The 144,179-nt window shown below is 39.5% G+C and overlaps 3 protein-coding genes and 2 pseudogenes across 3 annotated transcripts; 3 read left to right on the forward strand and 2 right to left on the reverse strand.

The window, feature by feature from the left end:
* The first annotated feature begins 20,630 nt into the window (after nucleotides 1-20,630).
* Nucleotides 20,631-22,162, forward strand: LOC143889192 (uncharacterized). The gene is made up of 3 exons (XM_077393387.1): nucleotides 20,631-20,975; nucleotides 21,096-21,796; nucleotides 22,072-22,162. Exons 1-3 carry the CDS (start codon nucleotides 20,631-20,633, stop codon nucleotides 22,160-22,162), a joined length of 1,137 nt encoding a protein of 378 aa, XP_077249502.1.
* A 7,104-nt stretch (nucleotides 22,163-29,266) lies between these two features.
* On the reverse strand, nucleotides 29,267-47,881 carry LOC143889205 (uncharacterized). The gene is made up of 6 exons (XM_077393391.1): nucleotides 46,635-47,881; nucleotides 46,142-46,493; nucleotides 45,178-46,036; nucleotides 44,900-45,072; nucleotides 44,483-44,803; nucleotides 29,267-29,440 (listed from the first exon to the last, which is right to left on the reverse strand). The coding sequence occupies exons 1-6, from the start codon at nucleotides 47,879-47,881 to the stop codon at nucleotides 29,267-29,269; spliced, it is 3,126 nt and encodes a 1,041-aa protein (XP_077249506.1).
* Nucleotides 47,882-84,453: 36,572 nt separating this feature from the next.
* Nucleotides 84,454-88,446, forward strand: LOC143889215 (UDP-glycosyltransferase 74E1 pseudogene; annotated as a pseudogene).
* Nucleotides 88,447-98,733: 10,287 nt separating this feature from the next.
* Nucleotides 98,734-101,901, reverse strand: LOC143889235 (mogroside I-E synthase pseudogene; annotated as a pseudogene).
* A 15,758-nt stretch (nucleotides 101,902-117,659) lies between these two features.
* On the forward strand, nucleotides 117,660-118,700 carry LOC143889247 (uncharacterized). Its single transcript, XM_077393423.1, has 2 exons — nucleotides 117,660-118,033; nucleotides 118,283-118,700. Exons 1-2 carry the CDS (start codon nucleotides 117,660-117,662, stop codon nucleotides 118,698-118,700), a joined length of 792 nt encoding a protein of 263 aa, XP_077249538.1.
* Nucleotides 118,701-144,179: the final 25,479 nt, after the last annotated feature.

Below are 144,179 nucleotides of genomic sequence, written 5' to 3' on the forward strand. Positions count from 1 at the left end.
GTCGAAATAGTTCGAGTCCTCTCCGACGAGCTAGATGCTGAACTAGTAGAGGACCCGGACTCCCCCGAATCAGACCTAGAATCGGACACGAGACTTGAGGCACTACCGGACATAAAGAACGTGGAAAGAAACGAATAAAAGATGCGCTCAAGAAGATTACCGTCCGAACAGAGAGCTCCTAATCGGCGGACGGTCACAACCGCGAGCTACCCGAGCCGAACAGGCAGAGCAAAAAGCAGAAAGGCGAGAGTAAAAGAAAGGCGAGAGTAAACAGTTAAAAATGAGAAATGAAGGGTGAAAACCCCTTCTTATAGCCTCTAGGTTTGAGGCGGTTCGGATTCGTGAACCAGATAATGCCACGTGTCTTTCATTAATGAAGGACACACACTTCGAGGCAAGGGAGTGAGTAAATACGCGCGTATCTCCAAGGAGCTAAGGGACATCCATAAGGTGCTCGTGTACGGGATAACTTTTAAAAAGATTGTGCCCGTCAAGAAAATCTGCCTGGCCCAAGCCGGACAGAATATGGCTGTAGACACCCTCATTTTGCTACACTTTAACCAACAATAACCTAATATATTGATCTGTGGAATTTCATTGGTAAAATATGCATCCTCAAATTTTCTGAAAACCAAAATAATAAAGAGATGTACCTGGTGAGATGATTAGATCCGAAAAATTGAAAAAATACCCTGATTGGTGAATTTAGTGTGTTAAATCCATTTGAGAACCCATCTATCATGGATTTATATGTTTTAGGTCATTAATATCTTGATCTGACTTTACAGATCATCAATCGGGACAAAATAAGCTAGGGTCACTTGACAGCCCGGGCCCTGATTCCATTCCGAGACCCGATTTCCGTAAATCTTCAGATCGAGGGCAGACCTTGACCTGGGTGTATTTCTTTACCAAGGATTTGTGATCATTTAGTCAAAATAATATCAATCAAGGTTAATCTCAAATCCGGATTAAACATTGGGTTACTTAACTAAGCAAAAAACTAGTGAAAAGTCACGAATCAAGGCGAGTTAAGCGAGATCCGTCGAAATCATCCCATTAAATCATTGATAACAGAACTTGTTTATGTTTCAATCATTGTCAATATCATGGTTTAATAGTTTTAACCGTTGGTCCAAAGTTGATCGAATCAGTTGTTTCTTCGGACCACCGATTTGCTCGATCTTTGGAAAAACAATCTACCGACAGAGATCGGAGGCTCGCGTTGGTCAAAAATTCTGAAAATAGTATTTCTATGGCAATATTGGGCTCAAATGAAAGAGGAAAAATCAACGATTCCAACGGCGAAAGAATTATCGAAATCGGACTTCAAAATCTCCTGAAAACTGCATTTTTCGATTTTCACATTCAAAATATTTGGAAAATCTTTGACAAAGATTCTAGGAGATTTGGTGGCATCATCTCGTCCATTCTTTTGATCCCCTAAGGATTGCAATTGATCTCAACCACCCAATCTTATTCCATATCTTTGCAAAGATTTTAGGATATTTGGAGACCCGATCTCGCCCGTTCTTTCGATCACATGGAGATTGCAGTTAATCGCAACCATCCAAATTGTTGCCATTATCTACAAAGGCAACCAAATTGGACATTTCCCTTGCCTTGAAATTTGCTTTCAAATCTACAAAGATTCCAAGGATAAGTGGCATCATCTTGGACCTTGAATTGTTCCTAAATCTTTAGTGCTTGATCCTGGCCGCATAAGTGACTGCCATTTTGAACATGGTCATGGCTAAAATGGAAGATGCCAAAGAAGAGGGAGAATATTCTAGAAAAATTTGATCTTGGTAATTCATTCCCCTTCCTTTTTCCATCACTCAATCTCCACCCTACACCTCTAGAACCTAAAGATGGCAACTCAGCTCCTCCCTCACCTAAAGACCCATGCTCTCTTCTCCTCTAGACAATTCAATACTCCAAGAGAGCCGACGAAGAACTCTCTTAGCCACTCTTCCCTCCAAAAATTCGTCCAAACCCCCTCACTCCCTCATTTCTTCTCATTCGCCCTCTTTGGTCGTGGAATCACTAAGGAATCAGTTCGAAGTATCTTCAAGGAATCATCTAAAAATCAAGGATCGACATCAAACGGCAAAAGAGGTAGGCCTTTTATTTTTCAATTAAAAATTCATGGCATATAAGGCTAGTATTCATGCATATCTCTCTTAGTTCATGTCTCTCTCCATCCCTCTTCTGTCTATTTTTTTTTTATCAAATACCCCAACCCACACCGTATGCCGCACCCCCAAAGCCACACCCTAAGACTGCACCCCTAGGCTGCACCCCTAACCCTCACACGTAATCTGCACCCCAACTCGAGTTAAACCCGAGCCAAATCCAATCCAAAACCTCTTAGGGTCCCGTCCCCATTCGACTATGCTTTAGGGTCCCACATCCAACCAAACAGCCCTCCTCCGCTTAGATTAAATCCCAACCCAACCAGCTACTCGACTCAACCCAAGGCCCAGCCACATCTCAACAGGCCACACATCCTATACTATGCCCATCCACTCCATGTTATTTGAACCCATCTTACCTCAATTGAGTCAACCGACTACACACCCAACAATACCCCTTCCCTCGTCTCATTAGCCTATTAGCTTCTTCTATCATAACCACATAGCCTTTGTCCCAATATCTCTCATGCCCATTCGGATATTCAAATGTTACTCTACCCCGTTAAAATCCAAGAGACCTCATCTCATACGGAACATAACTATTTCTACAAAAACCCATGCGGGTACATGAACCCCAATCCAACCTACCTAGCCCAAGTCCCGCCCAACCCAAGTCAGCCCTACTTAGCTCTAGTCAGACCCACTCGGTCCAACCTCAACTCAACCCGGTCCGGCCCGGACCTGACCCCATGCAACCCGTTTCAACTTGAATTGCGTTAACCCAAACCGGTCCAAATCGAACCTAACCCGAGTTAACCTAACCGGATCGAACCTAACCCAACCCGAGGCAACCCGGACCTGCCCGGTCCAACCCAACTTGAACCCAACCCGACGCAACCCAGAGACAACCCAACCCAGTTCAATCAGATTCAGCCCGAACTCGGACCCGAACCAGGACCATATCCCGAATCCCCATACATCCCATCCCATTTATCACACCCATTCCTAACAGGCCATCATCTACTCTACTATCATCCATGCCTATAAGCACCATATCCAACCGCAGACATCCCCATGATCATATCTCCTACCACTCAGCCACATCGCCCATCCCTTCAATTAATTGTACTCGGCAGTTCGTTCCCATGACCATATACCCATACCAATTCACCACCATGACCATGTACCTTTACCCATTAGATCCCATATCCCATCAGACTTTTCATCATACCCATACGCTATTCCCTATGGCCATCAGATTAAAACATCACTCCTCATAGCCATGAGGTCATGCCATCTCTCAAGCCACAATTCTGTAATAGCCCATCCCCCATCGAAACACTTGGTACCATTTCAACGAGTCTCTTTAGCAGGCTCACCCCATCTCCGTAAATACACCCCATATTCACCCCACTCAATCAAACCCAACTTGAGTCATTCGCCCAAACCCCTAACCAGTTGCATCCCTATGTCGAAATCCGTTTGGCCGAATCTCGCAAGTCCACCTCTTTCAAATTCCCAAAATGATGTCCTTGTGACTCAATCCATGCTTCTAATCCAAGTCTTCAATTCCCAATTCCAGCTTCTAAAGCCAATACAAATCCCAATTCCAATTCTTAATTTCAACCACCCCATGGAACTACGTGTGGTTTGATCCCCATCACGGGGTACGTAGGCAACTTGGCACTCCCAAGTTCAGTCGCACCTTTCTCCATCCTTCTCGTTCCCTTACATCCTTCTTCATCCCTTCCATTCCCCTATTCACCCTTTCCTTTTCCTTAAATCATTTTTGCATGTTAGATGTTTTCTTTTACTTAGTTGCATGTTTAGATCTCTTTAATTGTTCTTATCGTAAGCTTAGAATCACATGCTAGTTGTTTTGCTTTTTAGTGTGCTAGTTGCTTTCTTTGCATGATTAGTTGTGTTTGTTAAATTTGGAACTCAAAAGAATTCAAAAATCTTAAAGAATCTAAGAACTCATAATCATCTAAGATGAAAAATTCCAATCTCCAAAACATAAAGTTCTAGGCTCTAAACATAGAGATCACACTCTAGGTTTTCAAAATAGAATTCTTAGAATCCAAAGTTCACAAATATACTAAAAATGTAACTTAGGTCCATTGCATTAAATCTAGGTTCATATAGCATAGGTCACTCCATCTCAAATCAATCAATCTAATTCAACTCAAACCGAATCGCAGTAATCTCATGAAATGTCAAAAACACTCACATAGGCACATAGGCACATAGGCATGTAGTTGCATGTAGGATGCACTCCTGGCCTGCATCAGTCTAAACTGTGAACGGCCCAATCATTAGTAATGTTTAGATTTCTAAAATAAAACTCGCATTCACCCCCTTAGTTAAACCTGAATAATTAAAGCTTTTAAAAAGTTAGGCAAGGTCGGTGCTGTACACTTCGTGCGGTACACCTTCCGACTTCGTAATCAGGTAACTTACCCAGAATTCAAAACGTAGACCAAATTAACAGAGTTAATCATGGGTCCTAGATCCCTAATCTAGGTGGCGACTCTGGTCAGTTGCTTCTTTCGTGAAGTTAAGACTTTTATCCTAAATTTGTGAAAAAAGCAATCATATTCAAATCCAATGGACAAAGGCGCTATCATCATCATCGTAAAACACACCCTCGTGGGACCACCCCCCCCTCGGGACGGGATCCACAATGGCGCATTCGCTACACGACAAAAATCTGCCCGGCCCAAGCCGGACAGAATATGGCGCATTCTCTACGCGACAAAAATCTGCCCGGCCCAAGCCGGGCAGAATATGGCGCATTCGCTAAACGACAAAAATCTGCCCGACCCAAGCCGGACAGAATATGGCGCATTCGCTACGCGACAAAAATCTGCCCGGCCCAAGTCGGACAGAATATGGCGCATTCGCTACGCGACAAAAATCTGCCCGGCCTAAGTCGGACAGAATATGGCGCATTCGCTACGCGACAAAAATCTGCCCGGCCCAAGCCGGACAGAACTTAGCCGGACAAACGGTTTTGCCGAACAGATTTTCCGGACAGACGGCTTCGCCGGACAGATTTCCTAGGCCGGACAGATTTCCCAGGCCGGACAGACGGCATACCCGGACAGATTTTCCAAGCCGGATAGACGGCTTCGCCGGACAGATTTCCTAGGCCGGACAGACGGCTTCGCCGGACAGATTTTCCGGACCGGACAGATGGCTTAGCCGGACAGACTTTCCGGACGGAATTCCCAGGCCGGACAGACGGCATACCCGGACAGATTTTCCGGACAGATTTCCTAGGCCGGACAGATGGCTTCGCCGGACAGATTTCCCAGGCCGGACAGATGGCTTAGCCGGACGGACTTTCCATCAAGCCATCCCAAACACCGGCTCATTCTACCATTTAAGAATACAACTCCTCACACTTCCCCAAATCACTACAATGACTTGGAGAACTGGGGGGCAACTGATGGGGTACAAAAAACAGCAACTAATGAGCTGTCGACACGTGGCCCCGGAAGGGCCCACCACAAGCCCAAACTGCTGCGCAGGGGTAATCTGGTAATTGCCTAAATAGTGGGTGAACCTAAACCCACAGAGGGTCCGACACCTGTCCTGGGGTAGGTAATCCAACCACCCCAGGTCCCCTTCTATAAAATGCCTTTCAAGGCTCAGATCAAAGGGTAATAACTTCTCAACTAACACTCTTAAAAACTCGCTCTGCACTCCTGCTCGTACTGACTTGAGTGTCGAAGGGCCTATCCGGAGTAACGACTCCAGGTTGGTCTTCTGACCTCGTTTGCTCTTGTGCAGGGCTCAGCTTCTTCACTTTGGCTCCTCGGGTCCTCCAGCTCAGCTCTGACGTCACTGCCGTATCTGTTACCGATTTTAGGCCTAACACCGAGTACCATGTAATTTGGGTTGTACTCTATTCAATTTGAATAGAGATACAAGACTCCTATAAAATTCTCAGCATAAACTGCCTTCAGAAGAGGAGCTACGAAATGCCTCACATATTCCTCTCTTCTGAACGCAGTTTTACAAACCACTACAGGGCAAAATTCTCTTTTCTATATAAAAGATTGTATAGCATCAGTGTATCCACGATATTGAATTGGCAAGAAACAGCTAAGAAATGCCAACCAGTCTCTCAGATCTAAGCACAAAAGCATTATATCCACCAATACAAATTGGAATATACAGATTTCCAGGATCTCTGAAAGTTAGGTGTCAAATTGTCGAGAGAAGTTATTTGAGAACAGCTTCTTTGATCCAGATTGTATTATCTTCCAGTGTGGCTCAGATCATGAATGCTACCAATGATCAAATGAAATTTAACAATTCTTATAGGAACCAAAAATTGTTGGACTGGGTCCCTCCCATTTAGGGGTGCCGACCACTTGAGTGGCATTGTGTGTGTGTGTGTGTGTGTGTGTGTGTGTGTGTGTAATAAATGGGATAGTTTGAATATGAATGTGTGGATGTGTATGTGGTCTTAGTTGGTGTGTAGCATTAACTATTTTGTTGAAAAAATGGGATGGACAGTGCATGGTCTTTAAGTTCGGCGCCGAAAATACGGCGCTTGCATGCTCGAGAGAGTTTTGCGCATCTATAAATTGGAGTCTCCTGATCGGAGAAAAACATAACAACCGTATAGAGTGAAATGTGGAGAAAATCACACAGAAAAACACAGCTAACAGTGAGCTGTATAACCCGGCGAAATCTAAGAGAAAATATTGAGAGCCAATTTGTGAGGGGAGTGTTAGCCACTCATAACCATAAATTGAAGGCACACAAATATATACAACAACCGTATAGAGTAAAGTGTGGAGAAAATCACACAGAAAAACGCAACTAACAGAGAGCTGTATAACCCGCTGAAATCCGAGAGAAACTATTGAGAGCCAATTTGTGAGGGGAGTGTTAGTCACACATAACTATAAATTGAAGGCACAATATTTATGTGCACTCAGTGAGAGATCCACCCTATGGGTGATATTGTAACCCATTATTTATTATAGAGGAAGCTTTCAAGGAGACTACGGTCCCGTGGTCTTTCCCTTCACCCCGGAGAGTCTTCCACGTAAAAATTCTAATGTCATTTGCCAATTCATTTTTGTTTCTAAATTTTTATCCCATTTAATTTCACAGCTTCGATTCGGGAAAAAATATTTGGGTATGAAATTCCACAATATCATATTTTTCCCAACAAAGTGGTATCAGAGCCAAGTTGCCCTAGTTTATTTTCTATGCAGAATTAAATGGAGGAGAGCTCAGGCAATATGATTAAATTGACTATATTTAGTTATGCGATTTGGGGGCCAAAGATGGAGGATCTATTGTGCATCAAAGATCTGTGGAAGCCCATTATAATGCTAGTAAAAAAATCGACAACTTCGACAGATGGCGAATCTGACGGCAAAACGACAATGCCGACAGACGGCAAACCGGAAGTGTGCCACTCAGATCCAACAGTGGAGATTGGACAGTGCTCAACCGGAAGTGTGCCACTCAGATCCAACAGTGCATCGACAAAAGCATTTTTCAAAATTATGCCAATACGCACTGTGCTTATGTTCTTTGGCAAAAATTGGAGAAAATATATGCGAGGACAACCGCTTAGAATAAAGCAAATCTGATGCGTAGACTTGTAAATTTTAAATACAAGGACAGGAGTAACGCCTCGAAATACATAAGCGAGTTCAAAGGTATGGTGAATCAACTCAATTCTCTGAAGATGACAGTAGAAGATGAGTTGCATGCGTTGCTTTTATTAAGCTTCTTGCCTAAAACCTATGACACACTAGTTGTGTCGGTCAGCAACTCAGCTTCTGATGGAAAGCTTACTATGGAGATGGTAAAAGATAGAATGCAAAATGAAGAATCCCAATGAAAAGATTAGGGATGTAATCCCGAGTCAGAGGTACTTGTCACTGATAGACAAGAAAAGTGAAACCGGCGCGGGAGGAGCAAAAGTCAAAATCCCTACTGCCAAAACCAGCAAAGAGGACGATCAAAGTCCAATTTTAGATGAGACAAAAAGTGCCACCACTGTGGCAATCCGGAACACTTCATCAAAAAATGCAGAAAGCTAAAGGCGGAGTAATCCAAAAATAATGAAGAATATAATAGAACAAATGACATCGCAACAGCACGCATGGAGTTATGATTGTTTGAGATGATGATTGTGCCAATCTCGCATGTTAGATTCCACTTGGGTAGTTGACACAGGTTCTTCCTTCTACGTCACTGCATGGAAGGATTTTTCCCATCCTATACAAGCGGCGACTTCGGCATTGTAAGAATGGGAAATGAAGGTAAATCCAAAATTGTTGGCATCGGCAATATTTATTTGGAAACTAAAATTGGATGCAAGCTACTTTTGAAGGATGAGAGGCATGTTCCAGTCATCCGCCTCAATCTAATCTCTGCTGGAAAGCTCGAAAATGAAGGCTACAGTAATTACTTTGGTGACGGAAAATGGAAGCTCACCAAAGATAATATGGTGGTAGCCAAAGGGATAAAGAGTAACACTCTCTACATTATAGTAGCCAAGTTATGTGGAAGAGAAGTGAATGCAATGGCGAAAGATGTGCCGACCAAGCTATGGTATAAGCAGCTCGCCTACATGAGTGAGAAAGGGCTTAAGATTCTCGCTAGAAAAGAGCTCTTGTCGGGAATGAAAGGAACACCCTTGCATACTTGTGTTACTGCTTCATGGGAATACGACAAAGAGTTGCATTTCATATTTGCCCACCATCTACAAAGGCTAATCTTCTAGATCTGGTACATACTGATGTTTGCACTATGAAACGTAGAACACTCGGAGGCACTCACATCTGGTACATACTGATGTTTACACCATGGTATGCACAAGACCTGATATTGCTCATGCAGTTGGAGTTGTCAGTCGGTTCCTCTCAAATCCTGGTAAAGAACATTGGTCAGCAGTCAAATGAATACTCATGTATCTTAGAGGTACATCCAACATTGGTGATGGTAAACCTGTTTTAAAAAGTTTTACAGATGCAGACATGGTTAGTGATGTGGATACAATAAAGTCCACATCAGGATACCTATTCACCTTTGCAAGGGAAGCTATATCGTGGCATTCCCGATTACAAAAGTGTTGCTATAATGGAAGCATGTAAGGACATTCTGTGGAAAAAGAAATCCCTACAAGAATTGGGCTAGAAGTAAGAGAAGTATGTCCTATACTATGATAGTCAGAGCACAATCTATCTCAGTAAATATTCAAAATTCCACTCCAGATCCAAACACATCGATGTGAGGTATCACTGGATAAGTGATGTGTTGGAATAGAACCCATTACAGCATGAGAAAATCCACACTGATAATAATGGCTCCTACATGATGATAAAGACCCTACCAAGAGAAAAGCTGCAGGCTTGCAGAAAAGAAGCGGGTCTTGTGGCCTCCTCAAATAGGTCATGAGGGGAAGATTTGTTAGAGTGGGTCCCTCCCATTTAGACCACTGGTGTGGCAATGTGTGTGTATGTAATAAATGGGATAGTGTGAATATGACGGTGTGAATGTGTGTGTGGTCTTAGTTGGTGTGTAGCATTAACTATTTTGTTGAAAAAGTGGGATGGACGTTGCATGGTCTTTAAGTTTGGCGCCGACATTGTGGCGCTTGCATGCGTTAGAGAGTTTTGCGCATTTATAAATTGGAGTCTCTTGATCAGAGAAAAACACAACAACCGTATAGAGTAAAGTGTAGGGGAAAATCGCACAGAGAAAAACACAGCTAACAGAGAGCTGTGTAACTCAGAGAAATCTGAGAAAAAATATTGAGAGCCAATTTGTGAGGGAAGTGTTAGCCTCTCATAGCCATAATTGATGGCACAATATTTGTGCGCACTTAGTGAGAGATAGGCCCTACAGGTGACGTTGTAACCCATTATTTATTATGGTGGAAGTTTTCAAGTGGATTACGGTCCCGTGGTTTTTCCCTTCACGGCGGAGGGTTTTCCACATAAAAATTTCGAGTGTCATTTGCCAATTCATTTACTCTTTCAAATTTTTATCTCTTTAATTTCATAGCTTTGATTTAGGAGAAATTATTTGGGCCTGAAATTCCGCAATATAAATATTTTTCCCAACAAAAAGAGGAAGCATGCTCTGTTTATTAATCTGCTATAACGTAAGATAAAAAATGGAATGACAGAATCATGAATTACAACTACAATGATCTAAAGATTCCGTGATGATCAATTGGATGTTTACAAAGACAATAAACAAATAAAATGGTCTTTTAGTAGTTTATTCCATTTCATGATGACAGCGGGAGCTTAGCAAAGCCCTAAAATGCTTTAATTCCTTGTTTGGAACAAGGATTTTTAGATAATTCAAAGTGAGAAGGTGAAGTTACAATGGATTCCCACCTCAGCTATGCAAATGTCTGAATTTGAGTCTCCTTCTGAAGCTAGTTGTTGGAGCTCGCAAACGAAGCTTTTTCAGATCCAATCAGATTCTCTAATTTCAAAAAAAGTTACCCTAAGAATACACCTCCTAGTTATACTAATCCTATCTAAAGGACAAAAATACCCCTAGATAGAGTATTGCATACTCTAGCACATGCTTTATTACATAAGAGTGGTAAAAGAAATAGCTCTCCACCTATACTCAAAATTGCCTATACTCTTTGGCCGGGACTCACTCTATGTTACATCTTGTGGAGATCGAGGCTGAGAGGGATTTATCTACACATGTTCATCCTATATGCATACAAAATTTGAAATGATATATAAGGGGGTAAGGCTGAGGTCCTTCTGGCCGGGTGCATAGTTCGGTGTACACCGAGAGTTTCCTCCGATGTACTAAACTTTAACCGTTTTACACACGAAGTGTCCAGGAGCTGAGTGTACTACTGGTGCGGTGCTGGTGGCGGGCATGTATAGCCCAAAGCAACCCTCCCGCTGGTAGTACCCCGAATAGGTCATCTCATATCACATCCATAATCATCCACAACAGAAATGTAACCACAAAACAGATAATAATATGCATGGATGCAAGTGAGTGTGTGCCCTTGTTTTTTTACATGCCTATTTGGTGCCTCTGGATTTTTAACAATAAGGTTTCCATTTTTAGAATTTTCGCCCAAAATTTCTTCAAAATTAATAATAATGGCATTTTACAGAGTTAAGCAAAATTAAGAAGTCCCCAGCAGAGTCGCTAGCCTGTGGGACCATATCTTGAGGCGGACAGCGGGATGAGACCCTGCGGTCTCTCGATCTCCACATGAGTTGGAGAGCTCCGCAGTGGCTCTCTCGGATAGTGCCCTCAGAACATGAGTCATGGCATGCGATACCACTTGATTCAAAGTAAACTCAGAACCAAGTCATACCTAAATATAAAATTGTAATGACCCGGATTTCGGAATCCCGAAACACGGCCCGTTAACTAAAAGACATCAGTTTTTTTTTTCTTTTTTTAAAAGTAAAAACCAACATAAAAGTCATCTCAATCATTGAATAAAATAGTTTAAGAGTTACAGAACATGGAAGTAGAAATTTAAAACAATGAATAAAGGGAAACTAAACCAAAAATCACTAAGGCATCACTCCTTCGCTAGTTCCCATCCTCTTCGCGGTGCTCTTGAATGTAACAAGAATCCACATCTGAAATTTTTATTTTTGATGTGAGTTTCCACCACAGAAACCCTGTAGAGAAAAGAAAGTTTTATATCATCTAAAAACATGAAAGAAAAGTGATAATATATATAATCTAATCCATCTTCTTCATAAATATTAGTATTACTAATACTTATTGAAATTGAATTACACAACATCATTACTAACTTCTTATGGTGGATTTTCTTTTATGCAACATTACTAGTATCGTATAGTGCATCTTCTTTTCCAATTTCACTTTAAACTGTCATGATCCATGCGAGCAAGAAAACTTATTTTCTTTTTCGAGAGGTATGAATGCCAATACCCACTCCTCGCACTACCACGCCTAGGCTCATCAAGGTAACAGTACGAGGTCATATCATATCTTAATCACCATAACATACCCAATCCACCCGATTTACCAGTGTACGAAAGGGGCCTAGTCCAACCGATTTACCGGAAGCGACTTTCATTATAACATAACCCAGTCTGCCCGATTTACCTGTGTGCGAAAGGGGTGCCTAGTTCAACCGATTTACAGGAAGCGACTTAGCCGGACTCTGTGCAGGCCCTCATATCATTGGTTTAAGGGTGCCACCACCCGCCCTTTTTCATAGCTATACGGCATTCCATAGTTCTTTGCGATGCATATACCTAAAAAAAATTTCTTTCTTGTTTTGCAAAAATATGCAAATATTCCATATACATAAGATCTTGGTTTGCAAAATTATATGTGATGTTCTTAAAGGCCCATGATGCATAACCCTCCTTTTTGTGTAAATGTCTTATCATTCTTTTAATCATATATTTCTACATTAAGATAAAGGGATCAAAATAAAGTGTCTGTAACTTTCATGGACGGGTCCAATATGAACATAAAAGGGTCATCATCATAAAAACAAGAAGTGACCAATTATTTCTTTCATTATAATGAGAGAGCTGGTGTTTGCCCTATCATCTTTTGCTAACAACACTACACAATTGTTTAGTTCCATTTTTCATAGTTGCTTTGATACCCAAGATGCTATCAACCTTTAATCAGAAAATATATAATGGTACATTGAATCAGCTCATTCAATAATAATTATTTTGTTTTTGAAAATGCTACATGAGATCCCCAATTTTAGAATGACACTATTTTCTTTAAAACCTTAATAAATTAGGTTTAGCCTTCATGGTCATAAATTTTGAAATCATATTCATAGTCATCAAATCATAAACGTAGAACTGGTTACAACAAATTGACATATTTGCTCGTATAACAAATAAAACAAATAAAAGGCATTTTAAATCTAAAAGTATCTTAGGATCTAATTAACTTAAACTAATCTTGTATATTCAAACGATTATTAAATCTAATATTTACTTGCATTTAAAAGATGTAGAAAATAAATGCTTCAAGAAATTAAATGCTACAACACATAAATTTTCACCTACCTCTTTAAGCAAAATACCAAGTCCGGATTGTCGGAGCTCCAGCGGAAAACCTCCATTTTTCTCTCTTCCTCTCTCTCTCTCTCTCTCTCTCTCTGTATGTGGAATCATGGGGTTAAGAGGGAAAGTATTGAAACAGTAGAGAGAAGGAGAATATTGGGTGTTTACTTCATAGAGAACTGGTTTGGCTGGAGGGTTCCCACAAGGTAAACTTGAGAAGAGTTGGAGGTTTCCAAGTAGATAATTGATCAAGGAACGATTAATTAATTCTTTGGAATGGGAGGCTTGCACACAATAAGCGGAAATGATGGGTAACTACAGAACCAAAACTCAAGATCTCTGTGGCTTTTCCGGTTTCATAAGAATCACCTTCCACCAGATGTTTAACTCCGGACAATGACACTAGGTTGTTGCCTTGAGATTTGATTAAAAAAAGAAGAGAGGGATCAGATACTACTGTATATATCAGTTGATGTCCTTGCATGTGAATTTGCTTGGTGTAGAAGTGGCTGACTTCAAATTTGATCGTCAAAAGGAATGGTACTCTCACCTTCAGAAACCATAAAAAAAATACCATTTCCTTCCTTGGATGGCCTAGTATTTATCTTACAAAAAACGCTCTTTACAAATTGGGTTTGAAATTTAAAGAGTAGCCCTTGACGTTCTCTGCCTTTGAATTAGGAGTTAATATCACTCCTACTCATAAAATCTTATCCCTACCCATTCTATCCAATAAGCTTTCTATACAACCTAGAAAACCTTCTCCCACTGAGAAGATGACGATCTTAACGACTTGTAGATGGTTGCTTGAAGATAAGTCCAACAAAAGAATTGCTTTATATTTATAGTTACAACTTACAAGGTCTGTTAGTTTCACATCCATAAAGTACACAACAAATACACATGATAATAAAAGATAGAGATAGAATTTAGAAATTAAATTTTGTTGAGTGTGATTGTAACTATCCCCTAGAATTGAGACGCATGAGATAATGGAAATTCCAAAAATTGTCCTCTAAAAGCGTAATATTTCCACCCAACTAGATGGCCCTTTATTATTGTTTTCCTTACCAATCCACACAAGGCATCCATTGAAAACTTGTTTCCATATTGGAAACTTCCCCATGGGCAAGCCCAACCTATCAAATATACCCCTTAACTCTCTCCCTATATATTTTCCAATCACCAACCATCTACCTCCACGCCCAAGCCTAAAGCAAATACTTAAGATTTCTTTCTCCAATTTCTAAGCTAGAAATTGGCTAGAAATCCCCCTAAAAGTTAATCCTTCTAAACTCACATAGCCAATCAAAAGGAGGGACTAAAAACTATGGTAACTTGTTTTCAAAATCCCATCGGTCAAAATTCAAAGAATAATCTTAGAAACTTATCTCCTAGACAATCTATAACTCCTTAAATATCTCTAAATATTCTTCCACTATTCCTAGAATCTATCACAATCTCAACTTAACATAGAGCTTCCCAAAACTTCATCTCCTATTGGCCAAAATGATTAAGAGGAATAAATCTCTTATTAATTTGACCTCTTAATGAAACTTTAAAGTAATTAAAATTCTACCTTAACAACCTTTCAATAGAAAGTTGACCTACACCACCATCTAAACGAGACAATCTCTATTACCTCTCTTTAAATGAAAGAAAAACTCCCTATTTAATAGCCACCACTTGTACTCTAAATCCAAAGATTTATATAAAACATTTTAAGCTTTCTAAAAAGCCCCTAAAAAAAGTTTTCCTAAATAATTGCCCCATTTCTACCTACTTCGACTAAAAGCAAACTAAAATCTAATTAACTTCTAAATAAGCTCATTTCATTTATGGCTTAAGAATAAAACCAATTCATTCTTATTTATTGGAAATTAATCCGATTTAGAAATTAACTTGTTAAATCAAAACTTTCCAAAATGGGAATCCGATATTCCTTGACTTGCGGTTGAGATTGGTTTTAGATCAAAATAATTTGACGGCTATAGTGGCACCCACGATTGGAAATGATTTAACAGCTTCGATCGCCCCTTCCTAGTTACAACAAAGCATAAGCTTAGTTTGATAATGGCCCCCCCAACAAGCTCAAAAATTTTAAGCCTTAAGCCCAACTTTCGATAGTGAAACCCATTGTAAAAATAAACGTCTAGCTTGGGGCCGGGTATTACAAAAATCCCCACACAGATCCAAGGATCCGATGAGAGGTTGAAAAATAAGAGTCGCCATCCAGGATTAGGGCCTGGAACCCATAAAGTACTCTGTGCAATGGACAACCAGAAAAGGAAAGGGTCCGTGTCTGGTTACTAGTGGGGAAGGTGTTAGGCACCTCACTCGCCTGAGAAACTCGGTCTCTTATGCCAATTTTATTATTTTTGAAGAATTTTGGGCGAAAACATTTAATGGAAACCTACATCCCCGAGAAGAACGACCTATCTAAAGCATGCATGACCCTGGGATGGGCGATCACATCCACAAAAGAAAGTAAAAAACATCCATGACCTAAAGAGGGTTGATATCAGTATCACCTGACATTGGAATGAACACTAGAGTTTGTTGTCTCCCCTTCTCAAATATATATATAGGCCATGTACATACATAGTATGAATCCAATATCAGATGACCCTGATACCTGCCTCCACTAATCCTAACTCATCACATCTAGGAAAGCAGTAAACAATCATATGCATTCTACAGCTAAGCAGATAAGCATATAAAGAGATGATTAGCAGATAATCAAGAAATAAAATAAGCAGATAATCAAGATAAGATAAGCAGGTAAATGCTATAGCTAAGCATGTGAACAAGCAAGTAATCAAGACAATAAAGAAACATATAATGTTATGTCTAAGCATGTGATCAAAACAATAATGAACCAAACAATGCTATAGCTAAGCATGTGATCAAAGCAATAATGAAAACAAACAATGCTATAGCTAAGCATGTGATCAAAATAATCAAGCAATAACCAGTAGCAAGCTAAGGGATAATCAAGCTAGTATAAACTTGGGATCTAAGTATAGCTGTGTAAAATGGATCAATCACAAGTAAAAGAATCAAAGAATCGATAAAAAGAGTTCGCAGAAGAAAAGGGACTTATAGGCTCGAGAGGGTAATCGTCCTTACGTACAGCCTGTGTCCAATGAAATCAACTCTCAGAAGAGTGTCGACTTCATAGTGCTCTCGACAACAACCTTTTCTTCCTTGTTATTAGTTGAAAACTGTTTTTTTCTTAGGTTTTCGAAAACCGTCTTATTAGCTTTGCAAACAAGCATGAAAAGGTTTTTTGCTTGAATGGGTTTGAAAGATTTTTGCTTTAAAAGATTTGAAAAGTTTATCAAAAAGGTTTATTGAAAATGTTTGACTGGACTTGGGAGGACACAAGCTGCCTATGTACTCTGTGAAAAGGGATCAAGCCAACATAGTTCAGAAACCACTTTTCAAAATATGTTTTAGTGTTTTTAGGTATTTTTTGTCTTTGAGTTTTTTGTATTTTTAAGTGTTTTCACCCTTCAGCTAAAGGAAACCTATAAGACCACACTCTGTGATCCACAGCATGGCGGAGTATCAAGACTAAAGACAGAATCTCTAGAGCCTAAGGAGAATCCCTAACAAAGTGAACTAGAGTCCCAAGGTAAATGAAATGATCCCAAGAAGGTGTATCCTGCACTAGTTGGTAAAAGATGGGGAGACAACTAAGCTAAATGACAGACCCCTAAGCTAAAGGACTGACTCCTAGTCTAATGAACTGACTCCTAGACTAACAACTCTATAAAGGGGAGTACTAATGAGACAAATCATGTCTCTTAGAAGAAGAGGAGATAACCAAGGTGCTAATGAGACTCCGCAAGTCTCCTAAGGAAGGGCTCCAAGTAACCTTATCACTGCCCCTGCAATGATAAATAGGGATCACTAAAAAGACTAAGTTAGTCTTCTAATAAAGGTAGGAAGAAAGAGGGGATGCTATAGAGACTAAACAAGTCTCCTAGGAATGGGCTCCATTTGTCCATATCATTGCCCCTGCAATGATAAATAGGATAACTAAATGACTAAGTTAGTCTTTATCTAATCAGGGGGTCTTCTTTGTGTGAGACTAGAATAGTCTCCTAGGGGTGACTTGCTAATGAGACTAGAATAGTCTCCTAAGGGTGGGCTCCAGGTATCCCTCTCATAGCCTCTGAAGTATCAAAGTCAAAGCAATATTTCAGACAAAATAAGGTTTATAAATCAAGCTCTGTCGCTGCTATCTTCTCTAGATAAATAAGCAAAGAGGACCAAATGAAGATATGATTACAACATCCAAACAAACTCTTCTCCTAAAGAACAAGACCAGACCACATTCAAAATTTAAATGAAAGGTTTTCTTCATACATATTCAACTGGAAGAAATGAAGTTCTAGTAATCAAAATTCAGAATAAAAGTTCCCTAATACTGACAACAAAATATCTCAACTGTATGCAATCACATATCATTCTTAATGAAAGAACATCAATTGAATCATATACAGGATAAGAATATCTATTATAGCATTGACATTTGTACCCAACAATGATTAGTGACCAACTATCTTAAGCATTGATAATCGAGCACAATATAACAAGAAAGTAATCCAAAATTGATCACTGAATGAACCCCCCCCTCCCCCTTTAAAAAAAAAACTTTAGTAATGAATATTTTCATGATGCAAGTATAAGTATCAACATAAAAAAAACAACATCAGTCACTTACTTATCTTGTAATAAACATGATATTCCCAACAATAATCAAAAGTAACTTTTTTGAATAAGATTGTTTTCATGACTTTGTAAGATTTAATCCATTCTTTCACTGAGGGTAATAACTCAATAGTAGTATTCAAATGATGAAACATGCATTGGCATCTTCTGATCTTAAGAAAATGTGAATGGCACACTATTATCAGAATAAGATGAAACCTATCAATATCTTCTAACCCTATCTGTATAGTCAATCATGATTTATTCAGTCTATATATTCAGGCAAGAAAGAAAATATATTAATTAGACTCATTTAGGCTTTCTCTACATATATTTGCACTATACCCTTTCAAAGAAAATGAATGAAAGCCCCAGGGCCTATTTTCAATAAACTACTTATAACATCTCAAACCTATATAAGCCTAACTAATTCTAGATGTATATGAATAAACAACAATTCATATGCAATGAATAATGGTGTATAGTTCAATTATTCACGCAGTTGATTACTTGGAGTTACGAATAGAATTCAAAGGTGATATATCTCATGAAATATGATAGCTTCATAAATTATAAATGAAAGCACTCCATATGAGGAAAAAAAACTGACTCATGCACCAACTTTAGGACAATAATAATCAAGAGAGGTAGGCACGACTATAGATGCATTCTATTCCACCCTGATGTTTGTATTTGACTTATCAATCAAGGAGAATAAAAAAAATCATCTTTTTAAGCTCAGGTTGAAACTCTCTGATTCCAAAACAACATGTGATACTCTAAACAGTAGTAATGACATTGTGAATAATGAAGTGTCTTTACTCATGCCTAACCCCTCTTCAATCATAATATATGCAATACAGGAATAACCACTAGAATATGATCAAACAGAGGTCAGCTAATTGGATTCAAACACAATCTTCTGGACATTTTTTCCTTTTTATGCTTAAGAGCTAAACTCTTATCACTTTCTTTTAAACATATACTAAATCAAGAGTTTAGAACTAGTGAGAGGTAAAAAAACCTCGGAATCTATACATGCTATTATTAACACAACAATCTCCACAACATGATCAAATTCTCAACTAATCAGGGACATTGAGACACAAAAACTAAACACAATCTTTGGATTCAAGCTTTTTGACATGGAACCGAAATTATAACAAGATTAGAGTGCAAACTTAATAATGATCACATCAGTGGCTTAAGATGTAAACGAAGTCATGATCTGATTTCAACAATTTGCCTTACAACCATTCTAACCCAAAACAAAAGATGACTCCAAGATCAAAAATTAAATCCTGACAAGGAAAAGAATTCAGAAATAGCATTTTCTAATTATAAGTAATCCTAGTGTTCAATAATCAATATGCATATAACTTCAGTACAGCCTAACTAAACTTGATGAATTTGACTGGCCAACATTAAAGAACTCTAACAGCATGAACCATACCAGAGCAAATAAACTACACGACATTAGCAGGAACTGACATCCAAAAGTAATTAGAAAAGAAAAACAATTGATCCAAACCTTTTGACAAAAGAAATACACAATAACAGAGACAATTATACACAGTAACAGAAACAATTAAGCATTCAAAAGAGGAAAAAAAGAAGTAAAAATGAAGTTGCCTAAGAAGATGAATTGAGACCTCTAGTAAGCGAAAATAACCAGATCTACAATAATCTAATTTCTAAAACTGACTACACTTCAAAGATTTGACAGAGGAAGATTATTACTCTCATTCTCAACTAATCAAAATAAAATCAAAATCAAAATATATGCTAATCAAAGTCTCCCATCGTAATGAATACCTCATCTATTACAAGTAAAGAAAATCATACATTATCTTAGTAGTAGTTAATGAAACCACCTCCTGAGGAGCGTGAGGAATTGATCACGTTGAGTTTAAGGAGGTTTTTGCATGGTCTTATGATGACTTGCCAGGATGGAGTGAGGATATTGTACAACACAGATTACCTCTAATCCCTTCGCAAACTCAAGACAGAATGGGAATTGATAGTCAATGAGGAAGTAAAGAAACTTTTAGTAGTGAAATTCATCGAAGTAGTCGAATATCCCGAATCGCTTGTAAACATCGTACTGGTGCCTAAGAAGGACAGAAAGGTCAGGATGTGCGTAGATTTCAGAGATTTGAACAAGGCAAGTCCGAAAGATGACTTCCCTCTTCCGAACATCGATCTCCTGGTGGACAATACTGGTGGTCATGCTCTATTGTCCTTCATGGATGGGTTTTCAGGTTACAATCAGAGTAAGATGGCACCTAAAGATATGATGAAGACAAAATTTCTAACTCAATGGGGCACATATTGCTACAGAGTTATGTCGTTTGGCCTTAAGAATGCTGGTGCTACTTATCAAAGGGTTACGACAACTCTTCTTCACGAAATGATCCATAAAGAGGTCGAATTCTATGTAGATGATATGATTGTTAAAGGAAGGAATCGATCAGAGCACACAGTTGCTTTGAGAAAATTCTTCAAGCGAATCAGAAAGTACTAGCTCCGCCTGAATCCGAGTAAGTGTGTATTTGGAGTCACATCAGGAAAACTCCTTGGATTCATGGTTAGTGAAAGAGGAATCGAAGTAGATCCTCAAAAGATCAAAGCAATTCAAGAGATGGAGCCACCAAAAACAGAAAAACAAATTCGGGGTTTTCTTGGAAAAGTGCAGTATTTGAGGAGATTCATATCTCATTTGACAATGACATGTCAACCTATCTTTAAGCTTTTGAAGAAGAATTCCCCGAAAAAGTGGAATGGCGAATGTCAAGAGGCATTTGAGAAAGTTAAACAATGTTTATCCTTGCCTCCTGTCTTATTACCAGTTATTCCAGGTCAACCATTATTGTTGTACTTGTCCATCATAGACACAACAACGGGTTTTATGCTTGCTCAGCAGGATGCAGGATCTAAAAAGGAAAGGCTCATTTACTATATCAGTAAGAAGATGCTAGAATACGAGATGAAGTATACAATCTTGGAAAAGACATGTTTAGCATTAGTTTGGGCAACCCAGAGGCTTAGACATTATCTGCTATCAAATAAAGTACTTCTGCTTTCACGGATGGATCCGTTGAAGTACTTATTCAAGAAACTCGCTCTCACTTGAAGAACCGCAAGGTGGTTATGATTGTTATCAGAGTTTGACATCACTTATGTTACTCAGAAATCTATTAAAAGGCGAGTTATAGCTGAGCAGTTAGCTGATGCTCCTGTTGAGGAGAATGCTTTTCTAAAGGCCGAGTTTCCTGATGAGGAGATCATGGAGCTTGAGGATGAGACTCCAAGTACCAGATGGCTAATGTACTTTGATGGAGCTGTAAACAACCGAGGACAGGGAGTAGGGGCAGTGCTTGTATCACCAAAGAAAGAGTACATTCTTTTATCCATAAAGTTGCAGTTTGAATGCACAAATAACATGGCAGAGTATGAGGCATGCATTGTAGGACATGAGGCGGCTTTAGCTCTTCGAGTTCAAGATATAGATGTGTTTGGGGATTCAATCTTGATTATCTGCCAAATTAATGGGCGATGGAGAACAAGAGAGACGAGGTTGATCTCATATAACACATATTTAGAATCTCTGGTCAAGAAGTTCAGGAGTATCACTTTCACTCATCTGTCAATGACCAGGAATCATTTTGCTGATGCACTAGCTACTCTGGCATCAATGTTAGACATTTATGCAACGATGGAGGTCCAGCCACTAGCTGTCAGACTACAATCGGCTCCGACACATGTGAATGCCATGGAAATATCTGCTAGATGTCCGAATGGAAAGCCGTGGTACACGGACATCAGAAATCTCATTTCAGGCAAGGGATATCCTTCAGAATCTTCGAGCAAGGAGAGGAAAACCCTTCAAAGGTTAGCTGCCAACTTCATCATCTGTTGTGAAGAGTTGTACAGAAGGTCATTTGACGGGATACAACTTCTGTGTGTTGATGAGGATCAAGCTACAGAACTCATAAAGCAAACACATGAAGGTGTTTGTGGCCCTCACACGAATGGGAAAATATTAGCAAGAAAGATCCTTAGACTTGGTTTCTATTGGCCCACAATGGAAGCGGATTGCTTCTCATTCGTGAAGAAATGTCACAAGTGCTAAGTCTATGCTAATCTTATTCATGTGCTTCCGTCAGAGTTACATTCTTTGACCTCGCCATGGCCGTTCTTAGTATGGGGAATAGATATTATTGGAAGAATCTATCCAAGGTCCTCGAGCGGACATGAGTACATTTTAGTAGCTGTCGATTATTTCACGAAGTGGATTGAGGCCGTATCTTATGCTTCCATAACTTCGAATACAATTGCGAAGTTTATTCAAATAAATATTATCTGTAGATACGGAGTACCTCATGAGCTGATTTCTGATAATGGATATCATTTTAAGAAAGAGGTAGTACATCTGTGTGAAGAGTTCAAGTTAAAGCATCACAAGTCATCTCATTATAGACTTCAGACAAATGGACTTGTAGAGGCAGTGAATAAGAACATCAAGGTTATTATTAGCAAGATGACAGAGACTTATAAGGACTGGTCAAATAAACTCCCTTATGCCTTGTGGGCTTATAAGACGTCGATCAGATCCTTTAAAGGTGTGACTCCGTACTCTATGGTGAATGGAATGGAAGCAATCCTCCCTGTTGAGCTGAGAATCCCTTCGTTAAGAGTCATGATGGAAGTGAATCTGCCAGAGTTTGAGTGGGCCAAAGCCAGACATGATGAGTTGCAGATGATTGATGAAAATAGACCGAGAGCCTTGTATCATATCTAAGGGTATCAGAGAAGAATTGAAATGGCATTCAACAAGAAAGTCAAGGTTCGAGACCTGAAACCAGGAGATCTCGTCCTAAAATCTTATCGGGCACTGGTGTTCGATCCTGTAGACACCCCCATTTTGCTCCGCCCTAGTCAACAAAGAAGTTAGTGTTTCGCTATCCGTTCGTCAGTGTTTCCTATTTCTGTGTCCGCCTCTTATATCTTCTCAATCTTTTCAATCATTTCTGCCGTGTTTCGTATTTTTCCGCTAAATGTTGAGAAAGGTTATTCGCGAGAATCTGAGCAAAGGGGGAATCGGGACCCGTTTGGTGGACCCGCATTGAGCATTTGAATTAAATTTGGATCGAAAAAGTTGGCCCATATAAGAAATATCCAAGTTATCTGTGGGGTTTATCATGGATGTTAACAATCAAATTTTATAGGAACAAGTGTGCCCAACATGGAGTGGAGTTCACTAAGTTGAAGCAAGTGGACCCGCCTAAATTTTTGATGAATGGATCTCATGAAAAATTCGGCCAAGGAATAGGCCTGGCGTTTGGTTGAGGGATTTAAAATGGAGTAGCCCACTAAATATGTGTGGGGCCCACCCAAGGTAATTCAATCTTATTCTTCGGGGACCGTATTGAAATCTAACGGAAAAGATTTGTGTGGCACCCATTAACTAATATGGAGGCAATTTGAAGGATATGATCTATTTATATTGAAGCCCGTTAATTGGGCGGATTGGATCATCCAATGGTTGATTTGTGGGGTATGACCGTTCATGTTGTGACCCATCGGTTAGGTAGTTCGGATCATCCTATGGAGTGGGGCATATTGTTTTATGCAAGCACAAATTTTAATCACAATGGGGAGTTCGGTCATGTGTAGGGCCCACCTTTTGATGCATCATGTCCCACACATCAGAATTCATAGTAGGGCCCGCTGTACCCCAATCACATACATAATTTAGATGATCACAAGATTTGGTAATCCCACCACCCAATGAATAAAATCGGCAGTGTCTCCACATTCTAATTACCATTATAATATGGTAGCATTCTTTACTCTAAAGATTTAGGCAAATTATCGTTATTTTGGAAAAGAAACCTTTTTAAAGAGAGCGTGGTGTAGACTTATTCTCGAACATTTTGGAAACATCCTCTCCCTTTTAAGAAATAATATTCGAATATTCTCTTCATGGGTGATGGGTTTTAGCAAGATACTAAACGGAAAAAAAAAATTTGGAAGGGGAAGCTTTCTCAAATAAGAAGGAGAGGATCGGTCTTAAGAAGAGGAGGAAGAAAAAGAAAAAAAAGAGGAGAGGAGAACAACGATCTTGATCTCTGGAACTCTCTCCCGAGATTCCTCCCTCTGTTTTCACGATCCCTCCCACCCTCTGCATCTCCCTCAACCTCTCACCACCCTACATCTTCTCTCCAACAGCGAGAGCTCGGTGAAAAAGAAAAAACACAGAAAGCTCTGGTGGATTGGGCTGTAGGAAGAACGGCTCTCTCGTTGCTCTCTCTCGATCCCTCCTCTCACTCTGTTTTTCTCTCAATCCACCCCACTCTCATCTCTTATATTTGTTTGGTTAAAAAAAAAAAAACAAACAAAAAAGAAAAGCAACCAAAAAATAGAGTACCGTATTTACAGTTTCTCTACCCCTCTGTTTTCTGGCTCTCCCTCTCTATCTTTCGGTTTCTCTCTCACTCTCTCTCAATCTCATCCTCTCCTCCTCTCGTTCATACTCTCACCATATCTTTCACTTTTTATAAAAAAAAAAACGAAAAAACAGAGTGTGTCTTTCTCTGTTTTTTTCGTTTGGTTTTTTTTTTTTTTTCTCTCTCAATCTCTCTCTGTCTCCATCACTCTCTCTTGACCTCTCTCTCGGCTTCTCTCTCTCGGCTTCTCTCTCTCTCTCTCTCTCTCTCTCTCTCTCATTCTCTATCTCTCTCTCTCTCATTCTCTATCTCTCTCTTTCTCTCCACAGTGAGAAAAATAAAAGGAAAAAACAAAGGAAAAGAGAAGAAGGAAACGGAGCAGATCGAGCGGCGGTGCGATTTTTGAATTTTTGGGCTCTTGGATTGGGCGAGGATCTCGACTACAGGTAGGTACACGATTCTCAGATTTTTCCAAGATTGTTTGGTATTTTTTATGTATTTTGCATGATTTTTAAGCATTTAATTGAATTTAATTGAATATTATATGTCTGAGCTAAAAATCATGATCTGTATGAGTGTTTCAAATCCGTTTCGTCCCGAAATTTAATACAATGTTCTACTTAAATAGACTAAAATAACTATCGGATCGAATCGGACATTGAATCAAAGGGTTTTGAAAATTTGAGTGAAGAGTGGAATTTTATTTAAAATAATGGCTGAGAAATTACGAAATTCGAAAAAATAGCCATCTCAGGATGATCTATTTTTTGGAATTTTAAAATTTTCTTGTGTTCATCATATCAGAACAAGATTAAAGGACATTTTCCGGAGTCGTAATTTTCTCGAAAATCGTGTTTTAAAAATAGAAAACTCTTCAAAAATATCTTTTCGACGAAGAAAAATAAAATATATACTAAACAGATTCCATAAATAATAAAATTTCTTGGGAAAATAATATGATGCTGATACATTCTACCTTGAAATTTTGAGAATTTTTGGATTTTTTTTGGTATATTATTTTATGCTTTCTTTGAAAATTATCAGATTTTGTGAGAATTTTTTACGGACATCAGATCACAATTAAAATTCACAAAATTTTTACAGTAGTCTTATATTTCATATTTCTTGCTGTTGTAAAATTTGCAATTCATTTGGATCTTGTTTCCTAAGGGATGTAGTGTTAATTCATAATCTGGTCTGAAAATTGAAAAATCCAAAATTGATACTAAATAGTCTCTAAAATTCATTAAATTCTCACAGAATGCTATGTTTATTCATATCTTACTATTGTATGAATTTGCATGAATTTTGATTTCTATTTCTAGTAGTTTCTGTGTTATTTTTGCAATCTGGTCTTATTATTGTTAAATCAAAATTGAATATGAGCTTAATGTAAAAATCTGTAAAACTCTTCCAGTAAGCTACATTCTATCACATCTTATTGCTACAGAAATTTCAAATCATTTCGAATACGTTTGCAATAATTTCACTTGTAAAATCGCTCATATGGTTTAAAATTGATAAAATCCGTTGAAAAACTGAAATTAATTAAAAATCATCATAAAGCTTCTAAAGAACCTTAAAATTCTGTCACACGTTCACTCCTCAATCCATTGAAACAGAAATTTTAGGATCTTTAGATTTCCTTGGAAAAATGGCCAGTGCATCCATAATCGTATCCCTATTGCACTCGATCTTTGACAATTTGAATATTTAAGCTATAGCATGTTGTTGGCTCTGAGGTTACTATCCACGGAAATCCTGAGATATGCCAGGCAATAAGATGCTATAACCTAAGTATTAAATTGCACAAGGAAAGAGCGCACGATTCCCTTCCTTGGATGCTATTCGAGGCCAAAATTGGTGAACCCTAGAACCATTGGTAATCCTTAAATGTCCAGAAACCGAAAATCCTTGAAATCTGAAATTAACTAACTTCAAGAGCTTAAATCGATTTGTCTCGTGTCGTTCGGAACCATTAGATTATGGTTTCCGATATAAGAACCATTAGAGCCCAATTTAGGAACACTGATGTCCTGTCTTGTCCTAAGTTTTAGGGAGTCTTAGGTTTTAGGGAGTCCTAGAGTTAGGAGTCCAGCCTCATCACGTACGCTTACTATGGATAGCAACCGTACCCTAGGTCTAGTTACACTAGTCACCCAATCTTTCCCTAGGACAAGCCTAGTAAACTAGGATGTAGGCTAACCTGCATTAGTCTAAGGAACAACTTGAATTTAGATAAGAATCATATAGCATCTTAGATGAAATCCTAGGATAATAAAATCCTCAACTTGAATTAAATAACTCCTCTTAAAACTGTTGAAACAGTCAAATCAGTCTAGATCGGTGTCTTAGTTGAGTTAGGCATAAGTAGCTTAGCTTAGGTGCACCGAACTACGTCGACTCTGATCCCAGTGAGGCTTGGGTACGTAGGCAGTTTGGATGTCTGATGGCATACCAATCACGAGTCGGCTCCACAACAAATTGTGGGGTTTTGTATATTAATTTTCTTGTAAATTCTTAATTAAATCACTTAGGACTTTCCATGAAATTAGAATTTTAGGAGAACTTTCACTTAGACCGAATTTAAACAAATTAAAGGAATCAAGATACACATTTAGGATCTACATTGAAATTAGATCATAGGATGCATGTCACATAGTTCGCACACTAACAAAGAGTTGAATGAGCCATTTAAAATAAATTTAAAAGAGTTAACTTTTGGAATTGAAGACCGATTATCGGGCAGGAATAGTGCATGTGGTGGATAACTCCCCATACCTTCCATTCTTGTAACCAGGTAAAGAGTCTAGATTTCTGGTTAATTATGAGTCCTAGATCCCACATCTAGGTGGCGACTCTGTCACTCTCTTTTGTGTGGAATTCGGATTGCCTTAGTGATCCCAAGTTCACATAAAAGATGAATTAAAATCAATAATAAAAATGCACACGCCAATCGCGTGCTTACGAGAGACCAAGGGAGATCATGGCGGCTCGCGCCCCACCCTCTCGCGGGATCGGGTCCCACAGATCCCAGAGGAAAATTCAGGCCGAATTGGTCATGTCCATATATAGTTGATGAAGTCCTGCCTGAAAAACCCGTAAGACTCCTCGATGAAAATGGTGAAAAATTAAATGAACCTACAAACCAGGAGGCCGTTCTAGGTCGATCAGAACCTAAAAGCCAACAACCCAAATGTCAAAAACTGTTTGCAAATACTTTGGGCCTAAAAAATAAACTCTTTCTTTGTCACACACAAACTAGGGGCATCTTTTATGACTTTCGTCATAAAAGATAAGAGACTTGAACTACGTTCTGACTTGACCCCTTTCTACAGGGTACATCACATCCTTCGTAACCTTTCAAAAAGAAAAAGAGTGAAACAAAACAAAAACAAACTTTGAAATCCCAATGGGTGAACTAAGCGGACCTGATTTTCATTCTCTTTAGGGATACGTAGGCAGTCTGGAGGGCCATATTCGGTCAAATACATGAAAACTTACCAAAGTGTAACCTGTTTGAACCCAAGCCTACCTAAAAGTCCTTCTGGTGTATTTAGGCTCAGGTTTGTAGAGAAACAGAAAGAAAGAAAAAATGATAGAGTCTAAGACCTGCTAGACTGAAAATCTGAAAGGGCGGTCTAGGCAAAAGTTAGGGTCATTTACCCGCTAAGCTGAAAACCCGAAAGGGCGGCTTATGCAAAAATCAGGTTGCTGAGCCTGCTGGATGGAAAACCTGCAAGGGCAGGCAGTCCAGGCAACAAATAAGGCATGCGGTCCGCCGAATTGAAAACCTTAAAAGGTGATTTAGTCATGGCAGTGACTTTATAAGGGACAAAACTTCTGTAAGTCAACTGGAGTTTCATTTTTGCTGTGGCATTACTTCAATGTCTGAGTAAGTGCCAGCGAGGCTTCTTTAAAACTTCTCTAAGCTAAGGAGGCTGAGACTAAGCAATCTAAAGGAATAATAAGCATGACGAAAATCCTGAAAAGAGGAATGAAACACTTTTAAATACGGTTTTCAAAATATTCTAAGAGTGGTAGACTGTACCATTTTAAAACACTTATCAGGCTAAGAAGCAGATCAGTCTCTCTTAGATTTTAAGTCATGTGTCCATTGAAGTCTTCGTTTGTTGGTAGTCAAAGTCCTTTCTCTGTCAAGTCAAGGTCAAGTTCCAGAGTCCTGTGTGGTTAATATCCTTCCCTAGGCCGGGGTGATAAGGAAAAAATGGTGAAGTTCGATCTTCTCAAAGGTGATATAAAGCAGAACAAAGTTCAGAAGGCGGCAGGTTCTTAAACCCATCTGGCGAGCTCTTAAACTCATTTGAAATGGCAGTAACCATTTAGAAATGAAATTTTGCAATCTGATTCAGTCTATTGTACATGTGGAAAGCTTTGTGACCTCAGATATTCAAGAAATATAAACCTTTTTAATCATTTCCCTGTGTTTTGCTCTCTTATGAATTTGTCATGGAAGTAAAATCATACTAGGGGCATCTTTTATGACCTGAACAATCAGGTCATAAAAGATATCAAGCGAACAATGATAATTGAGATGGATATTCTCAACAAATGAAGATAAGAGGAGGTTGAACACATTCTTTGAATTCAACTTCTCAGTCAAATTCCATTGAGAATTTATCTCATTATCCCAGCGGAGTTTCTTTACTCACAAACAAAGTTTATAATCAAACCAAGCATTCAAACCCAACCAACCTGCCTCTGAGCAAAAACCGAATCCATCCTGAGAGTACCTGCCTCTGAGCAAAATCTAAATTCCCCCTGAGAGCATTCGCCCCGAGCGAAGAACCAAATTCTCCCTGAGAGTATCCGCCCCGAGCGAAGAACCAAATTCTCTCTGAGAGTGTCCGCCCCGAGCGCAGAACTAAATTCTCCCTGAGAGCATTCGCCCCTAGCGAAGAACCAAATTCTCCCTGAGAGCGTCTGCCCTGAGCGTAGAACTAAATTCTCCCTGAGAGCATCCTCCCTGAGCGAAGAACCAAATTCTCCCTGAGAGCATCCGCCCCGAGCGAAGAACTGAATTCTTCCTGAGAACATCCACCTCGAGCGAAGAACTGAATTCTCCCTGAGAGTATCCACCCCGAGCAAAGAACTGAATTCTCCCTGAGAGCATCCGCCCCTAGCGAAGAACCAAATTCTACATGAGAGCGCTTACCCCGACCAAACAACCAATCCCATTCCATTTCAGACCCCTGTGGTATCCTGTGGACCCCGATCCGAGAGAGAGGTGGGGGACGAGCCCCCAACGGCCTCTAGATCATCCACGTGTGAAGGAGAGCTCTACCAAGGAACTCTCGAAATGGATGCCACCCTCATAGCATAGCACGAGTGGCGATAAATGAGATACCTCTTGATCCAAGGATAAATCCTCAAACCAAGAGGTACCTAAAACAAACTCAGAGTCGCCATTCATGGATAAGTCATGGAACTCCAAAAATAAATAGGCTCTTTATACTATGGATAATAAAAAATATATATGGGCTCGTGCCTGATTATGAATGGAGAAGGTCCGAAGAGCACCCCCAATTCGTCCGAGTGCAAGCACTTGGTCTCTTATGCCATTTATTATTAATCTTGAAGAGTTTTGGGCGAAAATCATGTAAAAGAGGAACAAATATTCCCGAGTGGACGTCTAACTAATCATGCATGACCCGGGGATAAAATAATAAGCATGCACAAAATAAATGGAAGAAGTGTCGCCTAATCACAGCTAGGTTATGAGTGACATGCCTAACTGATGTCAAAGTTCTGGTGGGCAAACACATGCATGCTACAGCTAAAGGTATAAAGTCTGTACAGGAAGGTAAGAAAACACAACAAAACATACAATACAATAAGACAAAATCCCTAAACTCTAAACGTACTCCTCGACTCTTGGATGATCTGATGTTCATCCAAGCCGCCTACGTATCCTCGCCTCCACGAGAATCAGAGTCACGTAGTTCTTCGCACCGATTCTAAACTATGATGCTTAAGACATCTAGACCTCTATCCTAGACACGACCTAAAAGACCGGACTAGTTATTAAAGTTTCTTGTGCGATTATTTATATTCCAGTGGATTATGGATTTTAGGACATCATATATGCCCTAACTAAATGCAGGTTAGTCTTAAGCTAATGCAGGTGATTCCTACAACCTATGTGTAAATAAGCTGTGTGTCCTAAGAAAAATAATGTGATCACTAACGCATCCTAGACTTAGTCATTAGTCGGCGATGTAAATCGCCAACTGACCGGACGGAGACGTAACAAACTCCTAACTCTAACACAAACACAAACAAACGACACAACACACAAAGATAAACTCCTAATTCTAAAAACTCTCTATCTAGGACAAACTCCTAACTCTAGAGGAAGATCTTTTCGAAAACTAGGTTCTAAAGTTGTTTGAATGATTTTTGAAAGATTTACAACATCTATTTACAAAGTTTGGCTGGACTTGGGATAAAGATCTCAAGCTGTACTACGTACCTCGTGGAAGAGGATCAAGCCAACATAGTTCGGAATATATTCCGAGATAAAGATGCTAAACAAGTAAACAGATGCGATTCACAAACAAGTAACTAGCGTGCTCACAAACAGGTACACCAGCGTGGTCACAAACAAGTAAACTAGCATGATCACAAACAACTGAAATGCCAATCAGATAAAACATATCTAAAGGAGAGGACACCCCTAAAACAAATGAGACAAAGCATGTCTCCTATGAGGCTCCAAGTAACCTTATCATTGCTCTTGCAATGAGGGAAGGATTCTATCTAAAGATAAATGTTTAAAAAACTAGGAAAGTCTTCTAAATGAAATGGGGAAAAGGCTATATGGACTAAGCAAGTCCCCTAAATGATAGGCTTGGGATGACTCCTTCATTGCCCTCACAATGAATAGGAGGAACTACCATCTAAACTTATCTAAAAGACTACATAAGTCTCTATAAAGGGGAGGAGTTACAAAGAAGATCATTACCTAAACATGTAACACCCACAATATGTGTAAATTATATGAGGTGCATTTAATGTTCTACTCGAAAAATCAGTGAAGTAATTGCTATAACTGAAATAAAGAACTACAAGTATCCGCATGAACAACTAAGCAATATACCATCATCAGATTATGATAGGCACAGATCTATAGTCTTCTAATTATACTTTTGAAATCATCAAGTAAACAATGACTAAGACTGAGCACACCAATTTGTACTCCTACCACAGAATAATGAAAAGGTAGAATAAACTTATTTTTAATATTTCTATTATGATACTACAAATATGATATACACTCGCAACTCACGGATACTAATAAGGATAATCCATAAACTGCTTAGAGAAAAACTCAAAGGGGAAAATTTCAACTCAAAGTACAATAATTTTCCTACCTATTAATCTATAGTACATAACTGTTCGGTCATAAAACAGTTCTTCTGAAAGGATACAAACAATCTTTCATTGTATGAAGAAAATGAGACACTTAAAATGTAAGAATCATACAGGTTCTAAATAAAACCGAGTGAAAAACATAATAGTCACATGATGATCTTTCATAACTGTGGACCCCGATCCGAGGACGGTGCCGAAGGACGCGAGATCCCCACAGCAATCCTCAAAGATCTCCACAACGGAAGAGAGCTCTACCAAGGAACTCTCGAAACGGATGCCACCCTCACAGCATAGCATGAGTGGCGATACAAAAACGAATGAGATACATCCTGATCAGGAGCCAAGGCTCGAAACCGAGATGTACCTAAAATAACTCAGAGTCGCCATCCATGGACACGCCATGGAACCAAAACAAATGCTCTGTTTGCAATGGATAACCAGAGATACAGAAGGTCCGTGCCTGATGACGAATGGAGAAGGTCCGAAGAGCGCCCCCAATTCGCCCGAGTGCGAACACTTGGTCTCTTATGCCATTTATTATTAACCTCGAAGAGTTTTGGGCGAAAATCATATGAAATGGGAACACACCTCTCCGAGAAAACGTCTATCTAATCATGCATGTCTCGGAGATGAAAATAAGCACACACAAAAGAACCGAAATAAATGTCACCTAATGACAACTAGGTTATGAGTGACAGGCCTAACAGGTGTCTAAGTTCTGGTGGACGAACGCATGCATGCTACAGCTAAAGGTATAGGGTCTGCACAAGAAAATAAGAAAACACAACAAAATACACAATATAACAACACAATAAATCCTAAGACTCTAAATGATTAAGCCCGAGTCCTCGGATGGTCTGGTATTCATCCAAAGAAGCCTACGTATCCCCGCCTCCACGAGAATCAAGGCAACGTAGTTCTTCGCGTCTATTCTAAGCTAGGATGCCTTAGACACCTAGACCTCTATCTTAGACTCGATCTAAAAGACCGGACTAATTATTAAAGCTTCTTGAACGATTATTTAAATTCCAGTGAATTGTAGATTTTAGGACACCCTATATGCCCTAACTAAATGCAAGTTAGCCTTAAGCTAATGCAGGTGGTTCCTACAACCTACGTGTAACTAGGCTGTATGCCCTAAGGGAAACAATAGGATTGCTAACGTATCCAAGACCTAGTCATCAGTCGGCGATGTGAATCGCCAACTAACCGGACGGAGGCACTCCTAGCTAGGACAAACCCCTAACTCTAAAACAAACACAAACAAGCACACAACAAATCAAAGACGAACTCCTAACTCTAAAACTCTCTATCTAGGACAAACTCCTAACTCTAGAGGAAGATTTTTGTTAAAAACAAGGTTTTAAAGTTGAAGGGTTAAAGCATTTTTTATTTACAAAGTTTGGCTGGACTTGGGATGAAGATCCCAAGCTGCACTACGTACCTCGTGGAAGAGGATCAAGCCAACGTAGTTCGAAACGAACTCTCAAACTACGCTTCTAAAATAAACACTCAACACTTCAGATTTTTTAAGGTTTTCTTATATTTTCAAATGTTTTTGATATTTTTAAAGTTTTCAAATGTTTTTGAGTTTTAAATTTCTAATGTTTTTGGATTTTAAAGCTTTTCCAATGCTCTAAACCTTTAAATGTTTTCAATCTTAAAGGGGACACGCAAGTAATACCATAAACTAAGGCAAAGCCTTAAAGCAAAAAGGGGAAACCCCAAACAAGCAACAAAGGTCTCAAAGAGACGATCCACAACAAGAAACTGGCGTCTCAAAGAGACAAACCACAACAAGAAAGATAGTGCCCCAAGAACAGAGAAAACAATCTAAGATCCTAAGCAGGGAAGGCTCTTATATGACTGAGTTAGTCTCTAATGGAAAAACTCCTAACTAATAACACTAGGGAGGAAGTACAAATGAGTCAGAGACTCTAATAACACTACAAAGGATGAATGAGTCAAAGACTCTCTAATCAGGGCTGACTCCTATGCGAATGGACTATCGAATAAGGAGAAGCTCACAAGTAAAAAGGAATAAAAGACCCTGTGCATAGCTGGCAAAGGTGAAACACCCAGCCGGGCCGGACAGCTACCTAGCCCTCAGGGTGCAACAAATGTGCAACCCAATACCCGTAAGGGTAGGGGTATGCTGCCAAGCCGAGTAAGGTGTTCTCCCAAAACCAAACGACGCACAAAGAGGAGGTTTAGGAAGAGAAAGAGACCGGGCGGGTCTAAAAGGAATAAGAGACCTTGTGCATATTTGGCAAAGGTGAAACACCCAGCCGGGCCGGACAGCTACCTAGCCGAAGGGTGCAACAAATGTGCAACCCAATACCCATAAGGGTAGGGGTATGCTGCCAAGCCGAGTAGGGTGTTCTCCCAAAACCAAACGACACACAAAGAGGAGGTTAAGCAAGAGAATGAGACTGGACAAGTCTCCTATATACAAAAGAGGGGTATGCTACTCGGACTGAGCAAGTCCCCTAAGGATGGGCTTGGGCTAGCACCTTCATCGCCCTAACCGCTGTGGATTGGATACCTAGGTCTGATTCTCTTGATAGTATACGACATATATGAAGGAGATGACATTAGTAACTCTACAGGATGACCCAACCCTTTGTAAAACACCCAAAAACCTATTTAATTCATAAGGCGAGTAAAAAAAATGAGTGAATAGCAGGTAAAGGAGTTAGAATACGGATACATTGCTATCAATGCCAGGCTGAATTGAATAATAATAACTTTTTTCACGTTCAATCAATTACCTTCCCAATCACCATATAAGCACACACCTTAAAATACGACTAAACTGATAATAACATCCTTTATACTATATACAAGTACTCCCATGTTTCAGGGCCAGCACGGCTGCCAACAACATGATTTTATTTTTCCTAATGCAGGAACAAAGCCTTGTTAGAGTAATAAGCTATAATCGTATCTATTGCTTCTAAACAAGTAAGACTATGTGCCAATTCCAAGAATTTCGCAAGCCAAGTAACTGAAACCTATCCCAACATCAACTACTACATATTGTTCACCCAAAGAAATATATATAGCTCCTATCATTTACTGATATGAGAACCATAATAAACCAAATGAATACAGGTTTCATATACTTGGACAAAACTATGATTTAACAATAGAGTAACGGTTATAAAAATGACAGGCTGCTAGGGACACTTCTATGGCACAATAACTAAAGTAGGGCTACTATACAAATGGAAGGGCTGAAATTATCAAGAGAGCGAGGGTTGAACTATCAAATGAGGGCTGCTCTTATCAAGGGTGTGAGGGCTGTCAAAATCAATATGAATGGGCTGCCATTATCAAAGCGAGTGGGCTGCAATTATCAAAGGGGCTGCAAATATCAAGGTAGAAATGGCTGCCAATATTAAATGGGTGAGAGAGCTCTAAACAGAATCAAACACCAATATGCTCTTAATTTGAATTATAAGAAAACATAGCACACATATATACCTTTAGCTAAAAATTCAACAATCAATAGCTTGCGTGTATGTAACGGATGAACATTTCAAAATCTACAGAATCTACAGTGCACATGCAGACACTTTTAGATAAAACCTGGAGTAAATAACTCCAAAGCATAATTAAAAGCATGGAGCTGATTGATCCAACCTAATGATCAGCCCATAGAAGTAAGGCCAAGCGAAATAAAGACAAACCTAACCCATAGGTTCTGAAGCTACCCAATCAAAAGACAAATTGATTTCCAAATCAATGATTAGTCCTAGCTGACCTGTTGATAGAACATGAGGAATTAACTCAGGGCTCCTATGGACTGGTTAGGCACAAGACTGGATGAGCACTGGACTGGTTGGGCGCTGGACTGGTTAGGCACTGGTCTGGTTGGGGGCTTGACTGGTTAGGCACTGGTCTGGTTGTGGGCACTGGACTGGTTAGGGCACTGGGTAGGCATTTGTTAGGGCACTGGCTGGTTGGTGAGGGCTTACTATGGTGAGGGCTGCAATGAACATTTTTAAAAAATCCACAACTAGTGGGACTGCTATAAGCATCATCGAGTCTCAACAAAATAGAGGCTGCTATGGGCACTATCATGTTCAGGAACCTAAAAAAAAAAGAACATAACAGGCAAACTCAACTCATGTATCTATTTGGACATAATTAGATTCGGTTGATAAAATGATAGCAACACCACTTGGTCTTAACACTTCAACCCAGACATACTATTTTATAATATTCCAAAAAACTATCAAGCACAATTACTATTCAAAATAAAAAATTCTTGAAACTAACCATGCCTCTAACAAATATGGTGATTAAAGGGGTGCCAACAAGTTGAAAGCCATTACTCTATTTTTAATTTCATCTCCAGGCATTTCCATGGAAAATTCTGTTTTATGAGTGTATAGCAGAAACAAGGAAGAAGCCATCATGACATTAGATTGTTGTGAATCAACTCATGCTATCAATGATAGATGTAAACAAAAAAAATCACAAATCCCCAACCCTATGACCGTTTCCAAGTGACCCATTGAGCATAAAAATAAAAGAAAGTTACTACTGAAGCAGTTTGAAATGGAATCAAATCACATGCCTGTACACATGTCATGGGGTAAATAAACCAATTAATCTATACCCTTTGCCAGCACATACTATCTTCCAATCAGTTCGTAACAGGAACTGAGCTCAAGGTTTGATCCAAGACCAAATTGAAACCAAACCTCACAAACTAAACATTCTCCATTAGAACATCAGCAAGGAGTAATCACATGAAACACCGCAAAATTCAATATAATTCAAAAGGATCCTTACCTCTTCTCTTCAAGAAAATGGAGCTAGAATCTGCTTACAATCTCCAAAGATACCGATGTTTGCTTGAGATGGAGGATGTAGGTGACGATCAGAGATGAGACCAATAGATCAATCGTTGATCTCCTCTTTCCGAAGAACTTCAGAGAAATTCTAGATCTAAAAAATGGGAAATAGAGGTAGTGATTGATGGAGATGGATCCGGGTAATGGAAGAAGATGAAGATAACTTGCAAGGGTTTAAGAGGTAGAGATGAGAAGTGGCTCAGAGGAGATGATGGAGAGGTGACTACAAATTGAGGCTCGAATGATGGATGTAGTGGGGTTATCTAAGAAATGGGGTCGAAGGTGAAGAAAATGGGTTTAGGTGATGGGGTTTGATCGGTTTTAATGGGGTTACCAGATTCCGGTGGGTTATGGCCGGATTCCGGTGGTATGGATTTTAGTGGGTTGTGAAGAAGAAGAGGACGGTGGAAATGGGTTTCAGATGGAAATAGGTTTTGGATAAAACAGAGGATGGGTGTGAGATGGTGGTAGAAGTGTGAGATGGGTTTTAGAGGATTAGGGGTTCTGGAAAAATGAAGTGGGTTTAGAGGATAGGGAAGATGGAGGGTACAATGGTGGTGGTGGTCGGAGAAGGTGGTGGCTGAATCGAATGAGGTAGAAGGAGGTAAAGGTGGAGGGATTGGGTATGGTAGGAATGGGGTTTGGAGGGTGAGATTGGTAGTGGTGGTGGAGGCGATTGGGGAAGTGGCCGGATTTAATGGGGAAATGGGAATGGGGTGGTAGCAGAGGTCGGTAATGGAGGTTTTTCGTCGGGGTTCCGGCAAACCTACCGGAGAAAATGGATGGAGGTGGATGATGGTGGTGGCTTAGATGGTGGAGGTGGGTGGCTGAAGTGGTGGAGGCGGTTTTGGATATTAGGGATATGGGTGCGGAGGTGGTTGCCTCCTTCTCCTTCTTCTTCTTCCTCTCTCTCTCTCTTTTTCTCTCTGGTTTTTTTTCTCTCCCTCTGCTTCGAACTAAGAAAAAGAAAAATCCTCTTCTCAACCCTAATTCGTTAAGCCTATATAGGGTAATGATAAATTCGATCCCTTTTCCCCCGGGACAACCCCCGTCTATGCATATTTATGACTACCCTTTACTCAGCAGGGTGCCCAGGAAAGAAAAGGCCTAGAGAAAAAAATGATATATTCTACCCCTTCCTCTCCTTTGGACAGCCCCCATCAATGCATTTTGTACATCTCCTAACTTACAGGGGGGGGGCCCGGGCAATGGCGGAGGGGAAAATTTTTATGGAAAATATCTCCCTCCCCTTGATCCTAGCCCTTCAAATCAGCTTTTGTTTAAGGGCTGGGATCAAAGGAAGCCTAATCTACATAGGATTCCCCTCTGGCTAATCCTAGTCCTAAAGTTCTCACTAACCTAGCTTAGGCCTTAATGGTGACTTGGAGGGGAAGAAAAGCATCTTTGCAAATTACGAAATTGCCCTGCTTCAGGATAAAACACCCCCTAATTATGCTACACACTAATCCGCATACCCCTGCTTCTGCCTGGACAACCCCTTATAGAAAATTTGAACTGGTTTCCTAAATTCCTGCACACCCCCGCTCCTGGCTGAATCGCCACCCTTATTCCTACACTACACTACTCTACAAACATCGTCCGTTTGCTAGGCAAACCGCGACGGATTCGGACGAAAATTTACGGGGACCTAAATGAGACCTTAACCTATTCTAGGAACAAATTTGGGACATTAAAACACTAATTTAACAGGGTTTCTACCCTAACGACTCTGTTAGGGTTCGGTCAAAATGGGGTGTCTACAGATGCCCCTCTTTGGCAGAGCGTGTGTAACGCGCGAATGCCAAAGCTGAACAGACAACACATTTTGGCTGACCCGAAAGCAAAGCAAATTTTTGGGTTTTCGGGTTCTAAAGAAAGGTAAGACTACGAAAATAACACTACGAGACTCAAAGACTGCAAGCAAAAGGGAGATAACCTCTCACCGACCCTTAACTCGGCAATCACGATATCTCAATGAGATAGCCTCTCTCTGATACTCACGACTCAACTATCTAAATCAAAATGCAAAGACTCTATTAAAGCAGACACAAACACTCTTTTAAAACGAAGCTTTTAAGAAAACGAACCCAATGAACTTACCTCAAAGAAAGCGAACCATTATCGATGTAGACGTAAATCAATCCTTCAAAGAATATCAAACCAAATTACTCAAAGAGTATGTAATACTCATGGAGTCTCAAATCAAACACTCAGAGAGTCTGTAACACTCAGAGAGCTTCAAACACACACAGAAATATTTATACTCAAAGAGCCTCAATTACCCGAAGAGTCTGTAACACTCAAAGGGTCTCAACTACTCAAAGAGTCTCAAACACACAAAAAAAAAACATTTATACTCAAAGAGCCTCAACTACCCGAAGAGTCTGTAACACTCGAAGGGTCTCAACTACTCAAAGAGTCTCAAATCAACACAAAAGCATTTATACTCAAAGAGTCTCAACTACCCGAAGAGTCTGTAACACTCAAAGGGCCTCAACTACTCAAAGAGTCTCAAATCACAAAAGGAATTGCTAAATTATCTCGCAAGACCCCAGATTTACACGCCCGTGATGTAACACGGTTCCATATAAATCCAGGCTTGTATGCCCATCATGCAACATGGATCCATACAAACCTCCACGCAGATACGCTCGACCCCTAACCTGCTAGGCAGGGACACTCTGCGGACTCTTAAAGAGTCCCAGATGCCACGCTCAAAGAGTCACTCTTATTTTTATTTTTATTTTTAGAGATTGAAGCTTTACCAAAACAACACTAACCAAATACTCGACAGTAAGAATTAAACAAGTACGCTAATCACTCAAAAGGCTCTTTTTTTGCTGAGGATAAGATTTTTTTTTTTTATCTTTTATTTTTTTTGAAAATCTTATTCTAAAAGAAAACAACTCGACGGGAGGGCTTGAACGAAAAGAGCATGCTCAAACTTCTCTAGTCTCTATTTGAGGAGAATGCCCATTTCAAATATCAATGCATTTGACATATTTTATGATGTGAGTCATAAAAGATGCCCCTAGTATGATTACTTCCATAACAAAATTCATTTGGAGAGCAACACAAGAAAACAGGCCAAAGGCTTTCATTAATGTACACTTGGGGTTACAAACTTTTCTGATTAACACCTGGGCTTATAAAGCTCCTCAAAAGCACAAGAACATGGTTCTGCTCAAAATCTTGCTTCATTACTGCCATCTGCTAACGCTGGAACTGGGCTAAAAGCCTATCAACCTCTGAATTCTGCTCTACTATACACTTGCTCACAGGAGCCATAAATTCTCTGCTTCTCTGAGAGCTCTGCTTTCCCTCCTGTCTCTTTTTTTTTTTTGCCACCCCGGCTTGGGGAGGAATTTTAACTAAACAGGACTCCGAAGAATTGACCTCGACTCGACAAAGGAAAGACTTTGACGAACAACGAACGAGGACATTGACGGACACCTGACTCAAATACCCAAATACCAAGATAGACTGAAATCTGCTTCTTAGTCTGATAAGATTTTTTTTTTTTTTTTTTTTTAAATGGTAAAAGTCAACCACTCTTGGAATCTTTTGAATGCCGCGCTTAAAGGTGCTTCAACCCCCCTTTTGGTATTTTCGTCATGGCTATTGTCCCTTTAGATTGCTCGGTTTCAACCTCTCTAACTCAAAGAGTATCAGAAGAAGTCTTGATGGCGCTTACTTAGACTTTGAGAATGCCAAAGAAGCGAAAAGTTAAGCTGGCTTTTTAAAGCCCTGTCCTCTCTCCATGAAGTCACTGCCATGACCAAATCGCCTTTTCAGGTTTTCGATTCGGCGGACCGCACGCCTTAATTTTTGCCTGGACTGTCTGCCCTTGCAGATTTTCCATCCAGCAGGCTCAGCACCCTGATTTTTGCCTAAGCCGCCCTTTTGGGTTTTCAGCTTAGCGGGTGAATGACCCTAACTTTTGCCTAGACCGCCCTTGCGGGTTTTCAGTCTAGCGGGTCTAAGACTCCACCATTTTTTTTTCTTTCTGTTTCTCTAAAAACCTGGGCCTGAGTACACCAGAAGGACTTTCGGGTGGGCTTAGGCTCAAACCGGTTAGACTTTGGTATGTTTGCATGTATCTGGACCGAATCTGGATCCTCCAGACTGCCTACGTATCCCCAAAGAAATTGAGAATTAGGTCACGCGTAGTTCGGGTTTAAAATCTTTTATGACGAAAGTCATAAAAGATGCCCCTGGTTTAAGTTTAACAAAGAAATTTTGATTTTGCTTTCGGCTCACAGGTTCTTTTAGCGGAAAGGGGGTTCTTTTCTAGGCCCAAAGGGTTTGCAAATAGTTTAAAACATTTGGGTATTGGCTTGAAGCTCAAATCGTCCAAGGATGGCCTCCTGGTGTACTTAAGCATAATATTTTTTTAATTGATCCAGGTTTGTAGGCTCATTTAATTTTTCTCCATTTTCATTGAGGAGTCTTACGGCTTTTCCAGGCAGGACTTCATCAACAATGTAAGGACCAGACCAGTTCGGCCTGAACTTTCCTCTTGGGTCAAATACCGGTGCCCTGTAGGACTTCAATACAAGATCTCCAGGCTTCAAATGCCGGACACGAACCTTCTTATTGAAAGCTCTCTCAATCCGCCTCTGATATCCCTGGACATGATACAAGGCTCTCAGCCTCTTCTCATCTATCATCTGCAGCTCTTCATGCCTGGCCTTTGCCCATTCTGACTCTGGCAGGCTGGCCTCCATCATCACTCTCAAAGAGGGAATTCTTAACTCAACAGGGAGAACAACTTCCATTCCGTACACCAGAGAATACGGAGTTACACCTGTTGAAGACCTGATCGATGTCCTATACGCCCATAAGGCATGAGGGAGTTTGTTCGACCAGTCCTTATATGTCTCAGTCATCTTACTGATAATGACTTTGATGTTCTTATTTGCTGCTTCAACGGCTCCATTCGTCTGCGGCCTGTAAGGGGACGACTTGTGATGCCTTATCTTGAACTCTTCACACAGGTGTAACACCTCTTTCTTGAAATGTGATCCATTATCTGAAATCAACTCGTGAGGTACTCCGTATCTGCAAATTATATTGGTACGGATGAACTTCGCAACTGTGTTCGAAGTGATGGAAGCATAAGATGCAGCCTCTATCCACTTTGTGAAATAATCAATAGCCACCAGAATGTACTCATGTCCGCTCGAGGATCTCGGATAGATCTTCCCAATGATGTCTATTCCCCATACTGAAAACGGCCATGGCGAAGTCAGGGAGTGCAACTCTGAAGGAGGAACATGAATAAGATTCGCATAGACTTGACACTTATGGCATTTCTTTACAAATGCGAAGCAGTCTGCTTCCATCGTAGGCCAATAGAATCCAAGTCTAAGGATCTTTCTAGATAGCATCTTCCCGTTCATATGAGGTCCACAAACACCCTCATGAGTCTGCTCAATAAGCTCTGCAGCTTTATCTTCATCAACACAAAGGAGTTGTATGCCATCAAATGACCTTCTATACAGCTCTTCACCGCAAATGATGAAATTAGCAGCTAACTTCTGAAGAGTTTTCCTTTCTTTGCTTGAAGCTTCTGGAGGATGACCCTTGCCTGAAATGAGGTTTCTGATATCTGTGTACCAAGGTTTCCCATCTGGACATCTAGCTGAAATCTCTATAGCATTTACGTGCGCAGGAGCCCATTGCAGTCTGATGGCCAGCGGTTGAACTTCCATTGTAGCAGAGATATCTAACATCGAGGCCAAAGTAGCCAAAGCATCAGCAAAATGATTTCTGGTCCTTGACAAGTGAGTAAATGTGACGCTCTTGAATTTCTGGACTAGAGATTCCAAATACATATTATAAGGGATCAATCTATCTTCTCGAGTTTTCCATTGCCCATTAATCTGGTAAATGATCAGGATGGAATCCCCGAACACATCAATATCTTGAATCTGCAAAGCTAAAGCTGCTTCAAGTCCGGCAATACAGGCTTCATACTCTGCCATATTATTGGTGCACTCAAACTGCAACTTAATCGAGATAGGAATGTATTCTTTCTTCGGAGAGACCAAGACTGCACCCACTCCTTGACCACGGCTGTTTACGGCCCCATCAAAGTACATTAACCACTTGGTGCTGAGAACCTCTTCTTCTTCGATATCCATAATTTCTTCATCAGGGAATTCGGCTTTTAGAACAGTATTCTCCTCAACTGGAGCATCAGCCAATTGTTCAGCTATAACCCGCCCCTTAACTGATTTCTGAGTGACATAAGTGATGTCGAACTCAGACAACAACAATAACCACCTTGCAGTCCTTCCTGTAAGGGCAGGCTTCTCAAACAAGTACTTTAGAGGGTCCATTCGTGAAAGCAAAAGAACCTTGTTTGAAAGCAAATAATGTCTAAGCCTCTGGGTTGCCCAAACTAAAGCGAGACAAGTCTTCTCCAAAACAGTGTATTTTAATTCATACTCTAGCATCTTCTTGCTGATGTAGTAAATGGGCATTTCTTTCTTAGACTCAAAATCCTGCTGAGCAAGCATGCAACCCATCGCTGTATCTGTGATAGACAAGTATAACAACAACGGCTGACCTGGAATGACAGGTGATAGAACAGGAGGTAGAGATAAGCACCGCTTAACTTTTTCAAAGGCCTCCTGACATTCTTCATTCCATTTCTTCGAGGAATTCTTCTTCAGAAGCTTGAAGATGGGTTCACACGTCATCGTTAGATGTGCTATGAACCGTCTCAGATACTGAACTTTGCCAAGGAAACCTCTGATCTGCCTTTCTGTCTTCGGCGGTTGCATTTCTTGAATCGCCTTAATCTTTTGCGGGTCTACTTCGATCCCTCTTTCGCTAACCATAAACCCCAAGAGTTTTCCTGACGTAACGCCAAATACACATTTACTCGGGTTCAGACGGAGCTGATACTTCCTGATTCGCTCAAAGAACTTTCTCAGTGCAACAGTGTGCTCAGGCCGAGTCTTCCCCTTTACGATCATGTCATCAACGTAAACCTCAACCTCTTTGTGAATCATATCATGAAGAAGAGTTGTAGCGGCTCTCTGGTACGTAGCACCAGCATTTTTCAAACCGAACGGCATCACCCTGTAGCAATACGTACCCCACTGAGTAATGAATGCTGTCTTCAACATGTCTTCAGGTGCCATTTTAATCTGATTGTATCCTGAGAACCCATCCATAAAGGATAAAAGAGCATGCCCGGCAGTGTTATCTACCAGGAGATCAATGCTTGGAAGAGGAAAGTCATCTTTAGGACTTGCTTTGTTTAAATCTCTAAAATCAACACACATTCTGACTTTCCCGTCCTTTTTGGGCACCGGTACTATGTTCGCGAGCCATTCGGGATATTCCACCACCTGGATGAATTTTACTTCTAACAATTTCTTCACTTCTTCATAGACTTTCAACTCCCATTCTGTTTTGAGTTTTCGGAGTTTTTGCTTCTTTGGTTTAGCACCAAGGATTAAGGGTAATCTGTGCTGGACGATTTCCTCACTTAATCCTGGCATATCATCGTAAGACCAAGCAAAAACTTCTTTGAATTCTTTAAGCAGAGTGATCAATTCCTCGCGTTCTTCAGGAGATAAAGTTTTGCCAATCTTTATTTCCTGAATTGAGGTTTCATCACCAATGTTCACAGTTTCAATTTCCTCGTCAAGTGGTTTTGCTCGGCGACTCTCCTCCTGTTGGATCATATGTCTGATTTCAGGGGGAGTTTCGTCGGCATCCTCATCAGAGGGGGAGTCTTGATTGTTATTATTAAGATTATCAGATTTTAGAGCAGATTCAGTAGATGAAATAGAGACAGGAATGTACTCAAAAGAAGAATCCTTTATTTCATTGAAATTTGAATCGAATACATCAACAGATGAATTACCCTCATCGGGGTTTACAATGAACTTTGGACTCGTTTTTACAGACTCGATGGATATGTTGACACCTGCGTCAACTGACTCAGAACTATATGAGGAAACAGCATCAGCTGCTTTATTGGGGACAATCTTCAACTCAATGTTGCCAGAAGAAGAAAAGCCACCACTGACCTTGGGAGAATAGTCCTCTATGGTACCTGCATCAAAAGACTTGTTAGAAGAAATAGACTCTGAATCGAACTCGGAGATTGACACGTACTTACGGACGACTGACTCTTCTGAAGGGATTTGATTGTACTGGAAAATAACCTGGGGTAGGACTTGAGAAGTCCAGTTAGTCAGAGGTTCCTCAGCCGGGGTGATAAGACGAGTTGGGTCTAGTATCAGCGGGCTCCTGCCAATCACGGCCACAGTCTGTGACCCTTCCTGGAAAAGTGAATTCAGAAGGCTCGGCTCTATGTGCTCTGCCCAATCAGTCTCAGACTCTGCCTCTATAATCTGCATACCCACTGGCTCATCTTCTAGCTCAAGATCGAAGAAAATCTCAAACCCCGGAAGCATCTGCCCTGTGTTCTCATCTAACCAAAACTCAGCGAAGCCACAGAAAGGAAAGGTCGCGCCTTCTTTTCGGAATCGGCCATTCATTTTCAAATCAATAGGCGCCATTGGTAGTCCCAACCCACGGCGACGATTTTCTGCCCATTTCAGCATTAACTGCTTCATCTCTCTGATTTCTTTCTCTGTAGGCTTGTACCCCAGCCCGAACAAACCATTGAACGCTTTGAACACCGGAAAATCAGTCAAACCCTGATGGTACTTGCCTAATCCAGCGCCTGGGATATACCCTTGCCGGCGAATCATCCTGATGACATTTGAATTTGTGCTGGTCAGGAAACAAATTTCCTCATTCAAAGCCTCTTTGAAGGTGATCGTAGTCACCTCTAGTGAAAACCCTGTCAAACTGATATCTTCGGATCTTTCCTCAGTTAAGTCCGGAGTGATCTGCCCTATCTCAAGATCGGGATCCCCCTTTACCGTTATCACTCTGTTCCCGCGAATGAACTTCAGTTTTTGGTGGAGAGTAGACGGAACAACCCCGACCTTGTGCATCCACGGACGGCCAAGCAACAGTAAGAATGAAGCCTTAATATCTAAGACTTGAAATTCTACCTCAAAGGCCTCTCCGCCAATCTGTATCTCAGTGACCAAAGTCCCGATTACATCCCGGCGAGTGCCATCATATGCTAGAATACCCTGCTCGGATGGAATAAAATTCTCAGGACTGAATCCCAGGGTTGCTGCGGTGCTTAACGGGCAAACATTCAGCGCAGAGCCGTTGTCAACCAACACCTCTGGCACCTTTTTCTTGTTACAGGTGACTGTGATTTTAAGAGGCTTAGTATGGTCTCGGCCCTCAGGAGGTAAATCGTCATCAGCGAATGACAATGTTTTCGCTGCTCTGGCCATGGCTACGAGACTGACAAGCTCATCGGGCGAGGTATTAACAGAAACTTGCGCTGCATTAAGCTCTTGAAGGACTAGCTTTCTGTGCTTTGATGAGGCCATGAGTAAACCCCATACCGAGATATTAGCCTGAGTCTTCTTCAGCTGCTTTAACAAGCTCTCATCTTCTTCGTCTGCGCTCACTTTATTCTGCCTCTGATTTTCTGAGTTTCTTGCAACCTCTGCCGGATTTTCTACGCTCAACTGAGGAGGTTTGAATACACGCCCACCTCTGGTCATGTGACGCATCTCGTCACATTGATCCTCTAGTAACAGCAGTTCGTCTTCCTCCGTTCTGAAAACATAAGGGGCATTACTGACATCCTCTTCAAAGTCCTCCATCCTTAGAACATAGGTGGCTTCCTTCGTTTCTTCCAGACCAACATTCCGAAGCGCATACGACTGGGCTGAAGATGACTCAGCGAGCTCAGCGTCATTGAACGACAGCACATAAGGCTCTTTTCCTTTGAATTCCCCGAGCTCTTCATCGTCAAACCTCAAAACATATGTTTTGTCAGATGTAATAGCGCAAATGAGAGCAGAGGGATCAAGGATGGGCTCATCTACAAAGATAGCGTTTGCAGTGGGAGGAGCAACAGCTCGGTGGTTGGGGAGAGGGTTCTGAGTGATATTCGGCCTTTCAACTGCAAGCTCATCTTTATCGATCATGTTCTGAATCGCGTGCTTCAAGGCCAAACAGTTCTCAGTCATGTGCCCTGGGCCCCTGTGATATTCACAATATTGATCCCTTCTCCAGTTTACAGGCAGCGGGTTAGGTACAGGTTTGACATCTGGAAGTCTGATCTTCTTGTCTCTGATTAACTTCTTAAGTATCATGGGCAGTGGAAACGGTAATGGGTCAAACTGTCTGAACTGCCTCCTTATCGCCGGTCCGGCAACTTCCGTAACAGGCTTGGCCACTGGTCTGGTATAACTGACTGCTTGTACTTCCTTTGGTTGGATCATAGGCCTCTTCCCTTCTCGGACATCAGATAGCGTCTTGGCTCTGAGGCCCTTAGCAATAGCATCCTCGATCTGGGTGCCAGTCTTAATCAAGTGCTCGAAATTCTGAAAGTGCTGCGGTGCCATGAAGTGAAAGTACTGCGGAGACAAGCTCTTGAGGACCAACTTTATTTGGTCTTCCTCTGTCATTCTCTGGCCCAGTTGAGCAGACTTGCGCCTCCAGCGCCTGATGAATGATGTGAATGTCTCCTGAGGATTCTGCTTCAACAGTTTCAAGTCTCTTTTTGTAACCTCAATCCCTTCTTCCATAGAGAACTGTTCAACAAACCGGTTAGAGATTTCCTCCAATGTCCTAATCTCTTCGGGTTTCAACCTCAAAAACCATCTTTTGGCCACCCCTATAAGAGACATGGGAAACAAATGGGCCATCTGCTCTCGACTTAGACCATGCTGCTGGGAAAGAGTGATGAACCATCTGACGTGGTTTCTCGGACACCCAGTTCCATCATATTTGTCATAGTCTGGTGCCTTGAACTTAGGCGGGAATACGGCATTAGGGGACATCAGAAATTCAGAAATATCGAATCCCTTGGACGCTTGAACCTTCATGCTCTCAATGTCGCGAGCCATCTTCTCATACTTATCGAACAACTCATTTTCCTTGTTAACCGGAGGGACATAATATTCTCCAACATATTGCTCATCTTCTAGATCGATCTCTACGGGAGAGATGGCTGGTCTGGTGAGGTTAGGAGATATGGCTGGAGGAGGCTGAATGGCGGGATCTTTAGAAGTAGAGACCTTTTCAGTACCCTGGTTCTTTAGATGAGTCACCTCATCTTTCAACCCTGCTATATCTCGACACATATTTCTCAGCATTTCCTGTATAGTTATCATGGGGTCCACTGGATCATTAGCCATTTGGTTGACTTCAAAAGAACCTGACGACTCTGGTGAAGATGGTAAAGGTGCTGTTGGTGACACAGTGGGATCGAAGTGACGAACAAGTCTAGACACTGAGGTAGGTCTAGACCAGGTAGGTTTAGCTTGGGTGTCCTTTTTCGGAGCGATGGTTGCTATCTTTTAGAATCCTGATTGGAAGTTAACAAACTAGATTAAATGGTTGACAAATGAAATCAGGTAGCTTCCACAAGTAGAGAGAAAAGAAAAGAAACACATTTTGCATTGATTATATCAAGACAGGTTATAACGACAGCAAAATTGATGAATCTTTGAATCGCCAATTGTTTATAACATGTATTAAGTAAAACTCTTTCCTTCATATTTTCATCTATAATGAGACCAGGATTACAATATTTGACTCTGATTATATTCAAGTAAAACAGATAAAGACAATAAAGGAAATGATAATCTCATGCCGAAGATCCTCAGAGCTCTGCGATCCGAGCCCTTTTGCTTGCGGGCTTTTCCGGTAACTCTCCACGCCGGACTTTAGATGTTAAGGAAAACCTTCTTTCCACAACCTTATTCCTCCAAGCAGCTACAATGGACTGAATGAGATCAGGAGACAGTTTTTCACAAGAAGGAGGCGTTACAGCCCCGGGAAGACATGGATATCCCGTGATCTGATGAAGCAAACGGGTTGGTGCATAAAAGGTTGACTTTTCCAAACCCATAAGATACACAAATGGATGCGGGAGAGTGCTAGTGATAACGTGTAAGCATGAATGACTCACCCAGTGAAATTGATCCTTCTCCACGCTCTGCAACCAATAATGCCACTCATCAATGGATTGGGGTTTATTGGCCATTGGTTGCCACGAAAGGTGATCCTTGAGGGTGTACTGAAGGGAGCTCCGTGGCTGAAGGATGGTGAGTTTTTCACAAAGCCACAAATAAAGCAGCTTGACACACCCATGAAAATTATCCTTAACCTCTCGTTGAGCAATAAGGTCCAACCCAGAGAAGGTTTCCGCTAGAATGATTGGGACAGGATTCCTTCCTTCGCTAATTTGATCGGTTACACTCAGTAAGGTCACAGGAGCAATACTGGAGTCTTCACGGATAACGTGACGTGCAAGGACACCAAAGATTAAGGCATTGCGCCGGCAACTTTGAAAACGGGAGTCGACAGGGTCAACGTTTTTAGAAAAACGCTCAATGAGGTCATCGAATTGCACGTACGTGTCTTTGAAATAGGGCATAGCATCAACAGTCTTGTTCTCGAAAAGCTTACAGAAGAGGAAACGAGGAGACGCTACACTCGGAGGTTGGATCCAGAGTCCCTCAGGTGGGAGTTCTAATAGGGCGCACCAATCCTCGAATATAGGACAGATTTCAAAGGGACCAAATTGAAAAACATGAAGAATAGGATCCCAAAGTCTTGCAGCTGCTTGAAGAAATTGCCAATTCACACCGGAGGCGCTCAAATGATTAAACGTGCTGATGAACCTGTCGGCCATACTCCACTCTGCACGCTCCCGCGGGAGAGCTCTAATTGACTCAGCTATCCAAACCCTCATCACCTTGTTCGACATGATTCAACCTAATCACATATAGGATAAAATTAGAAGAGAGTAAAGATAACCTTGAATAACGAAATAATAGGGATAATTTTGATCAACCACATGGGAAGGATACGACTGGTGACACTGATTTTGTTCATCAATAATCATGGATGATCAATAGATCAGAAAGGTAGACCATGGCCACAAAATGACAGAAGTAGGTCATAGACTGGATCTCAAATCTGATGATGGATATTGACAACTGTATGATCAAGAGGATCAATAATGATAGATTATGGTCACAGAGACAGCGGACAAGCCATCAACCACATCTAAGACAGAGCATGCAAATAGCAAAACCTAACCCAATGAGTAATATCTACACATCTCATGGATCTATGGCATATCAAAAGAATGGGTACATAGTCGAAGGGCAACATACATATATGACATGGATCTGTGTACACAACATGATGAACTCATGATCAAAGGGCAATAAATAGACCATGGCCATGAGAGTGACGAGTATGGACCATTAATCAGGTGACTCTGAAAGACTGTATATATGATCGATTAGACCAGGAATCCCTCACTGGAAAAGAGGGTTCTAATCTAACCAACCGACAAAACTGAGTATGCACACGGGATTCGTACAATCTGAAGACAAAATGACAGATATAGCCCCAACAACCGTAAAAGAGATACTATCGACTGCATCGAAGGAATGCAAATAGGATGAATCAGACATGGAACACCTACTGCAAAAGGGGGCCTGATCTGAACGACCGACTTTGACAAATAGGGTATGTACAAGACGATGGCAAAACTGCACATCGACTGAGTGAGTAAGACGTACGATGGAATAATACAAGTGTACACTCAGAAGAAAGACCATAGCCTATGATCAGGATAAAGACCAGTGAAAATGATTAACCATTTTGAAGACTGGAGAATGAAACTATGTAGCTAATAGTTAGACCAGAAAATTCTATTGACAGACAGACCCTGGTCTAACAGGTTAGCACAAAGACCGATCAGGACAATAAGAAGGAATCAAGGACTGGACCATGGCCATGAAAGGTGGTGAACAGAACCGTCGGCTAGACCCAAAACTGAAAGAAGGAACAAACTGCACCTGATGATAATAGATCAGAAAAACTCACAAACATGGACCTAAGACCGGAATGACCATGCGATAAGAGATCACAGGGTAAATCATGATCTAGCTGACAACCGAGCAAGAGTAAGGGTCATCGATCAGGCCTGAAGGAATGCACGACCTCGATAGATACAGAAACCTAATCTAAGAGACAGGTCATAATCTAAGAATAGATATAATACATGCACGTACATATATACATACACCCTAACCAGGGGCACCAGCCCTAACCTGATCTAGCAAAGCCAAGAAAACCTTGACTCGAAAGTGTGTGAGTGTACTAGATAGCGCGGCGGGTAATCACGGTGTGACTTACCCTTCTACACTACAATGGGTAGGCTAACTTCTATCCTAGGCTCACATATGCTGGTCGCACATGTTCGTCCTATATGAGTACATATATATAGTGTCCTAGCAAGGGTTCCCTAATTTTGGTTCTAAAGGGAGCAGCTAATATATATATACATAATATAATGAAATAAAAGTAGGGCCCGGGCATTTCTGCTGGGTACTATGCTTATGACCATACCCTTGATGTATAATGCCAGCACACCCAGCATTATACAGAGTATGTTCACCGCTCATCGGCTGCTGTAGAACACCAGCACACCCAGTGTCTACGGCTGCAGCTCCGGCGCATAGCTTGGAAATAGATACAACGGTTCCCTCAAGGTCATAATTACCCGTCTGGTACGCGTCATATCTATTCCCTGAGGCCAATAATGAAAACAATGAAAGAAATAAAGAATATGCCAATGTATGATGTGCAGTGTGTGAATCCCTTGTTTTAATTACGCACCTATCTGGTGCCCCTGGATTCTAACGATAGAATTCCCATTTAAAATGATTTTAGCTCAAATTTCTCCAAAGTTAGTAAAAATGGCATTTTATAGAGTTAGGCAATATTTCAAGAAATCCCCAGCAGAGTCGCCAGCCTGTGGACCCCGATCCGAGGACGGTGCCGAAGGACGCGAGATCCCCACAGCAATCCTCAAAGATCTCCACAACGGAAGAGAGCTCTACCAAGGAACTCTCGAAACGGATGCCACCCTCACAGCATAGCATGAGTGGCGATACAAAAACGAATGAGATACATCCTGATCAGGAGCCAAGGCTCGAAACCGAGATGTACCTAAAATAACTCAGAGTCGCCATCCATGGACACGCCATGGAACCAAAACAAATGCTCTGTTTGCAATGGATAACCAGAGATACAGAAGGTCCGTGCCTGATGACGAATGGAGAAGGTCCGAAGAGCGCCCCCAATTCGCCCGAGTGCGAACACTTGGTCTCTTATGCCATTTATTATTAACCTCGAAGAGTTTTGGGCGAAAATCATATGAAATGGGAACACACCTCTCCGAGAAAACGTCTATCTAATCATGCATGTCTCGGAGATGAAAATAAGCACACACAAAAGAACCGAAATAAATGTCACCTAATGACAACTAGGTTATGAGTGACAGGCCTAACAGGTGTCTAAGTTCTGGTGGACGAACGCATGCATGCTACAGCTAAAGGTATAGGGTCTGCACAAGAAAATAAGAAAACACAACAAAATACACAATATAACAACACAATAAATCCTAAGACTCTAAATGATTAAGCCCGAGTCCTCGGATGGTCTGGTATTCATCCAAAGAAGCCTACGTATCCCCGCCTCCACGAGAATCAAGGCAACGTAGTTCTTCGCGTCTATTCTAAGCTAGGATGCCTTAGACACCTAGACCTCTATCTTAGACTCGATCTAAAAGACCGGACTAATTATTAAAGCTTCTTGAACGATTATTTAAATTCCAGTGAATTGTAGATTTTAGGACACCCTATATGCCCTAACTAAATGCAAGTTAGCCTTAAGCTAATGCAGGTGGTTCCTACAACCTACGTGTAACTAGGCTGTATGCCCTAAGGGAAACAATAGGATTGCTAACGTATCCAAGACCTAGTCATCAGTCGGCGATGTGAATCGCCAACTAACCGGACGGAGGCACTCCTAGCTAGGACAAACCCCTAACTCTAAAACAAACACAAACAAGCACACAACAAATCAAAGACGAACTCCTAACTCTAAAACTCTCTATCTAGGACAAACTCCTAACTCTAGAGGAAGATTTTTGTTAAAAACAAGGTTTTAAAGTTGAAGGGTTAAAGCATTTTTTATTTACAAAGTTTGGCTGGACTTGGGATGAAGATCCCAAGCTGCACTACGTACCTCGTGGAAGAGGATCAAGCCAACGTAGTTCGAAACGAACTCTCAAACTACGCTTCTAAAATAAACACTCAACACTTCAGATTTTTTAAGGTTTTCTTATATTTTCAAATGTTTTTGATATTTTTAAAGTTTTCAAATGTTTTTGAGTTTTAAATTTCTAATGTTTTTGGATTTTAAAGCTTTTCCAATGCTCTAAACCTTTAAATGTTTTCAATCTTAAAGGGGACACGCAAGTAATACCATAAACTAAGGCAAAGCCTTAAAGCAAAAAGGGGAAACCCCAAACAAGCAACAAAGGTCTCAAAGAGACGATCCACAACAAGAAACTGGCGTCTCAAAGAGACAAACCACAACAAGAAAGATAGTGCCCCAAGAACAGAGAAAACAATCTAAGATCCTAAGCAGGGAAGGCTCTTATATGACTGAGTTAGTCTCTAATGGAAAAACTCCTAACTAATAACACTAGGGAGGAAGTACAAATGAGTCAGAGACTCTAATAACACTACAAAGGATGAATGAGTCAAAGACTCTCTAATCAGGGCTGACTCCTATGCGAATGGACTATCGAATAAGGAGAAGCTCACAAGTAAAAAGGAATAAAAGACCCTGTGCATAGCTGGCAAAGGTGAAACACCCAGCCGGGCCGGACAGCTACCTAGCCCTCAGGGTGCAACAAATGTGCAACCCAATACCCGTAAGGGTAGGGGTATGCTGCCAAGCCGAGTAAGGTGTTCTCCCAAAACCAAACGACGCACAAAGAGGAGGTTTAGGAAGAGAAAGAGACCGGGCGGGTCTAAAAGGAATAAGAGACCTTGTGCATATTTGGCAAAGGTGAAACACCCAGCCGGGCCGGACAGCTACCTAGCCGAAGGGTGCAACAAATGTGCAACCCAATACCCATAAGGGTAGGGGTATGCTGCCAAGCCGAGTAGGGTGTTCTCCCAAAACCAAACGACACACAAAGAGGAGGTTAAGCAAGAGAATGAGACTGGACAAGTCTCCTATATACAAAAGAGGGGTATGCTACTCGGACTGAGCAAGTCCCCTAAGGATGGGCTTGGGCTAGCACCTTCATCGCCCTAACCGCTGTGGATTGGATACCTAGGTCTGATTCTCTTGATAGTATACGACATATATGAAGGAGATGACATTAGTAACTCTACAGGATGACCCAACCCTTTGTAAAACACCCAAAAACCTATTTAATTCATAAGGCGAGTAAAAAAAATGAGTGAATAGCAGGTAAAGGAGTTAGAATACGGATACATTGCTATCAATGCCAGGCTGAATTGAATAATAATAACTTTTTTCACGTTCAATCAATTACCTTCCCAATCACCATATAAGCACACACCTTAAAATACGACTAAACTGATAATAACATCCTTTATACTATATACAAGTACTCCCATGTTTCAGGGCCAGCACGGCTGCCAACAACATGATTTTATTTTTCCTAATGCAGGAACAAAGCCTTGTTAGAGTAATAAGCTATAATCGTATCTATTGCTTCTAAACAAGTAAGACTATGTGCCAATTCCAAGAATTTCGCAAGCCAAGTAACTGAAACCTATCCCAACATCAACTACTACATATTGTTCACCCAAAGAAATATATATAGCTCCTATCATTTACTGATATGAGAACCATAATAAACCAAATGAATACAGGTTTCATATACTTGGACAAAACTATGATTTAACAATAGAGTAACGGTTATAAAAATGACAGGCTGCTAGGGACACTTCTATGGCACAATAACTAAAGTAGGGCTACTATACAAATGGAAGGGCTGAAATTATCAAGAGAGCGAGGGTTGAACTATCAAATGAGGGCTGCTCTTATCAAGGGTGTGAGGGCTGTCAAAATCAATATGAATGGGCTGCCATTATCAAAGCGAGTGGGCTGCAATTATCAAAGGGGCTGCAAATATCAAGGTAGAAATGGCTGCCAATATTAAATGGGTGAGAGAGCTCTAAACAGAATCAAACACCAATATGCTCTTAATTTGAATTATAAGAAAACATAGCACACATATATACCTTTAGCTAAAAATTCAACAATCAATAGCTTGCGTGTATGTAACGGATGAACATTTCAAAATCTACAGAATCTACAGTGCACATGCAGACACTTTTAGATAAAACCTGGAGTAAATAACTCCAAAGCATAATTAAAAGCATGGAGCTGATTGATCCAACCTAATGATCAGCCCATAGAAGTAAGGCCAAGCGAAATAAAGACAAACCTAACCCATAGGTTCTGAAGCTACCCAATCAAAAGACAAATTGATTTCCAAATCAATGATTAGTCCTAGCTGACCTGTTGATAGAACATGAGGAATTAACTCAGGGCTCCTATGGACTGGTTAGGCACAAGACTGGATGAGCACTGGACTGGTTGGGCGCTGGACTGGTTAGGCACTGGTCTGGTTGGGGGCTTGACTGGTTAGGCACTGGTCTGGTTGTGGGCACTGGACTGGTTAGGGCACTGGGTAGGCATTTGTTAGGGCACTGGCTGGTTGGTGAGGGCTTACTATGGTGAGGGCTGCAATGAACATTTTTAAAAAATCCACAACTAGTGGGACTGCTATAAGCATCATCGAGTCTCAACAAAATAGAGGCTGCTATGGGCACTATCATGTTCAGGAACCTAAAAAAAAAAGAACATAACAGGCAAACTCAACTCATGTATCTATTTGGACATAATTAGATTCGGTTGATAAAATGATAGCAACACCACTTGGTCTTAACACTTCAACCCAGACATACTATTTTATAATATTCCAAAAAACTATCAAGCACAATTACTATTCAAAATAAAAAATTCTTGAAACTAACCATGCCTCTAACAAATATGGTGATTAAAGGGGTGCCAACAAGTTGAAAGCCATTACTCTATTTTTAATTTCATCTCCAGGCATTTCCATGGAAAATTCTGTTTTATGAGTGTATAGCAGAAACAAGGAAGAAGCCATCATGACATTAGATTGTTGTGAATCAACTCATGCTATCAATGATAGATGTAAACAAAAAAAATCACAAATCCCCAACCCTATGACCATTTCCAAGTGACCCATTGAGCATAAAAATAAAAGAAAGTTACTACTGAAGCAGTTTGAAATGGAATCAAATCACATGCCTGTACACATGTCATGGGGTAAATAAACCAATTAATCTATACCCTTTGCCAGCACATACTATCTTCCAATCAGTTCGTAACAGGAACTGAGCTCAAGGTTTGATCCAAGACCAAATTGAAACCAAACCTCACAAACTAAACATTCTCCATTAGAACATCAGCAAGGAGTAATCACATGAAACACCGCAAAATTCAATATAATTCAAAAGGATCCTTACCTCTTCTCTTCAAGAAAATGGAGCTAGAATCTGCTTACAATCTCCAAAGATACCGATGTTTGCTTGAGATGGAGGATGTAGGTGACGATCAGAGATGAGACCAATAGATCAATCGTTGATCTCCTCTTTCCGAAGAACTTCAGAGAAATTCTAGATCTAAAAAATGGGAAATAGAGGTAGTGATTGATGGAGATGGATCCGGGTAATGGAAGAAGATGAAGATAACTTGCAAGGGTTTAAGAGGTAGAGATGAGAAGTGGCTCAGAGGAGATGATGGAGAGGTGACTACAAATTGAGGCTCGAATGATGGATGTAGTGGGGTTATCTAAGAAATGGGGTCGAAGGTGAAGAAAATGGGTTTAGGTGATGGGGTTTGATCGGTTTTAATGGGGTTACCAGATTCCGGTGGGTTATGGCCGGATTCCGGTGGTATGGATTTTAGTGGGTTGTGAAGAAGAAGAGGACGGTGGAAATGGGTTTCAGATGGAAATAGGTTTTGGATAAAACAGAGGATGGGTGTGAGATGGTGGTAGAAGTGTGAGATGGGTTTTAGAGGATTAGGGGTTCTGGAAAAATGAAGTGGGTTTAGAGGATAGGGAAGATGGAGGGTACAATGGTGGTGGTGGTCGGAGAAGGTGGTGGCTGAATCGAATGAGGTAGAAGGAGGTAAAGGTGGAGGGATTGGGTATGGTAGGAATGGGGTTTGGAGGGTGAGATTGGTAGTGGTGGTGGAGGCGATTGGGGAAGTGGCCGGATTTAATGGGGAAATGGGAATGGGGTGGTAGCAGAGGTCGGTAATGGAGGTTTTTCGTCGGGGTTCCGGCAAACCTACCGGAGAAAATGGATGGAGGTGGATGATGGTGGTGGCTTAGATGGTGGCGGTGGGTGGCTGAAGTGGTGGAGGCGGTTTTGGATATTAGGGATATGGGTGCGGAGGTGGTTGCCTCCTTCTCCTTCTTCTTCTTCCTCTCTCTCTCTCTTTTTCTCTCTGGTTTTTTTTCTCTCCCTCTGCTTCGAACTAAGAAAAAGAAAAATCCTCTTCTCAACCCTAATTCGTTAAGCCTATATAGGGTAATGATAAATTCGATCCCTTTTCCCCCGGGACAACCCCCGTCTATGCATATTTATGACTACCCTTTACTCAGCAGGGTGCCCAGGAAAGAAAAGGCCTAGAGAAAAAAATGATATATTCTACCCCTTCCTCTCCTTTGGACAGCCCCCATCAATGCATTTTGTACATCTCCTAACTTACAGGGGGGGGGCCCGGGCAATGGCGGAGGGGAAAATTTTTATGGAAAATATCTCCCTCCCCTTGATCCTAGCCCTTCAAATCAGCTTTTGTTTAAGGGCTGGGATCAAAGGAAGCCTAATCTACATAGGATTCCCCTCTGGCTAATCCTAGTCCTAAAGTTCTCACTAACCTAGCTTAGGCCTTAATGGTGACTTGGAGGGGAAGAAAAGCATCTTTGCAAATTACGAAATTGCCCTGCTTCAGGATAAAACACCCCCTAATTATGCTACACACTAATCCGCATACCCCTGCTTCTGCCTGGACAACCCCTTATAGAAAATTTGAACTGGTTTCCTAAATTCCTGCACACCCCCGCTCCTGGCTGAATCGCCACCCTTATTCCTACACTACACTACTCTACAAACATCGTCCGTTTGCTAGGCAAACCGCGACGGATTCGGACGAAAATTTACGGGGACCTAAATGAGACCTTAACCTATTCTAGGAACAAATTTGGGACATTAAAACACTAATTTAACAGGGTTTCTACCCTAACGACTCTGTTAGGGTTCGGTCAAAATGGGGTGTCTACAATAACTGGGTTCATTAATTGATTAAAAACAACTAGGGATTTAATAACTTACTTGTAAGATAAGACCTGATATACCTCAACATAAAACTATGTATATTTTAAAACATGATGGATTAATCTATAGGATCGGTTATGAATATTAACTAAAAATAATAAGCTAAAATAGTGTGAACTATCAGATTACTTGCATTATAGCTCATTACAAAGAACCCTTGTATCAATAAATAAACTTGCTAATTTCGGGAGACTCACTCCTTGCAAGTAATTCTCATACTTTGTTTCAATGAAGCAATGGAAAATTCAATTTCGGGAGTCATTTGAATCATGAACTGATTGAATGATTTTACATATAAATCTATTCCTAACTTGATAATTATATTTTGACATTTTTGAACTTGAAAATCATTTGGATCCATACCCCAATATATGCTAATGAATACATCATCTGTAAAGTTAAGGAATGAGAACTAAATAAATTTTGTATCCTTATCAATACATAGTTTTGAGCTTATAATGAAATGAATAATAAAAAAAAAGTGCATTATATATCTACTTTGATTGTAAACTGCACCATGGATTAAGGGATAAAAGAGAATGAAATTTGTAACCAGATAATTAAATCATACAAGCTTATTAAGAAAATTACTCCATAATATATTTCACTTTCAAGAAGCCGCAACACTAAATATCCTAATAATTTGAACAATCTATAAAGAAAATCAGGCTTGTGTCAACATCAAGCATCTACAATATTAAACTAAGAGATGATGACTATGCTGTCAGACACTATCTTGAGCCATTAAAAATAACTACCATGAACAACCTGTCCAAATAAGGGACGAATGGCCCAAAACACACGATAACTAAAATCTGTATAAAAACTACCTTCCGAAAAGAATCATTTCAATGTGATTTGATTAACAAGATCCAACTGGATAAGCAATATTTCATATGAGGGATAAAACAGAACAATAAAATAATCGATGAATAGAAATGAGAGCAAAGGAAGGGCAAATGACAAGTCATAACTTTACTCGGATAAACACTCATCTCAGTGCCTTTTAAAAAGAAGTGTAAAAGAAGCATGTATCTTCTCCTTATCACCCATATAACTGAAACTCATATCTATAGGGTCCAAAATGAATGAACTGAATGAGAAAATGACATCAATGCTACTCTACTTGATACTTTCATCTAGACACTTTACTCTTTTCCTTCATTTTTATGGTGGTGACAGCAATCATCTAAATCAAAAGAGATAGATGACGCACTTGAGGATAATAAGATCTATCCTTAAGCTTAACCCCCTCTTTTTTTCCTTCCTTTTTTTTGAGTCAAATTACAAAAGATGAGATAAGAAAATTTAATTTTTCAACTACATTCGCATATCAAAAAAGAAAATGAGCAAAATAGTGTGTTTTCAAAACATGATGATGTCAGCATCAACTCTCTAAGTAAAGGGGAACACAAAGGGGAAATGTAATAGTTTCTGGAGCTTAAGGATATACCATCATCATAACAACACCTTCCATTGCAACCAATTACTCTATCTTACCAGCAGCCCTCTTATATTAGCAAATAAATTACATATTGTAGCAATCAACATATGGTATGGAATATATGTCTGCACTCATTGTGTTTTGCCTTAAATTGATGTTTAAATGATTATACTGTTAGAACATACAGATTAGGAATTTCAATATCGAATCCATACTAGTACAGGGGCCAAACTCCTATCATAAAGTAACTCAAATGATTGACTTGGGAATATAAATCATATTAGAACAATGGTTGGGGCAAGACCAAAGAAGAAGTTCGCAAACTGAGATCATATAATCAACATAACATTGTTAGGCTAATGTTATTTTCTAGCAAGAAAGTAGGTCAGTCAGGTCTATCTACCTAAACTACCATTTGACATTGATGACTAGTTCCCTCATTACAAATATGCCATAAAAGAAGGGATCCTCAAGGCTATTCAATATATAAAAGAGAAAAACCTTAGTTATTTACACATTTACACTAATGACATGAACTCACAGTTAGAAGATAAAATCTCCATTATTTTTATTTTATTTTTTTGCAAAATACGTCAATCTTAATGGTTCAATTACATACCTATTTAAAACCTGATCGTGATAAATCAAAATTCCAATCTCACTTCGAGATTCTATGAGTCAACAGAATACACAATCATTGAACCAAATGAATTACCAATACTCTTTGGATGAAAAGAGTAAGAATAAGTAATTTTTTGAAGAGAGAAATGAAGAAGAAGACATTTAATCAATAGTAATTAGCCAAAAAATGGTCGAATCTCAATTGGATCTAGCCGGAGAAGATCAGAGAAGGGAAATGTTAGGGTTTCGGTTGAGGGAACTCTCTCTGGATTTAGGAAAAGAAAATTTATCTTAGTGAAAATGAGGGTTAGATTTGTATTTATAGGCTTTTTGGGAATTTGATATTGGCACAACTATTTGATAAGGCGCGCGGTTGTGTGGAAAAATTTATATGCGCACAGCTTGTCGTGTCTTATTCGATCCTAGGTCGGCCTCTTCCAGGATAATCCACCCCCCTTGTGTATTTGTACGATAACACTCTCCCGGCTCGTTCGCTAGGCAAACGCTCTCAGATTTCAACAAAATTTTGCGGGGACCTAGATAGGATCCTTAGCTACCATGATGTGAAATTTGAGATCCTAACTCACTGATTTGATGGGGTTATTCGCAAACATGGCAAATAGGAGTTCGGTCAAATGAGGTGTCTACAAATCCCTTCCATTATAGACCCCTGAGGCATCTCTTCCATCTGAAGACCCCTATGGCATCTCTTCCAAATGAAGATCCCTGAGGCATCCCTTCCATCCGAGACTCCTGAGGCATCTGATCTTTTTAAGATTTCAATCTTCGCAAAATCATTTTCTATATTTTTTTCTTCTTGAACTAATCTTGGGTCGGCCAAAATGGGTTGTCTGTTCAGCTTTGACATTCGTGCGACAAGCACGCTCTGCCAAAGAGGGGCATCTGTAGACACCCCATTTTGACCGAACCCCCAAATCCTCCATGTTTGAGCAAAACACCACCAAAGCAGTGATTAAGAGCCTCAAACTTCACCCTAGGGTAGGTTAGGGTCCCAGTTAGGTCCCAACAAAATTTCTTTGAAATCCGAGCAAGTTTGCCTAGCAAACAAGCCGAGATAAGTGTCATAGTTCAAATGCAGAAGGGGGGTGAATTATCCTGGAAGGGGCAGACCAGAGCTGGAATAGGACACGAATTTGTCATGCGCCTAGTGGTTTTGCGCAACCGCACGCTCATCAACTTGGGTAGTGCCAATATCAACATTCATCTTCCTATAAATACCAAGTTAACTCCTTATTTTCGAGGATAGAGGGTTTGTTTTTCTAATCAGAGAGAGAGAGAGAGAGAGAGAGAGAGAGAGAGATCCCCAAATTTTGAAACCCTAACCCTCTTTTGCTCATCTTCTCTGATCATTCGCTCCGGCGGCCTTGCCGGAGCTCCAGCTGCTATTGCCACTATATTTTCTTCCCTAATTTCTGTTCAGGAGTATCATTTTCTTTTTATTACGTCATTTGAAACCCTAACCCATCACAGATCTTAGAATCAAGAGCTTAAACCTTCGTTAGAAACCCTAAAACCTTTGATCTACACATAAGTCTTTTTTCCTTGTTAAAATCTGGTTTGTTGTCTCATAGAAATCTAAAGCCTCACTGATCTAAGCAATCCTGTTGAAATTTGATTATCCAAATTTAGCTCAAGGCAGAGGAAGAAGAGAAGAGCTTAGATTTGTGCAATATGCACATACTTGGAGTTTTATGATGAAAATTTAAAGGCGCGGAGGTTTTTGCAGAGATTAGGTGGCCTCTATTGCTTCCTGGCGAGCATTTCAACCTTAGACATTTTCCTATTGGTGAGATTTTTCTCAAAAGATCAAATAATCTTCTTTATTTTCACTTCATGATGCTAGAGTTCCAAATGACCTATATGGTGATAATTTGTTAAGAATTATTCACCTATGAATGAACTTCATTATCCTAAAGATTTAGTTCAATATCAGTTACTGCTAAATTTCAACTCAATTCAAGCATCTCTATCACTTTAGTTGGAAAGGCTAGGTAGTGAACCTGATTTAGCTATGTCATGTCAAGTACTGCTTGAGATAAAGGGAAAATATGATATCATTGAAGGTGTGTTGATTTGAGTGGATACGATCATGAGAAGTTTCTATTGTTTGTTTCCATTTATGTTTGCCACTCCTATGGATCATGACACCTTGATTCCCATAGTATGATCGTACTGAAGTTGGACTGTCTTCTCTTTTTATCATAGCGGGGCATATTCTTCATTTCTATAGAATTTTTTGTAACCTGCATTGATGTAGATACCACTAAGCATTTGCAAAAAGTTGTTCAGAGCTTTTCCTTCAGGTTTCCTATGTAGATAAGTTTCATGTTTATTTTGATTAGTTCCCTTGATCTTCGAGATGTTTGGTCCAATGAGACGAATTTGAGATTAGGCATTTTCATTCCATTTTATACTTTGAATTTAAGGCGTTGATTATTTGGGTAGCCGAGTGTCACCTTCCAATCTTTGAAATACTCTCCCATGGATTTTAAGATGGGGTAAAAATTTCAGCCTGGGGAATTATTCATTGTAAGAATATTCTCATGTAGTAAAATAAGTAAAGTGGTGCATAAAGTTTATATTTTAGGAGGTTTGTGATGGATTCTATTTTTTGGTTTGTTGTCTTACTTGAGTATACCCTTATGACACGGGGATGATATTGTTTCATGTCATTCATCAGCAGCAAAAAAAAATTCTACTTCATGCTTCTAGGAACACAATGAGTAATGTAAGCCTTAAAGTACAATCGATTACCCATCATTGACCTTTTTATATATTTTGGATGTTGACAATAATTGGTAACAACCTGAAATAGGTATGTTGATTCTCACTGTTTTAGTTGATTTGCCATTGTATATTGGTATGAAAAATAGAAGTTTAGATGGTTATTTTGGAATTATTGTCAGATATAGTGATGCCTATGACTGTCCTTTCGATTGTTAATATGGGTGTTATCATATTTTAGTAGAAACCTTCAAGAATTGTGAGGGTAGTTGGTCAGTCCACACTGACAAGGAGCATGTCTAGTTTGATGGTTTCGATGATTTTATTGCCATTAGATAGATAGGTTGAGAATCTTAGTATTTCTTTAATCTCTGTCTTCATTTCTATCATATAAAATATGATTGCTGCTGAGGGATGTTGATGTCTCAAAGGTACAGGTCTATAGATTTTGTCTTGCCCATGAGAGTTTGGGCAAGTACATGATCCCGGTATACTGATGTTGATACCATCTTTGTGACGTTCATGCTTTGAATAAGTGATTGTGATTGTCAAATGTATTTTGAGAAATGGGCAAACGTGTATAGAGTTGTGATGAACTGTAGCTGCTTTCTCATTTGTTAGAGTAAACTGAACTTTGGGATATTGAAAAACCTTGATATCTTAATATAATCAAGTTACCAATAGTAGTATAAGAGCATTTTATTATAAGTTTGCTTCTCTTCCAGTTTAAGTGGGATATGATAACTGTCATAAACTTTGGTCATTTTTATGATTCTTGAACAAATATCTGGGTATGTTCACATCATTGCATATATCTTTATATATTTCAAATTCAAGTCTGTTGATATAAGTGAGGCTTATTAAAGAGGTATTCTAGTGGTTAAAATGAGTAGCCTATAAACTTGCAATTCTAGTGGTCATGTTAATCACACTCCCTCTATTAGAATAAGGCCAACTTGGTCTTTTAGATGATTATCTCCTTTCCATCATTGCAAGGGGGATGAATGCGTTATCCCAAGCTCATCATTAGGGGACTTGCTCAATCCAAATAGCACTCCCCTCTTTTATTTAAAAGACTTGTCCAGTCTTTTAGATGTGTATCCCTTAAGACATTAGGTTTCCCTATTCATTACACGGGCAATGAAAGAGACATATAGAGCCCCCTCTTAGGAGATAAGCTATGTCTCATGAAAAAGAAAGTCAAACCCTCTTAGGAGACAAGCTATGTCTCGGTAGAGAAGTTAAACCCTCGGGAGACAAGCTTTGTCCCATTAGTGAGTTAACCCATAGAAGACTACCTCAAGTCTCATAAGCTGCACCTCATTAGAAGACTAATTTAGTCTTTTATTTGCCTAACCCCTATTCTATCATTCCAAGGGCGATGATAAGGATACTTGGAGCCCTCCATAGGAGATACGCATTGTCTCATTAGTAATAGTGGTTTCTTCTTCTAGAAAACATGTTTTCTCTAGTTAACACCCCCTCTTCGGGTTACCAGTTTAGGAGTTTGTCCATTAGCATAGGAGCCTGTCCTTAGTTAGAGAGTCGTTCTTTCAGGAGTCTGTCCTACAATCATAAGGAGTTAGGATTCTGTCCAATCTTTCATAAGTCATGTGATTCTATCCGATCCTTGCAAGGCATAGGATTCTGTCCAACCCTTGCAGAGTCGGGATTCTATCTTCCTGCAAAGTATAGGATTTTGTCCAACCTTTGCGGGACATTTGAAGTTTGTCCTACCCTTATGATGATAGGAATCTGTCCTCTTAAGTCAAAAACATCAAAACATTCTCAAAAGTCATGAATCATTAGGAGAGTAGTTAGGAGAGTCTATTTCTGAACTATGTTGGCTTGATCCCCCTCCCACGGGGTACGTAGGCTGCTTGGGATCCTTATCCCAGGTCCAGTCAAACCTTTCAAAATAAACAAGTTCAAATCATTCAAAAACACAAAAATTCTTTAAACAAATCTTTTACAACCGATTTTTGAAAAGATCTTCCCCTAGAGTTAAGAGTTTGTCCTAGATGTTTGGGGTGTCTTAGATTTAGGAGTCTGTCCTGTATATGTTGATGCTTTGTGGTTTCGTGTGAGTGTCCCTAGAGTTAGGAGGCCTCGAGTCGTGGTCGGTTAGACACTTAGTCGAGCCGATGGCTAGATTACGATGCACTTAGTTAGCCCATTATTTTTCTTAGGACATACAGCCTAATTACAGATAGGATGTAGGGCTCACCTGTATTAGTTTAGGGTTAATTTGCATTAATTATGGCATATAAAAAGTCATAAAAGTTACAATTCATTTGAACTTAAGCAATCGTACAAGAAGCTTTAAAAACTAGTCGGGTCTAGTTGATCGAGTCTAGGATAGTGGTCTAGGAATATTTAGGCATCGTAGCTTAGAATAGGTCACCGAACTACGTTGACTCTGATTCTTCCCGAGGCCGGGATACGTAGAGCAGCCGAGATGGCCATCCTGGTCCGAGTCAAGTATCACATTAGAGTCCTAGGGTTTATTGTCAGTGTTTTTAGAGTTTATGTGTGGCTATTACTATTTCTTGTATGGTTCACTTTTCAAATTCAGTATCCAATGGGTCATATTTCACCCAATGGTTCACTGTTCAGATTCAATATCCAATGGTTCAAAGTTCAGATTCACTGTTAACTGGGTCATATGCTAGTGTTCAAAAGGGAGGTGTACTTATTTTCTTGGTTTATTTCCAGAATTAGTCTAAGGTTTTCCTTATAGCATAACAAGCACATAATTTAGCACATATATGATATTTCTTGTTATCATAAAGTGGGATATGACCCACTTTATGATAAAGTGGGATATTTGAGAATTCATTGGTTTTAGTAATAATCGTCTATTTAGATGTGGTTAAAGGTTAATTAAGTCTTTTAGTGGTGCTACCGAGTTCATTTCAGCAACTGCAGTCCACTGTTCACTGAAGTCATACCTGCGTCAATGTAGACTTAGACACCTAAATGCCCCAATAATTTAGATGATGATCCCTTATGAGCAATCCACACCTGCTAAGGTGTTTTCTCTCACTCAAAGTCCATATCAGAAATCCTCATGAAGGACACACCCTGCTAAGACAGTGAGCTAAGAGTGAGCCACTATTCACTATAGTGCGTTTTAACCACTCCTAATAAGTTTATGAAAAAGTATTAAATATATTTTTTGATTTGATACAATGAGGTTAAGAATTAACTGGCGTAGTCGGAAGCACGAAGAACGAGACAGGGGTTGAACAACGTCAACAGCCGTTCAATAAGCCTTCGAATCCACGACACACAAAACAAATTGCTATCCAAGAAAGCAAAAGAGAATTCTATTTGGAAAAAACAATCAAGTCCCTTAGTCTTTACATTCACTTGGATTTATAGGAGAGGACTCCCATAACATTCAAAATAGCTTGTTCCACTAGATTTACTATTGTTAGACACAAAAAAGAAAACATTGGTCGATTCTACTAGACTAATAGAAAGATTCAAATAATAGAAAGACTCTAACACTAAAAAACAGAAAGGCTTTATTTCCTAAAAAAATATAGAAACTAACTCTGACACTAAATAATAGAAAGGCTAGGCTTGTAATAGTATATCGAAAAAAGAGGAAACCCATTTTGTATAGCATTCTTGGGAAACTTGCTAGCTTTACAATTGGAAGATCGAGATGTGACCACGTCATTCCCCTCCACTTAAAGAGAACTCAAACTCAAGTTTTATGGTGTTGTGGCTATAGCATCATCAACTTCAAATACTTTGGAATGTCGACACTTTGCCTTTTCTGCATTGTACTTAGCATTGGACTCGGCGAGCTTGCTTTCGACGCCTTTATGGTTTTGTTTCTTCTTCTTCTTGGATTTGGCAAAGGGATTCCTTTATCGTCGAACATGCTTCCCCTCCACCTAATAAGCTTTGGGGTCCTTCTCATCTGCCAAATGTTGAAGTGCATAACTCTTACTGTTCTGACAAACAAAAAAGACGTTATCTCTGCCCTTATGAATTGAATCCCTGTCAAATTTTCATGGCCTCCTCAACAAAAGATGGCATGTCTGTTGATAACTGTAAGCCCAATGGTTTCCACCTTGGCATTCCCATCTTATTTTGATGATTCCAATAGACAAGTGATTTATGATCACTAATGTGTTTGATTGTCTAAGTTGTAGATCACATTGGTGCTAAGACAACATTGCTTGGATTGAGGCCAAGAAGATCTCATTGGATCACATCATGAAGGCCAAAGACAACGTAGTCCAAGACAAATGAAGACTTGAAGAATCCATTGAAGACCAAAGTTATATTTAGATTGTAAAAGATCTAATCTTAGTTTTAGATTTTAGAGGCATAATTAAGTAAATAAACAAACACCCTAAATATATAAGTGATTGTCTTTGTGGAGTTCCAACACCTTGGAACCCTCATAGCAATCCCAACTTGGTGTTAAGTTGGAAGCCTAAAAACAAGAAATAAAATCTGCATGAAATAGGCTTCTCGGAACTCCGAGAGAAATTCTCGGAACTTCGAGAAATACTCTCGAAACTCCGAGAAATGGTCCAGTAGACTTTTTTCCAACTTCTGTGTATTCCTGGAACTCCGAGAATTTTTCTCGGAACTCCGAGAACACTACAACGGTCAGATTTTTAGCCATTGCGATTTTTCCTGGAATTACAACAATGCCATTGAACGGTCATATTTTGGTTTTCCTATATATATGGGCATTCCAAACATTCAAATATGAATCCTAACACTCTTAAAACTCCATTTGAACATCCAAAGAGTGAATCAAACTTGATTATGTCTCTCATCCTCTAAAGCTTAGGATTTGGATCATAGGCTAAATTTGTACATCTACAATTCTTGTAAACCCTTGTGAGGGATTTTTTTCTTTCTTTCTTATCAAGAACGTTGTATCGGGCGAGTGTTTGAAGAAGCGTAGCCCACTCTCCGTGGTAATCGGAATTTGTAAGGTTACCACCAAGGTTAAAGGTAATCGGAATTTGTAATCGGCACTGATCTTCGCTGAAGTTAAGAAGATCACATAGTGAAGCCATCAACGGGTTTGGTTGGTGGAGTGGAGTAGGCCTCGCGTTCGGAGGACCGAACCACTTTAAATCTCGGGTGCAATCTCTCTTACTCTTGCTCTTTATCTGCATTTGCACTTTAGATTTAACTTGTGTGCTTGAATTTCTTTTTGATCTCTTAATCTTCAATTTAGGTTTGAGTTTTCAAAAGGATTAAAACTTGTTAGAAACCTAATTAATTTTCACTCCTCAAAGTTGCCGTACTAGGGACCACCCTTGGAATTTCACTTGGTATCAGAGCAAAGGCTCTTAAAAGATTTTCTTTTCTATAAATCTTTGGAAAATTTTTCTTTAAAAATTTCAACAAGGGAAAGATCATAAGACCTTTGGCAACTTTCTAATTGTGAAATGGCGGATAGAAATGGAACCGGACTTCCGGAGGGCCATTCCACAACTAGACCTCCCTTCTTTGATGGGTCCAACTATGGACATTGGAAGACAAGGATGCGCATCTATCTTCTTTCGATAGATGTGGAACTTTGGCACATTGTTGAAAATGGATACATGTTGCCTTCCAAACCATTTGAAGAATGGAATGTCGTAGAAAAAAGGCATGCAAATTTAAATTACAAAGCCATAAATTCTTTGTTTTGCGCCCTATCTACGGAGGAGTTTAATCGAATTGCTCTTTTTGATTCCGCCAAGGTTATTTGGGATACACTTGCCGTTACCCATGAGGGAATATCTCAAGTTAAGGATTTCAAAATAAACTTGTTAAAGAGCAAATATGAAATGTTTAGAATGGATCAAAATGAAAAGCATTTCCGAAATGTATACCCGTTTTTCTAAAATTTCTAATGAACTAGCAAATCTTGGTAAATCTTATCCTACTGATGAGCTTGTGAGTAAGTTGCTTAGGTCTCTTCCTCCATATTGTGATCCAAAGGTAACCGCTAAACAAGAATCAAAGAATCTCAAGACGCTAACCATGGAGGAGCTTGTAGGATCTCTCATCACCCATGAGATGCTCCTCACTAGCCGACAAGAGGAGAAGAAGCCGAAAGAGAAAGAAAAAGAGAGTTGATCTCTAGCTCTAAAAGCCTCCAAAGCGAACTCATCATCCTCTAGCGAGGCGGATAGCGATGAAGAAGAAGCTTTAAGAAAATTTTAAAGCTTATGGAGAAAGAAACATAAAAAGAATAAAACGAAGAAGAAAGAAGAAAGTGAAGCAGAAGGAGGAATAAGGTGTTATAATTGCAAGAAGACCGGACACAAAAGACCGGATTGTCCACTTCTCAAGTCATCTTCCCCAAAATACAAGGGAAAGAAGGAATGGAAGAAACATAAGGCTCTTGCCGCCGGATGGGATGCTTTGAGCACCTCGGGCAAAAGCTCAAGCGAAGGGGAAGAAAATAAAAAGGATGATCTTTGCTTCATGGCACTCTCCCATGAAGATGAGGTAAATTCAAACCCCTCTTATTCATCAAGTAGTGATAGTGAAAAAATATCTTAAGATGAATTGTGCAAATACCTTGCATTCTCAAATTTCTAAAAATAAAGTTCAAAAGAAATCCATTTCAAAATTAGAAAATGAACTAAATTTTTTGAAAAATGAATCTTCTTCCAAATCTCAAGCTCAATTTGAAAATTTTAAACTTGAGATTGAAACCCTTAAGGGTTGTTTGGATGAGAAAACTTGCCAAATTGCAAAACTCAAAGATGTGGTAAGCTCTTCCAAATCTTATGAAGATGAATTTAATGATTTTCCAAATCAAATAACCCATCTTCATAATGAAAATGAAAGGTTAAGATTATGTCTCCATGGATTATTAAATGGTGACAAAATTATTGACATAATCTTAAAGAAGACTAGTCAAACACCTAAACATGCATATAATAGGACTAGCGTATCTAACCCTCATGTTAGATGCCATTATTGTGGAATAAATGGTCATTACCAATTCCAATGTGCATCTAAGATTAGGGATAGTGTTGGAACCAAGAAATCTTGGGTTCCCAAAGCCCCCATAAGATTTTCATCATATGTGCTTAGATTAGGGGCTTATGCTTAAAATTGAATATCTTTCTATGGTTAGTTTCATATCCCCTCTTATGTTGAATAAAAATTCTAAATATGGGGAGTTCTAGGTCTGTCTTTTTCCTTGAAAAAGGGGGAGCTTTAAATTGAATATTTCATCCCTTTGTTTCTCTTTTACCCCAATCTTTTTTATTGATGCCAAAGGGGGAGAGAATTCATGTGTATGGAAAATATGTATGCTTTTATTGGAAAATCTCTTGTGCTTGTCATTATCAAAAAGGGGGAGATTGTAAGCCCAATGGTTTCCACCTTGGCATTCCCATCTTATTTTGATGATTCCAATACACAAGTGATTTATGATTACTAATGTGTTTGATTGTCTAAGTTGTAGATCACATTGGTGCTAAGACAACATTGATTGGATTGAGGCCAAGAAGATCTCATTGGACCACATCATGAAGGCCAAAGACATCGTAGTCCAAGACAAATGAAGACTTGAAGAATCCATTGAAGATCAAAGTTATATTTAGATTGTAAAAGATCCAATCTTAGTTTTAGATTTTAGAGGCATAATTAAGTAAATAAACAAACATCCTAAATATATAAGTGATTGTCTTTGTGGAGTTCCAACACCTTGGAACCCTCATAGCAATCCCAACTTGGTGTTAAGTTGGAAGCCTAAAAATAAGAAATAAAATCTGCATTGGAACTCCGAGAAATGGTCCAGTAGACTTTTTTCCAACTTCTGTGTATTCCCGGAACTCCGAGATTTTTTCTCGGAACTCCGAGAACACTACAACGGTCGGATTTTTAGCCGTTGCGATTTTTCCTGGAATTACAACAATGCCATTGAACGGTCATATTTTGGTTTTCCTATATATATGGGCATTCCAAACATTTAAATATGAATCCTAACACTCTTAAAACTCCATTTGAACATCCAAAGAGTGAATCAAACTTGATTATACCTCTCATCCTCTAAAGCTTAGGATTTGGATCATAGGCTAAATTTGTACATCTTCTACAATTCTTGTAAACCCTTGTGAGGGATTTTTTTCTTTCTTTCTTATCAAGAATGTTGTATCGGGCGAGTGTTCGGAGAAGCGTAGCCCACTCTCCATGGTGAAGATTCCCACCAAGGTTAAAGGTAATCGGAATTTATAATCGGCACCGATCTTCGCCGAAGTTAAGAAGATCACATAGTGAAGCCATCAACGGGTTTGGTTGGTGGAGTGGAGTAGGCCTCGCATTCGGAGGACCGAACCACTTTAAATCTCGGGTGCAATCTCTCTTACTCTTGCTCTTTATCTGCATTTGCACTTTAGATTTAACTTGTGTGCTTGAATTTCTTTTTTATCTCTTAATCTTCAATTTAGGTTTGAGTTTTCAAAAGGATTAAAACTTGTTAGAAACCTAATTAATTTTCACTCCTCAAAGTTACCGTACTAGGGACCACCCTTGGAATTTCAATAACATCACAAATAACTTCATGTTTATTGGCACCAATTTCAAAAGGGATTTGACAACATTCAATTACCTCCTTTTTGTTTCCCTTTGAAATCCAACTACGCTTGTAGGGAATAGGATGCTTTTCTGTCTTTAACTTGAGTTTCTTCACCATGTCCTTTGACGCGAAATTCTCCATGCTAATTCCATCAATGATGACCCTGCAGACTCTTTCTTTGACCATGCACTTGCACCTGAAGAGATGGTTCCTCTGCATGAACTCCTTTACTTTTGATGTACACATAACACGATGTATCAACAATGATAGCCCAGTAGCACAAGTAATAAGTATGGGATCTTCTGTATTTTCTTCTTCTTCATGCTCTTCTTCATCTTCTTCATGTTCATCACCAACTATTAAATTTGTAGAATGCCGACCACATTTGGGACACTCATTGGATTTGTAACTTAATTTGTTGCACTTGTAGCATACAATCCGCTGCTTGAGATATGACTAGAGTCTCAACCAGTTCCTCTGTTTTTACTACCTCAGATAATATTTAAATAGGGTGGAGCGATACTTGATCATAGATTTCCTAAAGAAGACCGTTGATGAAGTATGCTATGCATTGTGTCTCGTCTCTGCAATATCATTCCTAGACGATAGTTTGTAGAACTCCTCTGCGTATTCCCGTACTAATATACTTCCTTGTTGGCAATTTTGGTATCATTGGAAGAGAATCTAATCAAAATCAATGGGTAGAAACCTCTCACGAAGGACATGACACATCCGTACCCATGTTTGGATTGGTCGCCTTCCCATCTTTGTACGAGAAACTTGGAGTTGCTCCCACCATGCCAAAGAATCCCCCTTAAGCTTGATAGCCATGAGCTTTGGTTTCTTTACCTTGGTACCTCCATATGGTCAAAAAATCTCTCAACTTTGGCAAGCGAATCGAGGAAATCTTCGATATGGAGTTGGCCATTAAACTCTGGCAAATCCGCCATAAGATGATATTCGCGATCAAGAGCCACTGATTGCGGAGCGCAATCAGGTATACCTCGGATGGATGATATCTTTGAATTCCTCCTCGCCAGAGTAATCATCGTCAGGAAAATTAGTAACTGTAGGGTTGGGGCGTGGAACTCGACTTAGAGCTTGAGCGTACCACCGCCAATCACCGTCGTCGTATGGGGTTGCTCGCCTCTCAATAGGATTTAACTGTGCCAATTGCTCTGCTATTTGATTAACGGTAACATGGAGAATGTTCAACATCTCCACCATCACGGTTTCTTGATTTTCTCATTCTCCGTGGGAAGCCATGTACGGAACGTAGAAAGGCTCTGATACCACCTGGCATAGCCGGAAGCGCGAAGAACGAAATGGGGGTTGAACAACGTCGACCTCCGCTCAATAAGTCTTTGAATCCATAAAGGATACCATCGAAACCAAGACGCAGAAAACAAAATTGCTATCCAAGAAAGCAAATAAGAATTCTATTTCACAACCCGTGAATTTATAAGAGAGGACTCCCAGTACATTCAAAATAAGTTGCTCCACTAGATTTACTTTTGTTAGACACAAAAAGAAAACATTGGTCGATTCTACTAGACTAAAAGAAAAACTCTATTTCCTACTACAATATGGAAACCAACTCTAACTCTAAATAAAGAAAGGCCAGGGATATTGAAGATGTTGAATTTGGGGCGGTCATCTCAAGCCCCAAATCGGGATCCCTGTAACAGTGCCGCACGTCCCTTACTAACAACCACAAGAACGTGCATTGCAAGATCAACAACACCACACAACAAGGATAAATAGAGCTACTAGCGGAAACAAAATTTATTAAACCAAACCTTCAGATAATTTGATATCAAAATCCAAGGCCAAACAATGCTCACATCCTTACCGAATTTAAATAAAACTTCAAATACCAATAAATGTTTAGTACTCAAATAAATCCCTATAAACTACTAATAAATGTCTGCTTATTCAAAATAAACTCCTACTAGCTACTAATCAGTGTCTTGGAAGTGGAATCTCCTACATCAGCGAATCTTTCCTTACTCTCATTCCCCACGAGCTGCTAGCTACTCTTCATTATCTGAAAAATGATAGACAATGTGGAATGACCTTTTATGCTCAATACATAAAAAGGATTCTGGAGAGGTTTGATCAAGTACACAAAACACAAGCAAAGCATTTAATAAAGATAAATGCATATTTTATTTAAAATAGGCTTTTGTCATAAGGTAGAATGTCAAAACAACATAAGTAATAGTTTGGAACAATACACACAGGTTTCATGATACAAATAATCCAACTAGTCCACAATTCCACACTAGACATAGATATGGCCTCAATCACCACCCACAATGACGGGCTATCACGATTTGCCAGCTTCACATCCCATACTGGCGTGGTTTTCGATCGGCCCCTCGTAGTCACAGCCAAGTTTTACAGCTCCTACCTGGCAGAGGTATCGAATCGGGAACTCTCCCACCATCAAGCACTCACTATGGAGGCAAAAGACCAATCTTTAAGTAACTATGCACCAGTTATCACCCTCCAACTGGTTAAGGTCGGGATATTAATTCATAGCTACGCTAGTGTAGACACCCCATTTTGACCGAACCCTTTTATGTTTTATTTTAAATAATTGCCATAATAAACTAGTGTTCTAAGGTCCCAAATTGCACCCTAGGCTGGCTTAGGGTCCCACCTGGGTCCCTGTGAAATTTCGTCAAGATCTGAGCTGATTCGCCTAGTGAGCAAGCCTCGATAGTGTCGTGGTGCAAATTCAGACAAGGGGTTAAGTCATCCAAGGGGGAGTGCCTTGTAAGTGAATTAAAGAAGAGATGATACATTAGAGAAGGTTGTCCAAGGAATAAATGGGGTCAAATATATCATTTCTCTTAGAGGTCTGTTCTACCCAGGCACCCCCTTATGAGATTAAAAGAGTAATTATAAATACACTTGAGGAGAGCTGTCTATAGGAAATTAAAGGGGGTGTCAATTTATCATTTCCCATTAAAAGGCAACTATGGTTAGGGTTTTGGAGGAGGCTTTTCTACATCAGCAAGAAAAGCAGAGAGAGATGGAGGGCCGAGATCAACCTAGAAAAAAAAAACCTAAGTATAAAGCCTCCACCATTTCCATTTTCTCAGGAGGGAGGAGAAGAAAAAAAGGAGCCGCCATCTTCACCATCTCCGGCAAGCCACCCACCGGCCAGCCTCCACCACCTTTCCACCTCTAACCCATCTCAAACCCCATCCTCCCTCCATGGCAGCATCTCCCTAGCAGCCACCACCAACCACCTCCTCTATCTTACCCCTTTCACCCTTCACAGCCACCTTCACCTCCGGCAAACCCAAACCCCTTCTCCTAACGGCCACCTCCTATCTCCACCACCGACAGCCACCATCACCTACATCTTCGTCTTCTTCTTCTTCTTCTTTTCCACAGACCGATTTCAATCGATCTCAAAACCCCCAAATCTCTGCAACATCTCCCTCACCTCTCCATCCCGTCCACCATTGAATCCGACCACCCTAACCCCACCAGCCACCTCCACCCATCTAAGCCACCATCGCCACCCTTCTTCCACCTCCATTAAACCCAAACCACCTCCATTTCTCCTTCTTCTACCCCCCGACCACCCCATCGTCCGGAATCCGGCAGCACCATTCCGGCCACCTACATCAAAGCCACCCCAAACCCATCACCACCCTTCCACCACCAAACCCAAACCCCACCATCAAACCCAAAACCCATTTTCTGGGAAAACAGAGAGGGAGAGAAACAAAGAGAGAGAGAGAGAGAGAGAGAGAGAGAGAGAGAGAATAGCAGAGGGGAGGGAGGTTGGCCTCCTCGCTCCGGTCGTCTTCCTCGACGGGTCTGCCGAAGCTCCGGCCGGTGCTTTTCTTCAGTCCGATCATCTTTTTTTTTCTTCCACTTCATCATCATCCCACCTCCTCCAACGAGCCACCGTCGGCCACCTCTACAGCCAGCCACCCTCGCATCCACCCTCACCTTTACCCCTTTCTTCTTCTCCATCTTAATCTCCATCTCTGTCAAGCCCATTTTCATCTAGCTAAAAAAACCCCAATTACCACCCCTTCGCCCCAATTCCAGTATCCAAATCTGGCAATCCTGTTAAATCCGACCCTATCTCCTCCTAGATCTAATTCCCCACCATCTGCTGGTTTGAAACCCATCTGCTTCTCATCATTTTCGCTCTGTGTGCACGATCCGAAGATGGAGAAAGGAGGTGCAGCGAAGATTTAGCAATCACTGAAGCCAGAAGAAGGAAAGACGCACAATCTTCCCCATTTGGTCCATTTGTAAGTGCTTATTTCCTTTTTACTCTTATTCTAGAATTTTCGTCTGCCGGCTATGTTTGATTTTCATGATTCAATCTCTTAGGATCTGTATGTGTTGAGAATTACTTAATTGTAGGGTTATGAATCCTGATGGAAATAGAAATCAGAGTATATTTTGTTTCATGGTTTTTGGGTATATGCTTACTAAGGATCGCAGATTTTTCTTCATGATTTGCCATGTTTTATTAAAAGTATCCCTTAGTTTGTTTAGTCCCAGTGAATAGAATTTGGGCATCAGTTATCAAAATTTGAATGGAATTTGAAATAGGTTTTGAGTCTGTTGATTTGTCTCGCAACGGGTACTGGCTCTTGGTGTTTCGATTCAAAAGGTGACAGGAATTTTTTCGGAGTTTTAACTGGCATTTTTCATGGTAGAAATGAATAAAAATACACCATCTTGATGCGGTTATCATCTGGTTTTGGGTGTATTCCAAGAGAAGATGAGCTTGAATTTAGTTTTGAAGTGTTTTTCATTTGATTCTGGTTAAAAATTGGAAAGTCAGCAAGTGAGTGATTAACTCATTGAGTAATTCAGGTTAGCTATGTGCTGGTCATCCAATCGTATGAGCTCCCCATCCTTTAATCATAGATCAATGTGAATGTACTTTGCTGGATCAGCAGGTGATGCGAGCCCATCTTTTGAGCACCAAATAACATGGGTAGGCTTTATTAGAATTTCAAATTATGTGAGCCCATTTAGTTAATAATAGAATGACGTGTTCATATGTCGTGAAAATTTTATGGGCTTGGATGTCGCAGAGCTTGATATTGGTTCTTCGTATCACTTTGATTTGATTTTCATGAGGATTGGAATTACCTAATGTTGGGAAATGATAAACAGTTGCTTGCGTTTAGGGAATAAGTGCATGTTCATTTAGCTTGCTCTAACTCAAGATTGCGCGCTTATTTTATTTTCGTACCTTTGATGACTAGATAGAGCTGGTGTATTCTCAGTGGGCATTCTCAATAATATGTGCTATTTTTGATAATATGTGCTAAAATAAAATGTTTGGTCATTAACTTTGTTGGCGCCGGGGCGATGAAGGCGCTAGCCCAAGCCCATCCTTAGGGGATTCGCTCAATCCAAGTAGCGCTCCCCTCTTTTGTTTAGTAGGCCTACCCAACCTTTTGGATTTCTTTTAACCATTTTTTTTAAAAAAAGAACCCTTCTCTGGGCAATGATAAGGTTACTTGGAGCCCGTCTTTATGTTTTATGGCTCACCGCTTCGCACTTGGATCTGCACAAGTTGATGTCCCCTGTAGGCACTGAAATTTTTACTAATTGGGATTATCATAATCTTTTGATATTTCTAATACTCTTCTTATCTTAAGCATTGAGTTAGGTTGTGAAGACAATAATGAATGGACTGTTCAGGTGAGATTATCTTGAAGCTTATCATATTTGTTTAATTTTATTTAAATAAATTATTTTAGGAAAGAAGGAGATCAGATGACTACTCTATTCGATATTATCGACATGAGTACTGTCTGATTTCAAGGCGGGATTAGAAATATTATCATGTGTATTATGATATCAGATGATTACTTTAGCATCATCTGATTTCATCCCCATATTGGGGTGGTGTTTGTGGTTGGGCATAGAAGTGTTTGATATTTTTTTTGCTTTATTAGGCTATCCAGCGGCTGGTCTGGACTAATTTATGTTGTTTATCATTTTATGATTGCTATAGGTTGTGTATTTTTTAATTGAAAATTCTTCTTTGCCTAACACTTGATTTATTTTTATAATAATTGAATGGAAATCTGAGTTTACTTGATAACCGTTTTCTTCGCTTTGATTAGAGGCTAACTCAGTCTTATTAGAGCTTTGCTTGCTTGGGATCTTGGATCGTTTTCTCTCTTCTTAGGACGCTATCTTTCTTGTTGTGGTTCGTCTCTTTGAGACGCTAGTTGCTTGTTTGGGGTTTCCCCTTTTGATTTAGGGCCTTGCCCTAGTTTGTGGTTGTTCTTGCGTGTTCCCTTTAAGATTGAAAACCTTTAAAGGTTTAGAGCATTGGAAAAGTTTTAAAATCCAAAAACATTAGAAATTTAAAACTCAAAAACATTTGAAAACTTTAAAAATATCAAAAACATTTGAAAAACATAAAAAACCTTTAAAAAATCTAAAGTGTTGAGTGTTTTCTTTTATAAGCGTAGTTTGAGAGTTCGTTTCGAACTACGTTGGCTTGATCCTCTTCCACGAGGTACGTAGTGCAGCTTGGGATCTTCATCCCAAGTCCAGCCAAACTTTGTAAATAAAAATGCTTTAACCCTTCAACTTTAAAACCTTGTTTTTAACAAAAATCTTTCTCTAGAGTTAGGAGTTTGTCCTAGATAGAGAGTTTTAGAGTTAGGAGTTCGTCTTTGATTTGTTGTGTGCTTGTTTGTGTTTGTTTTAGAGTTAGGGGTTTGTCCTAGCTAGGAGTGCCTCCGTCCTGTTAGTTGGCGATTCACATCGCCGACTGATGACTAGGTCTTGGATACGTTAGCAATCCTATTGTTTTCCTTAGGGCACACAGCCTAGTTACACATAGGTTGTAGGAACCACCTGCATTAGCTTAGGGCTAACCTGCATTTAGTTAGGGCATATAGGGTGTCCTAAAATCTACAATCCACTGGAATTTAAATAATCGTTCAAGAAGCTTTAATAATTAGTCCGGTCTTTTAGATCGAGTCTAAGATAGAGGTCTAGGTGTCTTAGGCATCCTAGCTTAGAATAGGTGCGAAGAACTACGTTGCCTTGATTCTCGTGGAGGCGGGGATACGTAGGCTTCTTTGGATGAATATCAGACCATCCGAGGACTCGGACTAAATCGTTTTAGAGTCTTAGGATTTGTGGTGTTGTTATATTGTATATTTTGTTGTGTTTTCTTACTTTCTTGTACTGACCTTATACCTTTAGTTATAGCTTGCATGTGTTTGCACATCAGAACTTAGACACCAGTTAAGTATGTCACTCATAATCTAGTTATCATTAGGTGGCATTTATTTCGGTTCTCTTGTGTGTGCTTATTTTCATCTCCGAGACATGCATGGTTAGATAGACGTTTTCTCGGAGATGCGTGTTCCCATTTCACATGATTTTCGCTTGAAACTCTTCAAGGTTAATAATAAATGGCATAAGAGACCAAGTGTTCGCACTCGGGCGAATTGGGGGCGCTCTTCGGACCTTCTCCATTCGTCATCAGGCACGGACCTTTTGTATCTCTGGTTATCCATTGCAAACAGAGCATTTGTTTTGGTTCCATGGCGTGTCCATGGATGGCGACTCTGAGTTATTTTTAGGTACATCTTGGTTACGAGCTCTGGCTCCTGATCAGGATGTATCTCTTTCTTTTTATATCGCCACTCATGCTATGCTGTGAGGGTGGCATCCGTTTCGAGAGTTCCTTGGCAGAACTCTCTTCCGTTGTGGAGATCTTAGAGGATTGCAGGAGGGATCTCGCGTCCTTCGGCACTCGTCCTCGGATCGGGGTCCACAACTAGTCACCGTGAAAAAAACACCAATCAGCCCACTCGGACCCAATCACCAGTCACCATGCACAAGGCACCAATCGGACCCAATCATAAACGTTCCATAGAGTAATAACGATCATACAACAAACCAAATATCTAAAGATTTTGCATGCAATAAAATCCAACATCTTTAAAAGCATCAAATAACTTGTGGATTTTTGTGCAATTAAAACATGCAAACAACAGCGTACATGATCCGATTTTCATGTATTTAATGATGCTAAAGATATGCTTTAAATAATCAAAAGATATCAGTTCCAAATACATAACTTCAGTTCATAAACATGGCCTTTAAAACATATTTTATATGCAGGAAAAACTCCTACACAAACTCACAAGTTACGTACCAACAGTTCGAACAACCAATTCCCTTGCAAACCTCCAAGTTCAATTTTCCAAATCACCTATAATACAAGTAATATATAATTCAGAAGGTTTGTAAACTTTTAGAATATGTATATATTAGGTTTAGTCCTGCCACATAAGGGTGCTGCCCGATTTTCAAACACGTTTTTGGACATACTGGACACTTAGCAGAAAATATTCATATAATATTCATATGAAATCCAAAATTATGAAACCAAAGTCATTTTAAAGAAGACTCAAAAATCTATATTTTACAAAACACATCAAAACCTAAATCAGATCATTGGACCTTCGTTTTTAAGTCGTAACAAAACTAGGACCCAGATTTCAGGCAGATTAATATAAACTAACATTAGGTCTTTCGAAAATCTATGATTTCTCCCTATCTAACCACGATCTAAGGAATAAATATTGTTTTTCTTTATTTATTTAATCATAACTATAGATTTGAAGTAAATTATTAAGATCCAAACAAGAAAATTAATTTAATTTACGAACCTTTTGGGGAAGAACAATTTTTTTCTCTCTTCAAAACACCATGTTCCAAAGTTTTCTTCTTTAGGGTAGAGTTTTTGCACGTTCTGTGTTTGACGTGAGTTTATGGATTTTTTTTAAGAGTCTCACAATTTCTAAATTTCGTGTATCCTAATCTTATTGGACTAGGAAGTTTTTCCTTCTATCAAGTTTCCTAATAATACTTTCTTTAAAAACAAAGGACTCTTGTCAATTTTCAACTTGGGACTAAAACGCCCCCACCTCAACCACTTGGATGTATATTATATTTTTTTTAAAGAAAAAAAAATTGGGACATTTCAGGTCATGACTGCCGGAAGATGTTGAATTTCATCAATTCCATTATGCTATATTGCGACGGTTGAGAGCACTGGTAATGGTAGGGATATACGGACGGATATCATTATCCGCCGGCAAAACCTTTAGGAACGCCTCAAGTTCTTTTTTTTTTTATCTATCAATTGTCTAATTGTCTTATTTAGGTTTAGAATTATTATATATTTATGTTGTAAGAAAGAGAAAGACTGTTGTTTTGAATGCTAATACAATTCTTTTCATAAAGCTTAGTTGCATTTTTAATCTTTGGGAGTTTCCCACCAATCGTGGCATTTGGCTTTTGATTCTTACATTCACAACGAAATTTCTTTAACTCTTTCGTTTGTAGATCTTCATCCTTTGTCATTTAGCTATTTATTTAGTTTCTACTTCGAGAAGCAAAGAGCTCGTAAAGCCTCTAAGTGAGTTTTGTTTCTATTTAGAAGCCAAATGTTGTAAAGATCCTCTTTACAATAGTTTATATGCTAAGAAACAAAACCCCATTAGATCTCCTAGATTCGCACAGATTCTATCTACGCTCATATGTGCCGCGACAAATGTTAAAAACAATCGAATAAAGAAGTGCAAAAAGTAGCTATCTCGTATGAGAAATAAGGAGCCTAATAGCTATCGAATATCTATCTCTTTTAAGAAACTCCCAACAAAATTAAGTAGCTATATATTGGAAGCAGCCCATATTAATAGATCAGTCCTTTATTATGTTTATTTCCCCGCTAAAAAAACTCATCTTATTAAATTTGTTTTTACATTTTTAAACAAACAACCAAATGCCTAACTAGATTAGAAATCGATTAGTCTTTTATTATGTTTATTCCCCCCCTGAAAAAATAGTACTTGCTATTTTTTTATATTGGGCTGCTTCTATTAGATAGCTACTTAATTTTGTTGGGAGTTTCTTGAAAGAGATAGATATTAGATGAGAAAAGTGTAGCTACACATACGTGTAGCTAACATAGCTACACCAACAGCTTAAAATACAGTGGGCCCACATTGTTTGGGTGATCCAAACCATTCATTTGATAGGCCCTCACTTAGATAGGGTGTGCCCAAAAAATCAGCTCCATTGGATGATCCCAACCCTTCAAACTGTGGAGGCAAAAATGGACAGATTTGTGAAGGTTTTTACACGTCCATTTTTGCTTCCACAAATCGTAGGGCTGGGATGATCCTATGGAGCTGATTTTTTGGGCACACCCTATCTATGTGAGGGACCATCAAATGAATGGTTTGCATCACCGAAACAATGTGGGGCCCACTATATTTTAAGGAGTCGGTGTAGCTAAGTTAGCTACATGTATGTGTAGCTAATATGTCTGAGAGTAGAAGTGTATAATCAGGACGGCTTATTTGATCCAACGGCAGTTGACTTTAGAAGTCATTTTCGAGGGAAAAAATTGATCAAATATCAAGGGCGGTACCTTTGTCCTAAACCTATTTTGTGCAGTGGACACCATATAATTTCACATTAGACAAAATGAGATGTTATAAGTGCCTAAATATAAGCATATCAATAACACGGGAGATTTTATATCGTATAAGGCCTTATAGTCCAGCATTTTTCGAAAGGAACTGTACGTACCATATCATAGGATGATCGAAACCATCCTTGTGATGGAACACAACGCAAATAGGTCGTTCCCAAAAATCATTTCCATAGGATGATCCTAGCCCTCCGTAGTATAGAGGTTTTCATAATATGCATTTCCTCTATAGACCAGAGGGTTGCAATCATCCTATGGAAATGCTTCTTTGGGCACAACCTATTTTCATTGTGGCCCATCACATGGACGGTTTAGATCATCTTATAGTGTGGTCCGTACAGTACGTTTTGAATAATACCGGACTATAAGGGCTTACAACATATAAAAACTGTGAACACTTAGCTATTTTATATATTACTTCTGTAATGCAACTCAAAGACTGTTTTGATTGTCGGACTTAAGAACAAGAATAGGAATCCTATTTTGATTCTCTTGTAAATAGGGGTGCAACTCCGGTCGGTTTTGGGGAATTTGGATTGAGCATTTACTTAGAATTGGGTCGGTTTCGGGTTGATTCCAATTCATTTTTTAGCGAAAGCTCAACCTGACCCAACCCAAGTAGACCTGGAAAAAAGTGACCAAGACCCGCGGGTCCACCTGTCCTCCCGTAAATTCCGGGTTCGGGTCACCAATCTGTGACCCGTTTGAAATTGACCCGCGGGTCCAACCGGCCCGTCAAAACTGGGACGGGCCGGGTGGACCCGCTTGTGCCCGTAGAGAAGTACAAAAGTTTTATTTTGGCCTTTTTTCCCGTAATTGTTATAATTTGTTTGGTAATTGTCATATTTTAATACATTTTTTTGGTAATTTTTCTACTTTGCTTCCATTTTTCCGTAATTTTTCATTTAAAACTTAGTACCCGCATAATTATTATAAATTGCTATTATTTATTGCCAGCCACCTATGCGAAAATCGTACTTTTGCCGATCTTTGCAGCAAAGGATGGGCGACAAGCCGAAAAGTAGCCTCGGCGAAGTTGGCTAGCGAATCCCTATACAAAAAAAAAAATCTTAAAAAAAATACGTCAAAAATCAGGGTGACCAGCGGGTCGACCCGGCCCGTGCGGGCCAGGTGCGGGTCCAAGCTCAATGACCCATAAAATTTTCCAGGTCATTTTGACCTAGCTCGTTTGACCCAGACCCGTACCCGGCCGGCCCATTTGCCAGGTCTAGACCTAAGTTGCACCCCTACTTGTAAATGGAATGGAAAAAATTAAGTGAATACATCCCTCAACTTTCTAACATTTTCAACTATGACCCTGACTTTTAAAAGTCACCAACTACACCCCCTGAGGTTTCGATTTGTATAAGGTAGCAGACTCCCTCAGTTCAGATTTTGTCCACAAATCGAAGGGCTAGGATGATCCGATGGAGCTGACTTTTTGGACACACCCTATCTATGTCAGGGCCCATCAAATGTACGCTTTGGATCATCCAAACAATGTGGGCCCACTGTGTTTGTGGTAGTGTTTGGATCCGAGTATGGGGTTTGGAGTGGGGTATGGGGTCTTCTTTAGCATTGATGGTGTTTCAAAAGAGGGGGTTTACCTTATACAAATTGAAACCTCATGGGGTGTAGTCGGTGACTTTTAAAAGTCAGGGTTAAAGTTGAAAATGTCTAAAAAGTTGAGGGGGTGTAACTGTATTGATGTATTCTAATGCGAATGGAATCAAAATACCAAATTCCAGCATTTCTCGCATTTAATTCATTCCGTCCCGGTGTCTTCTCCCATTGATTCCGTTCATTTCTGTGCCAAATGTCAGAATATTAATCGGATGGAATAAGAATAAGATGTTGATTCCAGCACTTGGTTCTGGCAATCCAAATGCAGTAGTGTGCATAGTTCATTGTTTAATGGATGTGTTGCTTGCAAAGAATATTCTTTATGAATATTTGATTACTGATTGACAACTTTTTGAATAAATGATGAATTTATAGAATAAATCATGATTTAATTCTAAAATTCATAGACATTAATTAGGATCACCCCGCTTAATGAAGATTGACACATTTGCACTGTTTGTTTTGGATTTTGAGAACCGATTGTGAGCCCAAAACTGATTATTGGACTCGCAATCTGTTGTCAAATTCCAAAAAAAAATGAGGCCTTGGCAGGAGTGATGCGCCACAAGAACATGGTTCTTTCCTAAGAGAGAAATAATAGACTGAAGGGTGCCCTTGCAAAAAACGAATTACAAGGGGTCCTTGTCAACAATGTGCATTTAATTTCATATTTGTCAACTGTATTTTCATATATTTGTGTGCCCTCATAAATGCACTTTTTGGAAATTGACAAACGGGGCATTTAGCCATATTAAATTTGAGGCCGCAAATTGATTCTTTTTCTCCCTACATGGTGTTTTGACTATGTTTTATTTGTTCTTCTTACTTGTTCTTAGTCCCTTAAATAGTTGTATATTCCATAGCCATGAACCAAGAAGAAATGGAGAATAACGCTCACAGACCCCATGTTCTAGTTCTCCCATTTCCTGCCCAAGGTCACATGAACCCAGAAACCCAATTTGCTAAACGTTTAGCCTCCAAAGGCCTCAAAGTCACAGTAGCCACGACCGTCCTCTTTGAAAATAAGGAACCCCAAGTTGGTTTAATCAAGATTGAAAACATATGCAATGTAGAAGATTTTGTTTCCAATAGCACTTCCACTGAGGCCTATTTTCACGGTATAAAAGCCATAGTCTCACCGGCCTTAGTAGAGTTCATAGAGAAGCACGAAAACTCCGGTGACGCCTTTTGCTGCCTCATCTATGACTCCCTTATTCCTTGGTGTTTGGATGTTGCCAAACAATTTGGATTATATGGAGTTCCATTCCTCACTCAGCCGTGTTGCGTGGACGCCATCTACTACCATGTGCACCATAAGCTACTAACCCCCCCTTTGGAAGTTACCACCGTTTCTTTGCCTGGATTGCCAGAATTCGAAGTTTCGGAATTGCCTTCTTTCCTGTCGAAACCAGAAGTTTACCCCGGTTCATTGGACGCTCTTGTGAATCAATTCTCCAACTTGGAGAAAGCCGATTGGGTTCTAATTAACACATTTGACAAGTTAGAACCTGAGGTTGGTCTTGAATTTTTTTTCTGTTTTCGTTATTATTTGTTTTGATTAATTGTAGAATGAATCTACTTTAATTTAACACATTTGACAAGTTAGAAGCTGAGGTTAGTTGTTTGTAGACCGTATTTGTTTTGGATTTAGAGAATTGATTTTCATTCGAAAATTATTATTGGACTCACAATTGCTCTTAAATTTGAGTCAAATGAGGTGGAGATTAGATCGGTGTACCAAGCTATTAAATTGATTGACCAAGAGCTCCTAAACAAGATCATAGTAAGGGTGACTCTTTGATAGTGATGAGATGGTCTAAAGGAAGCAAGGCTCATCCATGGCGGTTTGCGCGAAAGATTGATGAGATCTCAGATCAAGTGGCAGGAACCTTCATTGCTTTTCCCCATGTAAGAAGATCGACTAACAATGAAGCTGTTAGGCTAGCTAAGAAGTGGGTTTCGAGCGTGGAGTTTGAAGCTTTCAACTTTCTCCATCCTTGATTGTTTTGGCTTCTTTGTTTGGTTTTTTATTTGTTTATTTGTTTATTCAATCTTCTCGATCATTGGGGTTCTCCCCTTTTTCGCTTCTTGATTAATGAATTCTTTACCATTTTTTTCTAAACTTAGTTAAATAATAAGTTTTTGGCTCAATCAATTTTTAAAATTCCAATGAAACAAGAACTTGGATACAAGGAGGGCTATACCTAGGAGGAAAAGTAGATACTTGGCATATTCCCAGAAAAGGAATACCAATGAAACAAGAACTTGGATACAAGGAGGGCTATACCTAGGAGGAAAAGTAGATACTTAGCATATTCCCAGAAAAGGAATACCAATATCGACTAACAATGAGGCTGTTAGCTGGCCAGCAGATGAACCTTCAATCTTGGTTCGGTGATGCAAGTGCATTTCAGCCAATCGAGGGCTGGATGTTCCGTAATGGCAATCTAATTGGTCGGGTTGCTCAGTAAAGGGCCGAAGGCTTTAAAACCATGATCGGATCACATAGGGCCATCGGATCGACAGACCAACGATCGATAGAGTGGAGATTCAGAGTAATGAAGTGGCTAGACACATTTATCGGTCCTTACCTATCAGCCCTGTGACACTGGAACTAGACCTGGCAAACGGGCGGGGCGGGCCGGGTTTGACCCGGCCCATACAGGTCCGGGTCAAATGGGCCGGGTAAAAATGACCCGGAAAAGTTGATGGGTCATTGAGCTTGGCCGGTACGGGCTAGGTCGACCCACAAGTCACCCGGATTTTTGACGTATTTTTTTAAGATTTTTTTTTTGTATAGGGATTCGCTACCCACCTTCGCCGAGGCTACTTTTCGGCTTGTCGCCCATCCTTTGCTACAAAGATCGGCAGAAGTTGATTTGCGCAAAGGTGGCTAATCATGCGGGTACTAAGTTTTAAATGAAAAATTATGGAAAAATGGAAGCAAAGTAGAAAAATTACCAAAAAAATACAATATATTAAAATATGACAATTATGAAAAAACTACAAAGAAAATTAAAAAATTATGACAATTACGAGAAAAAAAGGCAAAAATAAAACTTTTGTACTTCTCTACTGGCACCCACGGGTCCACCCGGCCCGACCCAGTTTTGACGGGCCCGGTAGACCTGCGGGTCAATTTCAAACGGGTCACAAATTGGTGACCCGGACCCGGAATTTACGGGCGGGCCGGGTGCACTCGCGGGTCCGAGTCACTTTTTGCCAGGTCTACCTGGAACTATACTTCTACCTGTCAATGGGGTTGTGGCATTGACCATATACTAGATTGATGATCATGATGTGATATATTGGAACTATGATGAATATGATTTAATGGTGTTTTCAGTTATGATACATATTTTACTTATGAGGGGCATATTTCAAAAAATACATATTTTACTTATGAGGGACATATTTAAAAAAAAATTAGAATTTTTAATATTATATCTATACATATCCTTGATCCAACTGATATAGTTGCTAGTTACTTATTTGGCAATCGAGCTCACTCTTTTATTTCCCATTTCAAATATCAAGAAATGACTTGATATGCCACTGTAGCTTAATGAGTGTGAGGATTAGATGAGTAGGGACTAGACTCCGATCAATTAGTCTACATGAAAAATAGTATTTTTAATCATGCATTCTAAGACATTAACCATGATTTGGAGCTTTATTGAAAATTAAATTCTATTGAACTTATTTATTCATTTTTAGCAAAATTAGATTTCTCTGCCATGAATGTAAATTCTAGAGATCCATTTCTGGTGTAAATTGTTAGATCGGATGAATGCAAAGATGGGCGTTATCATGTGCCTAGTCTGCGTTCTTGGGTTGGGCATGCATGATATTCTGTCCATAAAAAAAAGGCTCCAGTGCACGAGGCTTCCGCCATTGTGAGGTCTGGGGAGGGCTCGATGTACGCAGCCTTACCCCTGCTTTGCAGAGAGGATGTTTCCGTGACTCGTACCGTTACATGATATTATGTCCTTAGGGGGATAATATTAGCATGTTCTTCTCTTAAGAATACGGTTGGTCATTTGGAAAAATGGAGTGAAGATAACATTTTTTGTTTTTTTATTAATATTGATTTCATTTTTGTTTAGATTTACTTGTTTCTTTCTAACATTTTAACTCGAAATTTGTTTAAGCTGGTAAGTTGGATGAAGGGGCTATATCCTTTGAAGACGATCGGACCGAGTGTGCCATCTATGTACATTGACAAGATTATTGAGAACGATAAGAACTATGGGCTCAGCTTCTGGATTCCAAAAGCCGACACATGCATGAAGTGGCTAGACACAAAGCCAATCGGGTCAGTCGTCTACGTCTCAATGGGGAGCCTCTCGACACTGGAACCAGAGCACATGGCGGAACTAGCATGGGCTCTGAAGGGGAGTAACAACTATTTCTTGTGGGTGGTGAGGGCGGAAGAGGAGAATAAGCTTCCAAACAATTTCTTAGAGGACACAATAGAGAAGGGTTTGATAGTGAACTGGTGCCCCCAACTGGAGGTATTGGCTCACAAAGCAGTGGGATGCTTTGTAACACATTGTGGGTGGAATTCAACAGTAGAAGCTCTAAGCCTTGGAGTACCAATGGTGGCGATTCCACTGTGGGGTGACCAGCCCACTAATGCAAAGTATGTGGAGGAGGTTTGGGGGGCGGGAGTGAGAGCAAAGGTTGATGATGAGGGGATTGTAAGAAGGGAAGAAATGGAACTTTGTATAAGGGAAATAATGGAAGGAGACAAAGGGATAGAGATTAAGAGGAATGCAGGCAAATGGAGGGAATTAGCAACCGAGGCACTAGAGATTGGTGGAAGTTCAAATAAGAACATTGAGGATTTTGTAGCTACACTTTCGAATAAGTGATATTTTGGACTTGGTATGTATTCTATGATTGAATTGAAAATATAATATAATAGTTGAAGAGGAATCCTTTAATGTTATATTGTGTTTGGAAGTACAACAATGCAAGGGTATAGCAAATGCAATTGTATACTGTTAAATCCCATACCCTTGATATAATCCCATAAGCATACAAGACTTAAATTGACCACGATTTCCACATACATCCAATTCAACAAATTACACCATAGATATATAGCTCTTTAAAATAAATTAAATAAATCCAATACCATTTAATTGTAAAAGAAACTCAAAATCATAAATATGTTAATTCATATCCAATATGGGATCTCTTTATCTTTATTTTTTTATATTAAAAATGTAACTTATTTTATCTTATTAGTTACTAGTTGCAGACCCGTGCGATGCACGGGGCGGCCCAAAAAATAAAGCTTCATAACCTTTTTTTTTTTTTTAAATGGAAAAGAAAGAAGAAACATTAGCAAGGAAGACTCGGAGGAAAAAAAAAAAAAAAAAAAAACAGCACCTTGAGGCAACAAATAAAAAAAGTAAAATAAAAATATCTGAAACTTCATAAAAATCACTGTAAAGGGTAAAGGGAAAAATACTTAAAAACCTATGTAAAGGGGGCATTAAAAATAACTTAGCTAAAAAAATTGTATGTGAAATTAAGGTTGAAATTTTACAAATCGGAACTCCATTCGTTTAATATTAGCACTCTTTTACCGTTCCTTCATTTGATATTAAATTGCCATTGAATTGGCCAGTTGAAAACAAAATGGCAAACAATTCACATTACTGATTAGGTATCCAATCCATTGATTAACCCCAATTGGTGCGATTTTTTTCCACGTCACTTATAAGTTGGATATCGAGAACTAAAAATTACGTCTAAAGCTATAATATCAGTAGACATTATGAGCTATAATATCAGTAGATATTATGAGGATCTTCACTGTGAGTTAATCTTAAAGAAAGATTGCATTTGGGTTTTAGCTAAACTAATGTGTGAAATTGATAGCTAAACTAATCTTGTAAAAGGCTTTGTAATATTTTTCTTTTTTTTGTAATATCTCGGCCTATAAAATACAACCTACCATATCTTTGAAATAGTTCACCCCATTTAATCTCTTTGGATCTTTACAGTCGCTTTTAAGCACAAGGAAGAAGCTTTTGCAAGTCTTGGCTATCAATTTCAAAAAAAAATGAAGCTTTTTTTGAATGTCAACTGTAATTAGGACCCACTTACATGTCCCACATATTGCATGGATCCTCATCCAATTCGGTTTTCCTATGTGATGATTTGAATTAAAAAATTAGATTAAATGTGCTATGATAACCAAAGTCCAATTAAACTGTACCAATCTTGATTAGAGAGCTTCAGCAATGATAAACGCAAGACTGGTTTTCTAGAAACCTACACTTAAATCCTACCCCAACCAAAATATTGCTTAAATAGAGAGCAAAAATTGAAGAAGAGAAGCTGTGACTTGCCTCCATCTAAAACACTCAACCTTCAAGAGGAAAACATCCTTTCTTTCATCTTCTGGATCGACTTTAAGAACAATTTTAAGCAACTCGTGAAGGCTGCAAAATGCGGGAAGTAGGTGTCATGGCACATTTTCTTAATCCAACTGTGAAGGGAAAAAAATTACATAAAGAAAAAAATCAAATAAAAATAACAATTTACAAAAGAGCTACACCATATATAATATGTAGATACCTCCAGAGAGAGAGAGAGAGAGAGAGAGAGAGAGAGAGAGAGGGATCTTCAGAAGGGGATTTTGGTTCTTAGGAGGCCCTAAGTATATGAATAGGGACTTCCTTTTCCCAGCCTTCAATCTTCCTTTACGCCTTGTTGGAGAAGGCTACTGGTGGATACGGCTGTTGGCGTTTGCTGACATCAGCCAAAGAAAAGCCCCAATCTGCGGATATGGTGCAGTTGCTTATGCCAGGGTCATTTGTAGAATTCGACGGCGTAGTGCCTGGGCAAAGAAACAATATAAGAAGACCCATTAGTCACAAAGAAAAAGGAGCAAAAAAATTAAAGGAAAAGATAAAAAATTAGAGGGCTTAATTTCCACCAAACGCTTCTCTCAATTCCGGATCTTTGTCTGCAATAAAGAGAGAATGACAAAAAATTTCAACAGAATAGTGATTAACACCATTACCAATGTATGACTCCATTTCTATGGTAAACACCAGTACAAGTTTTTGTCTAATCACAGAAGCAAAAGGCTTCTTTTCTGATAAGGATTGGGCGAGAATATGTAGGAATACAAACAGATTTGGGGACGTGGGAACGTCTGAAATCGTCGAATATGAAACATCTTGTTTACTTTTTTAGGTAGTGAAAACCCACGTAAAATCGGCAAAATATTTTTCCTAGTACACAGATGCGTGAATTTAGGCCTTTTTATTGAGACGTTATAATTTATAATAGACAAAATCGGAAAGATTTGGAAACAATTTTGCGCTATTAATTAGGGAATAAATCTGGAGGATTTGGAAACGATTTTGCGCTATTAATTAGGGAAACGATTTGCGCTATTAATTAGAGAATAATAGCTCGAAGATTCGGAAACGATTTTGTGCTATTAATTAAGGAATACATAAAAAACGGAAATGAAAAAAATTATTAAACTCATTTTAGAGAAAACGGAATACATAAAAAACGGAATTCATTTTAGAAAAAAATGACTATTTAAAGCCATTATTGCCTTTTATTGAAAATGCATGCGTTTTGAAAGGCATTATTGCCCCTAATTACACGTTAATTGCGATTTTAGAAACCTTTGTAATATACAGGATGAAGAGGGGCGGATACGTGGCAACACCACGGCTTAGAGGATTCCGCTTTATATATATATATAAGATAAAGGATACTAAAATAAGGATGAAAGAGGTTAGGAGACTGTTTAATTTGATCATTAAGGAGAAAAGCTTTTAATTTGATCATTAAAGAGGTTACAAATTGGGTCAACTTTTGTTGGAGTGGGACTCTCCCATTTGGAGGTGTCGCCTACTTTAAACCAACATTCAATATAACATTGAATGATTGGTGATATATGAAGACAAAAATTTGAGAAATAAGAGAGGGACAAAGGGGGGACAAGAGAAAATGAGATATTATGTCAATGGAGATGTATAGTAATATTCTATTCAAGAATGAGAGGATAAGAATAAATTAATGAAATGCATGCGCAATATCGACGTATTTCGCGCATGCATGAACAAAATCTTATCTCTTTCGGCGAACCACGCGTGAAAGTCGGTTGCTTTCGACACGTGCATTCGCAAAAGTCAGAAATCGGTGCCGAATTCATTTAAGACCCATGCATGAAGATTGGTTTATTTGGCGATTGCATGCGCAAACTCGCCTTTGCTCACCTATAAATACGGAGGCAGAGGCAGAGGCAGAGGCAGAGGCAGAGGGAGGGGTGAAGTAATAGCAGAAGCACAAACACAAGTGCTCTGAAAAGTGTAGAAAGCACTGACACGAGCAGTGCAGTGAGAGAGAAACACACACACAGTTTTTCGATAGCTGTGTAGTGAGAGCCAGTGTATAAGAGGGTACTAGCTACTCATAGCCATACACTGAAGGTACAACTTTTGTATGCATTGTGTAAGAGACCCATCCTGCAGGTGATGTTGTAACCCATTATTTACTATAGTGGAAGTTTTTCAAGTGGACTACGGTCCCGTGGTTTTTCCCTTCACCCTGGAGGATTTTCCATGTAAAACTTTCTATTGTTATTTGTCATTTATATTTCACTTTATCCCATTTAATTTCACAGCTTTAACTCGGGAAAACACTAACTGAGCATGTAAGTCCGCAATAGTAACATTTTTCCCAACAAAGTGGTATCAGAGCCCTGGTTGCTCTAGATTATTTTTCAGTGCAGAATTAAATGGAGGAGAGCTCAGGCAACATGATTAAATTGACCACATCTAATTATGCGATCTGGAAGCCAAAGATGGAGGATCTTTTATACATTAAAGAACTGTAGAAGCCTATTACAATGGAAAAACCGACAACCTCAACCGATGACAAATCGACAACGCCGACAGACAGCATATCGACGACCATGTCCGAAGGAGATTGGACAGTCCTCAACGGGAAGTGTGCCGCTCAGATCCGACAGTGGATCGACAAAAGCATTTTCCAAAATTTTGCCAATGAGCATGATGCTTACTTTCTTTGGCAGAAATTGGAGAAAACGTATGCGAAGACAATAGCCCAGAATAAAGAAAATCTGATGCGCAGACTTGTAAATTTGAAGTACAAGGACGGGACTAGCATCTCGGAACACATGAGCGAGTTCCAAGGCATGGTGGATCAATTCAATTCTATGAAGATGATAATAGAAGATGAGTTGCAGGCATTACTCCTATTAAGCTCCTTGCCAAAAAGCTAGGACACACTAGTTGTGTCGGTAAACAACTTAGCTCCCGACGGAACACTCACCATGCAGATGTTAAAAGACAGAATGCTAAATGAAGAATCCTGGCGAAAAGATGAGGGATATAATCCTGAGTTAGAGGCACTTATCACTGATAGACAAGAAAAGCAAAACCGGCGTACTGATAGACAAGAAAAGCAAAACCGGCGTGGGAGGAGCAAAAGTCAAAATCCCTACAGCCAAAACCAGCAAAGAGGACGTTCAAAGTCCAATTTCAGACCAGACAAAAATTGCCACCACTGTGGCAAGCAGGGACACTTCATCAGATAATGCCGAAAGTTCAAGGCAGAGCAATCCAAAAATAATGAAGAAGGTAACAGAATAAATGACACCGCAATAGCCACAGATGAAATTGTCATTGTTCGAGATGATGACTGTGTTAATCTTGCATGCCAGAGTTCCACCTAGGTAGTTGACACATGGGCTTCCTTCCACGTCACTGCACAGGAGGATTTCTTTACATCCTATACAAGCGGTGACTTTGGCCTTGTAAGGATGGGAAATGAAGGTGCATCCAAAATGGTTGGCATATGCAATATTTATTTGAAAACTAAAATTGGATGCAAGCTACTTTTGAAGGACGTGAGGCATGTTCCAGACATCCGCCTCAATCTAATCTCTGCCGGAAAGCTCGACGACGAAGGCTACAGTAATTACTTTGGTGAAGGAAAATGGAAGCTCACCAAAGGTAATATGGTGGTAGCCAAAGGAGTAACAAGTAACACCCTCTACATCACAGAAGCCAAACTATGTGGAGGTGAAGTGAATGCAATGGCGAAAGAAGTGTCGACCGAGCTATGGCATAAGCAGCTCGGCCACATGAGTGAGAAAGAGCTCAAGATTCTCGCCAGAAAAGAACTCTTGCCGGGAATGAAAGGAACACCCTTGCATACTTGTGTTGACTACATCATGGGAAAACAACACGGAGTTGCATTTCGCAGCTCCCCACCATCTAGAAAGGCTAATCTTCTAGATCTGGTACATACTGATGTCTGTACTGTGCAAAGCAGAACACTCGGAGGCGTTCTCTACTTTGTAACTTTGATTGATGATCACTCTAGAAAGTTGTGGATGTTTGCCTTGAAAACTATAGACCAAGTGCTGGAAGTTTTCAAACAGTTTCACGTGAAGGTTGAAAGAGAAACTGGCAGACGATTGAAGTCTGTGCGTGCAGACAATGGCGGCGAGTACCGAGGACCATTCGAGGAGTATTGCAAAAACTTCGGGATCAGACTGGAAAAGTCAGTACCGAAGACAACCCAACATAACGGTGTCGCAGAGAGGATAAACAGAACCATTTGTGAGCTAATCAGATGTATGCTCTCAAATGCAAAACTGCCAAACTTCTTTTGGGGGGGAGGCAATGAGGACAGCGGTTGACTTGATCAACCTTTCTCCTTCAATTCCACTTGACGGTGATGTACCAGAAAATGTCTGGACATGCAAGAATGTTTCCTATGGCCATCTGAAGGTGTTTGGATGCAAAGCATTTGTTCACATCCCGAGAGAAGAAAGATCCAAGCTCGATGGAAAATCGAAGGAGTGTATCTTCTTGGGATATGCCCATGAAGAGTTCGGCTATAGACTTTGGGATCCTGTCAACAAAAGGATCATCAGAAGCAAAGATGTGATATTTCTTGAAGATCAGACAATCAAGGACTTCGAGAAACACGAGGAGCCGCAATCATCAAATGATCAACCAGTTAATCTGGAACCAGTCACCCAACCCACAGATTCAGATGACGGGGGAGCTATACCAGATGCTAATAGTGACAATACGCCACCAGACAATGGTTCAACATCAGAACCGATTGTAGAACAGGTTCCACTAGAACCTTAGTTAAAGAGATCTACCAGAGTGCGACAGCCCAGTCGCAGATATTCTCCTAATGAGTATGTGATGCTCACTGATGGGGGAGAACCAGAGAGCTATCCGGAAGCAGTGTCCGACGAGCACAAAGAGGAGTGGTTAAAAGCCATGCAAGAAGAGATGAAATCCTTATATGAGAACCACACATGTGAAGGTAGAAAAGCTCTCAAGAATAAATTGGCGTTCAGACTGAAAACTGAAGAAGCCAGCTCACAACCACGATACAAAGCAAGGCTAGTTGTGAAGGGATTCGGGTAGAAGAAAGGCATTGACCATGAGGAGATATTCTCGCCGGTGGTAAAAATATCTTCTATATGAGTTGTTCTTAGCTTGGCAACCAGCTTAAATTTGGAGGTCAAACAACTGGACGTAAAGACAACTTTCCTACATGATGATCTTAATTAGGAGATTTACATGGAGCGGCCTGAAGGTTTCAAAACCAAAGGAAAAGAGCATCTTGTGTGTAGACTAAAGAAGAGTCTATACGGGCTCAAGTAGGCACTAAGACAGAGGTACAAGAAGTTTGACTCATTCATGGTGAAGTACAGCTACAACAAAACCACTGCAGATCACTGTGTGTTTTTCAAGAAATTTTCAGACGGTGATTTCATTATCCTCTTGCTTTAGATATGCTAATTGTTGGCCATGATACCAGCAAAATTAGCAAGCTAAAGGAGTTGAGCAAGTCCTTTGCTATGAAGGATTTGGGGCCGGCGAAGCAGATTATTGGGATGAGGATATCCTGAGACAGACAGAATCACAAAATTTGGCTATCTCAAGAATGGTATGTTGAAAAAGTTCTTGGAAGGTTCAACATGAGCAAAGCTAAATCAGTTTGTTCTCCACTTGCAAGTCACTTTAAGCTTAGTGTGAAACAATGTCCTTCAAGTGAGACAGAAAAGTCAGAAATGGATAAGGTGCCTCTACATCGGCAATCGACAGTTTAATGTACGCCATGGTATGCAGAAGACCTGACATTGCTCATGCTGTTGGAGTTGTTAGCAGGTTCCTCTCAAATCCTGGTAAGGAACATTGGGCAGCAGTCAAATGGATACTCAGGTATCTTAGAGGTACATCCAGAACTCAATTATATTTCAAAAATGGTAAACATGTATTACAAAGTTTTACAGATGCAGATATGGCTGGTGATGTGGATACGAGAAAGTCCACGTCAGGGTACCTATTAACCTTTGCAGGGGGAGCTGTATCGTGGCAGTCCCGATTACAAAAGTTTGTTGCCTTATCCACCACAGAAGCAGGATACATTGCTATAACAGAAACATGTAAGGAGGTCCTGTGGATGAAGAAGTTCCTACAAGAATTGGGCCAGAAGCAATAGAAGTATGTCTAATACTGTGACAGTCAGAGTGCAATTCATGTCAGCAAAAATTCAACGTTCCACTCCAGATCCAAACACATCGATGTAAGGTATCACTGGATACGTGATGTGTTGGAAGAGAAGCTGTTACAGCTTGAGAAAATCCACACCGACAATAATGGCTCCGACATGATGACAAAGACTCTACCCAGGGAAAAGAAGCAGGCTTAACGACTCCCCCATATTGGTCGTGAGGGGGAGATTTGTTGGAGTGGGGCCCTCCTATTTAGAGGTGTCGCCCACTTCAAACCAACATTCAATATAACATTGACTGATTGGCGATATATGAAGACAAAAATTTGAGAAATAAGAGGGGGATAAAGAGATATTATGTCGATGGTGATGGCAATATTCTATTCAAGAGTGAGAGGATAAGAATAAAATAATGAAATGCATGTGCGATATCGATGTATTTCGTGCATGCATGAATAAAATCTTATCTCTTTCGGCGAACCACAAGCGAAAGTCGGTTGCTTTCGACGCATGCATTCCCAAAAGTCAGAAATTGGTGCTGAATTCATTTAAGGCGCATGCATGAAGATTGGTTTATTTGGCGATTGCATGCGCAAACTCGCCTTTGCGCACCTATAAATACAGAGGCAGAGGCAGATGCAGATGCAAAGGCAGGGGTGAAGAAACAACAGAAGCACAAACACAAGTGCTCTGCAGAGAGTAGAAAACACTGACACAAGCAGTGCAGTGAGAGAGAGAGAGAGAGAGAGAGAGAGAGAGAGAGAGAGAGAGAGAGAGACACAGTTTTCTGATAGCTGTGTAGTGCGAGCCAGTGTATGAGGGGGTACTAGCTACTCATAGTCATACACTGAAGGTACAACTTTTGTATGCACTCTATAAAAAACTCATCCTGCAAGTGATGTTGTAACCCATTATTTACTATAGTGGAAGTTTTTCAAGTGGACTACGGTCCCGTGGTTTTTCCTTTCACCCCGGAGAGTTTTCCACGTAAAAATTTCTGGTGTTATTTGTCATTTATATTTCGCTTCCATATTTATTTTATCCCATTTAATTTCACAGCTTTAGCTCGGAAAAACATTATCTGGTCCTGTAATTCCGCAATAGTAACATTTTTCCCAACAACTTTCTTGTTCAATTCTTATCTCTTAATTGCACTACCTGGATACTTGGGACTATAGAAAAATAAGGTTCGATCCCAAGATGAGATTCCCCTCTCTCAAGTCTCTTTCAAGTTCTTTTGGAAGAGCTGAAAGTATGTGAGTTGAAATTAAATAAGGAAGCAGGAGCCAAAGGCAACTTCGGCATGTCAGGTGGAGGGAGAGTTTAGAAAATTGTATATGCAATACAGTTTTTGAATACTCACATTTTTATAATATTGGCACAATATGCAGGCAAAAGTAAAAAGCATGCAGACTTAGATACTAGAAAGGTTTTGGGTTCACAAATATCTGTATTGAATCAGATAGTAAGACTGATTAATTTACTTAGAGACAATAAAACTCCTCCTTGGAGCATTAAATTATATTGACAGGAATTGGCATCGTTGATCATGGAGCTAAAGTCTAGGATATCCCATGCCTAGCTATAGAGAGGCCAATCAAGCTCCTGACTCTGGCAAATTATGCTTGCGAACGAAAAGGTAAAAAAGCATTTAGTCAATGGAAGTAGCTTCCTACAAGTGCTATGCATGGGTGATATTTGACAGGGATGCTTTGGGTATTCCAAGCATATGTTGGAAGCAATTTATGCCCTGGATTTCGAGTTGAGGTGGAATGTCTCACTCATGTTAATCTTTTTTTGGAACTTTTGCAAAAGAAGTCTTCTACTTTGCTTTATTTTAAAAGAGAGTCTTCTAGTTTGACAAACTGCAAATAGAGTCATCACATTTAGTTGAATTTTGCAAATCAGGTCATGCCATCAATTTGTGACCAAAATACCCAGGGTAGATTATTTTTTACGCATAAAAGACCAAAATGTCCTTATACGGACAAAAATTACCTTGGAAAAGGACCAGACTACCCATGACTGTCAATGATATGTTTTGAATCAAGGGTGTGGGAATAACATTTCTATATATACTGGCATTCTTGGGTAAGATGGGCCCCAATGATATGTTTTGAATCAGGTGTTAGATGGGCCCCATCCTATACATGTGCTCAATTTGATATCTTGGGACCTATCCCATCAAAACATGAGGCAAAATGGTGAGCCCCACCTGATATATGGCTTTGAGTTGAGTTGGTGGGAGCCACCCTATCAAAATATATTAAGGAGCATCACCGGTATTTTGGTCTTTTTATTATGTAATTTTCTTCTTTTAACATAAAAGGACATTTGGCCTTTCCATGAGTCCAAACAATCCACTGTGAGAATTTTTGTCGCAAATTGATGGCATGACCTGATTTGCAAAATTCACTCAAAGGTGATTACACAATTTGTAAATTCTCAAACAAGAAGTCTGTTTTCCCCAAATAAAACAAAATAGAAGAATTCTTTTGCACAATCCCCTATTTTTTTTCTTCCAACTAAAATCCAAGGTGCATTATTCTACTTCTAGATAAAAAAAAACAAAAAACATGTAAGACCATTGCATTATTGTACTTCTAAACACAATAATTGTGATATATAGGTTTTCAATACAGTAATAGAGAACGGAAAAAGTCCAAAATATTACTTATTCAAAAGTGTAGCTATAAAATCGTCAATGTTCTTATTTGAACTTCCAACCATTTCTACTGCCTCTATTGCCAATTCCCTCCATTTCTCTGCATTCCTCTTAATCTCTTTCCCTTTGTCTCCTTCCATTACTTCCCTTATGCAAAGTTCCATTTCCTCCCTTCTCACAATCCCCTTCTTATCAACCTTAGCTCTCACTCCCGCCCCCCAAACCTCCTCCACATACTTTGCATTGGTGGGCTGATCAGCCCATTGTGGAATTGCCACCACTGGTACTCCAAGGCTTAGAGCTTCTAAAGTTGAATTCCACCCACAATGTGTTACAAAGCAGCCTACTGCTTTGTGAGCCAAGACCTCCAGTTGGGGGCACCAATTCACTATCAAACCTTTCTCCTCTATATCCTCTATAAAGTTGCTTGGAAGCTTGTTCTCCTCTGCCGCCCTCACTACCCACAAAAAATACTTGTCACTTCCCCTCAAACCCAAAGCGAGTTCCTCCATGTGCTCTAGTCCCAGTGTCGAAACGCTCCCCACCACCGAGACATAGACTACTGAACCAACGGCTTCGTGTCTAGCCACTTCATACATGTGTCGGCATTCGGAATCCAGAAACTGAGCCCGTAGTTTTTGTCGCCCTCGATAATCTTGTCTAAATACATGGACGGAACACTTGGCCCGATCGTCATTAAGGGCCATAATCCCTTCATCCAACTTACCAGCTTAACCAAATTTCAAGTAAAAGTTAATAATAAGTAAATCGATACCAATATCAAATCAGTCTATAATAAATCACAAAGCTTGCATTGTCTTTTTGCACTTAAGCGCATAGCGTGCCGTTTGTAATGATTCCACAACGTTTGTTCGCCCAAACAAATTATTGGTCTCAAAATTAATTTTGAACCCAAAAATTGGTTTGGGCCACACTACGTTTGTGCGCCCAAATGAACCGGACCCATGTCACTTTTTTGTTTGGGATTTTGAGAATGGATTGAGACCAAATGACTCTAAGGCCCTATTCGTTTAAGATTGTGGCAACCTATTGTAAGCCCCAAACCAATGATTGACTTCAGAATGATGTCATTCTGAGTCGTTTGGGGCCCACAGTCGGTTTTCATAATCTAAAACGAGCAGGGCCTAATTTTGAGTCTAATAATCAGTCTTGAAATCAAAATCAATTCTCAAAATCTAAAATAAACAGTGCCTAAGATCAGAAAAGTTTTTTTTTTTTTTTTGAGTGAATGATGACTATATTAATAAGTAACAAATTAAAAAGATGCATTCTACTTTAGTCCAAACTATAATAATTCCTGAAACTAGAATATATATAGATAAAAACTAACCAAAATAGCAAAATATCAAGACAAACCTCAGCTTCCAACTTATCAAACGTGTTAATTAGAACCCAATCAGCTTTCTCCAAGTTGGAGAACTGATTCACTAGAACCTCAAACGAACGAGGGTAAATTTCTGGTTCCAAAAGGAAAGGAGGCAATTCTGAAAGTTCGAATTTCGGCAATCCGGGCAAGGTAACACTAGTGACTTCCAAAGGGGGGATAAGTAACTTCTGGTGCACAAGGTTGAAGACCGCGCACACGCCGCAGGGCTGAGTGAAAAATGGAGCTCCATAAAAGCCAAATTGTTTGGCAACATCCAAACACCAAAAGGAAGAAGGGAGTCATAGATGAGGCAACAAATGGGGTCACCGGAGTTTTCGTGTTTCTCTATAAACTTTGCTAAGGCCGGGGAGATGATATCGTTGATAACATGAAAGTTGGCGTCGGTGGTGATGGGACATAAATACGGCGCTACTCTCAGATCTCGCCACTTGTCGTCCATGCACCAACAAAGCCTAACCATCATGAAGAAAGGCGTTGGGAAACGGCAAGACCATACGATCACGACACGTGTCGCTCTCTCGCCGTCCAGGCCTCATCATCACAAGTTATGGAAGGAATTATCCGGCAAAGCCACGCGCGCCGGCGGAGCAGGAGAATGGCTCAATCCTGCAAAGGAAGGTTTTCTCTCCATAATGATGAAAAGGTCCGCGCGTCTCCCTTTAAAAGGGAGGGAAGGGAAGAAGAGAGGGATCCACGGTTTTGAAAGACATCCCTTTTTCTCAGCTCCCGCACAACAACTGGAAAAAGAGGCGAGGCAACAACAGAGGAGGCTAGGAACTTAATCCTGCTCTCCCTGCTAGTCCCCTCCGACCCACTCATCCGCACACCCAGAAAAGAACCTGCGCCTTGGTCCTGGTAACCCTGATCAAACCCCCTCCCCTTCTCGCTGTCCTTTATATTGATTGGTTGAAGGATCTGACTTGGGTGTCGAAGTGGTCGTCCGGGACCCACCTCGGACCCCCTGACCCCCTTTGTTTGTGATTACAGACCTCGCGGAGGCCCTCTATCGACCGCGTGATCGCAGACCCGGATTCAGACGCCATCATATTGGCGCCATCCGTGGGACTCGTCGAGTACTGAACGCCTTATGGCGATGAGAAACCACACCCAACAGCAAGAAATAGGCGTAATGACCAGGAGCCAGGCTCAACGCGCACAAATCCACACCTCAAGCTCCAGAAAAGCATCGAATCCGAAGTTGCCCAAACCCCGTTTGTAGAGAACTCAACTATAACTGGGGAACGGACAGAGGCTGAGACTGAACCAGTGAGAACGGAAAACATCCCTGTACCGGCAGAACAGAATCCAACGTCCAACGAACCGCTCTGGGAAGTATATGTGGACGGATCTTCAAACAAGGTTGGTTGTGGAGCCGGTTTGGTTCTCACTGGACCCGATAACTTTATTCTGGATTATGCGCTGAGGTTCAAATTCCGTGCGTCCACCAATGAGGTAGAATACGAGGCTCTCATCGCTGGAATGAACCTAGCAGTCCAGACCAGCGCCCAAAGGCTGAAGGCGTATTGCGACTCCCAGCTGGTCGCAAACCAAATCCAAGGAGTCTATGAGGCGCGCGACGAATGCATGATCAAGTACCTCTCCAAGGTGCGCCAGTTGGCCGGCAAGTTCAAAAAATCTGAGGTCATCAGAATCCCTAGAACGGAGAATGCAAAAGCGGATGTGCTGTTGTAGACACCCCATTTTGACCGAACCCCTTTTTCCACTTGATTTGATTAAAACCCAAGTAAATCTATGATCTGGTGACCCAAATTCGTCCCTAGGGTATGTTAGAGACCCATTTAGGTCCCTCTAAAATTTTAGAAAAATCCGTCGCGATTTGCCTAGCGAACAAGCGAGGTAGGTAGCTTAGTGTAAAATAGTGTAACAGAAGGGGGGTAGTTTATCCAGTCTGAGGGCTGTCTTGTCAGAGTAATTTGTTGTCTAAATAGCAGCAGGAGGGTGTCCCTGGACATTTAAAGGGGCATGAGTTTATTTTCTAATTTTTTATTGCACCATTTTTTTGTGGACCACCGTATTCAAAACTAAACCAAGTATAAATATACCATAAAAGGGGGTGTTTATGTAGCTAGAGGGGTGTAAAAATTAAGCAAATAATCTATAAATACCAATAAGGCCTTTCATTAAAAGAAAGAAATTAGGGCTTAGAGAGAGCTTAGAGAAGAAAATTCCTAAAATCCCCAAATCCTAGCATCGAAACCCTACCTCTTGCTCCTTTTTCTCCGGCCAGATCCTGCATTTTTTCGGCAAGATCGATCTCTGGCGGGCATATTTTCTTCGTGCTGATGCTTATCCCTCTCATATACTTTGATTTTTCATTTCTCTTAAAGCCTTTTGATTCAGCCATAGAACCCTAGATCTGAAGAATAAGAAGAGGTTCTCTTAAGAGAGATAAAGAGATCGTTGATCTCTATTTTCCATGGCAATCTTTCCTAAGCATTTGAATTTCTTCACAAGAATCATTTCAAGAAGGAGCATACTAGATCAGAGCTTGAATCTCTGAGGAAAAGGTAAGGAGTAGAGGCATAAATATAGTTTATAAATTCTTCTCAGTGTCTTGTGCTCGGATCTTGTTTATTTAGTCAAAATATTCAGAAAATTTCAGAAAATTTAAGGAGTTATGCGGTTTTTTATTTTTTATTTTTTTATTTTATTTTATTTATTTATTTTTTGTTCTTGCTTTGCTATTATTTGGACTTAATTGCTTATGTTTCAGTTTTTTGTGTTTTGATTTGAGATTTTGAACATTTGAATGTGAAAAGGTTAAGGTTATTATGAGTTTGCTGAGGCCATTATATTTCTAAAATTGAATGATTATGTGGCCTAATCAGGTAGATATCTTTGTGAGTTTAAACTGATTAGGAATAAAGTATGATTTTAATTGAAAATATATTCTGCCAGGGTAATATAGCATACTCTACTTTTCTGTGTAGCAGGCCTATAGCAAGTTGGACATTTTGTAAAATTATAGTGTTTTGAGGAATGTTATTGACAATTTGTGATAGAATTGGTTTTTGGATTGAGTGTCATTTAGCTTTGTATAAATTGATCTCTGTGCAAACTCAATGCTTGAACATTTATGATTTTTGATGTGTTTGTGTGAACAAAGTAGAGATGAGGCTTGACCTTATTACATTACCATTCTCTTTACCAATCTCTTGAGCATAAACAGTAGGAAATTATTTTTCATCATGTAGGAACCCATTTATTCTTTTGATTTTTTTTGTCAAGAATGCCTCACCTTCATAGCTTTTGGCATAGTTTCATGGACCTATATGTTCAAATCTAGTACATCAGGACATAAAGTTTCATAATAGATTTTTTTTATCTGCTTGGGACTCATGTACTTAAATATTGGAAAGTGTAAATCGTTATTTTTAGGAGAAACTATTGAGTTCAGTCTTTGGCTTTGCTGCCCTTGATATTTGCACCCATAAATTGAAGATCACTGGCTATGTTTGGTTTGACATTATACCATGAGCTCTCTGGTGTTCCTCATGAACATTTATTCCTTATGTGTAGAATCCATATTTTCCTGTTATTTCTTATAATGAGTGATGTCGATTGTTTCATTCAGTGTGTGAAGTTTGTCCCCTCTTTTATTTGAGCTGAAGTGGTTTCATTTCATATAGAACAAGTCAATTTGGGTCATTAATAAAAGGTTTGACCTGTTGGCAGGTACCAAGGCAAAAATAGTGTTTTAGTTAGAATCAATCTCGTAAATAAGGTTCCTCTATTTACTTGTGGTCAAAATACTCAAAAGTGTTAGCTTTGAATTCTTCAGGAACTTCCTTTAAATTCTCTTAAATTGTCTACCTTTGAGAGAATAGCATAGCTGAGAATATATATATATATATATATATATAAAGATATTTAGTAGTATCATTTTCCGCCCAGCTTATGCAGCTTTTGAGCATTTTCAACCCTTAGAATGTACTCAACTCCAGATTTTAATTTTTAATGACATTGTGTGAATTATAGACTCCATTTTACCTTTTGAAATTCATGAAAATCATTTCATCTTTGCCCTGTCCTCAACATTATGTGATCTCAACTTGTTATTCCCTCATAGGTGACATGTATGTTCGGTCATAGATTTCTTTACTGTTGTTGTGAATATTAGAAAAAGTAATTGTGTTGTCTTTAGTTTGAGGCTTATTTCCCAAAATACAAAATGAGGCGGGTAGTGCTGGTATCGAGTCATAGTAGTGCAGGCATTAATTGGAGATTATTGATGTTAGCACAAGTATATGAAAATTGAATATGTTCAGCCCACACCCCTTTTTGATAATTGCAGCCCTTAACCCATTTTTGATAATTGCAGCCCCTAACCCCTTTTTTATATTGTTAGCCCTCACATTCTCTTTTGATTTTGACAGCCTTTATACACTTGTGTGTGTGTGTGGAGGGGGGGGGGTGTTCATGTTCACTTACATGGAAAAACTATATATACTGTTGTGGGCCTTATTCATCCTTGAGTTTCGGTGTTGGTATGTTTTAAATGATTGTCATCAGTTGACACTAGTTTTTTTTCCTCATTGCATGGGCAATGAAGGTGTTAGCCCAAGCCCAACATTTTGGGGATTTGCTAAGTCCCAGTAGTATTTTTTCTTCTCTTTCAGGTGCTTTCCTAGTCTTTTAGACACTAGTTTTTCCCCCATTACAAAGGTGATGAAGGAGTCATCCCAAGCTCATCATTAGGGGACTAGCTTAGTCCATACAGTGTTCCCCTCTATTTTATTTTCTTTTAGAAGATTCTCTAAATCTTTTAGAAAATTCTCTATCATAGTATAGGGCTATCTCAGTCTCATTATCTTGCTTGCCTTCTTCTTTTGGAAAAAGGTTTTGTCTCATTTGTTTTAGGGATGTCACATCTTTTAGACATGTTTTATCTGATTGACATTTCACTTGTTTGTGATCATGCTAGTTTACTTGTTTGTGACCACGCTGGTGTACCTGTTTGTGAGCACGTTTGTTTACTTGTTTGTGAATCACACTTTTTTAGCATCTTTATTTCGGAATATGTTTCGAACTACGTTGGGTTGATCCTCTTCCACGAGGTACGTAGTGTAGCTTGGGATCCATATCCCAAGTCCAGTCAAACTTTTTGTAACTAACATTTTAAACCATTTTGAATAACCAACCTTTAAAACCTTATTTTCAAAAGATCTTCCTCTAGAGTTAGGAGTTTCTCCTAGATAGAGAGTTTTAGAGTTAGGAGTTTCTTTTGATAGGTTGTTTGTTTGTTTATTTGTTGTGTGCTTGTTTTAGAGTTAGGGGTCTGTCCTAGAGTTATAGGAACGCCTCCGTCCGGTCAGATGGCGATCCACATTGCCGACTGATGACTAGAATAGGATACGCTAGTCCACCCTTTGTTTTCCTTAGGAAACACAGCCCAGTTACACATAGGTTGTAGGAACCACCTGAATTAGCTTAGGGCTAATCTGTATTTAGTTAGGTCATATATGGTATCCTAAAATCTACAATTCACTGAAAGTTAAATAATTGCTCAAGAAGCTTTAATAACTAGTCTGGTCTTCTAGATCGAGTCTAGGATAGAGGTCTATGCGTCTTAGGCATCATAGTTTAAAATAGGCGCGAAGAAATACGTTGCTCTGATTCTTGCGGAGGCGGGGATACGTAGGCTTCTTTGGATGAATATCAGACCATCCGAGGACTCGGGCTAAATGGTTTAGAGTCTTAGGATTTGTTGTGTTGTTATTATATGTTTTGATGTGTTTTCTTACTTTCTTGTACTGATCCTATACCTTTAGTTGTAGCTTGCATGTGTATGTCCACCAGAACTTAGACACCAGTTAGGCATGCCACTCATAATCTAGTTGTCATTAGGCGACACATCTTTTATCTTACTTTATGTGTGCTTATTATTTAATCCCCGAGTCATGCATGATTAGGTAGACGTTCACTCGGGGATATTTGTTCCCATTTCACATGATTTTTACCCAAAGTTCTTTGAAGTTAATGAAAATGGCATAAGAAACCAAGTGTTCGCACTCGAGCGAATTGGGGATGCTTTTCGGACCTTCTCCATTCGTAATCAGGCACGGACCCATTTATTTCTAGTTATCCATGGTATGCAGAGCATATTTTTTTTAGGATTCATGGCCGTATACCATGGATGGAGACTCTGAGTTTTGTTTTGTTTCAAGAGTTCCTTGGTAGAGCTCTCCTTAACGTGGATGAACCAAAAGGACCGACGGGGGAACTCGTTTCCTCGCTGTCTCCTTCGGATCGGGGTCCACAGGCTGGCGACTCTGCTGGGGAGTTCTTAGAACATTGCCTAACTCTAATAAAAATGCCATTTTTATTATTTTGGAGAAATTTGGGTGAAAATCATTATAAATGGGAATTCTTTCGCTTAGAATCCAGGGGCACCAAATAGGTTTTTAAAATAAGGGATTCACACACTGCACTGCATGCATTATCATATTCTTTATTTTATTTTTTATTTTTTATTTTTCTTTAATTAATTTTATTGGTTCCATGGGATAGATATAGCACATACCAGATGGGATGTCATTACCCTGATGGGATTGTTATATCTATTTCCAAGCTATGCGCCGGTGCTGCAGCCGTAAACACTAGGCGTACTTGTGTTTACAGCAGTCGATGAGCAATGAAGCATACTATGTATAACACTAGGCGTACTTGTGTTATACATCTAAAGTATGGATCATAAGCATAGTACCCGATATATTGAGTCCGGAGCCCTACTTTTATTTTTTATATATTATGTATATGGATATATTTGTTGATTTAGTAAAACCCAATTAGGATCTGCATGTGCTTATATATATATATATTGCATTCATATAAAGACGAACATGTGTTGCTTATACATGTTGAAGCCTAGATTTAGGAACCATGTCTTATCCATAAATTATTGTAGCTCACCTTATGTGGCTACAACGCAGTCCTAGTATACTCACATGTTTGTCTTGAGTCAAGTGTCTTGACTCTGCTGGATTATATTTAAGGCTGGTGCCCCTGGTTAGGTTATATATATATATATATATATATATATATATATATATATGTGTGTGTGTCTATAGGGTTCTCCTTTTAGTTAGAGTTCTTTATCTAATTCAATTCAATAAATCTATTCGTTTTTTCAAATTATGATCAGATCGATGGCCTTCAAGTCATCATTCTCATAACAATGATCTATTCTTTGATCTTTCGATAGTCGGGTCCGTCCCATTGTCACAAGTCATCAACTATGGTTAGTTTTTGCTTGGTTACCTTTCTTCAGTGACCATATTCCGTTTACCGATTGTGAGCTTACTTTACCACCATTATTTGAGTGAGAGTACTCTTGTTGAGAGTCTTACAATACTATGCTTCTATTCGTCTACCCTTATGTTGAGCTTTGGGATCCCTTATGTAAGGCTGTCATGCTGCCGGATTTTACCTAAAATATTTTGAGTGTGACCGTCATCCTATAGTGTTTTTTATAAGCCATGAGTTTACCTTATGATGATCCTTTCATTTATTCCTATTTATCCCTTTACGTGGACTATCATTAGATTATGGGTTCTTTATCTATAATTTATTCCTTCATCTATTGTACATAGAATTTATCTGTATTTTCTATTATGGATTTATCGATTTTATTTCATGTCCATTAATGGATTGGTTATATCTTGCCTATCAATACTGCGAATGCATGGTCATTGCTGAGATCAAAGCTTATTTTGATTATGGGTGTTTATCATTCCTAATCTTTCAAAAAAAAAAGAAAAAAGAGCAACCATATCTAAAGAAGACCCAAATGAGTGGATTGAGGATTTTTTGAGACCCTGTGGGTGTAGGTCATATTATCACTGTCTATCTTTTTTATTACCTTCATAGACAGTCTCCTTTTGACATTCCAACTCAAAATATCAATGGATATGCTCAAGATGGCTTTTATCTCAGTTTGTTCAGAATTATTTTATCCCATGACTATTGATCTAGTGTGTGTACTTCCAATTCAAAAGTCCAAGTTCAGCAAATGATTACCCTTCCAAAAGACTAACCACTTTCAAATAATTTGATCAAGGCAGTTTATTGCTTCCCTATATTGCCAACATAGCATTTTATTGTCCCACTTAACCCTGGGCTTGTAGGGTTACCCTTTCCGAGATTCCTACTTCAGGATCAAGCTCAGTAGATACCTTTATCATGGAGGAGGGTGTATCGCCCAGGAACTTTCAGTGCCACTCTCTTGCTCATGAAGAAGTGTTCAGTTTTTAGAGTTTGTCTTTTGTTGAGTTTATACCAATTTTTGTGTCGAAGTTGGTAAGTCTAGTCGTGTCATCAATAATTCGAAATATATAGTGTTTGTTAGTCTTCTTATTGAGTCAATGTCCAGTCTTCTGTTAAGTCTGATGTAGAGCCTGTTGAGGCGCGTTTAAAGTCATCAATATATTTGAAGTTTCCAATTCAATAAATACTTGATTACAACGTTATCTGTATTGTTATGATTCATTCTTAGATCTAATGTTTAAATAAACAAAGACACCCTTCTCGGATGAGAATGTAGACGAAATTTCCCTTGAGATCTGAAAAACGATCAAACTAGAGAAAGAGCGTCTAGCATAGCCACTTAAAGAGGAAATCGAAGCTATTGATAATGGTATTGAAATCCGAAACTCAGGAAAGATGGATTGGCAAAAATTTATCTCCCGAGGAGTGCGAATAATTGATAAACCTATTTAGAGGGGTTCATAGTAGTCTTGCTTGATCCTATAAGGATAAACTGGGTGAATGCCAGGGTATGGTGCAAAGCAAGACTCCATTTGTTTGAGACATCGGGTCAAAGAGCAAAATTCAAGAGAGATGGACATCAGACATCCTATGGAGCTGATGAAGAAGTGAGAGAAGACTTTCTCAAAATGAAGTCATAGATTTGAGCCCTAAAAGAACAATTGGGCTGTGTATTTTCATTATGATTCTGAGGTGGAATATTTCAAGAAAAAAAAAGGATATTTTTAATGTTTAGAGTATGAGAGAAAGACAAAGAGAAGGGAATGTGTCCATATGACAAATTTTTTGGAGTATCAAAGACCCGGATGATGGAGTCAATGAGATAGATCGCATATGAGAATCGTCTTTACTATTTGGAGACAAATGAAAGTTGAAGAATCTTTAGCATGAATTCAAGATCTCGAGAAGCGAATGGAGCACCATGGTTAAAGTCTTGCCAGAAAATCGCCAGACTCCTCGATAAAAATATTCAAAGTCTTTGAACCTTAAGCAAAAGAGCTTATGCACCAAAACACCAGGAGGACATCCTTGGACGTTTGAGCCTTTATAGCCAAAATCCTAACGTTTAAAAATTCGTTTGTAAACCCTTTGGGCCAAAAATTCAAATCAAACCATTTGTTTTTCTTACCACATTATAAACCAGGGGCATTTTTTTTATGAGTTTGAACTACGTTATGACCTGATCCCCATCTCTTCAGGGGTACGTAGGTAGCCTGATTTATTCAGGTTCGGTCAACCTTTGGAATAAATGTCAATTATTCCCTTACAAAATTTGAAGCTAAAAGCTAAACCATTCTTTGATAAACCCCAAAGCGAACTACGCGGACCTGATCCTCCATTTTTGGGGTACGTAGGTAATCTGGGTAGACCAGATTCGGTCCAAATCCTTAGAACTTTAGATATCTAACCCTTTAGAACCCAAGCCCACCTAGAAAGTCCTTCTGGTGAAACAAGCAAAGGTTCAAGGCAAATGAAAGCAAAGACAGAAAGAAAAGAAAAGAATGAGAGTCTGAAGACCCACTAGGTTGAAAACCCGAGAGGGCGGCCTAGATAAAGTCATGTACTTGCTAAGTTGATAACCAAAGAAGTCCACTTATGCAAAATTAGGGCAGCGGTCTGATGGATTGAAAAATTGAAGAGACAATCCAATTAGAGGCAAAGACTTCCCACAAAGAGTTGAGGGGATGCAAAAGGAGTTTCTCAGTTATGAAAAATCCCAGATTGCATGTAGTGTGAATGAAAGTTGAGACAAGTAGTCTGTAGGACTGAAAGCCTGTAAGACATTAATTGTGACTTCCTGTAATGACGAGACTCGAAGAGATGGATACACAATCACTACACAGGGTAGGATCTTGGAATCCGAGTAGTGTCAGTAAGACTTACTTTGACATCTTTCTAAACTAGGGGTATTAAAACTGAGCAATCTGAAAGGGGTAATAACCATGACAGAAATCCTGATGGAGGAAACTATAGCCTCTTGACATGGTTTTCGAGAGTACTCTAAGAATGGCTAGCCTTACCATAATAAAATAACACATTTTATCTAAGGGTGAATCAAAAGTCAGTCAAGCCTCTTGAGTAATTTGAGTCTTCTTTAATCAAGTCTTTGGAAGTCTTTTCCTTATTTTTATCATTTTTTCTCTCAATGTCCAAAGTGTTTGGCACTGGAAGAGCGAGAGTACACCTTTTGAAATGTAAAGAGAATTCATAGTGGATCCTGGTCTGGAAATCAAGGAAGAGGCAATGCACATTTGGTTCAAACTTGCCAGAGACATCAAAAGCCTCAAATACTGAGCAAGGATAGAGAGAATTCCCAGATTCAGCCTTTGTGAAGATGGTTTTCCCACTATACCAAAGAAAGAACCCATATAAATTCAAATCTTTTCTACTCATCTTGGTTTTGCTTTCTTAAGACTTTTGTCATGGAAGTACATCATACTAGGGGCATCTTTTATGACTTACTTCATAAAAGATATCAAACATGATGATAACTGGGATAACTATTCTCCGCAAATGAAAACCAGAGAAGCTTGAGCACAATCTTTGGGCCAGTCTCTTCAATCAAATTATTTTCTTTTGGAGTCAAGTTTTCAGAAAATCTTATCCCTAGCGGAGTCTAGAATTTGCTCATGCAATCTTCAAACCGCCAGCAAAATGCTTTTCACTCGTTTTAAAAGGGTCATACCGAAATTTTTCTTCAAGTTTCTTCAGTTTCATCTTCAGCAAAGATCATGCATTTTCAATCATTCTCTGCAAGGGATGACTTATTCATCTTGTGAAATCGATCAAAGTTGTTCATTTTTTCAATCACTTCAATGAATTTTCCTTTAATAAGGTAAAATATTTTCGCCAATGGCTCCGTGATTTGGAGTTTGGCATTTTGTTTTATCATTTTGTAAATTTCTGCCATTGGCTCCCTGTTTTGGAGTTTGGTATTTACTTTTATCATTTTGTAAACTTTTGCCAATGGCTCCCTGTTTTGGAGTTTGGTATTTTCTTTTATCATTTTGTAAATTTCTACCAATGCTCTGTGATTTGGAGATTGGTCTTTTCTTTCACCATTTGAAAGATTTAAAAAATGTTTCCGCCAATGGCTCCGTGATTTGGAGATTGGTCTTTTCTTTCACCATTTGAAAGATTTAACAAAATGTTTCTGCCAATGGCTCCGTGATTTGGAGATTGTTCTTTTCTTTCACCATTTGAAAGATTTAAAAAAATATTTCCGCCAATGGCTCCGTGATTTGGATATTGGTCTTTTCTTTCACCATTTGAAAGGTTTTAAAAAATGTTTTCGCCAATGGCTCTGTGATTTGGAGTTTGGTCTTGTCTTTTATCATTTGAAAGATTTAAAAAATATTTCCGCCAATGGCTCCGTGATTTGGAGATTGGTCTTTTCTTTCACCATTTGAAAGATTTAAAAATTGTTTCCGCCAATGGCTCCATGATTTGGAGTTTGGTCTTTTTCTTTCATCATTTAAAAGATTTAAAAATTGTTTCCGCTAATGGCTCCATGATTTAAAATTTGGTCTTTTCTTTCACCATTTGAAAGATTTTGAAAATGTTTTCACCAATGGCTCTATGATTTGGAGTCTGGTAATTTCTCTCATCATTTGAAAATGATTTCTTCTTAAAGGAATTTTTAGTGAAGCAGCTCCGTATGTTTGGAGTCTGGGCTTTTCTTTAACCATGAAGAGTTTTTAGAAGTAAGAAACTACCAGTGAAATTGAGCTCCGTGTGTTTGGAGTCTGGTCTTTTCTTCTTCGCCCGTGACATTTAGCAGTGAAATGCCAAATTTTAGCTTGTCTAATTGTCACTTCGCAATGTACCGCTACCTACTGAGATTGGGAGTCAGGTATATCTGCGTGGATTTATATGGACCCCTTTTCGTAGGACCATATCAATCTTGGATGACCCGCTACCTTGAAAGAGAGGAGTCAGGATTATTTGGATGGCTAAACAGATGGATTTTCAGCAATGGTCTGTGTAGTTATCGCCCTTTTGTTTTGAGGTAGTTTTGACGACTGGCCAAGTAATATTTTGTCTGATCATTAAGACTTGCTCATCCCCATAAATGATATCATTTTTGGCAATTGACCGAACGATATTTGGTTTGATTGTCAGCAAAAACCCATATTCATCGATACAAGTATGCGTTTGTAGTGTGATTCTATTGTTTGAGTGATTCGTTTTGTGTCTTACCAGAATTTTGGCTTACCAATAAAAAACATGTGTGTTTTGTGCATGTTGGTTTTCATAAAAGTTCTTGCTGACCGATATAGAAAGGCTATCTCATTTTTAGATGTCATGGTTATCATAATTAGAGTCAGTGAGATACTATCTCCCAATGTTTGCAAATTTTGAATTATGTTACAAGAGTCATTTTGTTGTTTTGTTTATGTGAAAATCATTTTAAAGTCAAAAACCAACAATCTGTTTTACATTCGGGTCGGCCAAAATGTGTTATCTGTTCAGCTTTGGCATTCGCGCGATAAACATGCTCTGCCAAAGAGGGGCATCTGTAGACACCCCATTTTGACCGAACCCCTTTTTGCACTTGATTTGATTAAAACCCAAGTAAATCTATGATCTGGTGACCCAAATTCGTCCCTAGGGTAGGTTAGAGACCCATTTAGGTCCCTCTAAAATTTCAGAAAAATCCTTCGCGATTTACCTAGCGAACAAGCGAGGCAGGTAGCTTAGTGTAAAATAGTGTAACAGAAGGAGGGTAGTTTATCCTGTCTGAGGGTTGTCTTGTCAAAGTAATTTGTTGTCTAAATAGCAACAGAAGGGTGTCCCTGGACATTTAAAGGGGCACAAGTTTATTTTCTAATTTTTTATTGCACCTTTTTTTTGTGGACCACCGTATTCAAAACTAAACCAAGTATAAATATACCATAAAAGGAGGTGTTTATGTAGCTAGAGGGGCGTAAAAATTAAGCAAATAATCTATAAATACCAATGAGGCCTTTCATTAAAAGAAAGAAATTAGGGCTTAGAGAGAGCTTAGAGAAGAAAATTCCTAAAATCCCCAAATCCTAGCATCGAAACCCTACCTCTTGCTCCTTTTTCTCCGGCCAGATCCTGCATTTTTTCGGCAAGATCGATCTCTGGCGGGCATATTTTCTTCGTGCTGATGCTTATCCCTCTCATATACTTTGATTTTTCATTTCTCTTAAAGCCTTTTGATTCAGCCATAGAACCCTAGATCTGAAGAATAAGAAGAGGTTCTCTTAAGAGAGATAAAGAGATCGTTGATCTCTATTTTCCATGGCAATCTTTCCTAAGCATTTGAATTTCTTCACAAGAATCATTTCAAGAAGGAGCATACTAGATCAGAGCTTGAATCTCTGAGGAAAAGGTAAGAGGTAGAGGCATAAATATAGTTTATAAATTCTTCTCAGTGTCTTGTGCTCGGATCTTGTTTATTTAGTCAAAATATTCAGAAAATTTCAGAAAATTTAAGGAGTTATGCGGTTTTTTATTTTTTATTTTTTTATTTTATTTTATTTATTTATTTTTTGTACTTGCTTTGCTATTATTTGGACTTAATTGCTTATGTTTCAGTTTTTTGTGTTTTGATTTGAGATTTTGAACATTTGAATGTGAAAAGGTTAAGGTTATTATGAGTTTGCTGAGGCCATTATATTTCTAAAATTGAATGATTCTGTGGCCTAATCAGGTAGATATCTTTGTGAGTTTAAACTGATTAGGAATAAAGTATGATTTTAATTGAAAATATATTCTGCCAGGGTAATATAGCATACTCTACTTTTCTGTGTAGCAGGCCTTTAGCAAGTTGGACATATTGTAAAATTATAGTGTTTTGAGGAATGTTATTGACAATTTGTGATAGAATTGGTTTTTGGATTGAGTGTCATTTAGCTTTGTATAAACTGATCTCTGTGCAAACTCAATGCTTGAACACTTATGATTTTTGATGTGTTTGTGTGAACAAAGTAGAGATAAGGCTTGACCTTATTACATTTCCATTCTCTTTACCAATCTCTTGAGCATAAATAGTAGGACTTTTTTTTCATCATGTAGGAACCCATTTATTCTTTGATTTTTTTTTATCAAGAATGCCTCACCTTCATAGCTTTTGGCATACTTTCATGGACCTATATGTTCGAATCTAGTACATCAGGACATAAAGTTTCATAATAGATTTTTTTTATCTGCTTGTGACTCGTGTACTTAAATATTGGAAAGTGTAAATCGTTATTTTTAGGAGAAACTATTGAGTTCAGTCTTTGGCTTTGCTGCCCTTGATATTTGCACCCATAAATTGAAGATCACTGGCTATGTTTGGTTTGACATTATACCATGAGCTCTCTGGTGTTCCTCATGAACATTTATTCCTTATGTGTAGAATCGATATTTTCCTGTTATATCTTATAATGAGTGATGTCGATTGTTTCATTCAGTGTGTGAAGTTTGTCCCCTCTTTTATTTGAGCTGAAGTGGTTTCATTTCATATAGAACAAGTCAATTTGGGTCATTAATAAAAGGTTTGACGTGGTGGCAGGTACTAAGGCAAAAATAGTGTTTTAGTTAGAATCAATCTTGTAAATAAGGTTCCTCTATTTACTTGTGGTCAAAATACTCAAAAGTGTTAGCTTTGAATTCTTCAGGAACTTCCTTTAAATTCTCTTAAATTGTCTACCTTTGAGAGAATAGCATAGCTGAGAAAAAAAAAAAAAATATATATATATATATATATATATATATTTAGATATTTAGTAGTATCATTTTTCGTCCAGCTTTTGCAGATTTTGAGCATTTTCAACCCTTAGAATGTACTCAACTCCAGATTTTAATTTTTAGTGACATTGTGTGAATTATAGACTCCATTTTACCTTTTGAAATTCATGAAAATCATTTCATCTTAGCCATGTCCTCAACATTATCTGATCTCAACTTGTTATTCCCTCATAGGTGACATGTATGTTCGGTCATAGATTTCTTTACTGTTGTTGTGAATATTAGAAAAAGTAATTGTGTTGTCTTTAGTTTGAGGCTTATTTCCCAAAACACAAAATGAGGCGGGTAGTGCTGGTATCGAGTCATAGTAGTGCAGGCATTAATTGGAGATTATTGATATTAGCACAAGTATATGAAAATTGAATATGTTCAGCCCACACCCCTTTTTGATAATTGCGGCCCTTAACCCATTTTTGATAATTGCAGCCCCTAACCCCTTTTTTATATTGCCAGCCCTCACATTCTCTTTTGATTTTGACAGCCTTTATACACTTGTGTGTGTGTGGAGGGGGGGGGGTGTTCATGTTCACTTACATGGAAAAACTATATATACTGTTGTGGGCCTTATTCATCCTTGAGTTTCGGTGTTGGTATGTTTTAAATGATTGTCATCAGTTGACACTAGTTTTTTTTCCCTCATTGCATGGGCAATGAAGGTGTTAGCCGAAGCCCATCATTTAGGGGACTTGCTAAGTTCCAATAGTATTTTTCTTCTCTTTCAGGTGCTTTCCTAGTCTTTTAGACACTAGTTTTTCCCCCATTGCAGGGGCGATGAAGGAGTCATCCCAAGCTTATCATTAGGGGACTAGCTTAGTCCAGACAGTGTTCCCCTCTATTTTATTTTCTTTTAGAAGATTCTCTAAATCTTTTAGAAAATTCTCTATCATAGTATAGGGCTATCTCAGTCTCATTATCGTGCTTGCCTTCTTCTTTTGGAAAAAGGTTTTGTCTCATTTATTTTAGGGATGTCACCTCTTTTAGACATGTTTTATCTGATTGACATTTCACTTGTTTGTGATCATGCTAGTTTACTTGTTTGTGACCACGCTGGTGTACCTGTTTGTGAGCACGTTTGTTTACTTGTTTGTGAATCACACTTGTTTAGCATCTTTATTTTGGAATATGTTTCGAACTACGTTAGCTTGATCCTCTTCCACGAGGTACGTAGTGCAGCTTGGGATCCATATCCCAAGTCCAGTCAAACTTTTTGTAACTAAAATTTTAAACCGTTTTGAATAAGCAACCTTTAAAACCTTATTTTCAAAAGATCTTCCTCTAGAGTTAGGAGTTTCTCCTAGATAGAGAGTTCTAGAGTTAGGAGTTTCAATTGATAGGTTGTTTGTTTGTTTATTTGTTGTGTGCTTGTTTTAGAGTTAGGGGTCTGTCCTAGAGTTATAGGAACGCCTCCGTCATGTCAAATGGCGATCCACATTGCCGACTGATGACTAGAATAGGATACGCTAGTCCACCCTTTGTTTTCCTTAGGAAACACAGCCCAGTTACACATAGGTTGTAGGAACCACCTGAATTAGCTTAGGGCTAATCTGCATTTAGTTAGGGCATATATGGTGTCCTAAAATCTACAATTCACTGGAAGTTAAATAATTGCTCAAGAAGCTTTAATAACTAGTCTGGTCTTTTAGATCGAGTCTAGGATAGAGGTCTAGGCGTCTTACGCATCATAGTTTAGAACAGGCGCGGAGAACTACGTTGCTCTGATTCTTGCGGAGGCAGGGATACGTAGCTTCTTTGGATGAATATCAGACCATCCGAGGACTCGGGCTAAATGGTTTAGAGTCTTAGGATTTGTTATGTTGTTATTGTATGTTTTGATGTGTTTTCTTACTTTCTTGTACTGATCCTATACCTTTAGCTGTAGCTTGCATGTGTATGTCCACCAGAACTTAGACACCAGTTAGGCATGTCACTCATAATCTAGTTGTCATTAGGCGACACATCTTTTATCTTACTTTATGTGTGCTTATTATTTCATCCCCGAGTAATGCATGATTAGGTAGACGTTCACTCGGGGATATTTGTTCCCATTTCACATGATGTTTATTCAAACTTCTTTGGAGTTAATGAAAATGGCATAAGAGACCAAGTGTTCGCACTCGGACGAATTGGGGGTGCTTTTCGGACCTTCTCCATTTGTAATCAAGCACGAACCCATTTATTTCTGGTTATCCATGGTATGCAGAGCATATTTTTTTAGGATCCATGGACGTATACCATGGATGGCGACTCTGAGTTTTGTTTTGTTTCGAGAGTTCCTTGGTAGAGCTCTCCTTCACGTGGATGAACCAAAAGGACCGACGGTGGAACTCGTTTCCTCGTTGTCTCATTCAGATCGGGGTCCACAGCTGTCTAAGCTGGCAGCATCCGGTTACACCACTCTTGGGAGTATATGTATGGAATTTCTGAAGAAATCCCGTATCGAAAATGAGGCTTTCGAAGTGATGCAGGTCGAGCACGAGCCGTGCTGGATGAACGAGATCATTGATTACCTGCGTACTGGGAAGCTTCCCGAAGCAAAGAAGGAAGCCCTCAAAGTGATACAGAGAGCAGCCCGATTTTTCCTAGATGGTGAGAGTCTGTACAAAAGGTCGTACACCATTCCATACCTAAAATGCCTCCGGCCAAGCAATACCGCATACACTCTGCAAGAGACTCACGAAGGAATATGTGGAGAGCACCTGGGAGGCAAGGCCTTGGCCATCAAACTACTGCTAAGAGGCCTGTACTGGCCAACCTTGAGGCAAGACGCTCTGGACCTGGTCAAAAGGTGCGAGGGATGCCAAAAGTTCTCTCCCACCATCCATCAACCTGCTGTGTCCATGGCCCCGATCATCAGCCGGCTCCCTTTCGCAGGATGGGGGATGGACATCTTAGGCCCCTTTCCGCCTGCCTCCGGGAGACGTGACTTCGTCGTGGTAGCCATTGACTATTTTACCAAGTGGGTGGAGGCTGAACCTCTGGCCAAGATCATAGAGCAAAACGTGCAGACCTTCTTCTGGAAGTCAGTCGTTTGCAGATTCGGTATTCCCCGCGTCTTGATTACGGACAATGGTAGGCAGTTCGACTGCCGGAACTTTCAGAAATTTTACTCTGACTTGAAGATCGAACAGAGATTCACCTCAATGTCACACCCTCAGACGAATGGGCAAACCAAAGTAACGAACAGAATCCTACTCCAGGGGATCAAAAAGAGGCTGGACGAGAAAGCAGGTCGATGGGCAGACGAACTTTATCCCGTCCTCTGGGCGTATCATACCACCCCGCGAATCGCTACGGGGGAATTGCCATTCAACTTGTCTTTTGGAACAGATGCCGTAATACCCGTCGATGTTCGCATCCCGTCTCCCAGAGTCACCAACTTCAATGAGCAGACCAATGGAGATGGGCTCCGCGCAAACCTCGACTTGCTAGAGGAAGCCCGAGAAGAATCCTGAATTAGAGTCGCGGCCTACAAACAGAAAGTGTCCTGCTGTCGCGACTTGAAGATACGCCCAAGAGAATTCCGAGCAGGGGACCTAGTCCTGAGAAAGGCTGCTATCTCCCAACCAAAGAAGGTAGGCAAACTCTCTCCGACTTGAGAGGGGCCATACCGAGTGAAAGACATAATTCGCCAGGGGAGTTACAGACTAGAGACACTAGGGGAGCACCAACTGCCCCATGCCTAGAATTCAAGGAACCTCCGAAAATACTATCAGTAGCTGGCCGCCCGGTGCGAAAGTGAGACGTTGTAAAAAAACAAAAAAAAATGTTTGAATGTGAATGATAAAAAGGACTAGCGCTTCTACTCAGAAATTCAGCTCACTAAAACTTGGGTACTCGCTGCTTGGTTCGCCTCAGCTCGTCTCCACAAAGACCGGGAGTGCACTCCTGGTTAGTGTAGACACCCCATTTTGATCGGACCCAAGTTCGCTATTGTAGACACCCCATTTTGATTCGTTTTAATCAACAAAGAAGTTAGTGTGATGTTGTCGGAGTCTAGTGTTTTTCATTCCCGTGTTCGTCCCTTATGCTTTCTCAATCGTTCCGATCTATTCTGCAATGTTCCGCATTTTCTTTTCGCCAAGTGTTGAGAATGGTTATATTAGCCAGGCGAGAGAGAGTTTGTACCCACTAAGTGGGCCCACCATGAACATGTTGATGAGCGCATTTATTTTTCTCATTTAAAGCCGTACTACTAAGGTATTTTCTTTGTTTCTGGTATTTCAGGTTTATATTGAGGGAATTCCGAGGAAAATATGCTAAAAGGATGAAATTTTACGAAAAATTGCAATTGTGGAATAATCTAAGTAGAAAATTGTGTGTGGGTTCCAATTTGGATGGTCAAGATCAAAGAAGAAAATCCAAAATTTTCAAGATATCTTAGTAGGCCAAATATTTAAGAATTCTTTTTGGGTCCAAGTTGAAAACGTCACACCGTTATTTTTCTTTGAAAGTTTCAAGCATTTCAAAGGTTAGATAAAGAACAAAGAAGAGTGAAATTCCTAAATTCAATGGTTGAGATTGAAATCAACAAAGCAAGAGGGAGGAAATCGAAATTTATTTTTGGTAAAACCACCCCCATATTTGGTTAGTTCACTTCCCTTGTTGGATTCCCTTGGTCGTTTCTTTCTCTTTCCCCCTTACCCATTAAATGAACGGTTTGGATCAAATTATGGAATAAATTAGAAAGCATGGTCAATTATCATTGTGGCCCATTAATTGGAAGATCCGGATTATATTGAGGAAATGATTTGGCTACACATATCAATTGGACAAGTGGAATTTTTGGAGGAGTGCCTTGACCAATTCGTGCAAGCTTGAGAAAAATGGGACCCACTTGGATTTGCATTTACGTGCAAGCTTGTTCTCTACACAACAGCAGCCCATGTGTTCTCATATGGAAAATAGTAATTTCTAATTATTACAACCATACACATGCAATATAAGTGGGACCCACCAGGGAAGAAACTATATTGTTTCCAAAGTTGCCATTCATGTTCCCACACCTCATGTTCCCACACCAAAGTCAACAAAAGAAAAAAATTTAATCTTTTTTGGAGGCCCCTCTCTCTCTCTCTCCCTTCTTTCCTTGGTCATCAATGATGGCTAGTCATGGTCATCTATGGTGGTTGGTCATGGTCACCCATGGTGGCTACCAATACCACACATGTTTAAAATTTAGTCATTTATGATGGCTATTAAAAATGTCTTTTTATCTCAAATAGTGTTCCTATATGCAGCTATAAATATGGCTTGTATTCTCAAAAACAAGGAGGAGAAAAAAAGGAGTGTGGCTCATCTAATAAAAAGCAAAGAAAAAGAGAAGAAGAAGAAAGCAAGGCGAATCGTACAACGGCGAGGTTTTTCGGACTCCGCGGCTTTCGGATTCGGCGAAGACTCCATCAGAGGTAAGTACACTGTTCTCGGATTTTTCAGGATCGTTTGGTATTTTTTATGTATTTTGCATGATTTTTAAGCATTTAATTGAATTTAATTGAATATTAATTGCGTGTGCTTAAAGTCATGATCTGCGTAAGCTTTCCAAATCCGTTTCATCCCGAAAGTTAATACAATGTTTGATCTAAATAGAGTACCATAACTATCGGATCAGATCGGGCATTGGATCAACAGTTCTTTCGAGTTTGAGTGAAGAGTGGTATTTTATTTAAAATATGGGCTGAGAAATTATGAAATTCGAAAAAATAGTCATCTCAGGATGATCTATTTTTTGGAATTTTAAATTTTTCTTGTGTTCATCACATCGGAACAAGGTTGGAGGATGTTTTCCGAAATCATAATTTTCTCGAAAAGCGTGTTTTAAAAATAGAAAACTCTTCAAAAATATCTTTTTGACCAAGAAAAATAAAATATATATTAAACGGATTCCAAAATTAATGAAACTTCATGGAAAACTAATATGGTACTAATACATTCTACCATGAGTTTTTCATAAATTTTGGACTTTGTTTGGTTATTATTTTATGCTTTCTTTGAAAATTATCAGATTTTGGGAGAATTTTTACTAACATCAGATCATCATTAAAATTCATAACATTTTTACATAAGTCTTATATTTCACATTTCTTTCTGCTGTAAAAGTTTCAAGTGATTTGGATCTTGTTTCATGTGTGGTGTAGTGTTAATTCATAATCTGGGCTGAAAATTGAAAAATCCGAAGTCAGTAGTAAATAATTTCTAAAATTCATGAAAATCTCACTGCATGCTATTTATATTCATATTTTATTTCTGTAGAAATTTCATAGAATTTAGATTTATATTTCTACTAGTTTCTGTGTTAATTGTGCAATCTGGTCATTTAATTGTTTAATCCAGATTAAATGTGAAATTAATGTAAAAATCTGCAAAACTCATACAGTAAGCTACATACATTCCCATATTGCTGCTGTAAAAATTTCAACTCATTTCGAATTTGTTTGCAACAATTTCACTTGTAAAACCACTCATATGCTTAAAATTGATAAAATCCATGGAAAATTCGAAATTAATTGAAAATCATATAAAAATTCCTAAAGAACTTTAAAATTCTGTCACATGTTCACTCCTTAATCCATTGAAACGGAAATTTTAGGATCTTTAGATTTTCCTGGAAAAATGGCCAGTGCATCCATAATCGTATCCCAATTGCAACTTGATCTTTGACAATTTGAATATTTAAGCTATAGCATGTTGTTGGCTCCGAGGTTACTGTCCACGAAAATCCTGAGATCTGCCAGGCAATAAGATGCTATAACCTAAGTATTAAATTGCACAAGGAAAGAGCGCACGATTCCCTCCCTTGGATGCCATTCTGGGCCGAAATTGGTGAACCCTAGAACCATTGGTATTCCTTAAGTGCCCAAAAACTGAAAATCCTTAAAATCTGAAATTCGTTAACCTCAAGAACTTAAATCGATTCAGCTTGTATCTTTCGGAACCATTGGATCATGGTTTCCGATCTAAGAAACATTAGAGCCCAATTTAGGAACCCTGGTGTCAGGTCGTGTCCTAGGTTTTAGGGAGTCCTAGAGTTAGGAATCCAGCCTCATCACGGACGTTTGTTATGTATAGCAACCGTGCCATAGGTCTCGTTACACTAGTTGCCCAATCTTTCCTTAAGACGAGCCTAGTAAACTATGGTGTAGGTTAACTTACATTAGTCTAAGGAACAACTTGCATTTAGATAAGAATCATATAGCATCTCAGATGAAATCCTAAGATAATAAAATCCTCAACTTGAATTAAATAACTTCTCTCAAAACTGTTGAAACAGTCAGTTCTGTCTAGGTCGGTGTCCTAGTTGAGTTAGGCATAAGTAGCTTAGCTTAGGTGCACCGAACTACGTCGACTCTGATCCCAGTGAGGCTTGGGTACGTAGGCAGCTTGGATGTCTGACGGCATACCACCCGCGAGTCGGCACCACAACAAATTGTGGTGTTTTGGATATTAATTTTCTTATAAATGCTTAATCAAATCATTTAGGGCTTTCCATGAAATTAGAATTCTAGGAGAACTTTCACTTAGATTGAACCCAGACAAATTAATAAATCAAGATACACATTTAGGATTCCCATTGAAATTAGATTTTAGGATGCATGTCACTTAGTTCGCACATTAACATAGGGTTGAATGAGCCATTTAAAATAAATTTAAAAGAGTTAACTTTTAGAATTGAAGACCGATTATCGGGCAGGAATGGTGCATATGGTGGATAAATCCCCATACCTTCCATTCTTGTAACCAGGTAGCGAGTCTAGATTTCTGGTTAATTATGGGTCCTAGATCCCACATCTAGGTGGCGACTCTGTCAGTCTCTTTTGTGTGGAATTCGGATTGTCTTAGTGATCCCAAGTTCACATAAAAGACGAATTAAAATCAATAATGAAAGGCACACGCCAATCGCGTGGGTACGAGAGACCAAGAGAAGAGAGCGCGGCGGCTCGCGCCCCACGCCCCTCTCGCGGGATCGGGTCCCACAGTTAGGAACGGGCCCGGACAGAAAAACCAAACCTACACGAAAAATCAGTTCACTAAAACTTGGGTACTCGCCGCTTGGTTCGCCTTGGCTCGTCTCCACAAAGACCGGGAGCGCACTCCTGGTCAGGAACGGGCCCGGACAGAAAAACCAAACCTACTCAGAAACCCAGTTCACTAAAACTTGGGTATTCGCTGCTTGGTTCGCCTTGGCTCGTCTCCACAAAGACCGGGAGCGCACTCCTGGTCAGGAACGGGCCCGGACAGAAAAACAAAACCTACTCGGAAACCCAGTTCACTAAAACTTGGGTACTCGCTGCTTGGTTTGCCTTGACTCTTCTCCACAAAGACCGGGAGTGCACTCCTGGTCAGGAACGGGCCCGGACAGAAAAACCAAACCTACTCGGAAACCCAGTTCACTAAAACTTCAGTACTTTCTGCTTGGATCGCCTCGGCTCGTCTCCACAAAGACCGGGAGCGCACTCCTGGTCAAGAACGGGCCCGGACAGAAAAACCAAACCTACTCGAAAACCTAGTTCACTAAAACTTGGGTACTCGCTGCTTTGTTCGCCTTACCACGTCTCCACAAAGACCGGGAGCGCACTCCTGGTCAGGAACGGGCCCGGACAGAAAAACCAAACCTACTCGGAAACCCAGTTCACTAAAACTTGGGTACTTGCTGCTTGGTTCGCCTCGGCTCGTCTCCACAAAGACCAGGAGCGCACTCCTGGTCATGAACGAGCCCGGACAGAAAAACTAAACATACTCGGAAACCCAGTTCACTAAAACTTGGGTACTTGCTGCTTGGTTCGGCTCGTCTCCACAAAGACCGGGAGTGCACTCCTGGTCAGGAACGGGCCCGGACAGAAAAACCAAACCTACTCGGAAACCCAGTTCACTAAAACTTGGGTACTCACAGCTTGGTTCGCCTTGGCTTGTCTCCACAAAGACCGGGAGCGCACTCCTGGTCAGGAACGGGCCCGGACAGAAAAACCAAACCTACTCGGAAACCCAGTTCGCTAAGACTTGGGTAATAGCTGCTTAGTTCACCCCGGTTCGTCTCTACAGAGACCTGGGTCAATAAAAGCTTGAATGCCTGCCCGGAGTGCTGTTCTGCTCGGAAACAAACTGTTTTACAAGTATTATTGGCCCACAGTGTTGAGTTAATCAGTATTAGCCAGAGGCAGACATGAGTGGAGACTGTGGACAGCGAAATGTAACTTCTATTCATGAAAAAGTGGGCCTCGAAGGGCCATTACAAAAAGTAGGGCCTCCAAGGGCCATTACAAAAAGAATCAAGAAGCCGTGCCCAAGAAGGGAAAATGAGGAGCTCAAGACACCCCATGACCACCATCCTGTGGTGGATCTACCCCCGGGACCTCTGCTGCTACGATGGTGCCCTGCTCGTCGTCGCCGGCCACCGGCGGATCAGGAAGGATAAGGCCTGTCAGAACGACAGCCGGGTTGGATCCCTTGACCTGCTCGAGGCAATCCATGAATCCCAGTTTGTAGGATTCAGTGGACAAACTAATGAGCTCGTCCTCTTTCTTCTGCACAGCCTCTTCGACGACCGCTATCTATCTCTCCCAGGCTCTTTCCCTCTATGCATTGAGGGCTTCGGTGGCCTTCTACTTCTGGGCGGCCATCTTAGCCTTGAGCCGCTTTATCTCCGCGTCCCTCTCCCCGATGGATCTATGGAGCTCGGCTGCCTCCTACACCAGTTTGCCGTTCTCCTCCTCGGACTTAGTGATAGCGGCAGAGAACTTCCGACTCTTCTCGCGGAAGTCATTATAATACAATCCGATCTGATAAAGTGAGGAGAAAATGGCCTCATCAGCCGCATCGGGAGGCTCGTTCAAAACCCGGAGATGATCCTAGTTCAGTAGGCCTTTTGTGAGAATCTCCATGGCCACCCAGCTATCACCCAGGCCGGTGTCGCTCTTCTGAATGGCCCAGTTAGGCTGGAAGACGTTGTCCCCGAACCACGCGGGGGTGGGGCGGACTCCGATAGTTGCGTCCCTTGACTTAGAGCTCCCCGCTCCCCGGCCATAGGAGTCGATCAACTTCACAGTGGGCTTGCCCTTGGGGAGCGGTGCGTCCTTAGTTGGCGCGGGACTTGAAATCTCGGGGGTTTCCTCTTCTGGCCCTGCTGACCTTGGCCCCTACCGAAGGCTCCTTGCCTCACCTTCTCCAGTTTTGACTGCGTCTGCATTTCTGAAATCCAACAGCACAAACAAAAATCGGTCAGGGACAAAGAAGAGAAAAGAGGACTTAAAATCAAGACTCGCCACATACGTGCCGGGGTCGCAGTACTAATGCTGAGCCCGACCAGAACCTCTTCTCTAGAGAAGTCCGCACAGTGAATTACGCCCTCCCGATGTAACTCATCACAGACTAGGGCGAACGTTCTCAAATCCTCACCCTCCAAGAGGGGTTTGCGGCTCAGCGCAAGTGTGTCCGGGGTGTCCCACTTCAAAGGAACCAGCCAGGGCTCAATGGGCTCGCCGTCCTCAATATAGAAAAATCTGTTCTTCCATAGGTGTATGGAGGATGGAATGCCAGTAATCATTTTCACCTTGGGGCGTTGGCTGATATAAATCTAACCCCCATCCTTATGCCTCTTCAGGTGCGCACACATCCGAAACAGCGGTAGAGACAAGCTCCTTTGGAGCCGGCCCTGGACAAGGTATATGAACCCGACCAGCGTCCTCCATGAGTTCCGCACGACCTAAGCCGGAGCCAGGCCGTAATTTCGAAGGACTGCGATGAAGAACTGATGCAAAGGGAACCTGAACCCGGTTCTTAACGACTCATCGTATATACAGATGTCGGTGCTGTCGTTGCAAGCCCTATCTCCCTCTATCGCAGCCCTCAGCCTGAACCTTTGGGGAATACAATACCTATCTCTAATGTCCCCTAATCTGGACTCATCAAGGATATTCTCCTCGTAAAGTGCCTGAATTTTATATTTGGGATCGGCGTCCATCCGAGCCCTAGCAGTGACCTCGACGGCCCGGCCCGGAAGGAATGTGGTGGACGCCTCGGCGGCGTCACTACCTGCGCTCGCCTCTGTTCGGAAGAAGCTATCAGTTGGGGGCGGGGTGGTATTCGTATCCAAAATCACCTCGTCCCCACTATCTACGACCTCTACACTAACATCAGGACTCACCATATAGGGGCCGGGAGTCCTGGTCGGATTAGTTAGGGTCCTCTCCGACGAACTAGACTCTGAACTACTCGAAGATGGGGACTCCCCTGAAGAGGACCTAGAACCGGACTCCAAACCGGACTCAGAGCTAGAGGCACTACGGGACATGAGGAACGCAGGAAAAGAAATGAATAAAAGATGCGCTCAAGAAGATTACCAGTCTGAACAGAGAGCTCCTAATTCGCGGACGGCCACAACCACAAGCTACCTGAGCCGAGCAGGCAGAGCAAAAAGCAAGAGTAAAAAGTTAAAAGTGAAAAAATGAAAGGTGAACCCCTTCTTATAGCCTCTAAGCTTGAGGCGGTTCGCATTCGTGAACCAGGTAACGCCACATGTCTTTCATTAATGAAGGGCACACACTTCGAGGCAAGGACGTGAGTAAATGCGCGCGTATATACAGGACGCGCGTACAGTATGGATGCGGGAAAAGTCTCCAAGGGGTTAAGGGTCGTCCATAAAGTGCTTGTGTACGGGATACCTTTTAAACGATTGCACCATTCTAGAAAATCTGCCCAGCCCAAGCCGGACAGAATTTGACGCATTCGCTAAAAGACAAAAATCTGCCCGGCCCAAGACGGACAAAATATGACGCGTCCGCTAAAAGACAAAAATCTGCCTGGCCCAAGCTGGACAGAATATGACGCGTCCGCTAGACGACAAAATTGTGTCCGTCCCAAGCCGTCCAGAATATGACGCATCCGCTAAAAGACAAAAATCAGCCCGACCCAAGTCGGACAGAATATGACGCCTCCGCTAGACGACAAAAATCTGCCTGGTCCAAGCCGGACAGAATATGACGCGTCCGCTAAAATACAAAAATCTGCCCGGCCCATGCCGGACAGAATATGACGCGTCCGCTAGACGACAAAACTCTGCCCGGTCCAAGCCGGACAAAATATGACGCGTCCGCTAGACGACAAAAATCTGCCCGGTCCAAGCCGGACAGAAAGTGACGCGTCCGCTAGAAGACAAAAATCTGCCCGTCCCAAGCCGCCCAGATTGCTTGGCCGGAGAGATTTCACACCAAGTTTCTGCCCTTCCCAGGCCGCCCAGATCGCTTAGCCGGACAGATTTCACGCCAAGTTTCTGCCCGTCCCAGGCAGCCTAGATAGCATGGCCGGACAGATTTCATGCCAAGTTTCTGCCCATCCCAGTCGCCTAGATCGCTTGGTCGGACAGATTTCACGCCAAGTTTCTGCCCGTCCAGGCCACCCAGATCGCTAGGCCGGACAGATTTCAGGCCAAGTTTCTGCCCGTCCCAGACTGCCCAGATCGGTTGGCAGGACAAATTTCACGCCAAGTTTCTGCCCAGATCGCTTGGCCGGACAGATTTCACGCCAAGTTTCTGTCCGTCCGAGGCCGCCCAGATCGCTTGGCCGGACAGATTTCACGCCAAGTTTCTGCCCATCCCAGGCCGCCTAGATCGCTTAGCCGGACAAATTTCACTCCAAGTTTCTGCCCATCCCAGGCCGCCCAGATTGCTTGGCCGGACAGATTTCACTCCAAGTTTCTGCCCATCCTAGGCCACCCCGATAGCTTGGCCGGACAGATCCTCCCGCTTCATTTTTCCAGCCGCCCCAGAGTACAGCCTCACACTTCCCCAAATCATCACAATGACTTGGAGAACTGGGGGGCAACTGATGGGGTATGAAAAACAACAACTAATGAGTTGTCGACACGTGACCTCGGAAGGGCCCAGCACGAATTCGACACCTGTCCAGGGGTAATCCGGTAATTACCTAAAAGTAGGTAAACCTAAACCCACAGAAGGGCCGACACCTGTCGTGGGGTAGGTAATCCAACCACCCCAGGCCTCCCTCTATAAAAGGCTTCTCAAGGCTCAAAGTAAAGGGCAATGACTTCTAAGCTACCACTCTTAAATATTTGGCTCTGCACTCCTGCTCATACTGACTTGAGTGTCGAAGGGCCCATCCGGAGCAACGACTCCGGGTTGGTCTTTTCACCTTGTGCGCTCTTGTGCAGAACTCAGCTCCTCAGGTCCTCCAGCTCAGCTCTTACTTCACTGCCGTATCTGTTACCGATTTTAGGCCTAACAGGGGCAGCGAAGGAACAAGTTAATGGTTAAATAAAAGAAGTAATAAAACTATTGAGAATAGAGACATTAAGGCCATGTTAGTTTGAGATTGATGGCCCCAATTACATTGATCGATTATATCATGTTGTGGTCGTAAGAGCAAGGCAAGGGAGCTTGGGAGATACGTGGCCAAAGGGCACGTGTAGAGCTCCACCAAAAAACAAATGTAACACCAAAATAAGAATTCTTTTATATATATCAAAACACACTTACAAGAAATTACTACACTTGTTCTCCCTCAAGCCTTCGTGCTTGAAGCTTCTCTCTAACTTTCCCTTGAACTTCTTAAGCTTACCATCTCTACACAGCCTTCATATTTATAGACTCAAGAGACACCTAAAAATAGCAAATACATTAACCACAAAGTTGTAGTTCTGATGAGTCATCTAGGCATCGTAAGCAACTACATAGGAACTCACCATTTGACTCTTTAATAATCCAATTAGACTTTAAGAACTCTACGAAACACAAAAGACAGTTTATATTTTCCACACACTAACTAAGCTAGAAGACTACATAGACTTTCCAGAAGCCAGACAAATATTAATTTTGATTTACTATTTCCAGCACCCCTATTTGAATTAAAATCCCAAACAATTTCTAATCTTCATCTACATGATTATCATCTGAACTTGATGAAATCATCTTCTTCAACATAGCAATTTTTTCTTCAAGCAACTTGATCTGATTGCTCAAATCTACCACACGTTCTCTTTCTTCTATTAGGTTTACGATGATTAGCATCCATAAAGACGATAGAGTAGCATTTCAGGAAAAAATGAACAGCAGCGTGTGCTGCACTTTCTTCAGCTTCTTCTTTATGCTTGCCACCTTTCCAAAAATTTATTGAAAAATCCATGCTTACCAACTTCAACTGAGGCTTTGAAAATGAGTTTGTGGTCCGGTCCTTCTTTCCAAACAGCATAAACTGGAGGTTTTAGCTTCAACTTTTTCAAAGCTTCCATTGGAAATGCTTTGAACGAAACCTTCACAACAATGGTTTACATGGTGTATCAAACATCATAATCGTTGCCTTCGCCAATGGGATAAAGAAGAAAATTGTTCTTTTCCCAACACTCATAGGGACAACAAGAGAAATCCGTTCTCGAGAATAAGAGAAGAGTATCCTTCTCTTATTCACACCACTAAAATTTTGCACCACCCAATCAAATGGAAACACCACAAGTAAATATAGAGAAGAGAATTGTTTTCTATTCTAACAAAAAACCCTTAATCAAAACCTCCCCGTTAAACCTTTAAATGGACCATAATCATCATAAAAACCTGTAAAATAGATAAACTTTCTAATCCATACACTTGAAGGAAATTTCTTCTCTTGAAAAACCGAATCTTGAAAAACAATCCAATTTGAAAGCCCTCCACTATTTTGACAATAACCTTTTGTAAAAAAAACTCTGATCGACGATCCATTTTTTTTGTTGGAAGCTAGACGGAAAAATCTTTCAATTAGTTACTCGGAAACATATAATCTTTCAATTAGTTACTCGGAAACATATAATAATCTTTCAATTGAAAAACAGTCACTCAAAAATTTTCGGACCAAGAAATAATAGACATGCATATGATAGCTCTAATGGAAATAAAGAACATAAGCTATAAGCTTGACATTCAATGAGTGTTTTCTACTCAATGACTGAAAGATAATTATGGACTAAGCAAGCAATTGAGATGATAGAATGAATCCTAAAATGACTGAGATATGATGATGAATGCCCCTAGTTTAAGGATCATGAGAATGAACTCTAAGGGGATTAGCAAAGTAAACATAGAAAATGTTACGATTAGAGTAAGTAGAGACTAAGGATATAAGTATGATTAGATCATCGAGATCAAGTATGATCAGATCATCAAGATAGCTTAATCAAAGGATTGAGATACAGTTCCTTACCAATTGAGAATAGGAATAAAGACATGATTGAATCTCATAAGAGAAAGACGATAGACGCATGATCAAAAGATTAGGCGAGATCGCATAAGATTGCTTTTGAAGGATAAATCAGGAAGAGACTAGTCCTATAAGATCTTGGGAATGATGGGATTTATATCCGAATCCCAAAGGGAAAGCTTTTAATCTTCTTACATCTTATCTGGTGTTACCTGAATGCATCAATCCTAATCCTAATCTAGCGGAGTGGAGAGAGGATCTCGACTCATGACTTTGTTTGTGTACCTAAGGTGGCAAAAAAGTCCAAATTGGCCTCCTTCTTGGGAAAACATCCCCATCTTGATTGGGGTGTGGAGATCATCTTCCACACTTCATCTTCTTAAATTCCATAATATTTCTTCCATCTTTCTTCTAAATTCAATATATTGGAGATTACTGGATTGTTCTTCAGGATTTTTTCAGAGTTTATAAGGGTGTGACAAAGCGAATATCCCGAATATACACACCTTAGAGACAAGGAAAGCAATCAACGGTTAGTATTTGTCTCTCATGTAAACTAGGAACTAGAAAAGCATGCTAGATTAGATTTTTGGTTTTCTTTGGTTTCATGATGCATATGGATGTATTTCTTGATATGATCTAATATGAATCATATTCCTTTTAAATCCAAATTATTGCTGAAAAATTAGTTTATCTTGATTTAAAATCAATTTTCTTTCAAATCTCTTTCGATATGGGTTTAAACTTGATTTTCAAAGCAAATGGTTTGAATGAATGGTTTTCTTCAAACCCGATTTTACCTGAGATTAAAACATAATTAAAAACTTCTGAAAACCTAAATTTCTAGCCAAGTTTGATTCGTTTTGACTCCGATTTCTCTCTTCGAGCAATTGCCCAGAAAAGGGGGATTTTTTGAAGAGAAAAATCAAATATATAGCAAAACAAGTTGGAATTGGCTGAAATTTTGACTCAAGTAGTTTTTTAATATTTCTAGATCAATCAAAAATTTTTGTGATTTTTTTATAAACCTGGTCTACGAAACCAGAGATTCTGGGTTCGGTTCACATTTTGACTGAAAACGTGGCTGAAATTATTATATGTTTCTGAGTAACTAATTGAAAGATTTTTTTATAAACCTGGTCTGCGAAACCAGAGATTTTGGGTCCGGTCCACATATAATCCAAATTATTTCAGCCACGTTTTGACTGAAAAAGTTACTCAGAAACATATAATAAAAACGTGTAAAAATCTTCGACTGGTTTTTCAACACTACACGCCCTATGCTCTGATACCACCTGTTGGCCCCAATTACATGGATCGATTATATCGTGTTGTGATCATAAGAGCAAGGGAAGGGCACTTGGGAGATACGCTGCCGAAGGGCACTTGTAGAGCTCCACCAAAAAACAAATGTAACACCAAAATAAGAACTCTTTTATATATATCAAAAGACACTTACAAGAAATTACTGCACTTGTTCTCCCTTAAGCCTTCACCCTTGAAGCTTCTCTCTAACTTTCCCTTGAAGTTCTTAAGCTTACCATCTCTACACAGACACTATATTTATAGACTCAAGAGACTCCTAAAAATAGCAAATACATTAACCACAGAGTTGTAGTTCCCATGAGTCATCTAGGCATCCTAAGCAACTACATAGGAACTCACCATTTGACTCTTTAATAATCCAACTAGACTTTAAGAACTCTAGGAAACACAAAAGACACTTTATATTTTCCACATACAATAACTAAATGAGAAGACTACATAGACTTTCCACAAACCATACAAATATTAATTTTGATTTACTATTTTCAACAAAGATTATTAAAACTATTGATATCTATTAATGTCCAGAAAAAATTTATGTGGATTGTTAATTGTACAGATGAAGAAACCAATGGGAGAATTATATGAATACAAAAAATTATATATATATATATATATATATATATATATATATATATATATAGAGAGAGAGAGAGAGTTCCTGAGGATGCCCTCATATAGCTTATATGAGGTGGCTCTTACAAAACATAAGGGGCCCACATTGTTAGGATGATCCGAAGCATTCATTTGAAAGGCCCCATCATAGATAGGGTGTGTACAAAAAATCAGCTCCATTGGATCATCCTAGCCCCTCTAAAAGTGGGGGCAAAACTGGATAGACACGTTTTGTCCACAAATCTGCCCATTTTTCCTCCACTTTTGGAGAGGTTAGGATGATCCAATGGAGCTGATTTTTTTTACACAACCTATCTATAATTGGGCCTTTCAAATGAATGCTTCGGATCATCCTAACAATGTGGGCCCCTTATGTTTCGTGAGAGCCATCTCATATAAGCTTATATGAGGGCACCCTCAGGAACTCTACTCTCTCTCTCTCTCTCTCTCTCTCTCTCTCTCTCTCTCTATATATATATATATATATATATATATATATATATATATATATATTTCCAAAAGTATAATAAAAAATGTCCAGGCAAAAGTTCTGTGAATTGTATAGCTTAAAAAATCAATGACATAATTATATGAATACAAAGGGAAACCAATGAGAGAGAGAGAGAGAGAGAGAGAGGCGAAGGTAGCTTGAAGAGAGGTGGAAAGGAAGATATCTTCAGGCCCTTTCCAAGACATTAAGCTTTAACTACTTTCGGTCTCTAAAAAAAATGTTGACTCATACCTATTTGGTTGGCTGGGAGAGTAGTGGAAGTAGTAGTCAAAAAGGAGGTGACAAGCACCGAAGATGTGTAGAGTTGTCTAGGGAGAATGGGGGAAGAGCGATAGTAGCATTTGGTTGCGTGTAGAATACGTGTGGAAAATGTAGGGGTGCTATTATCAAAATAGAGAGTGAACGAGAGATAAAGGGAAGAGAGAGAAAGGGAAGAGAGAGAAGGAGAGAAAGAGAATAACACAAGACCATTCTCTTTTTCTTCCACCCAAAAATCTACTTTTTTTTCGTGGAAGAAATTTGCTTGGGAGATGAGAGGAGGGAACAATTGAAAAAGTAGGTGCAACATAGGAGAAAGCTCATGATTATGTCCCTTGATTTTGGCAAGTCAAATGGAGTTTCCACTAAAATTTGGCAACCAAACAGCATTACGCATTCCATATTCCGCAAATTTCCCAGCCGTCTTCCACGGTTTTGATAACCAAGCAGAAAATGTCTTCCAAAGCCATAGAAAGAATGCCCAATTCCATAGCCCATTCTATGAAACTAAGAAAAAAATGCTAAGATGAAAATTTGAATAATTTTAATATATTGGTTGAGGAAGATGGAAACTATAAGACAATAAAACAGAGAAACCCATAACATAAAAATACCCTAACCCTAGCTCCAATGGAGAGAAACCAAAACGGTAAAAAAACCCTCAACCAAAAAATAACAATAATAAGACACTGGTAACAATACAATTAATGCATAGGTTGTGTCAAAGATGGTGGAACCCACCCCATATTAACATTACGGATAAATTTTGACTCCAGTAGTTTTTTATTATTTCTAGATCAATCAAAAAATTTTGTAATTTTTTTATAAACCTGGTCTACGAAACCAGAGATTCTGGGTTCGGTTCACGTTTTGACTGAAAACGTGGCTGAAATTATTATATGTTTCTGAGTAACTAATTGAAAGATTTTTTTATAAACCTGGTCTACGAAACCAGAGATTCTGGGTCCGGTCCACATATAATCCAAATTATTTCAGCCACGTTTTGACTGAAAAAGTTACTCAGAAACATATAATAAAAACGTGTAAAAATCTTCGACTGGTTTTTCAACACTACACGCCCTATGCTCTGATACCACTTGTTGGCCCCAATTACATGGATCGATTATATCGTGTTGTGATCATAAGAGCAAGGGAAGGGCACTTGGGAGATACGCTGCCGAAGGGCACTTGTAGAGCTCCACCAAAAAACAAATGTAACACCAAAATAAGAACTCTTTTATATATATCAAAAAACACTTAAAAGAAATTACTGCACTTGTTCTCCCTTAAGCCTTCACCCTTGAAGCTTCTCTCTAACTTTCCTTTGAAGTTCTTACGCTTACCATCTCTACACAGACTCTATATTTATAGACTCAAGAGACTCCTAAAAATAGCAAATACATTAACCACAAAGTTGTAGTTCCCATGAGTCATCTAGGCATCCTAAGCAACTACATAGGAACTCACCATTTGACTCTTTAATAATCCAACTAGACTTTAAGAACTCTAGGAAACACAAAAGACACTTTATATTTTCCACATACAATAACTAAATGAGAAGACTACATAGACTTTCCACAAACCATACAAATATTAATTTTGATTTACTATTTCCAACAAATATTATTAAAACTATTGATATCTATTAATGTCCAGAAAAAAGTTATGTGGATTGTTAATTGTACAGATGAAGAAACCAACGGGAGAATTATATGAATACAAAAAATTATATATATATATATATATATATATATATATATGAGAATAGAGTTCCTGAGGATGCCCTCATATAGCTTATATGAGGTGGCTCTTACAAACATAAGGGGCCCACATTGTTAGGATGATCCGAAGCATTCATTTGAAAGGCCCCATCATAGATAGGGTGTGTACAAAAAATCAGCTCCATTGGATCATCCTAACCCCTCTAAAAGTGGGGGCAAAAATGGATAGACACGTTTTGTCCACAAATCTGCCCATTTTTCCTCCACTTTTGGAGAGGTTAGGATGATCCAATGGAGCTGATTTTTTTTACACAACCTATCTATAATGGGGCCTTTCAAATGAATGCTTCGGATCATCCTAACAATGTGGGCCCCTTATGTTTCGTGAGAGCCACCTCATATAAGCTTATATGAGGGCACCCTCAGGAACTCTACTCTCTCTCTCTCTCTCTATATATATATATATATATATATATATATATATATATATATATATATATATATATATATATATATCTCCAAAAGTATAATAAAAAATGTCCAGGCAAAAGTTCTGTGAATTGTATAGCTTAAAAAATCAATGACATAATTATATGAATACAAAGGGAAACCAATGAGAGAGAGAGAGAGAGAGAGAGAGGCGAAGGTAGCTTGAAGAGAGGTGGAAAGGAAGATATCTTCAGGCCCTTTCCAAGACATTAAGCTTTAACTACTTTCGGTCTCTAAAAAAAATGTTGACTCATACGTGTTTGGTTGGCTGGGAGAGTAGTGGAAGTAGTAGTCAAAAAGGAGGTGACAAGCACCGAAGATGTGTAGAGTTGTCTAGGGAGAATGGGGGAAGAGCGATAGTAGCATTTGGTTGCGTGTAGAATACATGCGGAAAATGTAGGGGTGCCATTATCAAAATAGAGAGTGAAAGAGAGAGAAAGGGAAGAGAGAGAAAGGGAAGAGAGAGAAGGAGAGAAAGAGAATAACACAAGACCATTCTCCTTTTCTTCCACCCAAAAATCTACTTTTTTTTCGTGGAAGAAATTTGCTTGGGAGATGAGAGGAGGGAACAATTGAAAAAGTAGGGTGCAACATAGGAGAAAGCTCATGATTATGTCCCTTGATTTTGGCAAGTCAAATGGAGTTTCCACTAAAATTTGGCAACCAAACAGCATTACGCATTCCATATTCCACAAATTTCCCAGCCGTCTTCTACGGTTATGATAACCAAACAGGAAATGTCTTCCAAAGCCATAGAAAGAATGCCAATTCCATAGCCCATTCTGTGAAAACTAAGAAAAAAAATGCTAAGATGAAAATTTGAATAATTTTAATATATTGGTTGAGGAAGATGGAAACTATAAGACAATAAAACAGAGAAACCCGTAACATAAAAATACCCTAACCCTAGCTCCAATGGAGAGAAACCAAAACGGTAAAAAAAACCTCAACCAAAAAATAACAATAATAAGACACCGGTAACAATACAATTAATGCATAGGTTGTGTCAAAGATGGTGGAACCCACCCCATATTAACATTACGGATAAATGGAGGGCCTAACCCTATGGGGAGAGATTATAGGCCCACCCCCATTAAAAGATGATGTGTAAAATGGCGGGCCTGACCCTATGCATGAGTTTGGATGGAGATGGTGGGCCAATTGCATAACAACATAAGAACATGAGGTGTAAAATGGAGGGCCCCAACCCACTATAGCTGAGGTGTAAGATAGTCGGCCCCACCATAAGGCATAGGTTGGGTAGAGATGGTTGGCCTCAACCATTGAGTGTTAGATTGATGCATTTCAAGTAAAGACCGAGAAAAGGGTTCTGTTCACCCCTAATTCAAGGCCTTTGTCTCATGCCTGTGTGCCGCATTCACAATGGGCCCACCTGTACCCAAATATCGGTGAAGTTCCCAAGGGAAGAAAATTGGGGCTATTATATTTTAAAAATGGCACTACTCTCTTTGTTTTTTTTTTTGCACTTAGCTTTTCAATGCTCAAGATGTTGTCATTTACTTTTAATATGTGACAATTACCTTCAAAATCAATTTATTGGGGATGAATCAAAACCGATTTAGTCGGTGTAACTCACTCAAAGGAAGAGGTTACCTGCAAAAATGAATTAATGATTGAATTAGTATGAGTAAATTGATGTAGAGCGCGACTTGCGGAAGCGATCTTCGTCTTTCGAATTGAATCTAGAAATGTTCTTCTTCTTCTCTTTTAATTTTCATATGAAATTCGAAGCTCGATCTTTACCACGAGCGTGAGGACTTAAGGGGTCAATCAAGTGTGAAAAATTGGGGTATGAAGTTCTTGCATTGTTATAAATGGAAAAGGGATAGGAGAAATTAAAGACAACTAGAATCACTAGCTTGTTAATCCAATTTTACAAAAAAGAAGATGAGATAGAAGCTCTCTCAAAAGATGCTCTCTCTAATTTTCAAATCATCAAAATTGCAAAATGAAAGACCATAGGGCTTTATATATGTAGAGTAGCCCATTACAATATAAGATGACCAAACTACCCTTAATGAAACTTAAAAAGTGAACCATTCTCACAGAAACCGTTAGGGGGTGGGGGTGGGATTTTATTCATTTAGGGGGGGGGGGGGGGGGGATATCATTCCCCAGTTAAAAATTAGCTGGAAATTATGGATAAATCAAAACTGATCAGGACACATCTTCAAAATTGAATTAGTGACCAAATCAAATGTTAGCAGCATAACGGCAAAACCCAATTAATACTGTTAAAATAGATTTAGTAGGAGAAAATGTTTTCAAATACACTTTTTTCTTGGGAAAATGCGAATGAGAATGGGAAGAAACATGCTTAGTATATAATATATATCATAGATAGATAGATAATTCAAGTATGCTAAAGTGAAAAGCGCCCTTGAAAAACAAGCTACAAGGGCACCCCCATTGGACCATCTCGCTGAAGTATGGCACAGAACAATATAAAATTAAATAAATAATTAATGAATTTTTGTGAGATGATACAATGGGATGCCCTTCATGCTGGTTATTTTCCAGGGCACCCATCACTTTAGCATTCATCTATATAATAATTCAAAAGATTTAAAAAAGGGGAGTGATAAATCGACTCCCATATATCTTAAATGGACCTAGGTGTCTTTCTCTCTCCTCTGGGTTAGAGAGAGAGAGGAGAGAGAAAGGCACATGGGGTCGATTTAAGATATTTGGGAGTCGATTTATCACTGCCCTAAAAAAATCAATGATTAGAAAGGGAAAAGAAAAATAATTAATGCATTTTTGTGAGATGATACAATGGGATGCCCTTCATGCTGATTATTTTCCAGGGCACCCATCACTTTAGCATTCATCTATATAATAACTCGAAAGATAAAAAATCAATGATTAGAAAGGGGAAAGAACCCTACACTACTAAAGGAAAAATGTAAATATTGCGTAGATGTTGCTTGACACTACGAGAAATATGATTATTCCCACCAGTCATTTAACGGCGGTCATTCAAAACGCCTCCAAAAGATGAACAGTGTATTCGCCAGCCCCCTTCTTTGTCCCCTTTTCCGTTCTGAAAAATTCCAATTTAAGGGGTTTTCTTTCTGAGACATTTTTTATATTAAAATCTCTGTTTGAAGAAGAACATGAGGAGAATAAGAAGAATAAGAGGAATGAAGGAAGGAAGAAAAGCAGAAAGTAGGTGGTTTGATTTTTTTTTTTTCTGATTAGTGTTTTAATCTATTACTTTTCATATCTGTTCATTTTTTTTTTCTGATTTGTGTTTTTATTTCTATGGCTGAAGCAAATCCACAGTTGAAGAAGAAGAAGAAGAAAGAAGAAAGAAGAAAGCAGGGAAGAGGAAAAATACAACTATTTGTTCATTTTTTGTTTTCTAAAATAATGCCCTTTTCATTAAATTTGTACTGCAAATCTCCCTTGATCTGGTTAGCATGCATAAACAATCTCCCTTATTATCTATTTTATTTTATATTAATTTGGAGTTGTGTGGATTGTTATTTATTCGGGTATGTTTGGTGGTGTTTATTTTCATTTTTAACTTTATTTTATGTTGGTATGCTGAACTGCATACCGCAACTAGTTTGGGACAAAGGCTTAGTTGAGTTGAGTTGAGTTGAGTTGTATGCAGAACTACTGCTTAATTTTGATATGATTTCTTGATGTTTAGGGTATCTAATTTTGATATGCTTCTTAGAATGTTTATGCATGTTTGATTTTTTAGATTTATTTTAGTTTATTTTGTGTCGAGTGGCATGTTTTCTTACTTTAGCATTTTTAATGCTTTGATTATAGACATGTGGGGATTTGAATAGTAATTTTGTTCACAGGACTGTTTTTTTTTTTTTCATTTCTATCTTCAATTAGTTGCTGATTTGTTTCTTTTGAATTGGTTTTTTTCTTTGCCATGACTTCTTTTGATGATTTCGTGGTATATATGTAGTGACTGTATATTCACAGAAACTACCCATGCATCACATATAATTGGAAAATCAGGGGTTGCAATTAATTTTAGGTTTAAGGTATTTGTTTTTGCGATTTTTTTTTTTGTGATTTTTCGTTTATTCTCTGTTTTTTTTTTTTTTTGTTCTGCTATTATCTTTTTGTTTGTTCATCTGAATCGATTTTTTTTTCTGGTCAGAACCAATGTACTCTTTTTTCCCCTTTCTTAAATTTTAATCTCCCTTGTTTATGTGTGTCCTTGTGTTTTTCCATGATTTGAAGCTCTATAAGAAAATTCTTAGTGAAAAAAAACTACTCATAACTAAGAAACTTTCTATAACTCGTAAGACTAAATAAGAAACTTCTTAATAAAGAAGCTACCAAAAGCTAGAAAAACATTTTATAGCTAATACGATAAGGGACATTTTAATAAACAAACCAAGATAAAGAAGGCCCATATTGAATATGAATTAACATATTTAGGACTTTGAGTTATGTTTACCATTAAATTTTGGTTAATTTTTTTATTTAAATTTTAGAGGATTTTAAATTGCTCTACTATGAAGATGAATTAATTAAGGATTATGTTAAAGAGCTATCTATGTTGTAATTTGTTGAATTGAATGTATGTGAAAATGGTGGTCAGGGCTAGTCATGTATGCTTATGGGAAACCCAATGGGTATGCAGCATCACCACAGGCGTAGTAGTCCGTGTTGTCAGTTTGGGGCGTGGCATGGATGCTTCAGGATTCTCTCTATTTTTGTTTTTCTAATTTCATGTATTTTCATCTTTAGGAGCTCATCTGTTTTTTTGTGCTTGTCCTTTGTTGTTGTGTATGATTTTCTTTCAATAAATTCTTTCTATCCAGAAAGGGAGGGGCGGGAAGAGATTTACTGGAGTGAAAACATGTTTAATCGGTAAATTTTTTGGCAAGAATATTAATGTGTTTGTATCTAAGTTAATATTAGAAGAGAATATATATTGAAATAGTATACAATTGCATATGTAATATCATTGCATTGTTGTATTTCCAAACACAATATAGCATACAAGGATTCCTCTTCAACTATTATAATACGTTTTCAACTCAATCATAGAATGCATACCAAGTCCAAAATATTACTTATTCAAAAGGGTAGCTACAAAATCCTCAATGTTCTTATTTGAATTTCCTCCCATTCCTAGTGCCTCGGTTGCCAATTCCCTCCATTTGCCTGCAGTCCTCTTTATCAGTTTCCCTTTTTCTCCTTCCATTACTTCCCTTATGCAAAGCTCCATTTCTTCCCTTCTCACAATCCCCTTCTCATCAACCTTAGCTCTCACTCCGGCCCCCCCAAACCTCCTCCATAAACTTTGCACTGGTGGGCTGGTCAGCCCACTGTGGAATTGCCACCATTGGTACACCAAGGCTTAGAGCTTCTACAGTTGAATTCCACCCACAATGTGTCACAAAGCATCCCACTGCTTTGTGAGCCAAGACCTCCAGTTGGGGGCACCAATTCACTATCAAACCCTTCTCTGCTGTCTCTTCTACAAAATTGCTGGGAAGTTTGTTCTCCTCTTCTGCCCGCACTACGCATAAGAAATAGTTGTTACTACCCCTCAGACCCCATGCCACTTCCTCCATGTAATCTAGACCCAGTGTGCAGATGCTCCCCACCGAAACGTAGATGACTGATCCAATTGGCTTTGTGTCTAGCCACGGCAAGCATTTATCGCCTTTCGGAATCCAGAAACTGAGCCCGTAGCTCTTTTCGTCCTCGATAATCTTGTCTACATACATTGATGGCATTAAACTAAGTTTGTGTCTGCATGCCATGCCTCCTTCATCCAACTTACCAGCTGAAACATATTTCAAGTAAACTCGTTAGAAAGTAATTAATAAATCTAAATCAATATCAAATCAATATGTAATAAATAACAGGAGTATATGTCTGCATGCCATGCCTCAACCAAAGAATACGGGCTAGGCATGTGTGAGAACGCCAGAAACCCATGAGGTCAAATCCCTTAAGTATGCAAGGTTAACTTAACTAGGATCATTACATACATCCGATCTAACTATTTACACCATAGATGGATCTTTAGAATTTACCTTCATGGCAAAGCAATCTAAATTTTCTAAAAAATGAATAAATAAGTCCACTAGAATTTTATTGTTAATAAAACTCCAAATCATGATTAATGTGTTACAATGCATGACTAAAAAAAACTATGTTTTAGGTAAACTAATTAATCAGAGTCTAGTCCCTATTCATCTAACCATCACACTCCCACTCCCAAGGATCAATGAAGAGTCATTCCTCAGTATTTGAAAAAGGAAATAAAAGAGTGAGCTCAACAACTCAGTCCGTAATGACCACCTATATAGCATATGTATACATACAATAAGAAAATAAGTTACTCATAAGTAAACTATCCATCATAGCTGAAAACAACATTAAATCATATGCATCATAGTTCAAAAATATCACTTCACTCTCATATGTCTAGTCTATGGTCAATGCCACAACCCCATTGATATGTAATAATATAGTTCAAGTGTCAAGGTTCCATTCGTAGGTAAAGACCGATCAAACCTGGTCACGCACTAGTGTCATAGCCCCACTGGAAGATAGGGTATATATCAAATGTAGTTTCAATGTCACAGCCGCACTAAGAGGTAGGGTACCAAAAATACATAGCCAGACCGAGAGCAAGCATGATCCGTAGCTTTTCCATATCAATCTTAACACCATATCAAAACCATTGCAACAAGTAGCTCACAAAAATCTCATTTGCTTCAAATCAAGTTTCAAAATTTCTCATCCATTAATTTTTCATGCTTGATCAAGAATTGAATTCTTCAGAATAATATTCACCGAAATAACATAATTAAAAATAAATCATGTAATTTCCCGAAGAAAAATTCAAGGAGATAAGAAAATAAATGAAAGAATTCATTTAATTTTTCAAACTTACAAGAATAATAACATGTTCAAAACAATTCGTTAAATTTTCCAAAGCAACACTTATGGGATTAATAATGTGTTTTAAATAATTTCAATTAATTTGCTAAAGCAAGATTTACAAGAATATGGGCAATTCGTATCAAATCATTGATTTCAACTACTTTTGATAAATTTAAAATATCACATAAACAAATATCAAGGATTTAAAATACTAGAATAAAGGTAGGTTACTTACCTCAAACTAAATCTCCTAAAAAAAATCTTTTTTACAAAATCAAGATCAAGATCCCCAAATAGAGGATGAAGACGTTTCTAAAATAAGAAGGAGATCTTCAAAATAGATAATAGAGTGTAGATATGGAGAAAATTGATTTCTGTGAAAATCTCTCGCACTTCTTTCTTCTCTCCTTTTCTTGAAACCACGTGAATTTTATTCGAAAAAAAATTTCTTTCCTTGCCTTTGCCCTTCTTAGAGAGATGGATAATGACCTTTATGCCGAGCTTTACGACATTTTCATTTGATTCTTTGGGGTTTACAGATGGTTTATTCCATTTTAGAGGATTTAGTGATCGGAAATGATTTCAGCACAACTATGTTTTGATACATGCGCCCTATCTTGTCTTTTAGCATTTAATTGTCACGTAAGTGCTTTTTGGGGACAGTAAAAACCCTTTTGCAGCCACTACAAGAAAAGTGACATTCACAGACGGTCATGACCGTTGGTGCATATGCCAATGAACATCGGTGTATCTTACACCGACGCTTTTAGTGATCGTCACTGATGCTACCGTGCCTAAAAGTATTTACCGACGTTTCTTGCAAACCGTCGGTGTTGTCATTTATACCAGCGTTTATAAACGTCGTTAAAAATCAAAACACAAACGTTGGTCTTAATGTTATCACCGACGTTTTACGTAAACTGTCGGTGTATGTTTGTTGGCCGTCATTAAAAGATCCAAATGGGCCTTTGGATGTGTGTTTACCGACGTTTTGTGACCATCTGTAATTACAGCGACACTAAAGACCATCGGTGAATATCTCATTCAGTGGCATTTTCTGAGCGTCGATAACTACACCAACGCTAAGGACCATCGTGAATAGCTCGTTTAGCGACGTTTTTTGAGCGTCGGTGAATACACCGACTGTTAAGGACCATCGGTGAATATAATATTCAGTGACGTTTATGAATGCCGGTGAATACATGGTTTTTTTTTTTTTTTTTAAATTCAGTTCTGAGTATCGATCAAATACCTGCTAATATTGACATGTTAATATTGAAAACAAGAGAAGGGTAGTAGTGATCACAAGCTCAAGAAACTACAATCTATGACAAAATTGATCACAACAAAAAAAGATTCCTTATTTGATAGATTTTTTTTTAAAACAGAGATTTTCAGTAATGGTCTAGATAATTAATTAAAGTACTTGAAAAATGGAAAGGATCAGTCAACTAGATGTTTACAAAAAATTCATTCTGCCCATCTACAGGTCCTACACCATAAAAATGCAATGCACCTGATGAAATCAATGTAGCTAAAAAGGACTTGAATTATATCAACCTCAGTCTTTTCCTCAGGACTTAAGCTCAGTTGACAAAAGGAATGTACCAAAAACAAGAAATAAAAAACCAAAACAATATTATACTGAAATGAACCATAATATATAGCCTTTGATTAACTGAATTCTAGAAACTTGATAACCTTGATGAAAGCTCTATTGACATTTTGGACCCAGTCAACATTAGCGTTGGGCCCCCGAACGGAACTAGCTGCAGAGAGATCATTGTTGTCTATGGCTTGGCCAATTTGCTGAGCTTCTAAACAAGCTCTTGAAGATATCCTGTGATAGCATCAGAAAGATGATTTCATCAATGAATGAAATGGACATAGCAGATCAGTTATAAAAGTAATGATACAGACCTTTCGACACT

The sequence above is a fragment of the Tasmannia lanceolata genome, unplaced genomic scaffold (genome assembly GCF_043159265.1).
Source record: "Tasmannia lanceolata isolate RefF3 unplaced genomic scaffold, GAP_Taslan_0.1 ptg000002l, whole genome shotgun sequence".
Taxonomy (NCBI): domain Eukaryota; kingdom Viridiplantae; phylum Streptophyta; class Magnoliopsida; order Canellales; family Winteraceae; genus Tasmannia; species Tasmannia lanceolata.

Excerpts from the sequence above, each read along its gene's own strand:
- LOC143889192 (XM_077393387.1), top strand. The coding sequence starts at position 20,631 with ATGACATGTCAACCTATCTTTAAGCTTTTGAAGAAGAATTCCCCGAAA. Across the intron at positions 20,976-21,095 it reads ATTATCTGCTATCAAATAAA|AAATCTATTAAAAGGCGAGT; the intron begins GTACTTCTGCTT and ends TATGTTACTCAG. Across the intron at positions 21,797-22,071 it reads GAGAGGAAAACCCTTCAAAG|AGTTACATTCTTTGACCTCG; the intron begins GTTAGCTGCCAA and ends TGCTTCCGTCAG.
- LOC143889205 (XM_077393391.1), bottom strand. The coding sequence starts at position 47,881 with ATGGCTAATGATCCAGTGGACCCCATGATAACTATACAGGAAATGCTG. Across the intron at positions 45,073-45,177 it reads ATGGGCAGAAAATCGTCGCC|ATGAGAACACAGGGCAGATG; the intron begins GTGGGTTGGGAC and ends AGTTTTGGTTAG. Across the intron at positions 29,441-44,482 it reads AGGGTAATTCATCTGTTGAT|GGAGAATTCAGTTCTTCGCT; the intron begins GTATTCGATTCA and ends GGATACTCTCAG.
- LOC143889247 (XM_077393423.1), top strand. The coding sequence starts at position 117,660 with ATGGAATTTCTGAAGAAATCCCGTATCGAAAATGAGGCTTTCGAAGTG. Across the intron at positions 118,034-118,282 it reads GCTCTGGACCTGGTCAAAAG|ATTCGGTATTCCCCGCGTCT; the intron begins GTGCGAGGGATG and ends AGTCGTTTGCAG.